Raw genomic sequence first — 139,399 nt, forward strand, 5'->3', positions numbered from 1 at the left:
AGTGACACAAGATTGGGAGCAAGTTAATAGAGAGCAGACTGAGGAGCGATCTGGCTTGAGGTCTACAGGAGGTTAAGACGAGCAATAACTTTGTATGTCCATCCTCAGCGGAATAAAGAAAGAATGGGACAAATGGGACTCAGGAGGCTTTCGGGTCCAAACTAGTGGTGCAGTTGGGTGGACAGCTATTGTTCCCACCTACCTAGCTGCCATTCACCCTTCTGACAATAACCCCTGATTTTCCTTGAGTCTACTTTGGAGGATGAACATGTGACCTAATTTAGCCAATCGGCGTATCCCATGCTTTTGCTGTGACTGCTTTCTGTTTGGACACATAAGCCAATTCAGCAAGAAGAGTAACACCATGACCTCTGCCTAAACGAGTGGGAAAAAGAAACTTCTTCTCCAAGGACACTGTTAGTAGTAAAGATAATAAAACCTGGAGCCGTTGGAGTCACCACCTGGAGCCTGAGAATAAAGCCAATTCGGAGGAAAGCACCCTAGAGAGATGTCAAGACCTAGTCCCTCCCTGGATCCAGCCATGCCTGAAGCTACTGGACATTTCAATAATGTCAGCCAATAAATTCTCCTTTTCTGGAGAACCTCTTTGAATTGGGTTCCTGTCACTTAAACTGAAAACATCCTGACTAATACTGAAGAACAAGAGGGAAATACATTCTTAAGCCTCGTAAATAGCTCACAGGGAAGCCTAAAATCAAGCCAGGTATCCCAGAAGCACAACGCCACACCTTTCAGTGAAATTCATTGCCTGTCTTTTTGGTGAGGAGGATGGGGGTCGAAAAAAGAAGGCAAGGATGCTAGTTTTATTTATTATTTGCATTTACATTTGGGGAATAAATTCAACAACTTTGTCTCAAGGGTTTTAACATCTCAGCGTCTCACAGTTGTAAGAGCAGTGATTAAACAGAATCTGATATGCTTCTCAGTGCAGAGGGAGAGAGTATGATATGGTGAAAAGAGCACTGAACCAAGAGTCCACTAATCTGGCTCCCTTCTAATCCTTATCTGATCACTAATTGGCAGTGTGATCCGAGACAAATCATCTTGCTTCTCTTGGTCTCAGTTTCTAAGTCTGTAAAATGATCAGCATGACTCTATCACTTTCAGGCACCTGTTCAATTCTAGAATGGCAAGACCACTAGGACAGGGGTTCCTAACCTTTGATGGGATCTAAACCCCACAAAAACAACCGTGTGTACAAACACATAATTTTGCATAGTCTCATGGGGCTCACAACTCTAGAAGCCAATCTATATCTCTAACTGCTCTGCTGTAAACTAACTAGAACACTCCTGCTTGGATTCCTCTAGTGACGGGGAGCTCACTACGTCACAAGGTAGTCAAATAGACTTGAACTGCTCTAGAAAAATAAGTTCTTCATATTGAACTAAGATCTGTACACTGTAGTTTCTACCCATTCGTGCACTCTCCAGACAAATCAGAAAAACCCCTCTCTCTCCTGTATATGAAATGTCTTCATTTCTCTGGAGACTGTTTCTAACTTTTAAATGCAAATAATTTATGAGGAGAAATGCAGATGATTTGCCATGCAAATTATTTTACAGTGCACTGTTCTAAAGATATGTTCTTCCACCTCAGCCCAAATATGCCAAACACCCAAATGCTGATGCTAATGGTTCCAAATAGGCACCCTTGCTATTGATGTGCTTGTATCCAGGTTTTGCAAAGAGGAGAAATACTGTATAAAAATACCTTGAAGGAAATAGTATGTTTTTGGAAAGAGCATTGCACTAAGAATCAGAAGACTTGGAGTAGCACCTGCCTCCCACTCCAACTAGCTGTGTATCCTTGGGCAAGTCACTTACTCTGAGGCTGTTTCTCATCTGTAAAACGTGACGAAACCTACCTCAGTGGGATGTAGGATGCAGTGAGGATTCAATGATAGAAGGTTCGGAACGCTTGTAGCCCAAGCTAGGCACCGAGCAAATTCTACAAATACTAGTTCCAGCGCTCAGCAAGCTCCGCGGGCCATTCGATGCGCTCGGCACTCTTTCACTAGCGGGATTCCCCTTCGGAGCCCGAGTCTGCGCTCTGGGCTCGACTGAGGCTCCCTGGCCGCTCGCGCTTTTCTCTCCTTCTCCAAGATGGCGGCGATCGGCGGCGCGGAGGCGGGATCCGGGCGAGCCGAGTGAAGGTAGCGGCGAGCGGAGCCCCCACAAGGCCGGGCTGGGCCCCCACCCCGAGGCGGCAGCGGCCCTGCCCCGCCGCCACCCGCCGCCTGGGCCCCGCGACACCGCCGCGGGGGCGCCCCAGGCCCGTCGCGGCCTAGCCCAAGGGCCGAGCCGGGGACTGGAGTAGCGGCTGCAGTCCGCCCCCAGGAAGGGGCTGGAGCGGGCCGAAGGAGGAAGCCAGGCGAGAGCTATTCAAATGGGGAAGGCGGGAAAGCTGCGGGGCCGGGAGGGGGCGTGCGGCCGCCCCGGGGGCCTGCGGGCCGGGGCCGCCCCTCCCCCTGCCCGGGCCGTCTCCGCCCTCGGGGGCGCGGGGAGGCCGCCGGGGACGCGAGAACGCGGGTCCCGGCTGCGGTGCGGATAGGGACCCGGGATGCGGGGTCCCTGGGGCTGTCAAGGCGAAAGGGCCCTGGGGCCGGAGCGGCGGGAGGGCTGGGTCCTCGGCTGGCAGCAGAGGATGCGAGTCGCTTTCTTTTTTTCGCAGAGCTTTGTTGAACTAGCTGTTGCTGCAAAACTGCCGGGAGAATCCCATTGGTTTGCCGTGGGGAACACACAAGTGGTGGTCCTGGGGGCTCTTTGTGTCAATAACCCGGTGTTGTGTGTACTCTCTGCGTGTGACCCAGTTTGAACGTGCCTTCGTAGTGGGGTCTTCTCCTTGAGGGCCCGTTTCCCCCACCGCTGTTACTTGTAGATTCACTTTATTTGATATGAAAAAGGAGAGAAACATCTCATTCTCTTCTCTCTGGTGGTTAAGCTGGAGGCTGATTATCTATCCTCACACCGTAGCAGAATAAATAAAAAACTGAATCCAAAGTCAAGCCTGTTGATTGGAGGAAGCTTGTCAAAATTTGTGTTGCTGGTTTTTTGGAAATGTGTGTTGTCAGCGGATCTGTGCGGTGGTCGTGGTTCCGCTTAATTGCTCTGCAATGAGAGGATTCAGTCCCCATCCCGGGCTCTCGGCAGTTTCCCGAGCTGGCAGGGGCTGTGAGTGCTGCATAGGTAGGTTCTTGGAGGAGGGAGTGGCAAGGATTCGGAGGCGCTCAGTTTTGAGATTGGAGGAAATCCCGACGAACAGGAGAAGATGTCACCGGCTCGTATCCTAGAAGTAACAACAGTAACAACAATTCAGACACTGGCGACAGCAGCTGGACGTGCATCTTCCTTTTTCTGCACTGACTGGCAATTTGAGTTCCTGAAAGGAGTTCTGGAAGAAGAGACCCCGGAATCTTGAACAAGGCTCTCATCCCGGACCAGACCTGGATTTAGGATTTCCCTCACTGCCCGGTGTCCGGGTTCACTTTGTTCACTCTTTCAATACTCATTCCCATTCTGGGATGAAGAAACTTGTTAGTGATTGCTAGGGCTCAGATTACATCCAAAACTCACCTTCTGAAACTTTTTTTTTCAGTATTTATAATTTGGACTTTGAAAAGAAGGCAAGCATGCTAGTTTTATTTATTATTTGCATTTACATTTGGGGAATAAATTCAACAACTTTGTCTCAAGGGTTTTAACATCTCAGCGTCTCACAGTTGTAAGAGCAGTGATTAAACAGAATCTGATATGCTTCTCAGTGCAGAGGGAGAGAGTATGATATGGTGAAAAGAGCACTGAACCAAGAGTCCACTAATCTGGCTCCCTTCTAATCCTTATCTGATCTCTAGTTGGCAGTGTGATCCGAGACAAATCATCTTGCTTCTCTTGGTCTCAGTTTCTAAGTCTGTAAAATGATCAGCATGACTCTATCACTTTCAGGCACCTGTTAAATTCTAGAATGGCAAGACCACTAGGACAGGGGTTCCTAACCTTTGATGGGATCTAAACCCCACAAAAACAACTGTGTGCACAAACACATAATTTTGCATAGTCTCATGGGGCTCACAACTCTAGAAGCCAATCTATATCTCTAACTGCTCTGCTGTAAACTAACTAGAACACTCCTGCCTGGATTCCTCTAGTGACGGGGAGCTCACTACCTCACAAGGTAGTCAAATAGATTTGAACTGCTCTAGAAAAATAAGTTCTTCTTCATATTGAACTAAGATCTGTACACTGTAGTTTCTACCCATTCGTGCACTCTCCAGACAAATCAGAAAAACCCGTCTCTCTCCTGTGTGCGAAATGTCTTCATTTCTCTGGAGACTGTTTCTAACTTTTAAATGCAAATAATTTATGAGGAGAAATGCAGATGATTTGCCATGCAAATTATTTTACAGTGCACTGTTCTAAAGATATGTTCTTCCACCTCAGCCCAAATATGCCAAACACCCAAATGCTGATGCTAATGGTTCCAAATAGGCACCCTTGCTATTGATGTGCTTGTATCCAGGTTTTGCAAAGAGGAGAAATACTGTATAAAAATACCTTGAAGGAAATAGTATGTTTTTGGAAAGAGCATTGCACTAAGAATCAGAAGACTTGGAGTAGCACCTGCCTCCCACTCCAACTAGCTGTGTATCCTTGGGCAAGTCACTTACTCTGAGGCTGTTTCTCATCTGTAAAACGTGACGAAACCTACCTCAGTGGGATGTAGGATGCAGTGAGGATTCAATGACAGAAGGTTCGGAACGCTTCTAGCCCAAGCTAGGCACCGAGCAAATTCTACAAATACTAGTTCCAGCGCTCAGCAAGCTCCGCGGGCCATTCGATGCGCTCGGCACTCTTTCACTAGCGGGATTCCCCTTCGCTAGCCCGAGTCTGCGCTCTGGGCTCGACTGAGGCTCCCTGGCCGCTCGCGCTTTTCTCTCCTTCTCCAAGATGGCGGCGATCGGCGGCGCGGAGGCGGGATCCGGGCGAGCCGAGTGAAGGTAGCGGCGAGCGGAGCCCCCACAAGGCCGGGCTGGGCCCCCACCCCGAGGCGGCAGCGGCCCTGCCCCGCCGCCACCTGCCGCCTGGGCCCCGCGACACCGCCGCGGGGCGCCCCAGGCCCGTCGCGGCCCAGCCCAAGGGCCGAGCCGGGGACTGGAGTAGCGGCTGCAGTCCGCCCCCAGGAAGGGGCTGGAGCGGGCCGAAGGAGGAAGCCAGGCGAGAGCTATTCAAATGGGGAAGGCGGGAAAGCTGCGGGGCCGGGAGGGGCGTGCGGCCGCCCTGGGGCCTGCGGGCCGGGGCCGCCCCTCCCCTGCCTGGGCCGTCTCCGCCCTCGGGGGCGCGGGGAGGCCGCCGGGGACGCGAGAACGCGGGTCCCGGCTGCGGTGCGGATAGGGACCCGGGATGCGGGGTCCCTGGGGCTGTCAAGGCGAAAAGGCCCTGGGGCCGGAGCGGCGGGAGGGCTGGGTCCTCGGCTGGCAGCAGAGGATGCGAGTAGCTTTCTTTTTTTCACAGAGCTTTGTTGAACTAGCTGTTGCTGCAAAACTGCCGGGAGAATCCCATTGGTTTGCCGTGGGGAACACACAAGCGGTGGTCCTGGGGGCTCTTTGTGTCAATAACCCGGTGTTGTGTGTACTCTCTGCGTGTGACCCAGTTTGAACGTGCCTTCGTAGTGGGGTCTTCTCCTTGAGGGCCCGTTTCCCCCACCGCTGTTACTTGTAGATTCACTTTATTTGATATGAAAAAGGAGAGAAACATCTCATTCTCTTCTCTCTGGTGGTTAAGCTGGAGGCTGATTATCTATCCTCACACCGTAGCAGAATAAATAAAAAACTGAATCCAAAGTCAAGCCTGTTGATTGGAGGAAGCTTGTCAAAATTTGTGTTGCTGGTTTTTTGGAAATGTGTGTTGTCAGCGGATCTGTGCGGTGGTCGTGGTTCCGCTTAATTGCTCTGCAATGAGAGGATTCAGTCCCCATCCCGGGCTCTCGGCAGTTTCCAGAGCTGGCAGGGGCTGTGAGTGCTGCATAGGTAGGTTCTTGGAGGAGGGAGTGGCAAGGATTCGGAGGCGCTCAGTTTTGAGATTGGAGGAAATCCCGACGAAAAGGAGAAGATGTCACCGGCTTGTATCCTAGAAGTAACAACAGTAACAACAATTCAGACACTGGCGACAGCAGCTGGACGTGCATCTTCCTTTTTCTGCACTGACTGGCAATTTGAGTTCCTGAAAGGAGTTCTGGAAGAAGAGACCCCGGAATCTTGAACAAGGCTCTCATCCCGGACCAGACCTGGATTTAGGATTTCCCTCACTGCCCGGTGTCCGGGTTCACTTTGTTCACTCTTTCAATACTCATTCCCATTCTGGGATGAAGAAACTTGTTAGTGATTGCTAGGGCTCAGATTACATCCAAAACTCACCTTCTGAAACTTTTTTTTTCAGTATTTATAATTTGGACTTTGAAAATAGCAGAGTACTTGATTGAGGATTTGGGGTATTTACCTAATTACTTTGGTAATCCGGAAAGCTGTGCCTGAACATGACGTATATATTTATCTACAAGAAGAGCAACTCTGCCACCCGTTTTTCACGTCCTGAAGAAAAATCCCAAAAGAGCCATTTAACAATTTGCACATTTCACAAGTACACAGTTTTATGACCACATGTTTTTTACTTCCATAAACAATATTGAATAACGAACTTTTACTTACATTGTAATTTCTTAGCACACTGATGAGAGGAGCAGAACTGTAAAATTATCCCTGCCTCTTTAAGTTTGACAACATTGAATTCTATAAACCAAAATTACAGAATTCAGGAGAATGGGTTTTAACACCTGTTTTTATTTGCCAACAGTTCATGTAATTATGGCCTCTGTTTTCTAATGTGAAAAATCAAAGCTAACATTTTTCATTTTCACTAACCCTCACAACCTGCTGCCTGACCCTGAACTCCGAATTTGTCATGGGTCACATTCGAGACCCAGAAGGAATATCGGGAATCATCTGATCTTACGTAAATGTTGCCCTAACTCTGCCTTTCTTCCATACTGTTGCTTAAGACTTCTTTATCTGGTTTCATCTTCTGTGAGTCAGCAACCAAAACTAACCCCTAGGCTGCAGTAATATCCTGATTTTAAAGAACCTAGAAATTCAGGGTCGGTCAGTAGTTACCCAGCTGTGAGGGACATAGTCCACTGTGTTTTTAATTTTAGTTGTTTAAGCTCGTGGCTGGCCCAGTTTTTTAGTGACTGAGACTTGCCTTCAGGCCACGGTCATTTTTTTCTTGCAGGTTATTTAATCCTATAATTTATGAAATGCTCTTCAGTGTTTTTTACGAAAATTTAAGCAGTAGGAGGCCTAATTCTAATACATGATGCTAACACCAGCATGGGTTTTCTGTGTTGGCCTGTGCCTGTGAGGGTCAGCTCCTAATTTTCTGTTCCCTTGCACAGCTTTTTAAATTCACTGGTTGTTTTTCAAAGCAGTCAGTGTTGACACCATGAGCACTTTTTCGTAGTCCAGTAAGAGGCCATTGTTTTCTTTCTCATACTGTCTTTAGAGGTACTTATTCCTGTTTTAACGGTTAGTTGTTCAACTCTGTTTTATGTTTTGGTGCTACAAAGGGAAGCCCTGGTTATAAGTCTCAGGACCTGCCTCTGCTTCATATAAAAGTGCATATTGGTGTCGACAACGGATGGTGGCCATATTGATGATGTTGAATATTTAAGATTTTTTTCCCATTATTTCTCAAGCATTGTTTGCCAGAATTCATTTGGCCTGGGAAACATTTAACTTCAGGTCTCGAGCTGTGGTATTTCTTGGCATTATCAGCCTATGAAAACTAATGGGATCTATATATTTTTCTAATAAACTTGATATTTCAGTGTCAATGAGATGATACACTATTTTCAAATGAATGGCTGTCATTCCGTATGACATTCTCTCTCCCCTTACCCCTTTTGGAGTTAGTGCCAATTGGGTGGAAAGGGGAAGAGACAGTAATTTGTGTTTGAGAAAGTTTAATGCTTAATACTAAACGTGAGAAACTGGCTACGTTGTGTCTTGCTTCCTTATATTTCTACGTGAGACCTGACCTTATATCCCATTCGTTTCCTATGAAAAGGCCTTTGAGCAAGCAGTTTTCCAGTTTATCTTTAAAATAATTCAGGTCATTTTGTTTCTTTACTTTAGCTTCTCTTACCAAGTCCATTCTTCATTCCACTTCTTAGAGAAGTGGAGAAATGCTTTTTTGTGTTTCTTTCCTTGATCTTCTAAGTCATTCTAGGTGATAACTTCTTTTTTCTGTTTTCAATTTAGGCATATCTATGCGTTGTGCTTTATCTGACTTATACAGTTAAGCCTTTTCATTTCTTGTAAATACAACTCTTGTGAAAGTTTTCCTTGTGAATTAAATTTTTTCTTTTGTTTCACAAAAGTTACACACTTCAGTATTATCCATACCTATGTGAAGGTATTGTCAATGTCTCAGCGAAGTGTTCTTCGGCGTTTCTAAATCCCATTATAGTAATGAAGGTAAAAGAAGATTTAAATAAATGACCAATCAGATCAACTTTTAAGCATCTCACTAAGTGGATGAGAACATTTTCAATATATTTAGTATGTAATATTTAAATTTAACGACTTCATGCAGGACTTGTGACGTTGTCTGTCCCTAATATATTTGAAGAATTTTACCTTCGAGTACAGTTTATGGCTTGCCATCTTCAACGTCAAAGTGGACATATAAACTTGAATGCCAAAAAAAGTAATTTTAACAAATTCAAGGCAATACTTAGAGCATTTAAGTCATAGTAATTTTTCAAATTACTTAATAATCACAATTTTATCACCAGTGGACAAATGACAATTCTTCCCTGTTTTTACCTGGCCTTTAAGAAAGGCTTGATAGTATTGAAAGCTGCCGTATGGCCAACTAACATAAGTGTACCTACTTTTACACTTCTGTGATTTTGAACAATTTCACGTAGCTCAACAAAATGCATACAAAAAAATATGTTCTAAAGGTCTTTAATGTCCCTATAATGTGACCATTTCTGTCTAAATTGCAATACAATAGATTTTAGCCTGTCACCAAATGGTAGGAGTTTATGGTCTCAAATGTGTGGTGTAATCTCTCTTCCTCTGCATCCTGCTTATCTGTGCATTTTATAACCATGATTGAACCTCTCCCTCTGACTTAATGTCGCTTTTTGCCCTGTCTCAGTGTTTGTTGTCAGTCCTGTTGGCATTTCAGAAATTCTCATTAATTTGGAAGTATTCTTTACGTGGGAGATATTTCATATACCTCCCCAAACAACGACTTTAATTCATGAATCAAATCAAATTAAGCCAAGTGCACTTCCTACAGTTTCAAGCCCAATATACTTACAAACAGAATGAGGCGGTGACAAGACTCTCCTTTATTTCTTGCCGCCCTTCCAGTCTGCCCTTGGATCACTCTGCATTTCCATCTGGAAGGTTGCTTCTCCACAGTGATTTCGCATTACAGGAGGGTTTTCCTTCTTTGTTCCTCAGGCCTGGTCCTGTAGCCGGGAAGGAGCCTGGACACAGTGACACATTCTCAAAGGCCCTGCAGGACCGCCATGGCTTATGATGACTCCGTGAAGAAAGAAGGTATGACCCCTTACTCTGAGAAGCATTCCAAAGGGTGTGTCCTCTTCAACCCCTGCAGCCCATGGACATAGAGACCAGGACTGGCCATCACAGCCTGGACTCCCAGGTGATGATCCAGAGCACTGTTAAGCCTCCACGTCATCCCCAGACTGGGCCCATGGAGACGAAAACCAAGACAGGGTTCCAACACAAGAGTCTGAAATAGTCCACTGGGGTGATCTCTTGCAGCACTCGTGGTCCTTGCCAGCTCCAGTGTGCAGGAGTCTGGAGATAGGAGTCACGTATTGGACTCCCACAGCACAGCACCTGAATCCTTATTTTCAGCCTTACCTCTGCAAGTCTATGTCCACCTGCCAGATCACAGCTAAGAAACCATTTCTGAGGATGCACATTGGGCCTTTGCATAGCGTAGAACCATTGCTTCTTCAGATTCGATTCTTGTATTTGCAGCCAAGTCATCAAGAAATACTCTTGTCCCCTTGGATCTAGACTTGTATTCCAGTGGACTTAAGGAAACATTTTAATTTGGAAATGGAGGGGCTGTGGCATTACGTATGTGGTGATTTGGTTACTTACTTGACTGTCTCATTTCCTTTCCCAAATGAACCTGTGCTCAGATTGCTTTGATGGTGATCACAGCTTTGAAGACATAGGACTAGCAGCTGGCCGAAGCCAACGAGAAAAGAAACGTTCTTACAAAGATTTTTTAAGGGAAGAGGAAGAAATTGCTGCTCAGGTCAGGAATTCTTCCAAGAAGAAATTAAAGGTAAATTCTAAACGTGTGAGTTAGGAAAATTTTAAACCATTACACATCATATTCCTAATATTTGAAGAAATATTAGGAATATGTTTACTTTTAAAAACTTTTAAAAAGAAAAGTAAACATCATTCCCGTCTATCTTTATTATTTTCTGTGTTTTACTTTGTTTTCTGAAGTCAGAAATCATCAAAAAGCAAGATTAGTTCCGCACTGCTTTTGCCTCATCATCTTGTTCATTGGTCAATTCTTCTTCCTCTTTAATTCTAGGAGAGTGAACTTTACTTCTTGGGGACGGACACACACAAGAAGAAGAGGAAGCACTCCTCTGATGAGTACTACTATGGAGGTAAGGGTGGGGAAGGGCCGCAGGTGGGACAGACACATCACTGGTTCTTGGAGTCGGGGTAGGGGCAAGGGATCCAGATGTTGCTGACTCAGTGGCCTATTTAACAGGACAGTGGTTCTTGTTCTGAGTGCCGATAAACCAGTGTGAAGGAGGAGAGAGGTGGAGGGCTGGTATTTTGGAGGATTCAGCATAGAAGAAGTCTTCATTTGTGATACACCAGGTACCAGGTTCCTTCTCTCCCCAATCATCCACTTCTCTTGTGCCCATTGTTACCCAGCATCCCTTTTGCCATCTGTAGTCCTGGGCCCTCTGGCCTGCCCCTCTGGGTTACTTCTCAGTCCAGTGCATATCCACTCACAGACCAGCTTCTTTGAGCTATATTATGCGCATAGCTGACAAGACTAACTCTGTACTAGAATGGGTTTGTGCTGAACACAAACAAACAATACTCTGTCTGCAGTGTAATCTAGATTGTAACTGCAATTGACCCTTGAACAACATGGAGGTTAGGGGCGCCGACCCCTGTGTAATCGAAAACCTGCACATAACTTGTGACTCCCCAAAAACTTAACTGCTAATAGCCTATGACTGATCGGAAGCCTTACCGATAACATACACAACATATTTTGTATGTTATATGTATTATGAACTTTATTCTTACAGTAAAGTAAGCTAGATACAAGACAGCGTTATTAAGAACAGCATAAGCAAGAGAAAAGTACATTTAGAGCATTTATTGAAAAAAATTTGCATGTAAGTGGGCCCGCGCAGTTCGAGCCCGTGTTGTTCAGGGTCAGCTGTACTTATAACCCACAGCTGTAGCCATTCTTCTGGGGATGCTCTCTCTGGTTGCTTGTGAAGACTCAGTGAAGAAACACAATTCTAGTGGCGAGAACTGTCTCCAGGGTCAGAGGCAGAATCCACCAAGCCAAGAAGCTCAGGGGCATCGTCTCTGAATGTTAAGAATTGGTTGAAGGGCCTCCCCTTGAGTTATTCCTCGTGTTAGTTGGGTGTTTTGGGTGAGAGAGAAAACTTGTTGGAAGTTGTTTTGTCGTATGGACACTACTTCTCTTGATTATTTCTAGATATTTCGTCTTTGGAATCGTCACAGAAGAAAAAGAAAAAGTCCAGCCCACAGTCTGCTGATACAGCTATGGACCTGTTAAAAGCTATCACTTCCCCACTGGCGACAAGCTCCAAGCCGTCCAAAAAGACAGGGGAAAAATCCTCTAGTTCTTCAAGCCATTCAGAGAGTAAAAGGGAACATCACAGGAAGAAAGTCAGCGGCGGCAGTGGGGAACTATCCCTGGAGGATGGTGGTTCCCACAAATCCAAAAAAATGAAACCGCTCTATGTGAACACTGAGACACTGACCCTTCGTGAGCCTGATGGTTTAAAGATGAAACTTATTCTCTCACCAAAGGAAAAGGGAAGCAGCTCAGTTGATGAGGAATCTTTTCAGTATCCCTCTCAGCAAGCAACTGCGAAAAAATCCTCTAGGAAATCGGCTCGGGATGAGCAAGGTGCTTTACTCCTAGGACATGAGTTACAGAGCTTTCTGAAAACAGCCCGGAAGAAGCACAAATCATCCTCAGACCCACATTCATCTCCTGGCCCCGAAGGCTGTGGGTCTGATGCTGCCCAGTTCCCAGAATCCCACAGTGCTAACCTGGACCTTTCAGGGCTTGAACCTATCCTAGTAGAATCAGACTCATCCTCTGGTGGGGAGCTAGAGGCTGGCGAGTTAGTGATAGATGATTCTTACCGGGAAATCAAGAAAAAAAAGAAATCAAAAAAGAGCAAAAAGAAGAAGGACAAGGAGAAGCATAAAGAGAAGCGCCACTCCAAGTCCAAGAGAAGCTTAGGACTTGCTGCTGCCACGGCGGGAGAGGTCACAATGACACCTGGCCCTCCTCCCAGCGTCCCCTACTCGGGAGCAGCGGCCCCGCCCCCACCACTGCCTGGCCTCCACACAGAGGGGCATAGTGAGAAAAAAAAGAAAAAAGAGGAGAAGGACAGAGAGAGAGAAAGGGGAGAAAAGGTAAAACTTTTTTTTTTTAAGTAGTGGTGATAAAAGATGAAGCAGGTTTCTCCTTGATGGTAGTAAATGGACTTGGAATTAAGCAGCTCAGGTGACCCACTGGAAATATAGCAAGGTGACTCTCTTGGTATGATACAAAGTATAATATACCGGGGGTGCCAGAAAAATGTATACAAGTGGACACTTTGGTCAACGTTGCTCAAGCAGGAGTTCGCTGTAACCAGAAGTGTCTGGACGCTGATGGTAACCACTTTGAGCACCTCTTGTGATTGCAGAAGTCAAATATGACTTGTATTCATCTTTTATTATCGGTATATATTGAGTATTAAAATTTTAATATGTTTTCCTTAAAATGTGTATACATTTTTTTGGCACCTTCTGTATTACCAGTGGCCGAGTCTGGTACAAAAATAGGAGCAATCTTAATTATTTGTAGGTTTTCTTAATACAGTTGTTGTCCTGTTGTGCCCGGCATAGATTTAGGTATACCAAGGCTTATTCTGACTGGTACTTAGCATTCATAGAAGGAGCTAACCCCCATTTCTTGCTCTCAGCAGCACTGTCTGCCTGGGGCAGTTGAGAGCTATGAAAAGGTATTCTGTCAGTTCATTTTGAAAAATAGGTGTTCAAAATTCGGAGAATCATAACCAAGTTAACAGAATGAGCTAATGGTTTTCCACTACCTGGTGTTGGCTGCTTTCTGATATTTTTGGTGACCAGTGCGTGTTCTTTTACCATTCGAGTGCTTACCGTTTGCCAAGTCCAGTGCCACAGTAAGTGCCAGGAGGTGCAGAGGAGCAGGGCCTGCTTGCAGACCTTAGGGAGCGCCCTGTTGAGGCAGGAGGAGCAGTCAGCCACCCTGGCTTGATTTCTTTCTTCACAACTTGAGAAGTTTTCTAGCAGTTGTACTTTAGGGGCTCATGACAATATCACTAAAGACTCCCTTTTAAAGAGAAACAGTTTTTCCTCTGTTACCAAGGGAATATATTTTTGTAGAAATTTAGAAATTCAGAATCATAGAAAGAAAAAAATCAATCATAGTTTTGCCACCTAAGACATCCATTTTTCTTCCTTTGTTTATAGTTCTACAAAATGAAATGTCAGATAAAATCTGAAAGAAAAGCTACTAAGAAAGAGAAAATCAAATATACGAGGTGTGATCAAACAATATGGTGAATGTTTAAATTTTTAAAAAGTTATTATAGGGCGGCCGGTTGGTTCAGTTAGTTAGAGCGCAGTGCCCATAACACCAATGTCACCAGTTCAATTCCCACATGGGCCAGTGAGCTGCGCCCTCCACAACTAGATTGAAAACAACGACTTGACTTGGAGCTGATGAGTCCTGGAAAAACACACTGTTCCCCAGTATTCCCCACTAAAAACATTTTTTAAAAAGTTGTTACAGTAAAAGACACATTGCCGTTAATCCCCCTCAAAATACTCCCCATCGCATCGAACACACTTATCCCATTTTTCTTGCCACCTTCTGAAGCAGTTCTGGAAGTCCTCTTTCATGAGTGTCCTTAGTTGCGCTGTCATGGCTGCCTCAATGTCCTGAAGCAGTTGAAAACATTTATCTCTCATGGTCATTTTGACTTTGGGGAAGAGCCAGAAGTCACACGGTGCCAAAGCCAGTGAATAATGTGGATGAGGACACACCGTAATGTTTATTTGACAGAAATTGCCGTACCAGAAGCGATGTGTGACACAGAGCATTGTCATGATGGAGGAGGATTTACAGCACACTTTAAAACACACCTTCTCTCAACCGTAGCTCACACCCGACTGACTGCACCAAACAAGTTGAAACTTGTCACACACTGTTACTAAGGTTCGATGCACCGCTTCCCGTATTGAAGATCCCTGCCTTTCTGTTGGATGGCACTTGGCAGCAGCATTAACTGTATTGTGTAATCACAACGAAAGTCTCCATGTCACACATCGCTTCTGGTGTGGCAATTTCTGTCAAACAAAAACATTACAGTGTGTCCTCATCCACCTTATTCACCGGATCTGGCACCATGCAACTTCTGGCTCTTCCCCAAAGTAAAAATGACGGTGAAAGGTAAATGTTTTGAATCGATTCAGGACATCAGGGCAGTCATGACAGGGCAACTAAAGACACTCATGAAAGAAGACTTCCAGAACTGCTTCAGAAAATGGCAGGAACAATATGATAAGTGTGTTTGAAGTGAGGGGGAATATTTTGAGAGGGATTAATGTAATGTGTCTTTTACTATAATAAATTTTTTCAAACACTCACCATATATTTTGACCACATCGTATTACTAAAAATTTGGGAATGGCAATTTCATTTCAGTCTATACTTGAGATGCAAGTTATTTTTCCCACTGCAAAGAGTGCAGAAAACATGTCTTAGAAAGAAAAACAAAACTATACCTTTTGAGCCAAGAATCAATATGAGCGTAAAGAACTGGATAGTCAAATGCTAGGTCAGGTTTTATTCATTTGTTTGAAAATTGCTTCATGAAATAGTATATATTCTGTGTAAGGCTCTATTTATCTTAAGAATTTCCATTCTAGTGATAAAATGTCATAAACGGTCTTACAGAGCTGAATGGGGGAGGGCAGGATGGCTGGAGAAAGCTTAAAGAAGAGAAAGGATTTCCGTGGAAGGGAATGCATGGGGGCAGAGAGACGTTTAGGAAGTAGCACTGCAAAACAACTGAACTCTATATACCATGTTTCCCCAAAAATAAGACCTATCTGGAAAATAAGCCCTAGCATGATTTTTCTGGAGGACATCCCCTGAACATAAGCCCTAATACATCTTTTGGAGCAAAACTTAATTCTATGTTTCCCCGAAAATAAGACCTAGACAGACAATCAGCTCTAATGCGTCTTTTGGAGCAAAAATTAATATAAGACCCGGTCTTATTTTTATTTTATTTTTTTTAAGATTTTATTGGGGAAGGGGAACAGGATTTCACTGGGGAGCAGTGTGTCCCTCCAGGACTCCTTCCAAGTCAAGCTGCCATCCCTTTAATCTCGGCCGTGGAGGGCGCAGCTCAGCTCCAGGTCCAGCCTCCCGCTGCTAGTTGCAGGGGCACAGCCCACCATCCCTTGCGGAAGTCAGACCTGCAACCCTGTGGTTGAGAGGATGCGCTCCAACCAGCTGAGCCATCTGGGAGCTCAGCGGCAGCTCAGCTCAAGGTGCCGTGTTCAATCCTAGCTGCAGGGAGCGCAGCCCACCATCCCCTACGGAAGTGGAGGAATCAAACCGGCAACCTTGTGGTTGAGAGCCCACTGGCCCATGTGGAAATCCAACCAGCAGCCTTCGGAGTTAGGAGCATGGAGCTCCAACCTCCTGAGCCACTGGGCCGGCCCTGGTCTTATTTTACTACAAGACTGGGTCTATAATACAATATAGCATAACATTATATTATAATATATAATAAATAAATATAATATACTAATACCTGGTCTTATTTTACTGTAAGACCGGGTCTTATATTAAGTTTTGCTCCAAAAGACGCATTAGAGCTGATTGTCTGGGTAGGTCTTATTTTCGGGGAAACATGGTAATCCTGCGCTTCTCACTGCCTGGTCAGTCTTTCCACCTGCATGCCTTGTGTACCTCAGACTCCTGCATCTCCTCCTCCGTCTCCTATATTCCTCATGTCCTACCAGTCATCCCATACACAACACTTTATTATGAAATTTTTGAAACAAAAAGAATTGAAAGAATTGTCCAGTACATATGCCACTCACTGAAATTCTACAGTTAATATTTTGCTCTTTGCTTTATCATACATCTATCCATCCATCAGTCCATCCTATCTTTGTTAATGTATTTGAAAGTAAGTTGTAGGTATACATACTTCACTCCTAAATACTTGCATATCATTAACTTCAGCTCATTTGTTTTCTGAGCTTTTTTTACATAAAATTTACATACAATAAAATACACAAATGTTAAGTATACGTTTGATGAGTTATGATAAATGCACACACCTGTGTGACCAAGCCTCTGTCAAGATAGAGACATTGCTGCCATCCCACAGACCTCTCTCCTACCCCTTCCCAACCCCCACCCACCCCCTTTGCCTCTTATTAGTCTGCTTTACATATACTGTGTGGGAGCTAAGCTTGTTTCCCATGCATTCTCATCTCCATTCCTTGGCTCATTCTTCTCAGTGCCTTCTTCCTCTTCTCACATACATTGAAGCTGTGGCTTCCCTTCAAGACCTAACCAAGTGCCGCCTTTTCTACGCCATCTGACCCTCCAATCAGAATTAACTTCTGTGCTCCCATAACACCTTGCTGTCTCTCGCTTACTGCATTTATTTGTTTCCTTATAGCAGTTACCTTTGTACATGTTCCATTTCCCCTATTAAAGACGATAAGCTCCTTACCGGTGTTTTAGCTCCTAGGGACTCTCTTAGTCACCTTACTAGTGCCTTCAGCTCCTCAGTGTCCTTGGAAGCATTTTGTGACATATGTCAAATGAATGACTATATGGATGAAAACATGTGAAAAAGCAGATTCTAGAGAGCAAACTAGAGAATGTCATGCCAACATGAAGGGCTTGGCAGAGGGCACTGGGGGTTGTGGGCAGCGTTTCGATGTTCTCTAAGGGATAATTGGAGAATAAAAACAAAAGAACTGCACCAGCTGGTTTAGACTAAGAGAGACTTGAGACAAACCACCCAGCAGGTTGTTGTAGTCCAAGGTCAGTAATGAAAGCCTGAGAGAGATAAAGTTGAAGAGACAGAATCAGGAGATACTCGGAGAAACTCTGACAACTGGGCTTTGACCTGGCAAGCCAGGAACGTAAATGAATGTAAGCTTTTGAACCTGGGTACCTGGGAAAATAAGATTACAGCCTCCTCAAGGATAGGGACTCATTTATAATTTCCCCATGTGGCTGGCAGTTGCTAGTGAAAAATGAATTAGAGTTTATGGCAAAAACCTTATTACAAATCAGTATTTGATCATGACGGTCCAAACCTGAATTCGTCGTATTCTGAATGTAGCCATTTATTTATCCAACAATCATTAATGGACATACGCCATGTTTTTCAAAGCTGACCTATGTATAAAAATTTCCTGTGGAGCTTTAAAAAATATATCCTTTCCTAGGTTTTGTTTCCGTATGAAAAAGAACTGTCTAAAAGGCCACCTAGGGGCTGAAAGGAACGCGTCACGATTGGTGTTCCCTCAGCCTGCAGTGAGCAGACTGGAGAGCTAGCTGGTAGGGATGCTAAAGCCTTCGGCAAGCCCTTCCTGCCTTACTTAGGTGCCGTGGCCGAGACTGGCTACAACTAGAGAAGCAAAAAGAATGGCTGGTTTGGGAGAAGAAGATAAGTTAGGTTTTGATTTTAAGGTATAAGCATCGAGAGATTCAACATCCCTAAGTGGTTAAGAGAGTGAGCAGATAGGTAACACTTCAAAGGTGCCTTACTTTGGGTTTTACTAAATCAACAAAAGCCCATCCACTCCCACTCAAAATGGTATCTCTGATGTTTCCACTTCCGAGGCATGCCCTTCAGTTACCTGTGTATGTTCCAGAATGTTCACATTCCTCTAAGCAAACCAAGGCTGGCCTGGTCCCTTGTACACTCGGGTGTTGCTCCAAAATTCTGAGCTGCAACTAGACTCATGATGGTACTTAGTACATAAATTCTCTCTCTGGTAAGCCTGAGGTTGAACAACACCAGCACTAAGTGGTAAACGCTAGCAACTACTGTCTGTCGAGCCCTGCTACGTGCCAGGTTCTCCGAGGCACTTGACATATACAGCAGTCGTGACTGGTAGGTATCGTTAGCGCCATAGGACAGAGGAAGAAACTGAAAAGACATGGAGCCAGAATTTTCATACAGGTTTCTTTAACCCCAAGCCTGTACTCTTTCTGCTCTAGCACATGCCTTTCTAAAACTCTTATTGATGGCCACGCAGTGGCATAGTACATCTTGGATGAGGCTAAAAGGAGGTTCTGGGTCAGAGGAAACCAACCTAGTGTGCTGCTGTCTGAGGTTAGTCCTATGAAGGCATACAGATGTTTTACATTGAAGAGGCAGAGTGTAATGAAGTGGCCGAAAGCTGGGGCTCGGATTCAGCAGACTTGGATTCTTGTTCTGGTCTGCTACTTACTAGCTCTGTTTTCTTGAGGTTGCCTCCTCACTTCTCCACTCATTTGTAAACTAGGATTATTTAGATTAAATTAGGTGAAACATGTAACGTTTAGCACAGGGCACGATTCAGTAAATAGCTGTTGTTACAATTACAGTTGCTTTCATTCTAAATTCTTCAGAAGCATAAGATATACTTGAAAACATTTTTTAAACTTTTTTTCAACCACTCACAGTTCACATTTGACTAAGCAAAGGAAACTACACTTTAATAGTTTTGTTTTTGTTTTGCTTTGCTTTTTAATAGAACACCCACCTTTTAGGAAGCAAACTACAGTTATCTCACTTTTTGAAAAAGTTAAGAACCAGAAAGAAAACAGGATCTCGTAAGGAGCCAAAGTGGATGTTGTAAAGCGAGTTTCTTACAGCTCATTGGAGTGCTTCGTGGGTGCTGGGGAAAGGAGCGGTGCTGGAGACGTGTCACGTGACCTCGCTCTGAGCCTGTTCTGTGCAGGACAGCGAACTAGCTCTCAGCCTCCTTCACCTACAAGGGTGTTGTGAAGATCAGACGAGGTAACACACGCTCAGGGCTTTTCGCACACAATTCTGAGACTTTCTTACTCGTTCAGTGCATGTTTATTCTGTGCTTCCATCGCTCCAGGCACTTGCCAGGTAAAAATGAATAAGGTAGTATCTGCTCTCCAAGAGCTTTGGCTGTAGTAAGAAGAGGGCAAGTATTCAGTGGTGAGCCCCAGCAGAGCGATGCCGAGGGAGTACAAGCAGAGCATGGGAATGGCAGGCAAGGGTTCCTGGGGCGGCGTCGTCAGAACTGAATCTTGAGGCCAAGTGGGAATTAGGAAAAAAGTGGGAGAGCTGAGTAAGAATTAGTAAATTTCGATAATAGCTGAGTGTATAGATGTTTTACTGTATAATGTTTTAAACACTGCACTAAGTTTTTTGTCTGGTATATCAGTGGATTTTCACAAGAACCCAGTGAGGTGTAGATATTATCTCCGTTTCACAGAAATAAGCTTAAAGAAGTAAAACTCTCTGCCTCAGAGCATACCTGTTACAGTGGCAGAACAGGAACTTGAACCCAGGTTTTTCTGATTGCAGGGTCCATGCTTTTTCCACCATAGAGGAAGAGTGTTTATATTCAGTGGTGTATTATTAGAGAGAACAGAGGTATAAAGTAGATTTTAGAAAGATTTCCATTCAGAATGGTTAAAATAAAAACTTCGATGTGGAAACCTTACTTCTCTGGCACCCTCTTCATTAGCCAGATCAGATTTAGATTTAGGGATCGCAGTCAAGTTCATTCAGAAAAGCATCAGATGGTGTAATGGTTATAAGTACAGGCTCCAAAGCCAGACTGACTGCGTTCAGAGGCTGGCCCCGCCACTCCCTAGATATATGACTGTGGGTCTCAGTTTCTCATCTGTAAAATGACAGTAATGACGGATGGCACTTATCCTTGGAGGATTGTTAGGGGGTTTATGTGAGTTTCTACAGGTCATGCTTTTATAACCATGTCTCCTGCACAGTGTTAATATCTGAGAAATCAGGTTCCTGTCATTGGCAGAAGAAAGCCAAATTTCCTTTTTAAGATTCACAAGTAGTGTTTTGCCTTAACCCCCAGAAGTTTTATCCTTTAAAACAGGTGCTTAAACTAGAGTTACGGATGGGCTTGAAGGGGGCTTTTCATCAGAATTTCAGAGAGCTCTACGACCCAAAAGAGCTAAGCAGGACTGCTTTTTATAAAGAGCAGTAAGAAGTTGCCCTTTGAAAGGTCTTGATATTTTGACAAATGTCATGAAACATTTAAAAGAATGTTCTGGCTCCAGTATTACAACATTGTGAGTCACACTTAGTAAATGGATTTGTTGCAAGTCATTTGCTACTAATAATCAAGTATCCAAGATTCCAAATATTAACATTTTATTCAATTAAAGGGGAGTCCATAGTATTCCAGACACAACAACCACTGTGATTCACTTGCAGTACTGTATGTTTTCTTGCATGAGAGAGTCTAGAGTAGAAATACTGGCCTGGCATTTAGAATCACGGGGAAATGTTTTGTAGGTATAGAGATCATCCATTACTTGTATATTTCAACTACTGATTTAGAAAAAATGAACCCTGGAAAGATTCTAACCCTTAAGTTTGAATTCCGAATTTTAGGTCCACAGACTCGAGTTGCATTTTACACACTGGTTAGGTTCGAAGGTCAGCACATAAGGTGAAAACTGTCAGTTTCCCTTGGAAATCCCTTAGGAAGGCTCCACAGTGAAGGCAAGCAGATTCTGAGTCCAACCGAATGTCATCAGTCCAGTGCAGCTAGATTTTTCTCTCTTCAGCACCAGATGAAGTCATTGGCATATGTTTCCCCAGAACTATCGGGGGAAAGCAGATCTGTGCTCTGTGTCGTACTCACTCCGTGGACTAGATCCCTGTGGAATCACCCAGAGTAATCGACCCAGAGCATGAGCACGCCGTTTTCCCATCCCCCCAATGACCAAATAGAGAATTTAGGTAAACTTGTGTGTGTGTATGTGTGTAGTGCCTCTGCATTGTATCTTGGGCCCAATAAAGGGGGATTTCAAAGGAGGGAGCCTTAGTTAGACTACTTAAAGCATTTGGGGGCATGAAGCTGCTACTAAATCAATACAGGAGATAGGGCGCTCATAACTCTGTAATATCTCTAAACGGGACTGGCTCCACCCAATGAACAGTACAAATGGGACCTTTACTATTTAAATGAAATGTTTAAAGTAAAGGCCTTCTTTGTCTGATTTAGGTCATATGATTTCACTCAATGCTCCTTCACCAAAGTTTTCTGTTTAAAAAAACTTATATTGGCTTTTTGGATGCCACAACTTCTATTTTGAAAAACACAGAGGGAATAGAAAAGAACACATTGTTGTTTTCTCTTGTAGCACAACAAATTGTCACAAACTCAGCAGTGTAAAACAGCATTTATTTGTTATCTCACAATTCTGGACATCAGAAGTCCAGCTGGGGCTCAGCTGGGCACTCTGCTCAGGCTCTCACCAGACTGACCGAGGTGTGAGCGACGTCTTCTGGGTTCTCATCTGAGCCTACAGCTCCTCTTCCGGGTTGGTGGCAGCTCACTCAGGTTTGTGGCAGTATTCAGTTTTCTGCTGCTGGAGAACTCATGGCAACTTGTTTTCTTCAAGTTCAAGGCCAGTCAGAGAGGGCCGGCTGTTGCATCTTGTCTCTTTTACGGGCTCGCTAATAAGGTCAGGTCCACGCGAGATAATCTCCTTTATGATTAACTCAGATTCAGCTCACTGGGGACCTTAAGTCCACCTGCAAAATCCTCTTTGCCATGTAACATAAAATAGTCATGAGCATCGGTGGCCCATCGTATTCATCAGTCCTGCCCACACTCCAGGGGAGGAAATCAGACAGGGCGTGTAAACCAGCGCACGGAAATCTGGGGAGCCGTCTTGGAAGTCGGCCTGCCACAGTGATAATTGATAATATTACTGAGTACCTGCTGAAGTGCCCTACCCCGTCTGATTAATTCCTGCCTTTGAGTGAAATGATGTTTCCAAGTTTGACTCACAGGGAAACTAAAGCTCAGGGAAATAAAGTAATTTGTGTGACTAGCAAAGAGTGTGGTCGGGATGCTAGCCTAGACCTGCTGGCCCCCAAAGCCCAGGCTCCGTTTTGCCGCACTCTCTCTTCCCCTCCTTTCCGATGCGTTTCTTTTTCTCCAACCCCTCTGTTGTTGCTGTAGGTCGTTGTCAGCTGTCATCCGTCCCAGGCACTGCTGCAGCAGCCCCCTGAGTGGTCCTCCTACCTGTGCTCTCGCTCTTCTCCAGTCTGTTCACCACCGTCCTAAAGTGCAACCTGACCGTGTAACTTCCTGTGTAAAAGACCTGAATCGCTTCTTTCGGGCAGAGTCCATACTCTTAATACAGGTGACACAGAGTCATTCTGTGGGCTCTGCCTATTCCTCCCCTCTGTTTAATGAAAGTACCACATGTTTCCACTGCCTGGAACACTCTTGACTGCTCTTCATCAGGATAATTGTACCAGCTTTTAGGTCTGGATTAAATGTCACTTCCCCCATGGGCCTTGTCTGACTCCCTCATTAAGTAAGGTGCTCCCACGGCATGTTCCTGTAGCATCCACTACTTTCCCTATAATATTGCATTTCAGTATAATAACAGGTTTATGTGTCTTATCTATTAGATTGTGGGTCTGATTCTTGGCTATAGTCCCAATGTCGGGCACCTAGTGGTCCCCTAATAAATATTTATTGATAGATGAATGATGGAGTATTTTGATAGGTTACTTTTTTATGTTGCCTTTGAAATCTTTCCTTTTTACTCTCTGCTTTTCCTTTTTCATTGAAATACTTTTAACATCACATATCAGAAGAACCATCCACTTTATGTGTTTTACTCAGGATCAAATTGTATACGGTGAAGCTGGGAAAAGATGGTGGGCCTTTAAACTTTAAATTTCCACTATTTTGTGCTGCTTAACTACCTTGTATAAGATCTGGGCTTTGAGCTTCTCCTCCTAACTATTCACTGTACCCAGTACAGGTCTTCAGTAAATAATAGTTTATTTTCTACATAATTGAATAAAGTCCTTTATAAAAAGGAACCCTTTCTTCAGTATGTGTATTTGAACCATATATTGGGCAAGAGTTGTGATTAATTTTGTAAAGTTAGTTTTAATTTTATGTTGCAACTATAGATAGCCTTGTGGAATAGGGAGCAGTAACCTTTTGCAGTATTACATCATGTTTAAGAAAACATTGTTAAAACTCCTTGCGAGTTTTATACACCAGATGAGCCGTGAGCTCTCTACAGTTGAGAAAGATTTGGCTTTGTAGAGACTTCCACAAATTATTCTTGCATCGTGTACTCTTGTAAATGTCAGGCCTATGGATATGCTGTTTTAAAAGATTAGTTTAAGATTGTTGAAGCTAAATTTGTAACAAACATGCCACAATTTTTATATCCAAAGACTTGCCCTCTCATTCCAAGCATTTACTGTGGAAGGTGTTACAGAAAGAAATGTTTCCATTCCTCAAAATGGCTTCAGAATTCCTTTTAGAATTAAAGTCAGAGCCATCAACCAGGTTTTTTATTGTCATGAGTCCCGGCCAGTCTTTGGCTTTTGAGGGCAGGGACAACAGCATTAAATACTAAGTCAGGTAGCAAAGCATGTGACCAGGCTTAGTTTAAAACGAGGTGCAATTCTCAGGTCATGAGACAGGACTATGTTGTTTGTTGGTTTGTTTTTAGTCATAAAATCGGACTCTTAAGGCAAACAGAACTTCCCAGTAATTTGTAAAGCCTCAAACGTTCATATCATTTTAATAACTGCAAGTCCAGAAAGGACCATCTTAGGAGGAGATGGAGGACAATCATCATAGTTTGATACTTACAGATGAAATTTTAAAGGCAAGCCGTACTGAAAACATCTCAGTTTATTAAATAAAGATTATAAAGGGATAATTCTTTTCTTTTTAAATAGTAACTTTTTTTGTAAAGAAGCAACATGTTTTCTTTCTTTGGCACATAATGTATAGCCTGGAAGTCAAGCTACCTCTGTGGTAGTCCCTGTGGTGTTAGAACTAGCTTAGCTGTGGGACCCAGGCAACTCACTGTTGTCTGAGTTTCCTTTTTCTCATCCTCAAAATGAGAGGTATGGACAGATGCTACCTAATGTGTCTTTTCAGGTAGGAAAACTTTTTTCCCTCAGTTTATGGACAGTTGTAAAATGGATAATATATAGATAATACAATCTGTTGTTTTAAATATCCCTCGCTGAACTGGTTATTTCTCAAAAGTCACGCTTTGCTCTTGGAGTCGTCATAATACAATGAAGACTAAACATGCTTCAGGTCGTGCAAAGGAGTTGGTTGAAGTAAAAGAGGTTCATCTTACATTGACTACAAAAGACTTGTCTTTGTTATTTACTTACCTCTCACCTTGGACCACAAGAATGTGAACAAGAAAATAATGATAAACTACCAGTGACAGTAAAAGCAGGATCAGGGAAATTCTAAGATTAGAAATCAAAACCAGAACAAAAAGAACATGGATTTGGCTCTTGGCTTTCAAAGTTTAAAGAGAAATTGTGTGGTGGTTATTTCCTGAAGATGAGAAAATCCCAGGAGAGGTAAAGAATTTTCTTAGCACTTAATTCTGAAAGTATATGTAACATGGGATTATATATAGGAAGAAGGAAGGGCTTTACAAATAATTATCACGCAGCTGCAACAACCTGAAATATCTAAAAATTAGTTAGCATGTGTTTTTTGTGTTTTTTACATTCTAAGAGTAAAACTGATAGTCATTTCTGAGTGATAAGTAACATTGATTAAAAATTAATTTTCCTGTTTAGGAAAGTTCGTCAGTAGTTTAGAACTTTCCTTGATGAAGAAGTATCTTTCCTGTTTTGTGACCATAGATTCAGGCTTACTCAAATTGTGTTCTAATTAAGTGTCACTCTGTTCTATTTTTCTGTGGCACTAGCCAAAAAAGAAGAACATGTCGGCCTACCAGGTGTTCTGTAAAGAGTATCGTGTAACCATTGTGGCTGACCATCCAGGTATAGGTAAGAACATGTCTGAACTTGCGTTTTTCACTTTCCGTTTGTATCTTTGAAGCGGTGCAGTTAATTCAGTCAGTCAGCAGGCAGCCTCTTCCCACAGTGTTAAAAGAACACAAATCTCATTTTTTCCCCTCAGTTCTGTACTTTAGATTTTGTCTGGGTTCACTGCAACCATAAAAGAGATAAGCTTTTTATTTCTATCTCTTAAATTGATAAAATAGGAAACCGTAAAATTAAATGTTACGAAGCACAGTACGTAAGCATGCAGTTGTTTATTTCCAAGATCCCACAGTTGCCCTTTTCCTGAAACTGCCCTTGGGTGTGGAGCCATAGTGAGATGACTTATATTGTTGATATTTGTCTCTGTATTAGAAGTTAGTGAGGTGAGAAAAACACTACACTACAGACCTTGGACAGGGTACTTAACCTCTATAAATCTCACTTGTCTAAGGTGTAAAAAAGCTTCCCGAACTTCTCATCAAGGTTGTTGTGAGGCATACGTCAAGTACCATAAAAGATGGGAATGTACTTTATAAAGACTGACCTTGCTCTACAAATGGAAGAGCAGCGTTCACATCTGGGGGATTGCTTCTGAGCTGCTCTAGGGAAATTTTTCTTTGGTTCTGAGCTCTCAGCAATTCAGTAAAATTCTAACATCCTTTATAAATTCTACATATTTTCTTCAACCTAAATTGATAAGCCCTGTATCATGCGATCAAATTAAATTAAAAGACACTAGAAAGAATAAATCCCTAGAGAGTAGATGTGTGAGGATTTGAACCTGTCTCATGACCACCAAAACAGCCCCTTCCCTATAGAAAAGAATCTGGAAAACTGATGGGGTTTGGTTTTCTGAAAGAATCTTGTGCTATTTAAATCTCATTTTCAAAACCCTTTTCCAATTTTTGCTCTCATCAATCTTCTGTTTTGTTCATAAACTTTTACTTTATTGGGTTTTTTATTCTTTTTGCCAGATTTTGGGGAACTTAGTAAAAAACTGGCAGAGGTGTGGAAGCAGTTGCCAGAAAAGGACAAACTGGTAAGGACACTTTCTTACAAGCATGAGTTTGAATCACTTTATGCCTTCCAAACTGTGCGATTCTCCTATAGCCCTCTCAGCCAAACGGTGCTGAAAACAGTGAAAATATGACAAATCAATGGAAAGTGGTTTAGTAGAAGCGGACGTTAACACTGGTTGGTACACATTTATTCTAGATGAGGATTTAGCTGCAGGGATGCTGTCTTTTCTAACCTCTTCTAATTTTTTGCAACAACCTTCCATTTGAGTCAAAAGATGACCTAACTTGGTCAGTGATTAAAGTGTCAAAAGACAAACTCTAAAGTCCCATTACACGAACACCTACTACTCAGCCGTGATCTGAGAACTGAGGAAAGTCATCCACTTAATAGTCACCGCAAATAATAAAAACATGGGACTATGTTTACTAGGTAGCCAGGTTCCTGGTCAGGTCATCATCCTCACCAGCCACTACCAAATAATGTCCCCTACTGTCAAGAAGCTGGTAAGACAGTGATAAATGGTCACATCTCAATCGTTCATAGTTGTTTTCCAGTTGAATCATATCGAGGTGGTCTTCAAATTAGAATTATCATCTTGTTTTAAGGTGCAGCTCATCTAGGTGAAACAACTAAATATTTCTCACCCAGGTGGATTATCTTTAGTTGCTGTTTCTGTGTCAGTGTTACCCTGCTGTTGCTATTAGACGAAACAGTTAAACCTCATGGACATCATACTGAGCCAGCTGTTTACTCCATGACTTTACATTTGGACCTTAGAGTGATCGAAAAGTCAGGCTGAGATCCGACCTTTAGCACTGAGGGATGTTTGTAGGCCTCCTCCAAGCTATGCCTGTAATTACTGCCTGTAGCCTGTTCCGTGGCCCTCGGCTTAAAAGTGAGCATTAACCCTCTGTCTGCCCTGCCCTCCACTCTTCTCTTTCTTGTCTTCATTCCATGACTGCTTTCCCTTTTAGTTTTTGGTCCTTTTTAATTTATTTTATTTTGACCTGATCTGACTGCAGATTTGGAAGCAAAAAGCTCAGTATCTGCAACACAAACAGAACAAAGCAGAAGCTACGACTGTGAAAAGAAAAGCCTCCAGCTCAGAAGGTTCCCTGAAAGTAAAAGGTAGTTACCACATCCCTCTCCTGCTTTGAATTCTTTTCTGTAGAACACTAAATTTTCTTCCTTACTGAGAAATTGGGAGAGCAGCCTATATTAGAAGACAATGTTGGTACCCAGGTATTACTGAAACCAGGGGCCAACCGTGTCCGGGAGCTTGTGCAGCCTGCACCGCTCAGCCAATAGACCCACACAGGAGTTGGGTCATAGAATAAGTGTTTATTACCAGAGCACCAGTGGTCTGAGAGGGCAGTGGGTTAACACCTCCAAAAAGTGCCTTAACATTCTCAGACCGGCTAGGGGTATTTAAGGGAAGATGTGGGCGTTCCTCCAGAAGCTACTTGAGGGTTCTGGGGGTCTACATGGAGGCTTCCCTCTGGCAATGTGGTTTTCTGGTGGAGTCAGCAACCCAGGAACAATGATGGGAGTAGCCTGGTAGACCACTGAGATTGTGATCAGTCAGCCTAAGGCTATTATTAATCATAGTTTCAGGGTAATTTTCTAAAATGGAAGTGGGTGGGAACAGGGGACATTGCGAGCTCAAGTGGCAAAGGGATGATCTGTCCTTAAGCTATAGATCAAGAAAAGGTAAGACTGGGGAAGTTGCAAGGCTTCTATTACGGGGGTCCCAACCGGGCCCTGCTTCATTACTGAACATTAGAGGTTGCAAAAATAATTTTTAAAATGTAAATCAGCAAATGTTTTCTGTAAAGGGCCAGAGAGTGAATATTTTAGGTCTTGCATGCCAGGTGCATTTTCTGTCACATATTCTTTGTTTTTTCTATAACCATTTAAAAATGTAAAATTATTCTTACCTCACAGGCCATACAAAAATAGGTCATAGCCAGACGTGGCCCATAGTCCATGGTTTTGCTAATGCCTGGTGGAGCTCATGACAAGGGAAAATCAGGAGGGACATTTTGTGTGTTCAAGGCTATAATGAAGCTTGATCTCTGTATTTTATCTCTGTTCTCAGCTTCCTCTGCAGTGTTGTCACCCCAAAAGAAATCCCCGCCCACCACCATGCTGTTACCAGCCTCACCGGCCAAAGCCCCTGAGACAGAGCCCATCGATGTGGCTGCGCATCTGCAGCTGTTGGGAGAGTCCCTGAGCCTCATCGGACACCGCCTGCAGGAAACGGAGGTGAGCACTGCTGTCAGCAGCATGACGCCATTTCTGCGATCCTCTGCATCCATTCGCTCATTCCATGTACACGCACTGAGCAAGTGCTTTATGCTAGATTATGGCAGGTGTTCAGGAGACAGTGATAGAGAAGACATCTGGTGATAGAAACATCTAGAGATTTGGAGTCAAAGTTTACACTAATACCATCCTACTGAAACAATAGCACAAAAGAAGTCAGAATACCCTACAACTTTTTTTCTAGTTTTATGGAGATACAATTGGTATATAACCCTGTAACTTATTTTTATTTTTTAAAAATGCAATGGGAAGACTGAGTACAAATCCCATGCAAGTTTTGATCACTTATACTTCTAAGACAATTTGAATTTTTCTGTGCATTTCCAGCAAGGTTGTGAATAGACGAATTAGATTGTATATAGAATTGAGAGTTCCCTCTACTTTTTTGAAAATAGGTAGCAAATAGGGAATTGAGGTTCTCCAGCTCTTCATTCCTCTGTCCTGTACTTGAATTGTACAGTGCAGCATGCCTCAGGGAGATCTTTTAAGCTTCAATTTCAAAACCACTTAACCTGCAAAACTGTCATGTTCCATTTCTAGTACCATATTCAGTTTCTAATCATATTGCCCCTTTGGCTAACCTCACTACTTATTCTAACTCAGTAGTGTAGTATTTTAGTTTTCTACTGGGTTCTAACAGGATACGTCAGCAAAGAAAGCAATCTAAGCTGCCAACGCCATTTTTAACCTGAGAAATCAGTGTAGGAATATAAAATTATTCACTTGCTTCTATGTGGAAGTTGAATTATTATTCAACAAATAAAATGCCAAAGGCCAGTAGGAATGAAGCTGTATCTGAGTTCTTTGGCTGTTTTCAAAAATTTAGCAGGTATCAAAACAGCTATTTCAATGGACATAGATATTTCCAGAATAAAATATCCTAGAATCCTTATTTATTTTTCACATTTAGATATTCTTATGTTTCCTAAAAAGTTAGAATTAAACATAATTTGTTTTATGCACCATCCATATTCCAGGTTTTTCCTCATGTTTCCATTTAGTTTGGCTAATGTTTGTTGAGTACCAAGGAATTATTCCAAAAACTTGAGGGAGTAGAAAATCTGACTAACTTCCTGATTATTTCTATCATGAGGAAGCTTACAGTCTAATTGGAAAGAGAGACTAGATATATAATTAACAAATTTAAAAAAGCCAGTTTCTGTGAGCGGTTGTTCCGAGTTACATATATATATGTTGCCCAGAAAAGGGAAAGAATTTTGCAGGATCCCTAGTTCACTTTTTTTCATACAACAGTCTTATTGAGATATAATTCACATACCATAAAGTTCACCTTTTCAAAATGTACAATTTAGTGTGTTCTAGTATATTCACAGACTCGTGGACTCATTACTAATTCCAGAACATCTTCGTTACCCCCACAGAAACCCCAGGCCCATTAGTAGTCACTTCCATTTCCCCCTCTACTTCACTTTTTCCCACACTTTAGTTATTTGCATATACCCTCACAATTTTGCAATTTTCATGTATCACTTATGCTAATACTTACATTTTTACTTAAATAAATCTGTCCATGCTTTCACAGTGATATCCTTGATATCATAAGTGTGATATTCTGTTATTTTTCTAATATGCATCAAAATGGATGTATATCAAAATCATTGTTCACCTATGGGCCACCTGAAATTACCTACTGCACTTTAAGGAACGTTGATTTTCTACAGTTTGCCCATTTAAAGATTGAATACCCAAAGCCTAATGAAATGAAGTGACGATTACTGGTTTACACGACAATTTTTGTAACAGAGCCCAGCTTGCCTCACATGTACCCCTGTATCATCCTGATGTTACGCGCTCGCGGAGGCAGTCAGAATAATGTTGGAGAACAAAGAGAGTGCGAGGGCGTTGGGAGAGGCTCTCTGAGTGGGAGGTGGTATTCCCACTGGACCTGAAAGGATAGAGAAGCAGGAATGTGTCTCGTGGAGACGTTGAAGAGAGACATTCCAAACCAAGAAAGCCATGTGCTTCTCTGTTTCTCAGCCTCGAGGTCTTCTGCAGAGACGGGTGAACGAAGCCTCCATAAGACCCACACTCACACTTGAACCAGATCATTTGATATGTTGGGGTTCCGCATAAGTTTATTTGAAAAAGGGTTTTACTGCTAAAATGATGAAAACCCGGAATATCCAATGCCTAAGGTGGAGGAATGTTGACTATTAAGGCTCCAGCCCAAATTACAGAGGGTCTTCACGGGCATTCTAAGGGCCTATACTTCGCTGTCCGGAAACTGCTGCGAGTTTTTGAGTAGAGGGTAATGTGATCAGAGCTCTCATTTGGTTTTCTCTGAGAATAGCTTCTATTTAGATTATGAGTGAAAAGAGACGAGAATTGAAGAGAAGTTACAATGTCTAGTCTAGATATCACAAAGATTTGAATTAATCCAACAAATGTTTCCCGAGAGCTTACTATATGCAGAACACCAGCAGTTATTGGGCAGATATAAAAAGGAACAGAACATGGTTCCTGCCCTCAAGTTGCTTATAATCCATTAGGAGAGTCAGACATAAAATATTAGCTATAATTAACAATAGGGTAAAAGTAATGGAATATTACTGATAGCTAACTTGAATTGAATGCTTACTCAGCCAGCCTTGGTTCAAAGTGTTTTATATGTGTTTTTTCATTTAATGCACATGGTACCTTTGAGGGGCAGAATTTGTATTTCTCCTGTTTTGCAAAAGAAACAGAGAGGTTAAGCAACTAACTCTGGAGTTCAGCCCCTAAGTGCTGAAACAGGCTTGAATTTGGTGGCTCGAGGTCCATGGTCTTAAACCCTTGCTGTACTGCCGCCCCTGGAAGGGGGAGCTCCTGCTGTACATTGGATGGGAGGGTGAGGGGAGGGAAGAATCAGTGACAGCAAGGCCTTGAGACTGGGCAGTTGTATAAATGGTGGTGACTTAGAGAAAGGAATGCTGGGAGGAGGGGTAGGGTATTTCACATTACAGCACACAGACCTAGCAGGCAGCCAGAAATGCAGTTTTGGCAATGAGGATGTTGGTAACAATAGTGATAATTACTGAGGCTTTTGAGCATTTGCCATGTACCAAGCACCATCCCCACTACTTGATTATCTCACTTATCCCCTATGCTACAGATGCTGTTAGCACAGCATAGTAAGCTCTGGTGCAAAAACAGTGTGTGGCAGAGCCACGTCCTGGCCCCAGCCGTCCTGACCCAGAGCTCAGTGTGTGAAGGACTCTGCTCTGTGGCCTGCCTGGGTGACACAGCTTCACAGTACTTCTAGGTGAAGCAGATTAGCAAGAGCTGAGCAGCGGTGTTGGCAGCAAGCAGTCTTATTTCTTATCTCTCTGAATCACAGAGGTAGACAATATGAATTGTACAAGATGTTAAAATTTGAAATGAACCAAGTTTATTTCTTTTTGAGCGTGAACAACTCAACCCAGAAAAGTGAGATCAGCTATGAAAAGCTGCATAATGATGAAGAATGTGCAAGTTTGTATTTAATGTTAACGTGTAGGGCTATAGAACTCTTAGTTCTCCCGTTTGAGCTGTTTGTGGCGTTCATCAGAAACCTAACTTTTGCATACGTGATCTCCACAAACCTTTCCAGCAGTTCTCCAGCGTAGGTAAGGCATTTTTTACTATTCCTAAGTGTAGGCTTTTTTTGTTTTTTAACTATTCATAAGTGACTAACACAAGGTTGCATAGAGGGTAAGCTGGGTAAGGGATGTAGAAAAGAAACCTGGGGATGTATCGTAAACGTTTTCGCTTCCCCCCCTTCTTCTACATCCCCCCCACCCCCTCCGGTTCAAGCTGTTGTCTCTCAGTCTAGTTGTGTAGGACACAGCTCCCGGGCCCATGCTGGTCTTATGAGCCTTGCATCCCCCTCCCCCCTTGCTGAGGTCATCGGTCGCCAGTCATCTGTCGGCCGCTCACAGCAGCCCGGCAGCTGCCGGCTGCTCACGATGGCTGCGGGCTAGCCGCTCATGGAGGCACAAGGTGGCCCATGGCAGCACACAGCAGCCCACGGCAGCTCACACCGACCTCCAGGGAGAGCTGTTGTTCACAATCTTAGCTGTGGAGGGCGCAGTTCACAGGTTCATGTGGGAATCGAACCAGCAGCCTTCGCAGCACAGCGCTCCAACCACCTCAGCCACCGGGCAGGGCCAAAAGTTTTCTTTTTAAACAACTTAGAGTTATCAAGGCAGATACTTCCATTTCTGCTGCCAGTTTCATAGGACTGCCTAAGACCTAAGAAGCATGTGAGGAAATGAGCCCCAACATGGAGGGAGTGTTGGGGGTGTGATTTGCCTTACCACCTCTCCTTTAATGCTCTCCCTTTCAGGGTATGGTGGCTGTGTCGGGCAGTCTGTCAGTGCTTCTGGACTCCATTATCTGTGCGCTTGGCCCCTTGGCGTGTCTGACCACACAACTACCTGAGTTGAATGGCTGTCCCAAACAGGTCCTGGTGAGTTTTCCTTGGATTTTTTGTGCCAGACCCCTTAGGAGCCGGAGAGGTGCTGCCTTAATGAGCTCTGTCAGGCCTCCTGGCATAGCATACAGCACTCCCTTCCTGTGTCGGCCCAGGCACAAGACACTGTACTGTTGGATGCATGCAATGCTTGCAGTGAAACTAGAAGACATGCATTTCCTAAAACCGTCCTTTGGAGAGGGCATTCTAGCCCTTGAGGTACTGCAACTCCTGTGTTTCCTGTTTGCTCTTCTACACACAAAGAAAGTGCAGGAGTCTTCTGGCTCTTTTTTACTGGGATTAATGGGAGAAGTCAGCAGAAAACTTCCTAGCATGACAGACAACAGGGTGCTATCTTCATTCTACCATTTTCTCTAACTCTGGTTTTTTTCTCTCATCTCTCTCCACTGAGCAAAGAAATATGTGTCAGGGAACTAAGGTGTAGTACTCCTCAACTGAACCTTTTCCCTTTGTTTTGTTTTGCAGTCAAACACGCTAGACAACATTGCTTACATCATGCCTGGACTGTGACAGCAGAGAATTCTGGGACAGAAACCTTATCTTCCCCCATTGCTGGTTTGTGTATATATGACTGTTCCAGATCCCTTCACTGGCGTCTGGGAGTAGGTTTTAAATTTTTATATACATACATATATATATATACATATATATATAATGTACAATATATACATAGGACTGTAACTACTTTGCTTTTAATAATTTTATGAAATGGCAAAGGTTTAGCCAAGGGGAAACCTTGGCATGAATGTCGGCTTGGAATTCTTTTTTCTCCTGTGGTGGATAAATCTGCCTTAAAAATCAATGTAACTTGGGGGCTGGGGCTTGTTCTGGGTGCCAAGTGCATCTCTTTATAGACAGCTAAAATGTGATTTTTTTCCAAACTCGGTTGTACCTCCAGACCCATCACTGACCATTTGCCTTACCTGTCTTATAGTCTGAAATGTAATAGGAAAGATTATGGGAACATGCCAGTTGACTGAATTGCAAACCTTTTAACTTGAGGTGACCCAGGTGGGAGGTGATAAAACCGTTCCCATCTTAGAATTATTGCGATGGCTTAGGTGAACTTAGTATAGGGTTCATGCCAATTCCTGCTCTACAGGTGTCCATGTCTCAAAAATTATTGTAATCATTGGTACTATTGGCAGCCTCAGGAGGGGCCGAGGAGTTTTGTGAGCCCTGGCAACATAAAACACCTTGGAGAGGGCAAAGCTGTCAGTGCCACCAGTTGAACTGCATATATTGTGAGTTGACCCAGAATCTTTGGTCTGCAGAACGAAGAGCTGGTATCTTCCATTGGCAGCATTCGCTTAGCCGCCAAGTCTTCACAGGTCCCGCTGCTAGTTGCTTGGTGACTGTGGATGATGAGCTTGGCCCGGCGGTATTCTTGGGTTCATCTCATTGGCTCCCCTGGGGGGGCAGATACACCGTGTTCTGCATTCCACACACGAGTGAATTGCAAAAAATAGTACTCGATTCTCACGTAGGTTTATTTATGCGCGTGTGTGAATGTGTGTTTTAATTATGTGTATTTAACTCTTTAAAATCTTAGATTTTAATTTATCCTGTAAATTTCTGTACATATAATTTAATAACAAAAGTCTCCACCAGCAACAGCATGTGGAAGATACAGACTTGTTGATTTCTTCCCCTCCCTTCCTTCCTCTGGCCTCCTCTGTAAACTCCCATCTACATTTTAAGGTATCATGCCTCAACAAGGTATCATTATGTAAGGATTCTAATTCCTTATAATTCAATAATGTCAAGAAAGTAAAATAAAAAGGAATGTTTCCCTTCCCAGCTACCCTTATTTCCAAAGAACCAGACTTTTGCTTCCAGGTTCCAAAGAAGACAGTTGAGCGCTTCAGGGTTGTTTTTAAATGTGGTGTAAGATTCCCTGCCAGAAACCAGCTCTGAGGTAACTGTGCTTTCTTCCCGGGGCCTAGACGGAGCTCCACAGCATCAAGGTGGATCGTTGAGGACAGTGCAGCCAGGCTGCATCTTATTTAATTCCTTCCCTTCTCCCCACCGTGGGAGTCACCGGGCTGTTTCTTAAAGGTATTCTTGCTGCTAAATGCCTTTCTCAGCTCAGAGCAGTTCTGAGTTTTAATTGGGGAAACAGAAGGAAACAAGAATGGTCTGGGAACCAAAATCAAGAACAGAAATCTTGTTTTGATTTCGTGTGTTAGAACTTGTACCGTGCCTCATCTGTACCCCTGGAAGTTTCCTGTTTGACACAGGGTGTGAAGGAGGGGCCTTGGAGACATGGATTAATACGGAAAGAAGTCCAATCCTACCATTGTCATTTGAACACATTAATGAAATCCTGATGAGGACCTGTTTTTTGTTTGTTTTCCTTTAAAATCCAATCCTATTGTATTTGTATTTAAAATTTGTACACATTTGTATAATAATCTGTATCTTGTGGTATTTGGTACTATTAGAGGAAAAACTTTGGATTCAGACCTTGCAGTTTTTATATCATTGTTTTATTTTGTTTTTTAAATAAATTCTAGCGGTTTGATCCAAACTCCATTACAGTTGTATAAAGAAATAAAATTTTGTACTTATATTATTAAAAATCACATTTTTAATATTTGTAGTCCAGTCTCAGCTCTTTTTTCCCTGCTGCCAACCAAAGTTGCTTCAAAATTATAAAACCTGTTTTCCACACTATATCCTACCATAATTATCTTAAAAAGAAAACCCATCTGGAATAGAGGTCAAGTTTCTGATCTTAGCCATTTTCCTAACGTACACCTTCCTCTGTTTCTATTAATAGTAACTCTGACATTGTGGAATCTCTCATGTTCTCTCTTTTGCAGATTGCAAACCCAGTGACTCTGATAAAGTATAGTTCTGTTCATTGGCAAGTAAAATTTTATGTACATTACAGTGTTCGCCTAACTCAAGAAAATATCCATCTGTAAGGTTCACATCTGAATCATGTGCTTAATATGATATATTTCACGCTGTTTCAGCACTGTCCTAACTTGGTGATATTGGATAAGTCACTTAATCTTTATAGGTGTCCTAAGTCACATCTGTAAAATAATGTTCATGTCACTTCCTTGTCTCCACGCCAGCAGCCAAGCCAACCTGACATGAATGTTTAGGACTAGTGTGAACATTTAATATATGGAAATATGACCTTTTTCAAGGTGAAAATTTCAATGCAAACACAAGGTGTGATTAGTCATAAAGTGAAATATTATGATTGAAAGGCTAACTTACAGAGAGGCAGCAAGAAAGACATCACCATATTGCTGAATACTATTATAGAGAATGACTTGCATATTTTCTCTCACTTAATCCTCCCAAAAGCCTTTTGAGTATTATCCCCCTTTACAAATAAAGATGCAGAAAAGTACTTTCCCTAAGGTTATATAGCTAGTAGTAGACGGTAACACCAGAATAAGCACACAGTTCAAACTGACCCCAAAGCCTACGCTCTCTTCTACCCAAAGCCACTTATGTATGTAATCCATCCGAATCCTCCATTATCTACAGTACTGAGTGATCGTAGGAAAACTGTCTGAGACTGTTTCATTGTTCAAATGCCCTTTTGTCCTAGGTGGATTTTACGATACAGGCCTCACTTTCTTGTCATACTATTATCTTTAAACTTTGTTGGCAAAGTATCTTGATTTTTGTCTAACAGCACTTAATGAATATAATAGATCACATTGCATTTAAGCAATATGTCAGTCTTAAGGGACGTTAAGCATTTTTACCTTTGAAGGTAAAAGGAAGGCATTTGATACTGATAAAACACTTAAAAGGTAAAATTAAAATGGAGTTTTTATTTAATGTTTCTTGCTAGCAAAAATTTTTTAAACATACCTTTAATCAGCTTTGTACTAAATATTTTCCATTTATATTCCTATCGTTTGTGTTGACAAAATCCACACACTTCCATTTCTAACTGAATAGATATACAGTATTCCGTTTGCATGGAATTAAGATGATTCTACTCCCCGCTTGGCCAGTATATGGGTTGTTTCTGCTTTTTTACTATGAGGGATAAAACTTTCAGTGGTTTTATTCTTGGCAGTAAAGCCAAGATCTTTTGCCCATAATCACTTTAAACCAGAGTGATGCAGGAAAGCAGGAACTTCTGGTAAATCACCACCCAAAGTAATGGAAGAAGCCAAAGGAAGTTCATGCTAAATATACGCCGTACAACCGAGCAATATTCTTCAAGGAAGAAAAATATGTATGGTACCTGACATGAAGTTTATCTTAAAGGTACGTGCCCCCCTCCCATAGTCCAAATACCATTATTGAAAGGTAGAATGATTTAAATTTTCTTGTTAGTCATTGTGCTAGACAATAGTGGTGAGGAAAGTAGAAGTAGTATCCCAGCCCTTATGGAGCATCTAGACTAGTGGGGGGGAGGGCGTTTATTAAAAGGATGTGCATTATTAAAACACTTCAAAGCACAGGAGTACGTGACTCCCATAAAGTTTTTATATTGTGCATTAAAGATGTCAGCCCTCAAACAGGTTGACATCTGTTAAACACGTTAACACACAGAAGTGATTAAGTTCTAATTTAGGTTTTCCATCCTAAATTTGTGCACAATTGAATAGGCTTTCAAATTTAAGAATCACAAACATCATGGTCAGTAAATACTAAAGCCACTAACTACCAAAGCAGTGGTTATTGTATCTTCTTGGTGTGCGTGTCAGAAGAAAAAAAACATAACCAATAGATCAGATCTAATGTGCAGGCAACATCTGAAACATGGCAGGAAAGGAAGGTTTAAGGAGATACTAGAATCACAAAGCTGGGGAAGGCCTTTTGAATCTTAATTCTTGAGGTCCACAGCTGTACTTCGGCGACCCCAGAAACTCCCTGAAGTTAAATTGTGTCCCTGCCTTTTCTCTTCAGAAAGGCTCATGGCTTCAAATTCTCAAAGGAGCCTGTGACCTAAAAAAATCAGAGTCCTCGATCTAATTCCAGCATCCAGAGAAAAATGGAAGCTCACTGCTTGAATCACACGGTAAGTGGCAGAGAAGGGCCCCACGCCCTGTTCGTGGCTACATCTGTGTGCTTTCTACCACCCTGGGCTCTAGCCCGTCCCAACTTGGAATTGAGTTGTCTCTCAAACCCCTGGACCTCGACCTCAGATAGGAAGAGTTCTACCAAGGCAAGGAGACAGCCGGCCAAAGAGGCGTCAACCGCAGCGCAAGGTGAGGTCCCAAGAGCTAAAACACTAAGAGTGAGAACTGCAGTCTGGGCTTGCTCGGCAACCTTACCCAAGTCATTTCCCTGGTGTGGGACCCGGTTTTCCCGGTGTGTTAAGAGATCATTAGGCCACGCCCCTAAACCTTAGAAAACGTCGAGGGCGTGGCTTAAAGGTCCAGGCTCTCTACCGCGCTACGTTGTGCGTGACGTCCGCCGACACCGAGGGAGCCGCAGTGAGGTCACCGCCCTCCTTCTCAGGGGCGGGGCCTGTGGCCACGCTCCAGACTGCCTCCGCCCTGCCCCCACCGGCGCCACCTCGCGGACCATCCGGCGCGTCACGTGACGGGTCGAAGGCGCTGGCGGTTGCTGTCAGCTGATTCCACGGGTTGGTGGCAGCGGCAGCCGCAACGATGGACTTTCTCCTGGGGAACCCATTCAGCTCTCCGGTGGGACAGCGCATCGGTGAGTCCCTGGAGTCTCGTCCAGCCCCGACGCAGGGCTTCGCGCCCGGCCTCGGTCCCCGCGGGGCTGCCCCACGTCCCCAGTCACACACCCGAGGGAGGCAGGGAAGAGGAGCGAGCCTGGCGCGTCTCTCCGAGACTTGGCCCCGCCCGGTCTCCCGCCCATCTTGATTGACAAAAGCCTTGGTCCATTAGGGAGCCTCGGATTGTGATGGATACCTGTCACAGCCAATAGGTAAAGAGAGAGGGCGGGTCCGCCCGCGGCTCAGCCAATGCGCGGCTGCTGGGGTCGCGAATGCAGGGAGAAAGTTTAGACGGTTAAAGGGACTGCCAGCTTTTGCAGTCCTTGGGCTGTTCGACTTTTTACTGGGGTCGCGCAGCCTGGGCTCTTGCCGTCTCCTTCCTGGGCTGCCAGGCTTTCCGGATACGGATACCTGAGAAGGGCTAGAAGTTCATTCTCCCGGGATCAGAGCTGGGCGTCTGGGAAGCGACTTGCGGGGACCGGGCCAAGCAGCCCTGCTTCCCCCGCGCCTGACACTGGGAACCCGCTCGACGAGGCGGGCAGCCTTGGAGACCACGGCCTCAGGACGCATCTTCTTTGGCAGTGCTCACCCACCGGCGTCAGCTCTACCACCTAGAGTCGCCGGGATCTGAGCTGCAGGCATCTCAGACACCGCCTGACTGGGCCTCCTTTATGTCTCAGTGGCTCGCGTAGCCCAGCACTCTGGCCAGAGACACAGGCTTACTCAGAGCCCGGGTCTCCCGCCTCTCTCGCTCCCTGTTGATGGGACACGTACTAGTTCAGTGACGCTGCCTCTCTGCGCCGATGTTTCCTTCCCTGTAATTAGCGGATAGTAAAGGTCCCTGCCTCCGTGCGGTTGTTGTGAAGATTAAACTCATTAATAAATGTAAAGTACTTAGAACAGTGCCTGCCACTGTTCCATAAAAGAAAGTGGTAATATTGATTGTCAGTGTTACTGAGATGCCACCAAGGGAGGCCCGGGAGGCCCTGGAAATGGCCAGGTAGTAGCTCTCATGGGTACTCACACCTGCCTACGCCCCGGGAGGACCCACGGGCCCTCCCTAACAGCTAACACTCCTCCAGGCGTCTGGCTTTGTCTCCGTCTTTCATGAGGAACCCGCAGGCAGTACTGTGACATTCTCTCTTCATCTTTTTTGATAGTTTAAAGCCTGAAACCCAGATTGGGAAAATTGGATCTTTTAAATAAGACATTCTTTCCATTCTTAAAGGTCTTGGAAGCCAAACCTAACTGAAGTCTGTCAGTCCAGCTCGGTGTTGTAATTGTCACCGTGGCTGTTTGTGGCTCTTCTGAGGTTTTGTAATCAAATCTCTCCCACAGGGGTGTGGCAGTAGAGGATTTACAAACCACCAGGAAGCTCCTGGACCCAAGAGGGGAAGCTGTCCTCTCAGGACCACCAACACCCACCCCCTCCGATCCCCCGCACAGCACACACACACACACACACACACACACACACACACCAGTCATTGTCTTAGAGCTGAAAAGAAGGTAGCTCTCGTTTCATCTTTATTTCTTCAGCTACAGATACCACTGCTTTCATCACATGCCAAGTTTGAGACTTAACTACTTAAAACAAAACTCTGCCCTTCTAAGTCAGCCTATAAATACCTGAGGCTTTCTTGAAAAGCTCACCTGAACTCTGGGCCTCAGATGGTCAAAGAAAACAGCTTCTCTTTTTACCCTGAAAGGGTTGCCTGCCTTGGGTAAGAAATACTCTGTCCAGAGAGAATGCTACTAAATCCTAATACCTTAGAGCACAAACCAAGTTTCACTGCCGGATGGGTCCTTACCCCGGGGCTCTTCTAACCTAAGTTTCTCATCTGAATCCCCTGGAGATCTTATTAAAGCACCGCAGGCTGGGCCCCACCCCCAGAGCGTCTGACTCTACAGGTCTGGGGTGGAGGCCTAGAATTGGTATTGTTAACAAGTTCCCAGGGGATTCTAATGCCACTGGATTGGAAACTGCATGTTGAAAACCTGTTTCAGTCCATCATCTTCGTTTTACGCAGGAAAATGAGGCCCAGAGAGGGGAAGCTAGAGACCGTGACTCACCCAGGACCCCGGTGAAATGATAGGAAAGATGCGATGAACTCCCCAGAGCAACTGAACTTTAGAGCAGAAGAAGCTCTAAAAGTAGAATTAAATGAATATCTGCCCTTGGTATTCCATATTTTTCTTTTAGATAAAGAGGCGGAAGTACCACTGATTGGCTGTGATTATTGATGATCCGATATTAGCGGCTCGTATTTCTGTAAATTACCCGAGTACAGTAATCTCAAGCCTGCCAACTCCATCCCTTGGTGAGGGTGGAGCCCCGTAGAATTGATGTCCCTGAACTCAGTGGATTCTGACGCTGTGTTGGGCGGTTGTTGTGTTGTGTTATGAAACATGTGCCCTGGTACCTGCCAGACAGTAAGTGTCCATAATCGTTAGCCATTGTGATTTTTCACTGGTGTGATCATCATTGCAGGGGCACAGTCTAAGTTAGTGGCAGAGCCAAGGTGCCAACCAGGGCCCTGACTGCAGTGCAGCCTCTGTGTTGGTCGCGGCATCATTGGGAACGAGCAGTCACGGGCTGGGTGGCAGCCATATTCACAGACAGGTCAGGTTTCAGGCTGTGGGGTGGAACCGGTTCTCACTGGGGAATTAGAGCCTTTGACTGGTCCTACAGCTAGAACTGGTAAATAGGTTTTGTGAATAGGTTTTGTTCCCTCACTGAGTCAAAGAAATAAGAGTCAAGTCCGGATTTCCGCTCTTTTGGATTTAGAAAATAAAAACAAAAACCATCAGTGTCTTCTAATTAGCCTAGGGCCATCACCCCATGAGAAGCAAGGAGATTCAGGACAAGTTAACTCTTCGCCTCCCTAACCCAGGAGGCCCGTGCTCTCCAGACTTCTGTCCTTCACACACCACCTTCATGCTTTACATCTGCCCCTGTGCCACCTTTAGTTTTATTTTCATAGTATTTTCCTTTTGTTGTCTCGCCTTTTAAAGTTTGACCTCATCCTGTGTAATTATATCCATGAAATCATTACTTTGACGAGCTAGCTCATGTTTTGGTTTTTCTTCCTATTCCGTGTTAAATCAAATATGTAATTCCAAACACATCTTTAAGTTTGCCCAGGAGCCCACCTTACGTGGTCCTGAGTAGCACATTTTGGTCATTCAGGTGTAAACAGTCTGAATAGGGTCAGAGCTGGGATCCTGCATCAGAAAATCTGTGTTCAGATACCAGCTCCACCCCTCCCCAGCTATGTCCCCCAGACAAGTGACAAACCTCCAAGGGACTTATGGCTTGATAGACGTGGGAAACTTGGCAATTGATAGAGCATTGAGAAGTGCCATGGAGAGCCAAACTGCTGTGCAAGACCCGAGGACAGGAACTAGGCTTTGCTCCCGATGGGGAAGGTAAAACAGGAAAGGAAGGAAGAAAGGAATCCGGGAGAAGGAGGAGGGAGAGGAGCCAGCCAGACCACAGGAAGCTGAGACAGGGAGAGTTTAAAGACATACAGAGTTGTCCCCTGTTGGATTGGAACTTGTTTGCGTTGGTTAGTATAAACCTCTTGGGTGGTTAATTTTATGTGTCAACTTGGCTGGGTCATGGGACCCAGATATTTGGTCAAACATTATTCTAGATATTTCTTGAAGGTATTTTTAGATGAGATTAACATCGAGTAAATCAGATTATTCGATATAGTGTAGATGGTCCTCAGCCAATCAGTGGAAGGCCTTAACAGAAGAAAGACTGGCCTCCCCAGATGAGGGACTTCTGCCAGCAGACGACCTTGGGACCCGAGCTGCATCTCTTCCCTGGGTCTGCAGCCTGCCAGCCTACTTGTAGATTTTTGGACGTGCCAAACCTCCATGATCCCATGAGCCAATCCTTTAAACTAAATCTCCCTCGATAGAGAAAGGGGGAGAGAGAGAGTTCTCAGCAACACCTTTCACACTCACGAGTTGGAGCAGGAAGAAAGAATGTCCTTGTACACCCTGGCCAGCCACTTGAAGCCTCTGCTTTCACAGCCTTGCTCACTCTTACCTGGGTAGGTTTCTAAAATCCTCCTCCATCTACTGAAACAGTCTTCAGTTAGGTACTATAGTTAGTTACATCAACGTTAGAATTACGGGTTGTCTTCTGTGAAGTATTTTAGAGTTCCTCTTGTGGTCTGTGGTTACAAAACGGCAGGGCAGAGGCAGCCAGGGTTTTGAAGAAGGACTGCTCAGCAACTTAGGAAACTGCTGGAACTTTCCAAGCTAGGTCTGGAAAGAGTTGTTCATTTGAAAAGTAGGCTTCGAGACAGTTTGCTGGCAGGGGAAGGAAAAAAAAGTGGATTCTGCATGTATATGACTTAAAAATCTATTTTACGAGAGTGCTTAAAATTCTCAAACGATTTTTGGTTGGTACTTTTACAGTCGGTAATGTTTGTTTTGGGTCTTGCCTTGTGCTAGTAGGATGCAGAGCGCTGGAAGTGCGTTCTCTCATTTCCTCCTCGCACAGCTGCAAGGTGAGCGCTTTAGTTGTCCCCATTCTGCCGAGGAGGAAGTGAGGCACGGAGAACTCCTCCTGGTCACAGCCCTGGGAGGACCTGAGCTGGGATCTGTCTGTCTGTCCTAACTTTTCTCCCTCATTGCTTCCCCTTAGAATTGAAAGGGACCTGCTGGGTTTCCTTTTGATGAAAATGCCTGCGTCATGTGGAATGAATCTGCTCTGTATTTCTTCCTCCCCCTGCCCCTTAGCACGTTGGTCTCAACTTGGTGCTTGTCCTCATATAGCAGGAAGCTACCACTGCCTCTGTTATCGGGAGAGCCAAACCTCCCCCAGGAGCAGGAGAATTCCACTTATATCTCCGTGGCCAGAACGGGGCCACTGGGCCACTTGGAGACAGAGAAGCTAAATCCTGTGGGCCGTGACAAACTGAGTCAGCTCCAGGCGGTGGAGCTAATAAACATCTAGTGTCGTCCCGGGTGCATTAATACAAATACAAATGCAGTGAGGGCAGGTGAGTGCGTTCCCATACTGCATGTCCAGATGGATGGCCCAGCTGCCCTGCGTCCCGATGGGATCCATCAGAAAGGTGAAGGCTCTAGAGATCGTGTCCTGAGTGGAATGGTCACAGGAACTGAGGACGTTAGATTGGAAGGCAGATTAAAGAGGGTCGTGATGCATTCTCAAAACAGTCAAAGCACTGCCAATTGGAAGAAAGGTTAGGATTTCTACACATCAGCTACTCAGGGATCAACCGGCCCAAAGGGTGAGAGTCTGTCATTTACAGTGTTATAAAGGTTTATTGTCCTGGTGAATGTGATGTCATCCTTCCTTCAGTCATGTGACAAACAGGTCTAGTAGAGAGAATTTGGTGACTCATGGACATAATTGCCACCTTTGTGTTCACAGCCTAATGGGAGACACAGACAGAAACAAAGAAATCAATACTATAGAGTTATTTTAACATCTCCACGAAACAGACCTCACAGTCGTCTGTGCAAAATGCTGCTGGCCCAGTAAATGAAGGGGCAGGCCCTCTGGGGGGTCAGGGCAGACTCCACAGGGAGGCCAGACCTTGAGCTGGGCTTAGGAGCCTGAGTTTAGGTAAGGAGGGAGCAGCACATCCCTGGAAGGAGGATGGCCTGCTCGCAAGCACAGACGCCTGAAGGACTAGAACTGGGGGTGCCAGCAGAGGCCTGGGCTGGTGGGAAGGGGCGTGGGGAGAGTGGCTGGGCTGGGTCTCCACCCAGCGTCCTGCCGACCAGACTTCCATGAAGTCCAGGTTCCATAGCGCAGCAGTCCCTGGGGAAGCCAGGGCAGCGGCAGTGAGAACACCATGAGGAATATCAGTCGAGTACCGTGGCTGCAGGTGACAGGAGACCCAGCCACCACGGGCCGGGCCTGCCACCCGGTGCTTTCTTACCTAACAAGAAGGCTGAAGGTCGGCGGTTTCAGGGGTGGTGTGACAGCTCAGGCTCTTTTGTTCTCGGTCCTTAGCATGTCGGTACTTTGTCCTGAGCTTGTCACCTCCTCGGCGCCAGGCCAGGGCACCCTGTTCCCATCCTAGCCTCCTGAAAAGCAAGCAAGGAAGGAGAAGGGGAAGAAAAGGCTTCCCCCTCCCTGGGCTGTGCCCCTGCGTCCCAGAAGGGATGCCTCCCGCCACTGCTGCCCAGCAGACACCCACCCCCTTCCTCCCCAGGATCAGAACTGGGTCACTTGCCCCCTTCTGGACCAGGCACTACAAAAGGAATGGAATTGCTGCTTTGGGAGGGTGAGAAGGAAGGGGTGGCTATTGGATAGGCCAGGCAGGCATCTGCCACTGTGGGCCTTGCTGTGGTTCAGTGCCTGATTCCATCTTTCCGGCAGGAGGTTGGTCTGTCCTGAACTATCGGCATATTTCCTTCTGCCTCAGCAGCCACTCCTTTTTCCTCTGGCTGCCTCACTCCCTCCTGGAACCGTCAGCCTCCCGCAGGTCGCTGTTCTCCCCAGTCCCTGAGACTGACCCTCAAGCCCCTCTTCTCTTCTTCCCTTCCTCCTCCGTGATGATTCATCATCAGTTCATTCATTCGGCAACTGCCACACCGCTACCGGACTGTCCCTCCTCCACCTTCCCCAACCTGGCGACTCAGGTCTGTGCTCAGCTCAGGTGGCACCTCCTTGCTGGACCTTCCCGGTTCCTTCTGCAGGTGTTCACCCCTTGTCACCGCTGCTGCCACCGCACCCTGGACTGACACACCTGTCAGTTCACTTCGTCCATTTTGCACTCAGAATGTTTGTCCAGCGGTTACCCTGACCACTTTGGGGCCTCCTCAAGGGCAGGGATTCTGTTTTTCTTCATCTTGGCTTCTCTAGCACCTGGCACAGGGCTGGGCAAACGGTAGCAGCTCCAACTACTGTGGGAGGGCAGAGAGGTGGGTGCGAGGGGACTAGGCCGGCCGGAAAAAGGCATTTAGAAGGGAGGGTGGATGGGATAAGGGGGCACCAAGGGATGGAGGCAGATGGTGGGTGGGGAGGTGAACAGAGCTGTGGGTATTGCTTCTAGCAAATTCCAAACATCATATCGTTTTATTCATAAATATTTCACTGTCTCTAAAAGGAATGGAATGGGGTTATTATTTAACAACAAACAAACCATAACCACAATACCATTACAGACTTTAAAAAATTGTACAGATGTGTTTTTTAAAATCTGACAATGGTAAAGACTAGAAGGAAATCTTCACAAAGGTTTACTGGGGCTCCTTTGAGTGATACCAGTAGGTGACTTTTACGATGTACAGATGGCATTCAATAAACGTGGTCCAGAAAGGAAATGGCTGTGCCCTTGCTGTGGTGCCAGTCATGGGAGGAGCTCTCAGAAGAAGGCCTGCGGGAGCCACTGAGAGCTGATGCAACGTGTCACTGTTTCCTTTATCATGCTCAACTAGCTCCTGTGTGTCCCTCTCCCCTGGGTCAGTGAACTCTGCCCTAGACTTGGTCATAGTCTCGGCTGGGACTAGGTGTGCTGTTAGCATTGCCTTTAAGACAGTCCCTTACTATTTACAAACCATATTTCATTGAATCTAAGATACTGTGGAGTGTAAAAAGAAAAAGCTGTCAACAGAGCTGACAGGTCATCATTTGTGAGAAACCTCATATCAGAGGGTTTCAAGAGTGGAAAGGGGAGCTTAGTCGTGACACACCGTGAATGTTCTCCAGGATGGGGTGTGGAGGGGACTCAGTGCTGAACTGGAGCAGCGAGGCCGTCCAGAGGCGGCCAGCCCTTCGCACGCATTGAACAAACCTCTGCTGTCCAGCCCAGCAGATAGCGGGCCCAGTGAGAGAGGTGCCCCCAGGAGCTCCAAGTCCAACCGAGGCAGGTGGAGACGTCCTCCAAGGGGGCAGAGCAGAGTGAGGGCTCACGGCTTAGGGCCACACAGGCCCTGCTTCTTCCGCCTCCAGTCCTGGGCTTTGGGCATCAGCTGCCCCCACATATTGTTGGTGGGGCTGTGGGGATGTGACACAGGAGGTACACCGAGCATCCTGCACAGCCTGACATTCCGTGAATGCCGGTTCTTTTGTCACTGTTACTCAGGATGTTACTGGCACAGTGCAGGATGACAGGTAACACAGTCTGTCCAGTGGGAGGCAGTGCTGAGGGCCTGGCCCTGGGGGAGGGCCTTAAACGATGAGCGGAAAATTGCCAACATGTCCACATCTCAGCCCTTGTGCCGTCTCAGCGCCCGGCCCTTCCTGGCACGGCATTTTTCCTTTTGCAACATCAGCCTTCCACCGGATTGTAAACCTCCTGAGGGCAGGACCTGGTCAGTTGTGCTCACGTCTCCTGGGCCCTAGACAAGTGTTGAATGTGTTTAAGAGGCACATACAGTGGTTAAGAGTCTGGATTGGGGAACCAGGCCTCTTTGGGTTCAAATCTCTGCTCTGCAACTTACGAGTTGCATGACCAGGGGCAAGTCACGGACATCTCTGCGCCCCTCAGTTTATTCATCCTCCATCTGAGAGCTGTGGGGAGTGGTAACGGACTTTGTAAAGTGCCGGGTCCCATGCCTGGTGCATGCTTAGTGCCCAGTCCTCATGGTCATCATTGTCACCTGTGAGCCGATGCCTGACTGAAAGGAGGAGAGGCATTCCAGGCAGAGGCGTGAAAGAACAAGTGGGCAGGACACAGCTGACTGTGGCCGCAGTCAGTCCCGAATGTCCTTTGGCCCTGAAGAGTTCCGGTTTTTGCCCTCAGGCAATGAGGGGAAGGGGGCCTGGGACAATTTTTAGACGGAAAAGTACCAGTTGGATTTATGTTTGAGGAGTGTGGAGGTGATGGTCCAGGCCTGGAGGAGGTAAGGGCCTAAAGCAGAGCTGTCACTGTGTCAATGGAGTTGGGGGGCAACTCTGAGCAGCTGGAACCTACAGGACTTGGAGACTGAATGTGCAGGGTGGGGAGAAGGTTCTCGGCTGCTCCCCTCCTGGCCGACTTGGGGAGAAGGAGGTCAGTGAGCCCCACATCCATGATGCTGACCACGGTGTCAGTGAGCAGCGCAGAAGTGGCCTCCTCCAAAGCAGTGGAAGGAGCAGGGTTACCCCTGTGGCTGGGAGGGCCTGCTGCCCCCCAGATACTCGGGGTCCGCTGGGGGTGAATAGGCTGGGACCACGGGCCTGGAGCAGCCGTGTTTTGGTGGCTGCTCTTTCTTGCACTTGGGCCAAGGCACGATTTTGGCACTTAGCAGTTACTGGTCACTGCTCTTGCTGACGTGGTACATACATTATCTGGCTGAAAAGTCTTAATGTCTGTGAAGCCATCAGTCTTATCTGGGTTTGACAAATGAGAAACGGACACTCAGAGGGCTTGGATCCTTGCCCTTGGTCTCTAAGTAAAGAGGTGAGGCCAGACTGCTCTCACGTCTGTGCCTGTGTCCAACCTGACTGTGCTTTTGCCACCGTACTGAGCAGGGTCTCTGGAGCCGTCGGGGGGTGGTATCTGCACCAGGCCCAACGTGGAGGGACAGGCTCCCGAGCACACAGACAGGCAGGCGTCCAGTGATCAGACCCACAGGCTGGCCAGCCCGAAACAACAGTGTGGCTGGTGGAGGTCTGCAGGGCCTGGCTTCCTCAGGAGCTGGGACAAGAGCAGAACTGCTCCTGGGGGCTTTGGAGGTTACCACCAACAGCTCAGAGGCAAGGAAGTCAGCTGTCATTCTCTTGGAACTGGTAACCACTGTCAGAGTTTTCATCCCCTTCTCTAAATAGCAAACTGAGTTACTTTTGTGGTTAAACACGAAAGCAAAACAAATATCCCCAGATTCCTGTGGGTTTAAATTTCTGCCCGTAATAGAACACACCTCCCCGTAGAAATCTTTATTAAGGAAGTCATATATCTCTCCCAATCCTGCGGTCTACTGCCACACCTGAAGGAAGTGGCAAGTCACGGATGGGTAGGTTGGGCCCGTCCAGGTTGGCACATCTTTCTTCTGCTAAAATTGTCACCTGGGTCTTGTCTCTCTTCCTCTCCCCTTTCCTATTTAGGCTGACTGAAGCCCCCCTTCCCCTCCGCCCCTGCCCCAGAAAACACTCCATGCTCTGAATGGCTCTGCCCACTGCTGGCACTCAGGCCTAAGGAACTGCCAGCTGTGCTCAGGTTGACAGCAGACGGTTCCAAGTCCTTCGGCACCCACCTTGGTTCTTTGGGATGGCTTTCCTGACTTCTAAATATCCCAGCTGCCCCTTTCCAGCCTACCTGATCACAGTCCCTTCTATAACCTTGTGTTCTCTCCCTCGGGAGAAGAGAGGTGTGCATCGTTTTCAGGGGTCACTGGGGAGTCATAAGGGGATCTGACTGAGGAACCACTGTGAGGCCTGCTGGTGGAGCCAGGGGTCCCGGAGGAGGGGGCAAAGGGCCTGAGTGTTCCAGACGACCCTTCTGGGGAAGCAGAGCTCCCTGACCCCTGATGAGAGATGGGGCCAGTGGCATCAGTGGCCGCTCCTCCCTTACCACAGTGTGACACGTCAGTTTCCTCATGAGTTGGCAATAATGTACACGTTATAGGGCTGTGAGGATAAATCACATTCTTCATGGAAACAGTTAACGGGATTTGGTGCTGCGCAGAATATAACTCGGGAAGTTAAAGCGTTACTGTCATGGAAGGGTCTAGGGGCCTGGCTGAGGGTGAGGGGGCCTTTGAAGATTTGGGGCACAGATGGAGACCGTCCCCTTCAAGCGTCAGGAAGTTCCCTCTGGGCTGCAGGGAGAATGGACGGGGAGGAGCGAGGCAAGAGGAGCTGAGGCGTCCGTCCGAGAGGGAGAGGGTGCTGGCCGGCTGGGTAGGGTGATGGGGAGTGGGTCGGATGGAGAGTCAGGCCAGTTAGAGGGAGTCCAGGAGTCAGGGATGACCAGTCCTTCTGGCCTGTGTGACGGGGGTCACTGAGAAGTGGCTTCTGAAGAAGGAGGAGGTTCTGCATGGGTCGTTAGCCACTACTCCCCGAACTCTCCAGAATAGAGTCCAACCCTCTGCTCAGAGGGGCACGTGTCCAGCTCTCGTTGTTTCTTCCCATTTGGTTCAGTAACTGTGTGAGTCCCCAAGGGTGGGGAGTGTGACACAAAGAAGCCACACTCAGAACATACTTATAAAGTGAATGAGTCCGTCTTTCAGCCCTTTTAAGGGGAGCCTTTCCTCATCCCCTCCCCCAGCCATAATCTAGGGAATAAAGCAACCCACCCTGCTGCTGCGTCTCTACCTGATGCCTCAGCTGCCAGGCATGTGTCCTGGGCCACACTGGCATCCATCTGGCCACAGGACCCAAGGTAGAACCCAGGGTGGAATGAAGTCAGGCTAATTTCAAAACCAAGGTCACAGAAGCCACAGTTACCAGGAGCTGACCGTGCTGGCCCTGCCCAGTCACATGGCGATGGCCCCCCTCTGCCCGGACAGGCCCAGGCTCAGAGCCTCGGCCTCTTGGGCGCCATAGGGTGGGGACCGCGTCCATCGGGTCTGTTTTTGCATCCCCAGTGCCTGGTGCAGGCCTGACACATCTGTTTGGTACTCTGAGCCACAGCTTCCGCAGTGGTCAAGACAGTGCTTCTCCCAAGTCCCATGTGGCTGCTAATAAGAATTAAGTGACTCGATGGGACAATGTAGAGAACACAGTGCCAGGCCCATCTCGGGTGCCCAGAAAGCATCCATCATCCTCCCTCTCCATCTCTTCCACCCTACCCCCTCCCCACACGTCCCCACCCCACCATGTGAGTTTGTCATCGGGGACACCACACACCTTTGTGACTTGTGGTTTTTTCTCCTCAGAGAAAGCTACAGATGGCTCCCTGCACAGCGAGGATTGGGCCCTCAACATGGAGATCTGTGACATCATCAACGAGACGGAGGAAGGGTAAGCGGGCACAGTGGGGACGGCCACCTGCAGCGCAGCGTTGACCGCTGCGCCCTGCCTCCTGCCAGGGGCCCCCGTCCCCGGTCCCACTGCTTCTGCACAAAATCCAGGCCCTGCTTGGGGTCTTCAGGGTCAGGAGGGTCTGCAGAGGTTGTCTGAGCCCCACCCCACGCAGCAATGTGGCATTTTAAACATTTTGGAACCAAGATCCTGTCTTACCCTCTCACTAGATGCATGAGAAGCCCAGAGATGCCAGGTGCGCAGCTGGCCAGCGGGCCCCGGGTGCTGCCAGCCCACGCAGCCTCACGGCAGAAGTGCCGCCAGCCGATCTTCCTAGAACATCAGCGAGGCAGCCTCTTCCTAGGACAAGTCCAGCTTGCGACCTTTAGGATGAGGAAGCGGCCCTAAGCACACTTCTGCGTCCCGTAGGCTGGAATGTGTGTTAGGGACTCCCAGCTTTTCTCAGTGAGCAAGAACAGACTTTCATTTCCTTAAGATTTGAAATCAGCAGGGAGGGTTGGGGGTCACGGGGAGGGCAGTGAAAGTGAAGCAGAACTGAGAGGCTGATCAGTTGGCCTTTGCCAAGCGCTTCCGGTGCACGGTTCACGGTGTCCTGCTCATGCCGAGGAGTCCTGCCAAGGCACTGACGTGACATGGGGGCGGCGTCACCTCCCTGGCTCCTGGTCTCTGGCTAGCCCTCCCTGACCAGCTAGCTGTGTGACCTTGCGCAAGTCACTACCTCTCCAAGTCTTTCTCCTCCAAGGCCAAGCTCCTTTCCGGCCGTCCAGTCATATGCCCAGGGCCCTGCAGTGAGCAGACTGGGGATGCTGGCTCCACTGGCCTTCTCAGGAAAACTCCAGGATGGGTGGGGAGGGTTGTGCTGACCACAGCCAGCGGGACATGCAGCCCGCCGACACCTCTATTCTGGAAAGTCAGGATCGGCGGTTGGAGCGGGATCTCATTTCCCTCCTTTTTCATGGAGATGACCCCATTGGCCTGCGAGGGGTCCTTTCAGCCAGGCAGTGCTTTGCATGTAGAGGGGCAGGCGGGAAGCAGGTAGCAGGCAGGGAGCATCCAGCCCAGAGCCCCAGGGAGGCTGTGGGGGTCGGCGTCACACAGCCAAGGCCAAGTCGGGGACACAGTGGCTGCTGGTGCCTCCCATTGTCCCTCAGCCAGGCCTCTAGACCCATGTGCTTGCCCAGGCGCTAGGAGAGACGCTATACCTATGTCTGGACTCATAAGCATGATGGGAGGGCCACCCAGAGAAAAGGCAGGAGGCAGGAAACGTCGTGGAACCTATGACAAGGCCTGGGTCTTCATGAACATCGAGGCTGAAAGTCACCGCTGGGTCCTTGGAGAGGCAAGGCGCCATCTGTCTCCCTTGTAGACTTTGGCAGAACTGGGGCTCCGACTCCCTGAGGCGCGTGCTGTGGCTTTGAGCAGCTCCTGTGCTTCAGGCACTTCACGCGGCTCTAGGGAACCAGCAGTGAGCAGAGCAGACGTGACCCAGGCCTCTCTAAGCTTGTCGTCGAAACTTTCGTCTGTTGTCCACGCCCCCTGGGTTGTGGTCTTCTTGGCACCCATGTTGTACCCCTTCCTAGCAGAGTACGAGGCACACAGGCGGCCCACAGCAGTGGCACACAAGCCAGAATCCCTGGGTTCCTATGCTGTGGCCTTCTCCGGGCCACTCTCTAAGAGGTGGACACAAGTCCCTTTGAAGCTGAAGTGGCCCCAGGTGAGCAGCCCGTCCAGGAGCAGAAACCAGCTTCCCCCAGAACGAGCCCCGAGGGTGAGGAGCTGTCCCAGGGCCCTGAGTTGAAAACAGCTCCCACACTTCTAGGACGGGGCCCCTCCCCTGCGTGTCCTCTCCATCGCAGCCCCAACGTGGGGTCTGTCCCCAGGAGGGCTTTCCTGCCTCCTCCTCTTCTGTTGGGGGACCCACGTCAGGGTTCCTCACTCTCCTGACTTGTCCTTGGAGGTCAGCACTGACAGGCAGACAGACGCCTGGTCAGAGAGCAGGACAGGCCCCGGCAGCCACCTGCTGGCCTAAGATGTTGGCCCCGGCGGAGCAAGGTGTCCAATAGGATGCCGCCCCTGCCCTCCGGGAGGCGCCAGTTAGTGCCCTGTGGCAGCACATGCCAGGGAGATGGAGGACTAGGAAAGCGTCGTGGGCGAGGACATGGAAGTTGGGGGGCCACAAAGCCTTAAAGCAAGAGCAGTCGGTCGAGGCAACATGGATTTCACCTGTACGGGGCTGGGGGCAGGGGCAGGCGTGAGGCGTGGGGATGGCAGTGGAGTAACGATGGGACAGGGAGAACAGGCTGTCACCAAGGCCTTCGGGCCCCCTGTGCACTTAGGTGCATCCACCCTCCCTGCCACGTTTCAGGCCCTCGCTCCACCGCCCCCACGCTCGGTGTGGCCATGTATCAGTTCCTCCTCACCCAGGACCCTGCCCCAGGCTCTTGCCTCCACCTTAACCACTTCCCCTGCTCTGCCAGCTGGTGCCATCTCCACTGTCATGCTCAGCTGTCATGCCACCTCCTCAGAGAAGATTTCCCTGGCCCGCTGCCCCCGTCCCACGCCTATTCACTCTTACCGTAGGACCCGCTTAGTTCCCTCATTTATGCCCATCTCCCTGGAGCATGTGACCTTTGAAAGCAGGGCTGTGTGGTCTTGTTCCCCTGTATGTCCCCAGCACCCCACGTGGTGCCAGCACATGTGGGTACTTAAAAGACTTGAGTGGAAGAACGGATGGGTAGAGGAACCTGGCCAGGATGGGGCAATAGGACTCTGTGCCCACCTGTTATTGGTTCATATTAAACTTCAGTCTGTATACGAAGCCCGTGAGGCCTGGTAAGCACGCAGATCCCCTGAGAGTTTGGTTCACAGGGCCAAGTCAGAGCCTGGGGTTCTGCATTTTTAACAAACACTCATACCTCCCCCATAAGGTATTCTGGTGCACACACATTGGGAATCCCTGCCAAGTATTCATGATCTACTGGGAGGACTTTGGTGGGGCAGGTGGTGTGATTAGAACCTGATACCCAGAAAACAGAGGGGACCCAGGGAGAATGGTTAATAAGAGCCATTCCCTTTTCCCAGAGCCCCCTGATCTTAGACAAGCAGCCCCCCCCCCCGTGTCAGAGAAGGGGGCCCCATGCCTCAGCCAATCCTTCCTTTTGTCCTGCCCAGTCCCAAAGATGCCTTTCGAGCAATAAAGAAGAGAATCGTGGGGAATAAGAACTTCCACGAGGTGATGCTGGCTCTCACGGTGAGTGTCCTGTCTGTCCGTCTGTCCATGGACAGCCTCCATGGACAGGCACCATGGGGCTTCTCTTCCAAGGGCTGGGAAGGAAAGGTCCGTGGGCAAAGCGCCGTCCTCTCTATACTGCTGGAAGACACGGAGTGGCAAGAAGGGCCATTTGGAAAGACGTTCTCTCCAACCTGCTGGCATGGGGAGCTGGCACACTGAGGCCCCCATCCCTCCAGAACCAGTCGTGGAGAACTCAGGCCAGAGGGGCTGCTGGGTAATACAGACACTCAGTGAACCCAAGCTTCTCAGGGGCCAGAAAGCCTGGCAGGCCAGGTTGCGTTCTGATTGGCACTTGGACGCCCTGAAAAATGAACACAAAACAAATGCCAGTGGCTGAGGACAGTCTTTGCCCACAATAGGACAGGCCAGGTGTGAGTGGGCATTCTGGCTGTCAGGGTGGGTTTGGCTGGGGAGTGGGGACGAGAGCATTCTGTCCCAGCGTCCCCCACAGCACATTATATCCAGGTAAATGCGGCTGCACTGAAAAGCGAGTTCTCCTGCCAGGAACAGGAATAAGGAGTGGAGAGGGGAGGAGAGCAGCTTTTCCTTCAGCTGCAGGGTCACCATTTGATTGAAAGTTCTCTTTGGTTTCTACCCAGAGAGCCACCTCCCCTCCAGGCTGTATTCAGCTCAGAAACAGCATCAGGACAGGGTTCTGTGGGCACTGAGGCCACTCAGCGAGGGACCTCTCACCAGCACACCGCCCTCTGCCCCCTCCAACCCCCTCCCCAGTAACAGGGCCCCGCGCCCCAGCGTCGTCCCTGCTTGTCCATGTTCCAGGGTCTCATCTCAGGCGCCCTCTGGGACATAAGTGGAGTGTGAGCATGGGGGGCCTGGGCGCTCCCCTTCCTCTCACTGGTGCTCACGGGTGCCTCACGGCCTCCAGGTCTTGGAAACCTGCGTCAAAAACTGCGGGCATCGCTTCCACGTGCTGGTTGCCAGCCAGGACTTCGTGGAGGGCGTGCTGGTGAGGACCATCCTGCCCAAGAACAACCCGCCCGCCAGCGTGCATGACAAGGTGCTCAACCTCATCCAGGTGAGCGACAGGTGGGGCGGGTGGGGAGCTCAGTGCCAGCTTCCTTCCCTGGCACAGAGCTCTGGGCCTGGCCAGGGAGAAAGATGCTGTGCCACTGCTGCTCTTTCTCTGTTGGCTTCAATCTGCTGCTCGTCTGGGGCCACCTCACCTGTCTGCTGACTGGACATTCTGAGTGTGGGCCTTGCGATGGGGTGGGCTGTCTGCGTGATGTAGTCAAAGGACCCGAAAGTCGGAGACGGGTCTCTGCTCTCGCGGGGGCGGGTTGGGCGTTTCCAAGAGCACCATGAGCCGTGGTTATCAGCCGTGTCCCCTTGTTCCCTCTCAGTCCTGGGCCGACGCGTTCCGCAGCTCGCCCGACTTGACGGGTGTGGTCGCCGTCTACGAGGACCTGCGCAGGAAGGGCCTGGACTTCCCAATGACCGACCTCGACATGCTGTCGCCCATCCACACACCCCAGAGGGTGAGGAGATGCACCGGGGCAGCGGGTGGGGGAGGCAGGAGTGCTCACCAGAGAGGTTTCTGCAGCTATTTCCCGTCACCCCTGACTTCCAGTTGTTTGCTCTCTAGACTGTTTTCAGCTCGGAGGCACCATCAGGACAGAATTCGGTGGGCACTGACGCCAGCCACCAAGCGGACTCGAGCCTGCACACGGCCCCTCTGCCCACCCCAGCCACTCTATCCAGCGACACACCCATAGCACCAACCCCTGAGCAGGTAAACAAGCCTGGGTCAGAGCCACGAGGTGCAGGACGGTGGGTCTGGCCCCTCCCTCACATCATGGAGGGGCTCCTGTCATTTGTGGGGACTCCCTTCAGTCCTCACAGCAGCCCCACAGGTGTGTGTTACTCTTCCTGTTTGGGAGATGAAGCTGAAAGGGAGAAATTCACTTGCCCAGAACCACACAGCTCATCAGAGACAGAGCTGGGATTCAAGCTCAAGTCAGTCTGACTCCAAGCAGGCTCTGTCCTGGGCCTCGGCTGTTCTCCAAACCGTGTGCTCCAGGGAGCCCCTTGGGAAGCACCAGGAAAGGGAAGCGCCCAGAGCGTAGCCCGGCAACCATAGCAGCTCCACCTTCTCCGGATGGCGCATACGATTTCATCTGAACAGAGGTTCTGGCTAAAAACAGTTTTAAGACATCCACGCACAAAATAATTTTGAAAACCCGTTCACTGCTTCCTGACGCTTCATGCGAAGCCCCAAGAAGATGTGAGGCTCAGTGTAAGCTGCTCAGGGGCAGAGCCGGGCAGAGCTTTCCCAGGGCCCTGGGAGTGGCTGTGAATGATTACCTTTCTCCTGGGCAGCCCCCTAGCTTGGCCCCTGTCCTTCAGTTGCTTCCTCCTAAAGCTGGAGGCGAGGTGACCCACCTGTTGGCCCTGGGCAATGTGTGGCATATGGAAGCTGATCCCCCTACAAGGGATGTCCGCAGCCAGGGTGCTCCATCATTTTAGACTTGGCTCCTGGGGTCTGGGTCAAAGCCTTGCATTGTTAGGGTGCCCACTTCTGAGGTGTTTTACACCCTTCAGACCCATCACATCAGCTAAGTATAACAGCTTAGCTGCTAAAAGTGCTGGTGAGATACACAGGTACACGATGGAAACAAAAGTGAAACTTGACTTTCCAGAGTGTACCCGCTGATCCTCCCGTACGGTATCGTCTGGATGTTTATAAATAAGTCAACTCACCGACAGCCTTTAACACCCTAACCTATTTGAAGAGAAACTCCTATACTTTGATACCTTCCAGCAAGTCATAAAATCACCTCCCAGAGTTACAGATATTCTTAGAAACGTTTTCCTAACTGGACAAGTAATTAAAGGTACATAACAATTGTAAAATCACCCTGTGATCCAAAATATATCTATCTTGGTTGTAATTTTAACCACTTTGCCTGAAGTCTAGCATGTCCATGGATTCAGACTCTGAGTATATCCAGTGGAAGAAGGTTCTTACTAAACAAAACTGAGTAGTCTTTGTTTAATTTCAGAGTCCCCTTTTGTCTCCTGGGACATGTTAAGATTTTCAAACATGCAGTGATGTAACTCCCAGACTCCGTTGTAATTGGGTCCCATCTGACCTGGACACGCTGGGTTTGTGATCAGTAATTTTTCCACTCACTTATACCAAGAGTGTTCATTAAATGGGCCAAATGTATCAAACGTTTTTCGAGTTTTGGAAGGTGTCAGTGGACCATCGTGGACGCACTGCCTGTGTCTGCCCTCCCACATCTTCACCTGTAAAGGCTGGGGGTAATGATAGGTGCCTCATAAGGCTGTGGTCAGGCTTAGGTAGCAATATACGTAAAATGCTGGGTACTTAGTAGCTGCTGTCACAGGCAACATGAATTTATATAGCAACACTCATTCTGAAGTCAGCGCAGTCACACAATTGAGACTGAGCCTTTCCTAAGATGTGAGCCACTCACTACTAGACCCATGAGATATTCCCAATCACAGGCTCCTTCAGCCAGATGAACTTGGGGGCTCCGATGCTGATCCCTTCTTGGATCCACAGTGTACAGTGTTCACAAGGAGACTAAGTGCCCCGCAGAGCCCCACAGCGGGAGACACTGGCCTTCTACCACCTCGCCTGTGCAACTGCGATTCCCCAGGCCAAGGCTTGGACCCTTTGATCACTGAAAGCCTGCTAACGTCCCTTGAACAATTATTGTATCTGAGTTGCATACTCCAGTGAGGGGTACTGGGACTCATCCTTGGAAGAGCTTGGGACCCCAAAACAGATTAGGGGGCACAGACCAGGAACAAGACAAAACCCTAGGGGAGGAGAGAGGGTGAAGTCCTGTCATCCTAGGGAACAGGGTAAGATCCCACCCCCCGAGGAGGGAATCGGGCCTGCTGACTCCCTCCGCTCCCCTTGGGGGACTGCCCTCCGGGACCTCATTAGCTGCCCTTGGACCGAGGAGATGCTGGAGCCTTCTGGCTGTGCTCTGTGGTGCACTCACCCTCTGCTTCTTTCCCTTTGGCCTCTCACTCCACCAGGCTTCCCAGTTCGGACATGGTAACGGTAGGTAATGCCTCTGTGAGGGGGGCCTGTGGGAGTCAGGGCAAGCCCACTACGGGCCTCTTAGTGCAGGGCTGTGCCCGGGAGCCGAGAGAGGGTGCTAGAAGGTCAGCGCCTCCCGGCACCACACACAGGGCTGGCAGCACCAGGCTCTGGCCCTGCGAGCGGCAACAGCTCCCACCTGTGGCCTCTCTCACCACGCCCAACCGTGTGTTTCAGATTGGGAAGCTGCGCAGCGAGCTGGAGATGGTGAGTGGGAACGTGAGGGTGATGTCAGAGATGCTGACGGAGCTGGTGCCCACCCAGGCAGAGCCTGCAGACCTGGAGCTGCTACAGGTGAGCACACAGCCTCCCCCCAGGTGACTTCTTGCTCATTTGCCTACACACGTTTCTTCCCCACCCACACTACAGTTTTCATGCTTACTCGGAACTGCTTGGTCACCGTGGGAGATGTTAAACCAGGGACCTTGCACTCCATCAGACTGGAATTCAGGGCTTTACAGCTTTCTGGTTTGAACAGAGTAGCCCCTCTGCCTCAGTTTCCTCATCTGTAAGATGACTCTAATAATCACCTTCATGGTCAAGTTTGACATGAGAATTAAGTAAGGTTTTGCCCACCGTGTGCCTGGTTCAGAGTAAGATCCCAATAAACGGTATTGAGAAAAAGCTGGAAGGTGAGACTTCCACCTTTCAGAATACGGAGCTTAGCACGCAGGTGTGACAGGTGTGAGAGCAGTGCTGGTTTTGAAATGATAGCGGCTGAGCTCGGGAGTTGAGGCAAGTGGGAGCTGTGAACTTCAATCCTGTGTGTCACGCGATATTCCCACAGTCCCGTCCCTAACTTGGGGGGGCAGGCACTGGAACAGAAGTGCTAAGTTTGGGGAAAGGCACCTACTCCCCAACACACTCCCACCATGGAGATCATAGAGGTTCCGAGAAAGCTGGGGGACCCCAAGGCCCACGAGTCACCGGTCCCCTGAAGGGATGGAGTGCTTGGTGTGGTTGTCTCATTTTGTGTCGGTCTCCCGCAGGCCTCAAACTCCTTCAGAACAGGGCTGTGTTGTCCCCATCCCTGTGTCCCTGTGCCTAACCCAGCTGACAGTGTACTTGTTCAGGGGTCTTTACCTTCAGATGGGAGTGAAACCAGAGTCTCGGAGTTTAAGGAACACATGAATATGAATATTACATGAGGGTTTATGAGAGGAGCTTGGGTGAGAGAGGAGACAGCAGGACGGCTGTAGTGCAGTTAATCTGGTATGTCCCGAGCCAGGGCCATGCGGGTGTGAGTGATTGCTGGAGCCAGCAGGAGAGGTTGACACAGGACCGGCTCACATGCTTTCAGCACTTCCCATGTGCCAGGCTCTGATGTGGATGCTTGTTAAACATTCACTCACTTAATCCTCACCTTCTCCTATGAGGTAGATACTCTTATCCCCATTTTCCAGGTCAGCAAACTGAGGCAAGGAGAGGTCATGTAGTGTGCCCAGGGTCATATGGCTGGTAAGCCACAGAGCTGGCATTTGAACCCAGGGGCCTGTTTCCCACTGCTGCTCTTCTGCTCTTGAGAAGGCAAGCAAGTGGGAACAAAGCCATACGTGGGAAGAAGAGAAGGAAGTTCCGCTTGCTGTTGAAAGTCCTCAGGCCCACCGTGCCCCTCGGTAAAGGCTCATAAGGACATCTCAGGAGAAGAAGACCTCCTCTAGGAGGGGGTAGGTAACAAAACATGTCCAGAAAAGAACCAGAATCACTCCTGGGGCAGGGCCTAGTCCTAAGGATGCCTCCAGGAGAAAAGAGCTGGTGTTAGCCAGTCATCCGTGCCTGGCAACTGTCTGGACCTCAAGACCATGACCCAGGCAGGCACCTGTGGGTACCTGGTGGTGAGGACCCGAAAAAAGAAATACTCAGTCCTTCCAATGAAAAACTTACAATGCTGTGGCTTTCAATTGTTTTCCCCAAACAAATTTAATTACACAACACTTACTAATTAAAAGTCAGTCAGTGACATGGCGACTAAATGCAGTGTGGGATCCTGGAAGAGAAAAAGGGCATTTGTGGAAAAACTGGTGAAACCTGAATAAAGTCTGTAGTTTAGTTAATCGCATGTCTTGGTTTTGAGAAATGCCAGCCTAAGGAGAAGCTGGACGGAGGGTTTACAGGAACTCTCTGTAGTCTTGGCAGCTTTTCTATAAGTTCAAAATTATTCCAAAATAAAAGTTTTGAAAAAGAAATAAGTCGGTGAAAATTTATGAGACAAAAATTCAGAATTGGGGTTTGTGGATAATAGTTGGAGTCATTCTGTTTATTTTTTAATATTTTGGTTACAAAAAAAACAACAACCCAGTATACCCGGAGAAGTTGCCGTGCGTTTAGCCAGCCACCTGGAAGTTTCGGATGGCAGCAGGAACGTTCTTCTGAAGTCTGCACAGAGCCGAGTTCCGCCAGCAGCACTGTGTAACGTGCTGGGTGTCTCCTGTGTGGTGAAAGTCAGTGTGTAACACTTCGGAGAAAAAGTCAGAGGCTTGCTTGCAGAACCCCCAAAGCTCTTCTGTGCAGCTTGAGGTCCAGCCTGGAAACCTCTCCATCCTCCCAGGCACACCCACAGGCCAGAGCCCAGGGCCCGTCCGTTAGAGGCGACCTCACTCTGGGCCAGTGGCCACAGTCGCCTCCCTTCCTCCCTTGGCAGGAGCTGCACCGGACGTGCCGAGCCATGCAGCAGCGCGTCCTGGAGCTAATTCCCCGCATCGCCAATGAGCAGCTGACAGAGGAGCTGCTCATCGTCAACGACAATCTCAACAACGTGTTCCTGCGTCACGAACGGTAGCCCACCTCTTCCCCCGGCATGTGGCCAACTGCCCTCCCCTTCTCCCTTCCCTTCCCCCGTTCTAAGCGCCTCTCACCAGCTGACCCTCTCGCGTCTCCCTTTCAAACACCAGGCCGGCCAGCCAGTGCCTGTGTCCCCACCTGTCTTCCTCCAGGGTGGGCATGCATGCCCAGCCTTCTACCACTCTCATCTCCTTGCCAGTTAGCCCTGCACCTGTGTCCCTGTAGCCAGCCCCCAGAGATGGCAGCGGTGGTGGCTGAGAGTGTGGGCCCACAGCCAGACAGGCCTGGTCTGTCCTTGCTCACTTCACTACTGCTTGGCTCGGGGGCCTTGGACCGCTTACTTGACTTAATTAGGGCTCATTGACTGCAGGCTATACAAAACACTTCTGGCTGACTTCAGCAGGAAAAGATTAGGAGAATAGCCTCTATTAGATGGATCGCTCCTAGAATGCAAAGAAGAGTGAAACCGTGACTATTCCTCCCAACAGAGCAGGAAGGACAGACCCCATGGCGGCTCTGAGGCCTTAGGGACAGAAACCGCTGGCCCACGTCCCCAGGGTGTTGCCGTCAATAAATGTGTCCAAATGCTGGCTCACCTTGTATCGCCCTGTTCAGGAGTCAGCTCTGCAACAGAAACTCTGATTGATTCAGCTTTGTGCCTGGCAGTTGGGAGAGAGAGGGTGGCACCTTAGTGGCAGCCCCACCGGGATCACAGGAAATGGGGCAAGAGCAGTTCCCCAAAGGAGCGCTTAGGTGCTCTTACAATCAAAGAGAGAAAGGGGTGCTGGGCCTGCAGGAATGACACGTCCCCCACACTCTCACATCTGTAAAATGGGGCTCGTGGTGGTACCTGCCGTGTAGGGTCACTGGGAGTCCACGTAGTAATGCCTGTAAAACGCTGAGCACTGGGTGTCCGGGACACCAGCTGTTCCAGCCTCCTCTGCCCCATGTTCATTTCATATCTTTATCCATCAACAGACATTCTCTGAGTGATTCTAAATCAGTTGAGAGCGTGGTGGGGCTGCTGCAGGCCACCTCCGCCCCGCCTCTCCTGCTCAGTGGCCCAGTGGAAAAAGAGTCCCCTCCTTGCCATTTCAGGGTGTGGGCTGTGAGGTGACTGGAACCCCTATGATACCCACTGTCATCAGACCTGGCATTTGCCTGGGGCTTTCCCGTCTACAGTTACTCAGTCTATTCACTTGATCTTCACATCTGGGAGGCAGGTCCCACTGTCACCCTCTTTTTAATAGCCAGGAGACTGAAGTTCAGAAGTGATCTAATTTACCCACAGTCACAGTTAACAAGTGGCAGGGCCAAGACTCGAACAGACCCCAGACCAGGTCTCGATCCCCTCCCCGCCTCCTGGCCTGTCTGAGGGAGGTCTCGTGGCTCCGTGCAGAGTAAGGATGTGTGTCTTTTGTAGGCACTTCAGAGAGCCACTGGTGCACGTACTAATACACAGGCATTTACTGACGGAGTTTCATAAAACAGTGCTTACCTTTACCGTGTGCTGTGCATTCCCATTTTCTCTCCTGGTCTATTCTTACTCATTTGCCTACTGCTAGTCATGACTAGAGTGGCCAGGTAATTGAAAATCCAAATTGGGAGGGTTTTGCAAGTGAAAGAGAGGTACTGTTAATTATCCCCTGGGGACAGCAGGCCTCAACTGGGTCTGTCCAGGACAAACAAGATGTGTTGTCACCCTAACTGACCCACCCATTGAATTTGAGCCCTGCAGTGTGAAAAGTTCTGCCTGGAGGGCCCTCTCTCAGTCTGTCTTCTTAATGCCATTCTTTTTTGTCCTGCAGGTTTGAGCGGTTCAGAACCGGCCAGACTGCCAAGGTAAATGGCTTCTTTCCAGTGACTAGATCATGCAGTGCTGACAGGCAGAAGGAGAGCTGTCCTCACCTTCCTCCCCGCCCCTAGATATCCTGAATAGGATGCCCGTTCTTCTCTCGGCTCCTAGAGAAGTCCCCTTCTCACTTTTGTCACTGTCCCTTTAAGGCTGTGCTAATGCCCAGGGGTCTTCCCACCCTCCCAGAGGGAGCAGAGCTAGAGGCCAAGGGGAGGAAAACAAACTCCTAAATTATAGCTGCCAGGGCCCTGGTGACAGCTTCTTGGGCAGAGAGTGCAGGTGCCAGAGCTTCGGGCAGCAGGGCATGAGGCTGCAGGCAGGGAGGATGATGGTGGCGTCCCCCTTTCCGCCCCCCCAGGCCCCGAGTGAGGCGGAGGCGGCCACGGACCTGATCGACATGGGCCCTGAGTCAGCAGCCACTGGCGGCCTGTCGTCCCAGTTGGCAGGAATGAGTAAGTGTGGGGCACCCCTGCCGTTCTGCGGGTGCCCTCCTGTTACACGGTTGGAGCTGGGGCACCACCAGCAGAACCTCAGCCCAGACCCCACCTCACCCCAGTGTCCCAAGCTGACTCTTGCTACAAGATGGAGCGCCCAGGGCAAAACACATGCCCCACAACTGCTGGGCCCTCTCCAACCTCAGAAATCCCACTGTTCTGAGATTGGCCCTCGACACTGAATTCTCCATGGCCTGACTCATCTGGGTGAGCTTGGGCAAGTCACTTGAACATCCTGTGTCCCTGTTTCCTCCTCTGTCATGGGCAAGAATGGGCTTTTTCACAGGACTGAGTCAGCTCATGCATGAACCTGGCTTAGACTAGTGCCGGGCCCAGAGTCTACTCCTAATACGTGTTCGCAAATGCAGGCGTCTCACCGTCCTTGGTTTTAATGTTATTGACTGCCTGCTTCATGCGAAGCCCTAGGAAATAATTCCGAGAGGAAGTGACTGCCCACAGTCCCTCTGCCAGCAAGTGGCCTGCCCCAGCCATGCGTCCCATCCTGTCTCCACCCCACCCGTGCTGCTTATCCAGACGCAGCCCTGGGTCTGGCAGGGAGCAGCTCGGCCAGGGCATGTACAAGGGTGGCCAGGTGGACTCATGTGGCCTTTCTGTCCCTGCAGACCTGGGCTCCAGCAGTGTGAGGGCTGGCCTGCAGTCTCTGGAGACTTCCGGCAGGCTGGAAGACGAGTTTGACATGTTTGCGCTGACGCGGGGCAGCTCACTGGCTGACCAACGGAAAGAGTGAGTGGCCTGGCCCCACCCTGGCCCCTGCAGTTTGGATCGCTCCCTGTCAGAAGACAGCCTCTCTCCAGGTCCCTGAACCTGGCTTGTTGGTGGGCACACCGTGTGGAAAAGCACACAGCCCCCTGCGCACACCCGCTCATGATGGCCGAATTCCTCCCCCAAAGTCAATCCCGCATGGCCTGGAGAGCCGTGGGGCCAGGTGGCAGACCGCTGCCCCGCAGGCAGGGCTGGATGCAGATCGCCTGTAGGATGATGCCCGCTGTGTGCCAGAATCTTGCATAGTCTGATCAGATGAGGAAACAGGCATGGAGAGGCTGGGTCATTTGCCCCAGGTCAGGCAGCTAAGTGACTCGCTAGGTTGGGAGGCCAGGGCCGTCTGGTTCCAAAACAGTGTCTCCAGTCCAACCCAGGTCCCCACTGCACTGTACACTGTGCGCCAAGCCCTCTGGGAGGCAGGGAGGTCCCTGATAAGTCCTCAGGGGCTTGGCCAGGTGTTTCTGTTGTTCCATAGCCATCCTAATCTCCAGAGAAGTCCCTGTTGCCGCACTCGGTCTGCCCACTCCGTACCAGAGCCAGGGTTCTGTCCTTCATGGAGATAATATCAGCAGTCTGGGTACATGGCCAAGTGTCCACCAGGGCCAGCCCCTTGCTCAGCTCCCCATGACGGGCTCCGGTCAGGTGTGTCAGAGAAGCAGCCCCTTGCTTATGACCCCAAGGTTGAGCCGCGGGCAGCCATGATGGATAGCCAAGGAAAGCTCTGGATTAAGGGACCTTTCCAGTAGACCCCTCCCCAACCCCAACCCCCCCAGCTCCCTAGTGGTCATTTTGGTGTCTTTGGGAACTGTCAGTAGACCTCCAAAAGGCCAGAGATACCCTCTCCACACCAGCAAATCTAGGTGTCGCCCACCCAGGTCCATGGGTTGCCCACAGCCCTGCCCCCTGGCCATAGCCAGATCTGAGCTGTGAGCGGCATCATTAGCCTGAGGCAGAGTGTGTGCTCCCATGGCCAGGTGCTCAGGGACAGCGGCTCGCGGTTGCCATGGAGTTAGGGGCCCTGTGAGTCTGCTGTGCAGGCGGAAGCTGATGAGTCCCGTGGGACCTGCAGCCAGGAGGGTGACCGCCCGTGTAGGCCCCAGCAGGCAGCACACCGGCCACGCCGGAGAGCCCCTGGCTCCTGGCTCAGCTCAGCTCACCAGCCTGGCTGAGGTTTGCTGTTGCAAAAGGAGTTGTCACTCCTTTGGGGAGCAAGGCCCTGAGGGACAGAGAAAAGCACACTGCTCTCCAGGGCCTGCGCCTGGGGGAGAGGGATGTGCACGCAGACCCCTGCCGTGCAGCAGTGAGTGCTGTCCTCCAAGGGCCTGCACAGTGCGTGGGGTCATCAGGATGGCCGCTCCGGGCCAGTGGAACAGCACTTACAAAGGCTGGGGGGCAGGGGAGAGCATGAGACACCAGGGCGAAGCAGCTGTGCTGAGACATACCCCGTACCTTCCGGGTCATGGGATCTCCTACGGGCACACGCCTCCACACACACCGCCCCCCTGGGGTTGGTTTCCACCACAGCAGAAAGCACCCTGCATGGCCAGGAATGTGCCCCAGCTTGAAGTTCCTCTTTCCTTTGTACTCCTGCCTGGCCGCCCCTCCCTTATGCTTCAGCTGCAGTGTCTAGCCCTGGTCACCTGACTCCTCACCTTGCCCTGTGCCCTGGGACTCTGGAATCCTCCCAGGCCTTTTCTGTCTACCTGGTACCTGGGCCACGCCTCCCTCCCACCTGTGCCGGCTCTACCTGCGCTCGCAGGGAAGCTGGCTCGTTGTCCATCGCGCCGCTGAGACTGGGAAGCTGGGGGAGGTCTCCGTGGGTGAGCCTCGCAAGCTGGCGCCTGACCCGGCAGTCTGCCCGTTTTCAGCAGCGGGATGGAATTTCCCATTCAAATGCAACTTGACACAGAACCACAATTTGTAAAATTACCAAATGGGAGCTGCTCAAGAAAGGGTCTGTAGATAGGAATTCTCCGTGAGCATAGAGTCATTGGTGCTGTTTCTCATCCCAGGAGTTTAGCCAAATCTGATGATACCGTAGCCGCTGGCGATCTTGTTCTTTGGCCATCAACACCCTCCCTCACTCCTCCAGCCTTGCTGCTGCCTGTCATGCAGTCACACCGGATTGCAATTCCCAGAGGCAGGAAGGGACACCTTTCCAGCACTGCAGGCAGGCCTGAGGGCTCAGAGTTGGAGCCTTCTGGGGGCCTGAGCCGCCCCGCCCAGGCACAACCTAAGTTCATGCGGGATGTGAGGCCAGCTTGTCCCCAACCACGGCCTCCATCCTCACGTCAGCTGGCATGCCTGGTACGGCAAGGGCAGCATCTAACAGCCATGGTGGCCTCTGCATTTCAGGGTAAAATATGAAGCCCCCCAAGCTACAGACGGCCTGGCTGGAGCCCTGGATGCCCGACAGCAGAGCACCGGAGCGGTAAGCAGAGGGCCCTGCTGCCACCCAGGGACCCGTCCAGAAGGAAGGCCAGGGAATGCGTGCCTCCCAGTCCCCCCATGTGCCAGGCACTGGCTTGGCACGTCCACCGCCCTTTCCTCGTTTTGTTCTCCAGTTTCCCCTTTGTGGCCCGTGTGATTGTTCCCATTTCCCAGCTGCGGAAACAGAAAGGTTAACTCATCGCCCAAGTTCCCACGGCGAGAGGGTTAGAGCCAGGACGCAGCCTGAGTGTGGCCGGAGCGGAGCCCAGCAGCCGGGTTCCCAGCCAGCTCCACTTACCAGCTGTGTCCTTAAGCAGATAAGCCACCTGCCCGGCCCTCAGTTTCTTCACCTGTATACTGGGGCTTACAGTAGTGCCTACATGTTTATAATAGGATGCGTGAGAGGGTGCATTTAAGGTGCTTGGCACACAGTGAGAGCTCAGTCAATATTCTACCTCGTGGCCTCTTTTAGAGACCTGTTATTTGCAGACGTGTGGACAGAGGGGCCAAGAGAACAAGAGCTGCAGTATCAGCCCCTGCCCCCCCCCACCCCCGCAGTCCATCAGCCTTGCGATTCCTCCCAGCTCCTGGCCTGCCTTCCCACCTCCGACCCTACAACCACAGGGAGGCGGCACCGTGGGCATCATTTTAGCGCCATTTCGTTGCTGACTGTGTATTAAGTGACAGTCACGTGTCAGCACTGAGCATGCTCTGTGGGTGACCCCTCCCCCTTGGCAAGCCACGATGCTCATACCTTTGAATGTGTTTCTAGATGCCTGTCAAGCAGTGAGAATTTTTGTGCCAGGAAGTGCCCAGAGTAGCTCCTTGGGAGGTGGTTAGAAACAGCAGGACCCGGGGTTGGAGAGGCAGGAGCAAGGAAGTGGCTGGCAGAGGAGAGGGTTGGTGACAGCACAGGCTTCTGAGGCCAGGGTGTGACTGGCCGGTGGGAGACGAAGCCTGAGGGGCAGCAGCGACCAAAGGGCCTGAGGGCAGCTGGGAGGGCTATGGGTTTGATTTTGTGTGAGGTAGAAGCAGTGGATAGTTTTGAGCAGAGGGGGACGTTTATCTGACTTTTCATTTTAGAAGGATCCAGCGTAGAAGCTGGGAGAGCAGTTAGGAGGCTGTGGAAGCCACCCAGTCTACTGGGGTTGGGGGGAGGCAGGGGGTGTCCCAGCCAACCCCCAGTGACGTCCCCAGCATCTCAGAGGTCATTCCCTCGGAAGTCATTCCCAAGTCAGAACAGGGCAAGGCCTGGAACACTGGGGGCATCACAGTGAGGGGATCAGGCATCCCCTGTGTGCGCTGTGTGACCTGCCACCCACAGAGCGCACTGACATGTGTCTCCGAGCGTCCCCTCATTTTTCTTCGTAAGCAGTCGTTCGTCACACCTGCGCTCTGTGCCAGGCCTGTGCTGAGTGCTCTGCGTGCCCCCTTACCGAGTCGTCACACAGACCTTAAGGCGTGTTACTGCCGCCTTCACAGAGGAGCAGACAGTCCCAGGGAGAGGTTAAGTGAGACAACAGAGTAACCTCCTGAGCATGGCACCTGGCACGTGGTGAAGTATTTCATCTTCGCAGCACTGCTGTGTGGTTATCCCACGTACAGAGGAGGACACCAGGCTTAGAATTGTGAGGTAATCGCCCAAGTCTGTCGGGCACTGTGCCAGTGCTGGTAACAAGGTCACCAGGTGGCCTGCAAAGCTCGAAGGAGCAGACATGAACGCTCCCTTCCTCTGCTGTTCCTTCTCCAATGGCCGTCATTCTGGCCGCAGACACTCTGTAAGCCTGCGGAAAGCACTTCCCGCTCGGGCCCCTGGCCTCTGGTGGGCAGCAGTCCCAGCCAACCCCTTCCTGTTGCAGACGAGGGAGCTGTAGCCCAGAGATGGGTGTCACTTGCCCAGGGGTACACAGCAACTCAGGGGCATGACGAGAACTAGATGCCCGGTCTCCTGGCTCCCACACCGCCGTGCAGCTAGCCACAGGGAGGAAACACACTCCTCTGCTTGCAGGAAAGCAGAAACTGATACATTATGGCTCCTTCCTTTAATAACTTGAGCCATGTCAGGGACTTCCAGCAGATCAGGGTCTGACTTGCTTAAAACGGTCGGTAATCACCTGTCCCCAAGGTGCGTACGTCTGGCTGGTGGTAAGACGCTCCCACTGAACCGTCAGAATGTGATTCCAACCAGCCAAGTACAGAATGGAATCAAGTGGCAGCCAGTGTTTGCCCCCCGGTTCACAAGTCCTGAAACGTGTGGATGTGTGTGCCAGGCCCCTTGTGGGGTCTGTCCAAGGCGGGGAGGCAGTCACAGGTGATGGGTCAGGACACAGGACTCTTGTGTCCCTCTCCCAACAGTCTGCTCTGGGGTCCCAGGGAACCTCCAGTTTGCCCCTCGATAAAACATGAGGGGACTGGGTAAGCCAGTGTTTCTCGGCCTGAGATGCCCATCAGAATCCCCTGAGAGCCAGCTGGCTGGCTAAGGGCTGCCTGCTCTGCTCTCCCGGGATGGCTCAGATCCATTCTCCAGGATCTTTTCGGAAAGGAAGGAGTAGATTCGCCCAGGCCACTCAGGGCTCTGAGGGCCCAGGGCTGTTGTCCACCCCACAGTGATACCCTCTGCTGCTTTTTGTCCCCTTTCACCTGCGGTTGTGCACGCACGCGCACACACACACACACACACACACACACACACACACACAAGTAGGAGCGGGCCAGCAGACCCACTACTTCTCCCTGTTGGAGAAGGCTGCCAGCGCACCAGTGGCCCTGCCCTTCCCGCCTCCCTCAGCGTGACCCTTTCTCACCCAGATGGGAGGCGTCAGTGAGAAGAGCCTCAGTGACTGGATGGTGAGACAAGGCATGGTGAGGAGGGGCTTCCTGGAGAGCTGCGGCTGCCGCTGGCAGGGGTCCCACCCCAGGGGTGCTGTCAGAGGGAGTGGGACCAATAGACCCAGAGGAGAACAAGGGCCGCTGTGAGTGCCTGGGCAGCCAAGGGCCTCCTGGGCCCAACCCAGCACTCAGTGGGGTCCCGCTCCCTCCACTCCGGATTCCAGGGCCCCTGGGTGCGCACTTCCGGTTCCTAACTCGGAAGCAAGGCTCAGGCAGCCCCTCTGGCAGCCGAGAGGTGACGGGTTTCACCTGGTTCTGGGCTGAGTGCTGGCAGAGTTGAGAGCGAGAGGGAGCTCGTGAGGGGGCCCAGAGCACTGGGTGCCGCTGCTGCTGCTGCCGCTGCTGCTGCTGGGAAGTCAGCTCCTGCCTCTTTTCTGGGCTTCCTGCTGCCCACCGGGGGCCACAGGTGCTGGGCACAGAGCTTGGGGACTGAAATGGCTTGGTTGGAGAAAGACCACTCTCCACACTTTCCCAAAGCAGCTGACCGGTAACTAGCACTCTTGAGCATCCCCTCTGTGCCAGGCACTGTGCTGGGCTCTCTGTCCATCACGTCGTTTAATCCTCACAGCAACTTGGATGGTAGGTACTGTCATTATCCTCCCTAAAGATGGCCAAAGTGAGGTTCAGAGAAGTTAAGTAACCTGCCCAGAGTCACAGTGCACTAAGGGACTGACTCCGAAGTCTGTGCCCAGAACCTCTACTCGCCTTCTCCCCTGAGGAAGCGTTCAGAGAAGGCAGCCCCCAGCCCCTGTGCAGGAGCCTTTGTGGCCAGAGCGAAATGTCCCCATGGTTATGCACAGCCCCTGAGTCATCAGCCCGGCCTTTTCAGGTCAGCCCGGCACCTCCCTCCACTCGGCCCTTCCACCATGAAGTATGAGTCTGCAGACATGCAGGGAGACAGAACCTGGCGGCCCCTGGCCCACAGCTGTGACCCCATCCCAACCTTGGCAGCTGGCCCTCCCTGGCTCCGTGCCCCTGAGCACCTGTGCTCAGCCCCTGCCTAGGCCTGGAGCCCCACCCCCACTCTTGGTGTGTGGGAGCCGGATGCCCATTCTGTCCTCGTGACCCTGCTCCAGCTGTTAGGAGACCCCGCCCCATCCCCTGCTTAGCCCACTGGCCCTGGGTCCCCCTTGCCTACAGCCTGGCACTATGGGCAGAATTATGGACCCCAGGAAGCTGGGCAGGAGACATCTTGGAAGAGAGGCCAGGGTCTCCACCCCCAGAAGGGGGCGAGGCAGGTCCGACTGGCCCCATTTCATAAGTGAGGAGGCTCAGGGGTGGGTGACTGCCCCAGGCCACCCGTCCGGTAGACCCCTAGCTGGTGGGACCGTGGCCTTGTCGCCCAGTGTGCTGCCCTTCCCTGCCTCACCCCTTCCCTTCCTTCCAGATTCCCGTCACCCAGGCCTGCCTCATGGAGGACATCGAGCAGTGGCTGTCCACTGACGTGGTAAGTCGGGGCCACCCAGCCCAGAAGGAAAGGCTCAGGCCCACTCCTCACACGCCTGATGGGGCCCCTGTTCCTCTCATGAGGAAGTGGCTGGTCGTGGGGCAGGGTGACAAGCTAGTGGTGACAAGGGGAGCATTACTCTGGGACACCTTAGTAGCTGGAAGTGTCCCATCTGCCAGCCGCCCGCCTCGTCCTGGGCACTTCCCTTTAGAGCAGGGCCTGTGCACCGCACCCCACGCAGCTGCTGGAGCTTTCTCTTCCCCAAGCTGCCAGTGTGAGGTCCCCCTGGGTGTCGGGCTCTCCAGAGCCCTGCTGCACACCACTGAGCTCCCTGCCCCCGGGCGCCAAGAACCAAATACCTGGGCACTTCCAGGCCCAGAGGCTGCCCTCTGCAAGCCACTGTCAAGATCATGTTCCTGCCCACGGTCCCGCGAGGGTCCATGTGTTTCTGTCTGGTGGCAGAGGCTTACCCCCCCCAAGCACCCAACTTGAGCGTGCCCGGCCTCAGTCTGTGGGTGTCAGCCTTTCCACCATAGAGGTGAGTCCTTCCACCCCTCTGGACACTGGAAGGAAAAAAAGCAGCATTCATTGAGGACCCACTGGCACCACACCCCGAGCTTGGCACTCTGCCTATACTAGTCCATCTTATCTTCCCGAGAACCCCGTGAGTTTTACCAAGCAGAAAACCAAGGCTCCGAGAAGCCAGGCGGTGACACCCACGGCCCTTTGGCTCAGGAGTGGGTGGGGCCAAGGCTCAGGTCCTCGGCCCACGGAGCCTGAGTCTGGATCACTGGTTCCGCAGCCTGAGCCCTGCCCCGCCGTGTGCCCCACCGCGTGCCCCATCATGTGCCCCACCGTGTGCCCCACCGTACCCAGCTAACGTTTCCCTCCTTCTGCTTTCCCAGGGAAATGATGCGGAAGAGCCCAAGGGCGTCACCAGTGAAGGTAGTGAGGCCCTGGCCCTGCCCACCCACCCTCATCCCCCGCTCGGGCCCCAGAGCCCACCCCCAGCCTCTTTCTTGTTCCTCTAGAATTTGACAAGTTCCTGGAAGAACGGGCCAAAGTGGCTGATCGGTTGCCCAACCTCTCTAGCCCCTCAGCTGAGGGGCCCCCGGGCCCCCCTCCTGGCACTGCCTCTCGAAAGAAGACCCAGGGGAAAGATGACGACATGCTGTTTGCCTTATGAGGGGGTCTGGCACCCTGTAGCCCGAACCCCGACTGCTCCCACATCCCTTGGCTGGGGCCTCTCTCCCTGTTCAGTGTTAAAGCTGCTTTGGGGGTGACTTGTCACCCACTTCTCTCCTCCTTGAGGCTGGGCCATACTGTTTAGGGGTGTGGGGAGGCAACCAGATAAATTGGGGGAACAGGTCAGTTCTGTGCTGGGATCCTGGCCAGTCCTGCCTCCTTCTCCACCCTAATCGACCACTACGACTTTGCTGAGACCCAGAAGGCCTGGAACAGACAGGCTGGCTGCTTGGTTGCCCCAGGGTGAGTCTCCTTGCCCTGGGTGATCCTGTCCCTGGACCCCTTCTCAGAGCCCACACTGCCAGTCAAGGAGAGGCTGGAGATAGAAGCTTCTGTTGCAGCCTCTGGTCCCTTTCCCGGGCCCTGTCTCATGGAGCCTGAAGGCTCTGGCCAGCTGTTGAGGGCAGGTCATGTGGCCCTCTGCTGAGCCGCACCCTATGCAGGTACGGAGCTGCACATGGCGGGGGGGGGGGGGTGGGGACGAAAGCTCCCCAGCCCCAGGCTGCAGGGGAGGCTTCGGGGGGTGCCTGGAGCACCTGTGGCCCCCACAATCTCCTCCACTGCCTTTTTCTCCATCCTTCCTCTTCCTACTGGGCATGGGCCCACCTACCTGTTGGTCAATCCTACTGTACTGGGAGAGGTGCCTTTTGTATCCCTAATTAAAAGTAGAAAACCACCGTGCTAGCAGCGTTCAGTCTCCAGGTAGGAAGTGGCTTCTTGGTCTCAGCAGTGGCAGGGACATCTGTGGGTGGTACAGGCAGGGGCAGCAGGCTGGGCACCCAGCAACACCTCACCAGGTGCAGGCAGGTGCAGCCCCCTTGCACCTCACACCCAGGCTCCAGCCATGACTTGCTCTGCCGGGAGGCCCCATTGCTCTCCCTCTGAGTGACGCCCCTACATGCTCAGGGCACCTTCACACTGCGGTCACCCCTCAAGCCACTCCTGCCCTGCAACGGCGGCACCGCAATCACAGGATGGGAGCAGCGTGTTGGGGAAATGCTCCTGCAGAGCGGAGAGCAGCCATCCTATCTGAGCCCACGTGCCAGGCACTGAACTAGGCCATATGTGGGCTCATGGAACTGTCACGACAGCCCTGGGCGAAGTCAAGTTACCATCTCGTCTCACAGACGCCGAGTCTGGGACTTGGTCACGTAGCTGTCCAGCCCAGGAGAAAGGACGCAGATGCAGTTGTTTGTCATGTGTTAGGCACCGTCTGCCTACGTGCACTGTCCTCATTTTTCAGATGACACCAAGGCTCGGTGTGGATGACAGCACACAGTTCAAGGAGCTGGGTCATAGGTCAGGCACAGACAGGCCATCGGTTCTTATCTCACTCCTGGCATCTCAAGAGCCTCAGGTCTTGGGTACCGCCTTTTTCTACACCAGGAATCTCTCTACCTGGCTCTGGAGAGTCACCGCTTGAGACATGTCGGCACCTCCTGGCCCAGCCCATGGTGTGGTGGAAGAGAAGGGAACTGGTGTGGGGCTTGGGAGATTGACCCGAAAGGTCAGCCCATGGAGGAGAGCAGGGGGCCCAGGGCCGCTGGAGGGGCCACCAGCTCCCGTGAGGTGTGGCCTGGAGCTGGGCACACTAGAGACCGGTCCTAGCCAGCCTCCAGGTGGAGTTGGGGCAAGGGTGGCAGCTTGGGGGCAGGAACAATGGGACCTTAAACTTGTCCATCCCCTAAGCAGGGAGGAGGGTGGGAGGCTCATTGTCTAGGCCGAACTTCAGAGCTTGCACACAAGCCAGGCACGGAGGAATGTGACAGCTGTGCCTTACGTCTGACCCATTTCCCCAACCTAACCTACCTCTGTGGAGGGAGCAGCTATCCCACTCTCCCCTGAGCAGCCAGCCATCACCAGGAGAGGGTGGCACCCTGGGCCCTGACCCTCCAGTCATACCACACTCAGTTGGTCCAAACTGGGTGTTACCTCTTACATCATGCATCTGTTAGCTGGGTGTTAGCCCTGGTCACGGGAAGGCTGTGGTCGTAACAAGGTGCTAAGCGTCTCCTAGACATGACGGCCAACCTCGCTTGGTTCCTCTGCGGCCACCGCTGTGCTGAGGGGGCGAAGCCTTGCCAGCCCTGCCCAGAGGCCACTCTTACTCCAAATCAGGACGAAACCAAAGTTCATGTGTCATGCTGTCACTTGGCTACTTCTGCCTCCACGTGGACAGCAGTACCCCCTCCATCTTACCCTGCTTTAGGTCACGCAGAGGCGGCCAGGTGCTGGGCCTCTGGCCCTGCTCTGAATGACCAGACAGCGCTGCCTTGCTGGCCCTGCTGCGTCCTCCAGTCAGCACTCCTGACGGCATATGGCTTCCGAGGCCCCTTCCTTGACTCTTCCAGACTGGAGCAGCAAGCTGCATGTTGTGCTGGATTCCACCTGTGGGATAAAGGCCCCTGAAGCCCCTGGGTTTTGTGACCCTCTTTGTCATAAATGCACCTTTTTCAGCTGGTCCATGCATCCTGGCTGCGGTAGGCAGCATCCGGGGCCGGATAAGAGCTCTGGCAGTAAGTGCTCAGTTATTCCCTCACTCCCGGCTTAGCTGGCCTGCTGGACTCACGCATGCACACACACTCGTATTCAGTGGAGCATTACAGGCCTGACCTGGGAGACGGGGGCCCTCTCACAGGGCAGGTGAGGGATGGGCTTCTCCCCTTCCCCTGCAGCCCCCCTGCTCTCCCGTGTCCTGCCCCTCCCCACCCACATCCAGCTGAGCTGTTGTGTGCGGTACCTGGCTTGGGCCTTTCCACACCTCACAGCAGCCCTGTGGGGTCAATGGTTTTGACCACTTACAGGTGGGCAAACTGAGGCCCAGGAAGCAAGGACTTGCCCAGTCTTACACTAAGTAATGGAAGAGTGGGACCCAGTCCTTTGTGCACTGCTGCCTCCCCTCCCTGTCCAACCCACACCCTACTGCCTGCCTCCCACATTCTCTTCTCCAGGTGAGTGACAGCAAGCCCAGGACTCCGTCCCAGTGTCAGCCGGAAGCCCAGGGAACCTCAAGGTCATGGCTTCAGGGGCTCGTGGCCCTGTTGATGGCTGAAGTTGCCAAGTCATTCTTTCCTATGTGTGATATTCCCTGAGCATCAACTACACACCATGCATGGTTGTAGGTGCTGGGAATACAGAGGTGAATGTAGCCAAGTGCCAGCCCTGGTAGGTGACAAGGAAGGGAAGGGGACCATAAGGACATGTAAATTCAAAAAGTGCCACCTGCTGTGAAATGAAGGAAAGGGAAACAAGCAGAGTGACAGGAGCTAGGAGGTCTGGGCGGGCCTCTGCCAAGGGCCCCAGGCTAGAGAGAAGGTGGGGCAGGGTGCAGAGAGCTAGGGGGGAGGGGCCAGGAATGTCCCTGGACTTCCTCTGGGTGTGGCAGCACTGGGCGTCCCTTCTTGAAGGGTCCTTCTTCCAGAGAGAAGGCTGCTGGGGCTGCTGGGGGCGGGAGCGCTGGCGAGAGCCATTAGCACTGGCCCGGCTGGGTTTCCTTGGTGCAGGCTGTCTGGGCTGATCACTCAGCAGCGGCAGAAAACCCAGTGGCCCCACAGAAAGGAGGCCCCGCTGCTGGCGGAGGCCTTGCGCTGTGCACATGGGACAGGGTTAGTGAGGTGCCAGCAGCTCCTGCTGGGCCCTGCTGCCTTGGAAGGTGGCACCTGACCAAGGACGTGGAGAAGTTGAGGGGAGCCCAGCCCGAGGGCAGGGGAAGGGGCGCCGAGAAAGCAGCCCCTGGGGACGCCCAAGGAAGCCCTCACCAGGGCTGTCTGGATGCCTCTTGGCAGAGCCTCCACTCCCTCCTGGCTTCCCTGGGCCACCAGGACCCCACACTGGGCCTGGACACTGACCCCTGCCACCTACGCCCTGCCCCAATGTCGGCATCCCGTCCTGGCGTGGCACTTCAGATCTGTGTGACCTTAGGCAAATTACTTAAGCTCTGCCTCAGTTTCCCCACTTGTAAAATGCATTATAGCAGTCACTCCCTCAAAGAGTGATTGTGAGCATTAACTGAGAGGACAGCATAGCACCTGTCAAGAAAATGCTCCACACGTGTCGTCACAGGTGGTACCCCCTCCATCCAGACCAGCCAAGGCACTGCCCCTCTGACTCCCAGGTAATTTCAGGAACCCCAGCTCTCAAGGGTGCTTGCTGCCTTCAGGAAGCCTCAGTTTCCGCGACAATGCCTTTGCGCCTGCCTCCTGGGCCTGGGCCGCTGCCCCGACGGGGGGCGGGGGCGGGGGGGGCACGGGAGTGAGGCCCGGTCCGCCCAGGGGTGGAGGATTGGGCTCTGCGGACTTACCCTGGCACTTCTGGGAGCCCCCTCTTTGGAGATGGCACGGGCTCAGGTCAGTGTCCCATAGTGACCACAAGATGGCAGCAGTGCCACACGTGCGGGCGCCCGCAGGAGTGGAGTCCCTCCACTGCGCCGAGGGGGAAAGCGGGGGGCGGGGTGATAGCTCCAGCACTGTCCCTCTCTGCCCTCGGTGCCGCAGCACAGAGGTGTTTGTACCCAAACCCAAACCCCACTCAAACTCCCTTGCCTTCTGCCTCCCCAAGCCCACACACACCTCTCTCGTGGGGCTGGAAGCTCGACCCGGAAGGATGTGGGGGGCAGACTGGACAGGACCCCAGCCCTTCATTACACCTCCTGACCCACAGGCTTGTGGGGAAGATTCGATGAAAGGAGCTGAGGGCCAGCTAACGGGAGCTCTGGGTGGGCATTACCCAGCCCTGTCCCTTCTGAGTCCCCTGAGCTGTGGGCACCTCCTACAAAGAAGGGTGTGCTCACTCCTACCAGGCACCCCTCCACACACACACGCACACCTCCTCCTGGGCACAGCATTCACATCTGTGTGTAGTTCTCGTTCTGCCTACATATGTAGAAAAGTACGAGTTCACGCCAATAACCAGTTGTAGGCCAGCACGGTGGATTCCGTCCAGCTTCCCCCTTCCGTGTTTGCGACTTCCTTCTCCCAACAGGGAGAAACCTGGGTCCCGGTGTGGGGCCAGAGTCCCAGAGAGCAGTTTGCAGGCTCTCGGCCTCACGTGGAAAGGTGCTGGCTCGGGTAGTGGACGGCCATCAGCTGTAACCAGTGAGCCATTAGCCACTGATACGACTGCCGTGGCTGCGCTAGTTGGTTGGTTGGCAGAGAAGCGGGCGGCGGATTGTGGATCCTGTAGCTCCTACTTCGTGTGTGTCTCCCACAGCCTCCAGCGAGACTGGGGTGCAGGCAGACCCCTTGTTGGGGTACTGGGGGATGTTTGCTCCCTGTGTCTCCACCCCAGCCTCCACCGAGAATATAGTGGTATGACTCCCCTACCTATGGCTCCGTGGGTGTTCCTTCTGGCCTCACCATGTCCTGCGTTCTCGTGTGGGGAGCGGGACCAGAGTCCCCGCACGACACCCAGTATCCTGCATGTATTGACTTCCCTGCTCAAACCTGTCAGCAGCCAGTGCCAATCTGCTGCTGCCACCACTGCCCCACGCTGCCACGTCCTCTCACCTTGCTTGGGTCCCCACACACCTGAATGGGTCACCAGAGCCCCTGCCTAGACCCTCCTCACCCAGCACAGGCCCCAGCACCCCACTTGGGACCACTGCCACCCACCCCCACCTCGAAGCAGCTCCTGCCCTGCTTGGTCCCATCTAATGGCTTTGGGACAGATTGTTAAGGACGAATGGAAGAGGAAGAGGTTTCATTTTAAGAATGAGCAGAGTTAAGCCTCTCCGAAGTGATGTCGAATCCCAGCATCCAAACATTTGTGCAGTTCTTGTATTTACACCTGCAAACCACCCCGGCCTGCCCTTCGCATCAGAAAGCACCACAAAGGCCTTTGGTCAGTGTATTAGTTAACTCAGGCAGCTGTCACCGAGTGCCACAGGCTGGGGACTTAAACAGCAGAAATGTATTATCTCCCAGTTCTGGGGGCCAGAAGCCAACGGGCCAGCGGGTTTATTTCTTCTGAGCTCTCTCTGTCCTTGGCTTACAGGTGGCCGTCTTCTCCCTGTGTGTCTGCGTCCTGATCTACTCTTAGAAAGACACCAGTCAGATTGGATTAGGGCCCAGCTCACCCCAATGTCCTCATTTAACCTTAATCATCTCTTTAATCATCTCATCATTTAATCTTAATCATCTCTGTCTCCAAATAAAATCAGATTTTGAGGTACTGAGTGCTAGGACTTCAACAGATGAATTTGGAGGGGGACACGCTCAGCCCAGAGTGGTCAGATACACCGATTACCCCTGGACCGACCCTCTGGCCATTCTCCCAGACACACCAGCTCTGCTCTGGACAAAGTCCCAGGGTGTCATCACCCCTGACCCCCTCAGGCTCTGTAAGGTGGCCAGGTGTGACACCCAGTCCACGTCCCTGCCTCCTCTCCTGGTGAGGGTGTGAGGGTGGCTCGTAGAGCATCCCTGGGCCAACCTGGCCTTGGGAGCCCAGGAGGCACCAGCCGTTGGGGCCAAGGGATGACCAGAATGGGAAGAAGGTGGAGGAAAGGAGGCCACAGGTGTCCAGAGGCCGGCGAGGGGCTATCCTCCAGGTCCCCACCTATTATTTCCCAGCAGATCCAAGGCCGTGAGCCGGCAAGGTTCACTTCTGCCCTCGCTGGGGCAGGACCATGCTGGGAAAGTCAGCCTCACCGGGCCCTACTCCGCCCCTCGCCTCTGACTCAGGACCCTACTGTGGCCTCTCCAGGTGGCTGCCCTAGGCCAGCCTGCACCCTCTCCTTCAGTGTCCCGGCTGGTTTCATGCTCAGGCTGCAGCTCCGGGCTTGGCCAGCAGAGGGGAGGCGCCCAGGCCGAGCCGGCCCCACGTCCCCGGTGAGTCAGTCGCAGGGGCAGGGCGACTGTGCTTTACAGGGAAACAGAGGGGCAGGGAAGGAGGGGGCTGCCTCAGCTGGTGTGCTGCCCACCCACCCTGGGTCCCGGGAGGCTCCTTGTTCTAGCCCAGCCTAGAGAAGAGGCGGCCCCACCCGACCCCAAGAGCTCAGGGAGGGCAGTGGGGCCGGGCTGTGGGGGCACCAGCACCGGCTTGGAGTCAGCAGACCCAGCTTCTAGCCCACACATCCACTGACCATTTGATTTGGGGCAAACCCTTGCCTCTCTCTGGGCCTCAGTTTCCCCATCTATTAGCCAAAGGGAGTGAATTAAGTGATCCGAAGCCTCTTCCCACCCTGCTATTCTGCCCACCCAACCCCCAAATTCCACAATCCTCCCTCTGGAAGAAGAAAGAAATGCGAGGCAAGAAATCCTGATACCAGAGATGGGGACATGGGGCCCCTGGGCTCTTCTCCAACTCCAGGACCCACAAGGTGGGGGAACACCTGCCGGGCAGGTGAGCAGGACATGGTGTGAGACCGGTGGCTGTGGGTTCCAGGCCCTGGGCGGCCTCCTCGCTAGGGTGCTGGCTGCCCGCTGGGGAGCTTGGCGGGCTCGGGGCAGGAGGGAAATGAAACCCCAGTTGGGAACATCTTGCACTGGCACCCCCCACCCTGCCGCCCCACCCAGGCTAGCCCCCAGAAACAGGAAGCAGATGGCTCATCGAGGAGGGCAAGGAGGCTGCCCGTGCTCCCTGCTGGGCTGTACTTGGGGTGGTGGCACCCTGCCCTGCTGCTCCTGGGACAGAAAGAAAAGGAATCTCCATTTTACAGAGGAGAGAAGTGAGGCTCAAAAAGGTCAGCTGACCAATCCAAGGTCACGCAGCTGGAAAGTAGACAGGCTTCACTGAGTCCTTTCTGGGGAGGAAGGTCCTTGTGGGGATGGGGGTGAGACGCATTTTATTCTGGGGCTGGGGCTATGCCTGAGGCTGCTTTGGGGCCAGAACAGTGTGTGTGTGTGTGTGTGTGTGTGTGTGTGTACACATTTGCACAGGGAAATGTATGCATGGCCCTAAGCCTGGTGGGCTAGGTGGCACCATTTAGTCTGCAGAAGCTTCCTGAGAGCCGGATCCTGCAGTTCCAATGCCACCTGGAAAAGGGGAGGCGAGGAGAGAGGAGCCAGGGGAGGGTGTACCCCCAGGCTACCAGGCAAAGGATTCTGGGAAGATCCGGAGAGGAATTACTGGTGTGGAGAGGGGAGGGAATAGCATATCCCAGAAAGGTTTGGAAGACCAGACTTATCTAGTTCAAGACCAGGCCTATCTAGTTCTAGTTCAAGTGTCGTGTGTGGGGGGCCTGATGTCACCCCGAGATATTTAGTAAATGCTCTGCTCGCAAGTATTTGTCAAGAGCAGGGTTTTGTGGAAATGGAGAAGGGGGAAGTTTCACATCCTAGTCAGCAGAGTGGCCAGAAAAATTACAGAGGAAAGAGCAGGAACAGCAGGGCGGGTGGTGGAGACAAGTGCCCAGGGATCTCGAAATTCAGCAGGACTTTGGACATGAAGTTAGGGGATTAAGGCATCGACTCTGTGCTCCCCTCAATGTCTTCCTCACACAGCCAGAATCAATTTCAAAAGGCTAATCTGATTGTGTTTTATAGCACCCACACCCCAAACCCCAACACATACCCCTGAAACCCTTCACTTGCTCTCAGGCTAAAGACTCAATTCCTGGCCTGGCCTCCAAGGCCGCTGGGGTCTGGGCCCTGCCACACTCTCCAGTTCTCTGCACTCCAGACACACGGGCTGGGCTGTCTTTCACACCTCACAGTTTCACACCTGAGCACAGGGACTTTGTGCGTGCTCTTCCCTCTAGAACTGCCCCACCCCCCACAACCCCCAGTTAACTTATGCTTCAGGGCTCAGCTCAGACAAGTGACTCCTGATCTCCTGACCAGGTCACTCATCCATCTTGGAATTCACCTCCATGATTACACACCACAAGTTGGCTTGTTAGAGTCCACACCTTAGACCAATTATGACTCATGCCCTGGCACGGCCCAGCTTCTGTAAGTATGTTTCTGTTTGAATCCTGAACAAACTGGGGGTCTGTCCTGCGGTGGAGGGGTGGCTGTTGAGTGGACAACCAACAGTGTCTGCCAGTTACTATGCACTGCACACTCCAACTCACCCTCCTTGCAGAGGTGGAGGGAGGCTAGCAGACATTTCATGCAGGTGATGGCATGGGCAGGAGCATAAACTTGCCACATCTGGGGGCTGACGAGACTGGGGGCCGTGTGAGGTATAATGGAGCCTCATTATTGCACAGCTGTTTTTGAAACAGGTAAACTGCAGGTCAAATCATGTCACCAGGGACACACACCAAAAGCCCACACAGCAAAACCTCCCACCTCAGTCCACAACAGGTGAGGCTTTTTGTCTCGCCCTTCAACAGAAACCTGGTAAAGACTAGTACGTGGTCATAGACTAGCAGTGCCACTCAGCGAATCCCTGTATCTCATGTCCAGTCTTTGCTTGCACGCCTCCAGTGATGGGACACTCACCACCTCCCGTAGGAGCCCATTCAACGTGGCCAGCCCAACAGTGACCCATCAATTAAGTCATAAAATCTCACTGGCATATTGTTTAATGGGTACAGGGTTTCAGTTTGGGAAGCGAAAAAGTTCTGGAGATGGATGGTGGCGATGGTTGCACAATATAAATGTACTTAATGCCACTGAACAATATACTTGAAAAAGGTTAAAGTGTTTAATTTTATATTATGTATCACACACACAAAAAATGCACTGCCTCTGGCTTCACAACTTACAAACTGTGGCTTTAGGGACCTTTTAAGTAACCTTTTTAAAGGTCACTTTAAAAAAAGCTAATTGGCAGTTGTGACAAACTGTGAGGTGTACCCCACCCTCTTTGATTCTGATTTCCTCTTTTCAGTCTTATCTCCCCAGCTCGGAAATCTGGGCTCAGTATTTCTAGCTTCCGATCCTGCCTCTGTTCCTGCAGGGGCTATAGTCACTGTGACCCACCCCTGCTGTAAGCCTACTATGTGCCAGGCTCTGAGGTTGCCTCAAAGAACAACCTCACACAGGGAACAATCCTTCCCCACACAGGGAACAATCGAATTTTGGGGCAGAAACCTACAGAACTGCAGTCTCCCTGAAACTGGGCCCAGCTGCTGAAGTCCCATGGGACTGGCCCACGATGACCTGTGCCTGAAGACCTCACTTGGCTGGAATGATGACAGCAGCAAAGAATGTCACTGGTCCCTGAGCACTCAGGACACAGAATGTTTGTGGGGGTGCCGCCTATGGCCTCCTGGGAATGCTCGGTGACACAGGGCAACACAGGACGTGCCAAAGGACAGGAGGCAGGTATTACCATCTCTGAAATTGCATCCCAGACCAACCCAATCCAACTCCCCAGAAATCACGGACCCACCAAATAATCAGAGAACTAGATGGAGAGCAAGAGGGAACAGAAAACCCAGCTAACCCAGAGGTCTCACACTGGCAGCTCACAGCCGTGTCAAGTCTTGCAGTGATTTTTTGTGTGTTTTAATGTTTATTGGCAATGCTTGAAAAATGTGAAATTTCCCATTTCTCTTAAAAAAACAAAACACATAAGGATGTCTCGTCTCACACGGCAAGACTTGCTGGAGCTGAGCTCCAACTGCCCCTGTTAGATGGGGCATGTGGGCCCCAACTGCCATGGTGCCACCCACTAGCTTCATTCACTCACTCTGCCTGTGGGGCCCCTGACGGCCTCGGAGTTCAGGATTTGTGATCTAACCCAACATTCCTATGTCCCAGAGGCATTCGTTCGATGAGGCCCAGAGGGCAAGTGACTTTCCCAGTAAGTGAGTCATCTGGGACCAAGATCTAGAATCTCAGGGGACCACCCAGCACCCATTCCAATTCTCCAAAGAAGTGGCTCTGCTGATGGGTGGTGTGGGGACAGAGTCCCAGAGAGCAGTTTCCAGGCTCTGGGCCTCACGTGGGAAGGTTATTAGATGGCCATCAGCTGTTGTTGGGTGGCCATCAGCATCTGTAACCAGTTAGCCATTAGCCATTAATATAACTGCCGTGGCTAGGCTATGCGGGGTTGGTTGGTTAGCAGAAAAGCAGACAGCGGATTGCAGCTAGCAAGTGGGGTTAGCAAGCATGGACGGTGGGTTATGGATCGTGTGGATCCTACTTCCTGTGTCTCACCTGGCTGCCAGTGAGACTGGAGTACAGGAAGACCCCTTGTCGGGGTCCTGGCAGATGTTTGCTTTTTTTGGTCTCAACCATCTGCCATCGAGAATGTAGTGGTATGACTAGCAAGTGGGGTTGGTTGGTTCGTTGTTTGGTGGAGAAGCGGACAACAGGTTACGGATTGTGCGACTCCTGCTTCCTGTGTCTCCGACCCAGCCGCCAGTGAGAATATAATGGTATGACTCCCCCATCTATGTCTCTGTGGGTGTTCCTTTTTGGCCTCACCATATCCTGCGTTCTTATGTGGGGAGCAGGACCAGAGACCCCGCATGACAGGTGGCAAGGTGGGCTCACCTCTGTGGGGAAGGGCAGGAGGCTGACTGGGAAACCTGAGGACACCAGCCAAGTGTCCCATTCAACCACAGACGCACCTCTCTCCAGGGCACACAGTCAGGTGAGATGCAGTTGCCACCTCTCCACCATCCCTTTCTCCCCTTGTCTGATCTTGACTCCATCTCGCCTCACCAGCTCTGGAGCCCTGGTTCTTTATCCGTAAAATGGGGGGTCCCTGCTGTGGCAGGTAGAATTGAGGTCCCCTCAGGTATGTTTAGGAAACAGCAGCTGGGCTGTTTCACTGGCCAGGTGTGTAAGTTGAAAGGCATTTGGGGAGGAGCGTGGAGAGGAAGTGAACTGGTGAGGACACAGAGAGAGGAAGGAGAGTGGAGGCAGCCCCCAGGAGGAGAGGGACTGGGGAAAGAGCAGCAATGGTTAAGGGGCCATCAGTCAGGACAGGACAGGTGCTGCTGAGGTAATAAACAACCCCTCGTCTCAGCGACTCCAAACAACAGAGCATTGCTCCAGCCACCCAGTTTTATTGAGATATATTAACATATAACACTGTATTCGTTTCGGGTGTACAAACGATGATTTGATATATGTATATGTAGCAAAATCATCACCATAATCAGTTTAGTTACCATCCATCGCCTCACATAGCTACGAATTTTTTTCTTGTGATGAGAATTTTTAAGACCGATTCTTAGCAACCTTCAAATATACAATAGTCTTGTTAACTACAGTCATTATGGGGTACATTACAACCCCAGAAAAAGGGTGTTTCCTGCGCACGCCCATGTCCGTGGAGGGCTGACAGAGAGGCTGACCCAGGCAGCTGGAGATGCCACCATCTCAAACACAGCCTATCCCAAACCAGGGGAAAAGAGCTTTGGAGGGTCTCACACTGGCCACAAATGCTCAGGCCTGAAATGTGACATGAGTCCCTGCCAGCCTCAAGACACTGGCCTCGACTCATCGCACAGCCTTGCCCCTTCCTCAATGGGGTCAAGAAGTACAGCTCCGCCATTCACCAGGGATACATGGGAAACAGTCCCAGGGCCTCGAGGTTCCATGTGTGGAGTAGCAGCCTCTTCAGACGCCATTCACGTGGTCACAGCGAGGACAGCGCCACTGGAGTTGTGCAGACCAGGGTCCCTGAGTCCTGTGCCCCATGGAGAATGCTGTGACACTCAGGCTTCCGGCCATGTCTTTCCTCCAGCTGAGGGCTCAAGTTCAAGCTACAGGCCTGTCCCACTCTTCTGCACCTCTGCCTCACTCTGATTCACTCATTTTAGGAGGAGGCAGGTGGCAGGGCCAGGGCACTTTTATTTGTAAATAATCACAATTATAGAAACAGATCCACAATAATCATTACTTTTTATTGCGCAATTACAACAAGCCCGGCACAATGCTAACATGTGACATAGATAATTTCATTTCACACAAGCCTATGAGGTCGGGATGTTATTATCCCCATTTTATAGATAAGACTAAATTGAGGCCCAGAAACATGTACAGACTTAGCCAGGTCACTGAGCTTATTACTAATGGGATTCAAAGCCAAGTCTCAGGGATGTGTTAAATCGCCAGGATTTATAAGGCAGAACATTAATACATCTCGTTTGCCTTTGTCTAGTGAGCATTTCCCACTTGACTCAAAGGTATTTTTCCTGTCTTACATATTCAGTCACAGGCCTGATAAGGGCAAATAAAAAATCGGGCCGTGAAATACATCTATAAACTCTTCCACCGACGAGCTGGGTCTCAGTCACCGTATCTCCCTTATGAGGAGATGTAACATGACTATACAATATTCTTGCCAAAAATGTTGAGGCAGAATCATCAAATCATGAAGGAAAAAGACACATCTAGAACATGGGGCATTTTCAGAAAGCAACTGACCTGTCTCTTCAAAACAATTCTTTAAGAGTCAATGTCATGGAAGGCACTAACAAGACATGACAGCCAAAAGCAAGGCATGAACCTTGACTGGATTACTGAGCATGGGGGTGGGGGTGGGGGTGAGAGCCTCTAAAGAACTGTTTTGGAGGGAAACACCAGGGAAAGGGGCACGTGGACCCACATGAAGGGACATCACGGCAGCAGCATTCACTTTCTTTAGTGTGAGAATGGCAATGGGGACTGTGTCCTTGCCCTTATGGGTGAGGTGTCATGATGTCTGCCACATACCCTCACAGCATTCTGCAACAAAAATAGTAAAAGCGAAAAGGACAGAAGCAAAAGGAGATATTATGAACGTGTGATCTAAGGGACGGGTGTGTTGGTGTTCATTGTGCTCTGCATTTCAGCTTTGTGGTGGAGCTGGAACTTTTTTTTTTAATTAAAGTTTATTGGGGTGACAATGGTTAGTAAAGTTACCTAGGTTTCAGGTGTACAATTCTGTAATGCATCATCTATACATCACACTGCGTGTTCACCACCCAGAGTCAGTGATCCTACCATCACCATACATTTGATATAAAGGGAGGAAGAGGGGAAAAGGACAGGAGCGAGTCGCTGGATGAGCCTGATACTTCAGAGCCCCTTCTGGGTTCAGAGCCTAGACCCTGTATTAGTTATAGCAAGGCCATAACCAGGTGCCACAGACGAGGTGGCTTTAACAATACAAATTTATGCTCTCACAGTTCTGAAGGCTGGAAGTCCAAGCCTCAGCAGCTTTCATTTCTTTCTTCTGGAGCCTCTCCCCGTGGCTTGCAGGCAGCTTTCTCAGTGTGTCCTCACTGGTCTTTCCTCTGTGCCTGTGACCCCATCTCTCTGTAGATCGCGCCTCTTCCTCCAAGGACACCAGTTACACTGGATCCGGGCCCACCCTCACTGCCTCATTTTACCTTCCTCATCTCCCTAGAGGCCCTGTCTCCAAATACAGTCACATTCTGAGGTATTGGGGTTAGGGCTTAATATATGGATTTGGAAGGGACACATTTCTGCCCTTGACAGACCCTAAGGCTATCTTGAACTTTACCCCAAACTCCACAGGGGCTCAAAGAGTCCTTTCCAGTCTATCTGGTTCTCCTTCCTGCAGAGCCCTGAGGCTGAGCTCCTGGCAGGGGGGGTGTGGGGTGGGGGTGGGGGGCTGCTGCTGGCATCTGCTCGGAGGGACAGAAAGGAAGGGACAGGTCTCCTTCCACCTTTACCACCACCATCCTGCTCTCATCCATTCCGCACCTCCTCTCCCACTATCCTACTGCATCCCCCATACACACAACACCTACACCCAGCCAGCGGTTCAGGGGCAAAGTCACGCCAAGTGACCTGGGACAAGGCTCCTCCTTACCCTGGACGCAGCCCAACAGGCCTCTTCCTGGAGCTTACTCAGGGGGTGGGTGCTGGCCCCCCGGGGCCTTCACTCCCTCACAAACAGCACGCCCTCTTGCAGGACACTAAGGCAGGCCTTCCTCCTGGGGCTCAAAGTAAATTGCCCCCACCTCCAACCCCAGTGATAAAAGTCATATTTTCTATAGACACGTCGGAAATATTCAAAGGTATAAAAAGTAATAATCTACTTTTACCTATAATTAGGTAAAAGACTCCAGAAGCCTTCAGCATACTTTTACACTTAACCCAGTAATTCTGCTCTTGGGTTTCTGTCTACACGTATCATCAAAAACGCACAAAGCATTTTTTGCCTGAAGATATTCTTTTGGTTATTTACAATGCTATGTAGCCTAGTGTGTGCCTCCTGGCATGTCACGTTCATGAGTTCTGTGGGCACACCTCGTCCTTTGATTTTCCAGTGCAAAGATTCCAGCCCCCACCCCACTCACCAGGGCACCTCTCCTTAAGGGGAGCTCACAGTCCCACAGGCCACCCCTCGCTCTCATTTCTGGCTCAGAAACCTCATCTCTTTGGGAGCCCATTCCTTGATTCCCACAAAGACCCCTGCCCCAGCCTTTGGTTCAGGGCAGATTCAGACTGAGGGTTTGGGGTGAAGGTGAAGTACAGAACACAGCACAAGCAGCTCCATAAAGTGGAACATTCATTCGCCACCTCTGTCTGCAAGCCCAGCGACCATCTGTCACCGCTGGCAATTTCTGACTCACTGCTTTCTCGCCCTGGATCCCAGCTTCACAGCAGGGCTGCATTCAGACTTCTGAGGGCCCAGGCGCCTTCGGCTTCTGGGGCCCTTTCCGCCATACAATTATATAGGATCACATTTTAGGGCTGCGGTAGTATAAAGATAAATAAATATACTCCACCTGAACTCATTATTCTCTATCTATTATTATTGTACTTTATTTTCCATTCCGACTTTGAAAGAAATTAAAATTAAAACATTTCTGGGGAGCCCTGGGCACAGAGCCTCCACTGCCTAGTGAAGAAGCCGGCTTGCCTGCTTCCGCTAACGGCTCCTGGCCTCCGAAACCCCATCCCCCTCGACCTTCCTCCTCCTTTGGTTTCACCTTTCCTGTCAGACCTCGGTGGGGAGGGGGAGGCAAACAATGTATTTCAAAAATAAGACAAATATCTGATATGAATTATGCCCCTCCCATCATGTGTGAAAGCCACTGAGATTATTTTTATTTGTTTTAAATAATCCTTATCTTTCTCCTTCAATAGGAGAACAAAAAATTGGAAGCAACACAAAGGTTTAACAGTGGGAGCTGGGCATTCGAGATACTACCGTGTTTCCCTGAAAATAAAACCTAGTCAGACCATCAGCTCTAATACGTCTTTTGGAGCAAAAATTACTATAAGACCCAGTCTTATTTTACTATCATTTTTACTAAAATTTACTTATAGTAAAATAAGACCGGGTATAATGTAATATAACATACCGGGTCTTATAGTAATTTTTGCTCCAAAAGACGCATTAGAGATGATGGTCCGGCTAGGTCTTATTTCCTGGGAAACACGGTATGTGAAGCGGCTTGTAATAAATTGGGAAAACAGTTCTATTAAGCAAAAGGGAGGAAAAGGTGCAAAATAAACATTATGATGGCAGCGTATAGAGTTTGCATAGAAAAAGACTAAGGAAATGTATTTCTTAAGCTGTGTTCGTGTTATCATTGTTCTTTACATATAATCATATTGTATATATACAGCTCTGTGAGTATGATAGTTTATCCTTTTTTAATCCTAAAAAATACACTAGAATATTACTGGTTGTCTGCAGGTATGCGATTATTAGATTTAAATGTTGTAAAGTGACAGAAAACAGTATTGCAGCAGAAATGTGCGGGGCCCATAAATGTTGTAAGGTGGCCATGCAGTATTTATTAACTGGTGGATAAAAAATGGATTATTTAACATTTTTATTTAAAAGTCAAGGATGATAATAGACCCCTGGGATGTCATTAGGTGAAAAGAGCTTATCTTTGTCCATCGGTTTTAAGATGGGGAAACTGAGGCCCCAGGGAGACACCGAGTGTGTGCCGAATTGGGGAGAAAGAAATCGTCTGATCGTTCAATCGTACCCAAACCCTCCCGGGCTGCTACAGCAGTTCCCGCGCTGCTGGTGAGGCTGTGAGTGGCAGAGTCACTTGCTCCTGGTCATTTGCTACGGTTCCCAGTGAGTGTCTGCCACTCCTGGGCTCACTTAAGCCTCCCAACAACCCTGCATGGAGCTCAGATTGGTGACGAGCCGGGGGTCAGGGCGCAAAGAGGAGCCCATGGTCCCAATGCCGGAGACTGCCAGACGCGCCCGGCCTGCTAAGTAATCCTTTCCCCAGCGAGCCCGGAGCAGCGCCTTTCCTGCTGAGTCACGGTCCCGGGCTGCTTTTTGCTGTGTCATGGTCCCGAGGTCTGTTTTCGCTGAGTCACGGTTCCAGCTGCCAAATTCCTTGGGCCAAAGTCCCAGCGGTCCGGGCGGGCAGAGGCGGCAACTCCCTGGGGCAAGCACGTCTCTGCTGACCGCTGAATACTGGCAAAGCCAAGCCTCCCCTGCGCCCTCCTCCCGCTGGTCAGGCTGTCGTTCTCCCTATCCCTGTTTTAGGGAACTGATGTTCTCACTAGCCTCCCATAGGCCTGGCGCTGCGTTGGGGTCTTCATTAAATGGCAGAGCCCAGTGCGGGTGGCGTTGTGATCCCACTTAGAGGTGCGGGGATGTAACCCAAACGGAGGGACAAGCGGCCAAACAGCCAGCCTGAAGGCTCCCCAAGGTCTTGAAACAGTGCTGAGAGCAAAGAGACGGACAAAGAAATGCAAAGCAGGATCTGGGTTGGAAGCCGTGAACAAGCGGTGAAATTAGACTAAAAGCTTCGTATAATGAATGTGTATGGAAGTCAGATTCCCTGGTGTTTATAATTGCACAGCGGTTACAAGAGACCGCTCTGCTAAAGAATTGGGGGGTAAAAAGGGACATGATGTCTGCAACTTACTATCAAATGAGCCAGAAATAAAAGTATATATATATATATATATATATATATATATATATATATATATATATATTCCACCTGGATTATATATATACCGTGTTTCCCCCAAAATAAGACCTAACCGGAAAAGAAGCCCTAGCATGATTTTTCAGGATGACGTCCCCTGAACATAAGACCTAATGCATCTTTTGGAGCTCAACTTAATATAAGACCCAGTCTTATTTTCAGGGAAACACAGTGTGTGTGTGTGTGTGTATTATTATTTTATATATATAGAGAGAGAGCATGAATGATTAAACATGTGTCACAAAATACAACTGGTGAATCTAGGTAATGATCTACAGGAATTCTCTGTACTAGGTATTTATTCTTCAAACTTCTCTGGACATTTGAAATTATTTCAAAGAAGTTTACTTTTTGAGAAAAAAAAGATAAAGATGAGGAATCTGAGGTTCAAAACTTCCAAATGAGAGCAAGGTTTGTCACATGTTAGTGGCCCCGCCCTACACAGAACCTTCTAGAAATTTCCAGATAGGAAAAGACTGGCAGAATCGTGAAAGAGGAATCGGAGACTGTGCTGATACCAAACAGGACAGCTAATGCTTACTGCGGCTCCTCTGGGCCAGGCACCACACTGAGCTTCTTACAGATATTCAACTGATTTAATCCTCACCATGTTCCCTTAAGCTGATTTTTGTCAGACGAGGAAATAAAGCTTAGAGGGGTTAAAGTGCACACACGTAGTCATGGATATCTGGTTTGACTGCAGTTCTTTGGCTTAGTGTTTATTGCTTTACCCTAGAAGTCCCTAGATCAGCTTGAACCAGGTCCTGGAGCCCCAGTTAGGCTCCATATTGGACAGGCCATCCTAGCAGCCTGAGCTCCCAAACATGGAATCCCTGCCTGGTCTGGCCGAAGGTCTTCAGTCACTGGACCTGTGCTAGTGAAGGCTGGACAGTGAGACAGCTGTTGCTCTTTCTACCCCCTCATTGCGTCAGGCCCAGGGTCTCTGGACACCTGATTGTTGTAGAGCTTGTGTATGTTTTAGACGCAGACACACCTGGCCTTGATCCCAGGTGAGCTGTGTGACCATATGCAGAGAGTATAACCGTGCTAAGCTTCATTCATTAAATATGTAGGGACTGCCCACCTTGTGCCAGGCTCTGGGCATGGGAAAGTGAACCCCACCCGATCCTTGCTGCCTTCCTGGAGCTTACCTTCAGGGTGGGGGCAATTGAGGCACAGGGAGCTCAGTGGAGGGCCCCATAAGGAGAGGGCAAGAACTTCAGGGAGGCCCGGGCTCAGTTTGTTTCACAGCTTTATTAAGATGTAATTGACATACAAAAACTTTACATTTTTAAGGTACATAATTTGATGAGTTTTAATAAGTACACCAGTGAAACCATCTCCACAATCAAGATAATGCACTTATTTACCACTCCCCAAAGTTTCCTCCTGGTCCTTTGAGTCCCATCCCCCCACCTTCCAACTACCGTAGTAACTACTAATCGGATTAGATTAGCTTGCATTTTCTAAAATTTTATATAATTCTATGTACATTTTACATACAATTTTATATAAGTGTAATTAGAATGTAAGCTTTTTTCTTTTTGGTCTGGCTTGTTTTTCTTAGCATAATCATTTCAAGATCCATTCACGTTGTTACATGGATCAATGGTTCATTTCTTTTTATTGCTGAGTGTATCCAGTGTATGTTACACCACAATTTGTTTATCCATTCATCTGCTGATGGGCATCATATGGGTTGTTTCCCATTTGGGGCTATTACAAATCAAGCCACTCTGACCATTCATGTACAAGTCTGTGTGGACATGTGCTTTCGTGTCTCATAGGTAACTACCTAGGAGTGGGATAGCTGGGTTACAACGTAGGTGTATGTTTTGCCTCAAAAAATTGCCAAACTGGCTGGTTTGTTCAGTGGTTAGAGCGCAGTGCTCCTAACACCAGGGTTGCCGGTTCAATTCCCACATGTGCCAGTGAACTGCATCCCCCACAACTGGATTGAAAACAATGACTTGACATGGAGCTGATGGGCCCTGGGAAAGACACACTGTTCCCCAATATTCCCCAATAAAAAAAATTTTTTTTAATTGCCAAACTGTTTTGCCAAAGTGGTTGTATTGTAGGGGAGGAGAAAAACATTTTTCCTTTACCCTTCTAGGTTCTCCAGTTGGGGCCCTAGAAATCAAAGTGACAAAAGGCAAATTAACATACAGAGAGAAACAAGCAATTTATGAACACAGGCAGCGCACATACACATGGGAGAAACTCATTGATGAGTAACTGAAAGGAATGGCTTGTCTCTTAACAAAGAACAATACATTTGTGGGGAAGTGACAACACAAAGGAAAAGGAAGCAAGCTGTGGCAGGAGAATATATGCGGCAAATGAATGGGACATCCGGGGCAATTTGGGAACATATGTCGTGTCTGTTCCTCTGGGCGCCATCTCTGGGCTAAGAGTCTAGAGTTGTTTCAGGTGATTAATAGTCGAACCCCACTTTTCGGCAAATGAGGGGGAAGGCAGAGAGCAGTTTTTGGCATTCACTGTTTCTCAGTTGTCATCCATTCAAAATAACCCTTATGCCAAAGTGGCAAGTTTTGGGGAGGCAGATTCTGACCCCCTATCATTTTAGGTTCCCAACGGCAGTGAGAATTCCAGTGGCTCTGCATTCTCAACAGTAGGAATAGTCTAATTTTAGCCATTCAAATAGGTGTGTAGTGCTATCTCACTGTGCTTTTAATTTGCACTTTCCTAATGAGCTATGACGTTGAGCATCTTTTCCTGTGCCTAGTTAACATCCGTATATCTTTGGTGAATTGTCTGTTCACATTTTTTACCCATCTTAAAAAATTCACTTATTTGCCTTCTTATCGGTGAATCATTAGAGCTCTTTACATAGTCTAGAGAGGAGTCCTTTGCCGGCAACATGTTTGCACATATTTTCTCCTAGTCTCTGGCTTGCCTCTTGTTTTTCATGACAGTGGCTTTGGGAGAGCAAAAGCTTTTAATTTTGAGAAAGTCCCATTGGTTGATTTTTTTTTTTTCTTTTCTATTTTGTGCTTTTTGTATTGTGTTTGAGAAATCTTTGCCAAATCTAAGGTCACTAAGATTTTCCTTTATGATTTATTCTATATGTTTTATGGGTTTTAGCTCTTTTGTGGAGGTTTATAATCCATTCCTGGGCTGAGTCTCGAAAGATGACAGGCCTGGCAGAGGGGCAAGAGAGGACCTTCTAGGCAGGAGGGACCACCCTGCAAAGGGCCAGAGGGATGTGTACCTTGATGGTTGTTGGGGGTGGGGGTGGCACACGTGACGTAAACGAGCGAGTGGGGTGAGATCCTCTTGCTGGTGAGGTGGCCAGGACCCAAGGGCAGAGGGCCAGGGGTGACAGGAGTGAGCTTGCACTTGATCCCAAGGGCAGTGGGGAGCTACTGAAGGGGGTTGACCAGAGGAGGGGTGCAGCCACCCCAGGGGCCTTATCTGCAAAATCGGGGCAAGAGGAGTAAAGGAGTTAAAGAATGGAAAGGTGTTCCATCATCAGCCAGGCCAGCCCTCTTCTAGTCTTTTTGGGGCTCCCAGCCCCCCAGGAGGCTCATGACAATCACCCTGTATTAAATGTTAACATTTCCTGGTGACTGTTTCTTACTGCTCTGGGGAGCTCTTTTATTAGGAATGTTCATCTTCGTCTGTTAATGTGCGGCAAGCGGTGTGGGGACAGAGTCCCAGAGAGCAGTTTCCAGGCTCTCGGCCTCCCGGGAAAGGTGCTGGCTCAGGTAGTAAATGGCCATCAGGTGTAACCAGATGGCCGTCTGCTGTAGCTGGGTGGCCACCAGCTGTTACCAGTTAGCCATTAGCCACTAATATAACTGCCGTGGCTGAGCTAGGGGTAGGGGTAGGGGTAGGAGTGAGGGTGGGAGTGGGAGTGGGAGTGGGGGGGGGGGTTAGCAAGTTGGCAGAGAAGTGGACAGCAGGTTGCAGATCGAGGGGCTCCTGCTTCCTGTGTCTCCAGCCCAGCCGCCAGCAAGACGATAGTGGTGTGACACCCCTATCTATGGCTCTGTGGGTGTTCCTTTTAGGCCTCACCACATCCTGCGTTCCTGTGTGGGGAGCCGGAGCTGAGACCCTGCATGACAAGCATTTTCTCCCCGTCTGTCATGGGGTTTCAACCTTGCTCACAACCCAGAGAGCTTCAGTGTTTTGCCATCCAGTCTGAGGATGTTTCATTTGAGCGTGTCTGCCTTGCAGAGGAAAGCTGTGCTCCACTTAGGCTTGCACCTCATCAAGGCCCCCACCCCCACTGCTGGGTCAAAGGCATGTCCTTTTGGGTCTGTGTGCAGAGTGGCTGGGGTCAGGATACCCTATGTGGCCTTGTTTACCCCGGGGTGCCCCCTGCTTGAGGGCACCTGACGGAGGTCTCCCTGTTATCCTGGAATGCCATCCAGGTGAGGTGAGAGACCCCACCCCCATGCACCCCCAGCCTCAGCAGGGCCTCGCCTCTGCTTCTCTATTAGAACCTTGGAAGCCATAGCCTGGCCCCTCCCTGCAGCCCAAACCACTTCTGTTTTCCAGGCGCCAGGCTTCGGGGCAGCTGGGGAGTACTCAGCAGGATTTCCTCATTCTCCTCCTGCAGCTGCGTTTCTGCTGTGTCATGGTTGGGAGGGGGGACTCTCAGAGAGGAAGGGCAGACTGATTTGCTGAGTCACTAGCTGCTTCGTCAGCCTCTGGGTGGTCGGTGAAAGGTCAGCTTTCAAGGCAGGCAGGAGGAAGTGAAACTTCTAGAAAAGGACAAAGCCTCCCATTTATCACGTTGTTTGCAAAGCCCTCTCCCATACGTCTCAATTGATTTGTCCAGGACTGAGCTTCCCCCATCCCAGTAAACTGGCAATTCCATCTTCCCAGTTGGTTGAACTGAAAGCTTTGGAGTTACCCTTGACTCCAGTTCTCCCTCACATCCCACTCCTTATTCTTCTGAAAACCTTGATGGCTCTGCCTTTAAAATATGGATGTCCTAGGTCGCTTCTCACCCCATCCTGTCCCAGCCACCATCACCTCTCCCCTGATTACTGCAGTCGGTGGCCTCCTCCTGTGGCCTCTTCAGTCCAGTCTCCCCATTGGTCCCAGCAAAACCGAAGTGAGGTCCTCTCACTCCTCTGCTGCAAACCCCGCAGTGTCTCCTGCTCACAAATGTCCTTGGAACAGGCGGGCTCTGTCTGTCTCCCCCTGCTCTCTTCTGCCTGACCCTCCCTCTCTCTGCTTCAGTCACACTGACCTCCACACTGCTGTTTGTCCCTGCCACGTCTGTCCCACCTGGGGGCCTTGATTTGTCCGTGATTTGGGGGGGCCGATTCCCTGCTGCCCAAAACAAGGCTCCTCCCACACCTCCCAGCCTGTGAAGTCCTCCCTGACCTGCCCCTGATTTAACAGGGCCCTGCTCACACTTCCCGTTTCTCTGACTTCTCCTGCCATGTCTCTTCTGCCTTGGCCAGGCAAAGTTCTCCACCCGGGCCCACCTGGAGAATCCCGGTCCTCTCCCTATTTTAAGGTCTGCAACCTTGATTACATCTGCAAAGTCGAATGAACCTATTCAATAGTAACAAAATATATTCACAGGTTCCAGGTATTAGGGTGTGGACTACTTGGGCGTGTGTGTGTGTGTGTGTGTGTGTGTGTGTGTGTGTGTGTGTGTGTGTGTGATGATTCTGCCCACCACAGATAAACTTCCACCTCCTGGTTTGGTAAGGATGAAACAAGACTGAGCTTGGGAGAACGCTGGCTCAGAACAAACCTCAGTGTTTCTTTCCAGTTTTTCACCCACATTTGTCTTCCATGGCCCCTGTCCCCTTTCTGGATCACTTTCCCTACATCCAGACTTCCTCCATTAGGCTCCTGAGTGCGCATGCTGTCAAGGTGGGCTTCTAGCCTCTCCAGCGTTGTTATCTCCAGCGCTGATACAAACTGGCCCATTCCAAGCTGCTTAAGCAGTGACTGAAAGGAAAGCCCAGAGGCTGGTGGGTTCTGACAGACTAAAGCTTAACAAGGGAGTGGCAGGCATTGTGCTGGGAGAGGGCAGAGGGGAGCCACTGAGGGCGAACCTCCCAGGGTCTCTCTATCCATCCCTCTCTCCTGCTTCCCAGAGCTGAGGCTGTGCCCTGGGTATGAGGAAGACAGGCCTTGAGGGAGGCCGTATCCTTTCCTGTTGCTGTCATGACATTCCACCAGCACCATGGGTTAAAACACACACATTTATTCTCTGGATTCTGGAGGTCCAGAATGGGCTGCATTTCTTCTGGAGTGCTAAGGACGATCCACTTCGTCACCTTCTCTAGCTTCTGAGGCCACTTGCTTTCCTTGGCTCGTGGCCCCTAACTTCATCTTGAAAGCCAGCATCTTCCAGTCCTCTGTTCTGCTTCTCTTGTCACATCCCCCTCTTATCTGTAACTCTGCAGCCTCCCCCCTTACAAGGACTTTTGTGATTACATTAGGCCCACACGGATTCGGGATAATCTCTTTATCTCAAGAGCCTGAATCACATCCAAAAATCCCTTTTGCCATGTAAAGTAACATATTCACAGGTTCTGGGGATTAAGATATAGACATCCTTGGGGGGCTCTTACTTAGCAGACCACAGCAGGAGAAAGAATACCATGTGGGTCATTCCTGTTGCTTGAGGACAGGGCAGGGGAAGTCAGGAAACTGACTCAGCATGGGGAAAAGCTGCAAGCTCAACAGTGGGACAGAGAGAACCAGACCAACTCTGACCGACCTCCTCTGCCCTGAGGTTGTCTTTGGGTGGGGGTGGGGTGGAGGGTGGAGTCTGTTCTAGCCGAGTCAGGGGCTCCCAGTTGGAATGAGGAGCAAGCCTGGACTGGGAGCCAGGAACCCTTGGTTGCTGAAGGCTCTGTGTCCAATGGGGGCGCAGCCTGGGCAAGTCACTCCCCTCTTGGCATCTCTGCTCCCCCATGTTAAATAAGAAGGGGTCAGATCACATGAGCTTACCTTCGGGGTTCCTGAATTGGCAGTCTCTGGAGCTGCTGATGGGGAATTTTCAGGCCTTCCCACTCTTATCTCCTAAACTAGAGGACAGACTGGCCCCTCAGTGAGAGGGCTTGTGTGTGGGGTTCAGGAGCAAGGGCTACTGCGCTGCAGTGCCATGGTTTGAGTCCTGGCTCTGCCGTCACTAGCTGTGACTTGGGAAAACTACTTAATCTCTCTGGGCTTCAGTGTTCATGTGGACAATATGGAGATTAAAGTAATGATACTTTGCAGGGCTGTTGTTAGGATTAAACGAGATTCTGCACACAGTAGGTGCTCAGTAAAGGTTGGCTACAATGGCAATTTGTAATTGTGGCTTGGTTCCAGCCCTTTCCGGCCACCTAGCAATGTTATCATTTTTACCAGAAAGAGATCTGTGGAATCCAATCATTCATTCATTCATTCATTCATTCATTCAGTACTGGTTGTCTGCTACCTGCCACAAATGGTCCCAGACTCTGGAGATTTACACAACAAAGCAGACCAGGTCTCTGCCCTCCTAGATCTTCCATTCTAATGAGGCCACTGGTTTCTAATAGTCCTCATTTCTAGAAAGTTCTTGGCAACTGTTTTTGAAATCATCTAGCGGCAACAGTCCTGACTAGCAGAACCAGCCGTTCCAAGACAACCTTGGAGGTGCTGTCTGGACCTTAGTGGGAATAACTATGTCCCTTTGTCTTGTCTCACTCCCTGCTGCATTCTGAGAGATGACGCCCCACCTTGAAGTTTTGAAATCTTTGAACCAGACTACCTGGAATGCTTATCTTTATCCCACTGCCTCCGTTTCCTCATTTGTAAAATGGGAATAATGGTAGTACCAAATCTTATGGAGATATGAGGATTAAATGAGTTAATACATGTGTTTAGTGTAGTATCTGGCGCATAGTAAGTGCTCAGTGAATATTAGCTATTAGTATTTGTCTTGGTATAGAATTAACCCCTGGTCATCTATAGAATGTAAAAACATTTATGAGACTACAAGAGTCAGAAAAGATTTATTGAAAGTCAGAGAGACAGTTCTGGCAAAGGGAAGTTTTGCCCGATAGGGACAGCTGCCCTGATGAGAAGGAATGCTCGGGTTTTATATTTTTCTAAGCAGGATGTAGGGTGCTTGTCAGCTTGCGGGGGTGAGCAGGGGGCTGTCATTACAATTGTCTTCTCCTGGGAACTGTCCTGTTCCCATCTATGATGGGTGTCAACTTGCAAGGGGTTGCTGTTGCCATTGGGAACTGCTCTGTCCCCACCTACCCTCTTTCCCCGAAAATAAGACCTAAGCAGACAATCAGCTCTAATGCATCTTTTGGAGCAAACATTAATATGAGACCTGGTATTTATTATATATTATATTATATTATATTATATTATATTATATTATATTATATTATTGGGTCTTATAGTAAAATAAGACTGGGTCTCATATTAATTTTTGCTCCACAGACGCATTAAAGCTGATTTTCCGGTTAGGTCTTATTTTTGGGGAAACACGGTATGGTGGATGTAAGGTGTTTGTCAGCCTGCAAGTGCAGTGCTAGCCAGGGCATTTGGAGCCAAGCGATTAATGTTTAAGCTCTATCCTGCCAGTTTACAAGCTTGTTCCTGTTAACTCTTTGCCCATCCCGTCTTGCCAGCTCACTAAGCCCACTTCTGTTAACTCTTCACTTGTCTCAACAGTATTGTTATTGTTCACAGAAACACAAGGTGGCTGTGTGGTTTATAGCAAGGGCTACATTCTTTGGCATAGCCCTTCTATCTGGAAAGCTCAGCAGCCCCCGGGTTGCTACATTAACCTGGTGGCTGACACTCAGGTCTAAGTGATCTTGGAAGAGGACGGATCATGGGCCAGAACTCTGACCTTGGATGGGATGGACCCACTGCTCACCTGTACCTGCCTGGTTCCCCCAGACTCTCTCCAAGGATCAGAGACTCCTGACGTGCATGGGTGGAAGGGACCACAGGACTCAGCCACCTCAGTTCCCCAACTGGGGAATCCATACTTGACAGTCCACCTCAACCCTATACTTGTGTTCTTTTAGAGGAGGGCACTTGCTCCCTGCATTTCCAAAGAACGGTCCTTGTAACGAGACAAAGTCACCTTTTCTTGTCTTTCTTTCTTTCTTTTTTTTCTTTTTTTAAATTGAGAACCCAGAATTGTGGCATTGGGAAGGGACTCTAGGAACCATCCAGTGCATTTGTTTTGTCATCTGGCTCACCCAGTGACCTGCTTTCGCAGTCCCAAGCGAGCAGTCTCATGCAGAACTCATTCAGATCAGCAAGGGCCAGCTCTGTTCCAGGCCTGGAGTGGGTGCTGGGCATGAGTCAGACCTGCCCAGCCCTGGAAGAGCACCCTATATATTAAGCTGGGAGGTAGTTTAGGTGACTGTCCCTGGCAAGTTGTGAACCAAGTGCTAAGAGAGCCCCGGGAGGAAGGCAGAGACAGGGACTCACCCAGAGTTTGGGTCCCAGTTTCCTGCTCTGTGTGTGACCCTGGGCATGCCATTTCACCCTCCCCTCCCAGCCTCAGTTTCCCTGTCTGTAAAATGGGAGTAATCTACTCCACAGGGGAGTTGTACAGATGAACCATGAAAACACTACAGTCTCTAGCACTTAGTAGATGCTCCAAACACAAGTCCTAATCCTACATTTGAAAGGAGTGTGAGGAGACAGGCTGTCAGCTGAAGGTCCTGGAGGAGATGATTTTTAGGGTGCAGGCTGGGCACCCTGGTTGTCTACAGGCTGAGGCTGGATGGGGTAAGTCCCTGTGTTGCCCACCAGCCTCCAGCTCTGAGAAGCGCTGCCTCTCAGCTCTCTGGAACTCTCCGATTCCTGGGGTGCTCCAAGTCTCATCACTGGGTGGGGGGGTTCTGGAAGGGGAAACATCACACAGCAGCTCAGATTTCCAGAAGAGATTATTTATTTATTTTACGTCGGTTCAAGCGGCTTTGTTTGCCAAGGCTCATGTGACCGCTCTCCCTCCACCCCCGCAGGCGGGGCGCCGGCTCACGCGGGTGTTGCAACTTCTGGTCAGAAAGTTTGGATCAGCTGTTAGGCGTGGGCACGTGATCCGCGCCGGAGATAAATTGACCGGGCGGCAGGGCTCGGCAGTCACTCGTCTGCCTCTTTCCTCGGCTGTAGACGTCGGAGTGAGCCCCGGAGCCAGCACCAAGCCTAGCACCGGCAGGATGGAGAGCCCGCATCTCGACAGGCAAGCCCCGGGCGGTGGGGCAGGGGGACGCCGGGCTACGGGCAGGGCAGCCCCTGCCGTGCCTTCCCGACCGACCCAGACAGAGGCGGGAAGCCACGTCGCTGAACAGCTAGTCGCTTGGGCTTGGGAGGAAGCAGGAGCTGGATTCCGGTGTTGTCTGTGCTCCTGGGGTAATTAGAGGGATGAAAGGTGATTTACATGCCCGCCACCCCGGCACGGGGGCGGGGTGACCCCTGGGAGGGTCGCTATGGTATCCAACTTTGTTTTGGGTGGGACTGGACTTTTCAATGTGCTTGGAGGACTCTGCTTAGTCTAAGATCCTGTGGGCTGCGGGAGCCTGGATGAGAGTGTGTGGTTCTCTTACCAGAGCCCACTCTTGGCCGAGTCCAGCTTTCACTAGCTGTCAAGACTTCACCGTCGTTACTGCGTCCCCGTTTTCCAGAGAAGGGAGGCAGCAAGCGCAGGATGCCTGGCCAGCTGGTGTCAGAGCTGGGGTGTGAACCTTGGTCATCTGGCATGTCCACGTCTGGTCCCCTCCCCTGCTCCCAAGAATTTGGTCCTCATGTATAGAACGGGATGATGTTTCTGGAAGGGGCGTGGGAGAGAAAGGAGGAGATTGGACAATTCTGTGAGGTGCCCATCAGGGTATATGACAGAAATACTCCCAGAAAGAAACGTTTTCTTTGAGTAAAGAAGAGCTGTCGTCAGTCTTTTTAACCCAAATGCTTTTATGATGAGTGTAACAGTATAGGGGGTCGTGAGGTTTGTACCTGAAACCTCAACAAAATAAATGAATTAAACCTTGGCTCTAAAAGCCCATCAACACAGCATTGGATCCGAATGCTCACCCTGCCCACTGCTGCTTCTCCCTGGGTTGTGCTGCTTCCTACTTCCCTCCGTGGAGAATAACTCATGCCAGGATTGCCCCGTTAATTTGGGGACCATATCACATAGTGTGTTAGTGACTGAAGAGTGTTGATGGGACTGCAGAGAAGGCTGGGAATGTGACCTGTGTATTACTAGATGGGAGGCCGGACGATTTGTGATAAAACGGAAATCTTTTGAAAGCTTGCCGACAGCGGCTCCCTCAGGGGCTCAGTGTTGGGAAGAACCCTGCTGACAGTCACCTGCTTGCTCACCCTCCTTCCCCGCCCTCGGCAGCATGCCCCAGGATTTGTCAGAGGCCCTGAAGGAGGCCACCAAGGAGGTGCACACCCAGGCGGAGAACGCTGAGTTCATGAGGAACTTTCAGAAGGGCCAGGTGACCCGAAAAGGCTTTAAGGTATGTGGTCTGGTGGGACCAGCCCTGGAGGGGTGTTTGATGAATTTGGGTGTGCCCAAGGCCCAGGCCAGTGGTTTCTATGGGGACTGGGACCAGGGATGCTGAGGGACAAGATGGGCATATCTGAGAAATCATTTTACAGATGATGCCAACGAGGCCCAGAGAGGGGAGGTGACTTACCTGAGGTCACACAGCAATTTAACGGCCTGCTATACAGTATTGTGGAGGGGCTGGGGCAGCAGTGCTGTCAACTGGGCACCTATTCCATACCGGGTGTTTTACACACTTGAAATGTAATTTGTGCTTCAACCCTGATAAGCAAGAGGAGGGAGGGAAGGCTCCAGAGAGGTTAAGTAACAAATGAAAGGTCACACCGCCACTAAGTAAATGGGACAGGCTGAAGTCAAGCCAAGGCTGGCCTCATTTGAGAGCTTGTCCTTCTGACTTAATTCTAATCTGCCTCTGAAGGCAAGGGGTAGGTATGGGTTTGAGCCCTAGCACAACCATTTCCTAACAGTAAGACTGGACACACCTCATCTAACCTCCCTGAGGCACCTTTCCTTCATTGTGAAGTGGGATTTCAACAGCAGTGTTTTCTTAAGCACTCTCTGTAAGCTAGGCACAGACTTTTGCTGTTTCCTAGCACTGTTATGAAATTCATGCAAATAGAAGGGAAGCACTTGACAAAGAACCAGACAAGTGTCTGGCATGAGGCAAGGCTTGTTCAGATGGAATGGTGGGGAGGGTGGGGGAGGGGAGATGTATAACACCCCTCCCTTTTGCAAACTGGGTCCTCCTCTATTTCCCACTTGAGAGGTGCTCCAGTGAAGGGAGATTTAAGGTCCAGCTCTGAGGTGGGAGATGAGGGGGTGGGGCCCCTGGCTACCTCCTGTGGGTGCTGGATCTAACCCTTGCTCCCTCTTCCTCATTCTCCTCCTCCCCGCCCTCAAAAAGATGATATACACCCAGTTGCTGCAATGTGACCTCTGGAATATACCATCCCCAGCCACCTTAGATTTGGATCTTGCCTCTAAGCCACTAATTTCAAAGTGTACACAGAGGTCTGTGAGAGGACCTAGTGCTCACTTAGATTATGCTGAAGGAGGTGGCATTTGTCACCACGGCCTCTGATTTGAGTGCTGAGTGCCAGGCTGTGCCCAGGGCTTCTTTCCCTGTGTCATCCTGACTGACCCTCACACCAGCCCCATTTAGAACATGGTCAGGTGATCCCCTTGCAGGGGAGAGAACGAAGGCGTGACTTGCACAGGGTCACTCACACCTCAGATCGCCCAGAGAGGGTGAGTGGCTCACCTGCAGTCACACAGTTGCCGATTGGCTGAGCTGAGATTAGATCAGGTTGGTCACATGCAAAAGCCCTGGTTATTCTGGACCAGGCTGCCTGGCTTTCTGCCCCATTGAGAAATGGGGCTGCAGTGAAGGTTTAAGATTCAGAAATAACCTGACAACCTCAAGTCTCAAGTGGGACTTTGTCCTTCTTCAAACTCAAACGAGAGTATTAATGTGTAACAGGAGTTCCTTGAGCCAAGGTGCACGGGGCCTGACTCCCCAGCGCAGCATCCAGAGGTGGCAGAGTTCAGAGTGGGCCTCTAAGAAGGAGAGTTGGGCCCTGCTGCCATCATCGGAGGTCAAAGGCCAGAGGCACCCGGTCTCCTGTCAGCACTTTCATCCAGGCCTTCCCCTGCTCCAGAGCTGTGATGGCTCCCTAACAACGCCTGGGCTTGACTCCAGTTTCATTTCTTACTAGCTGTACAACCTCAGCATCTCTCACCCTCTCTGAGCCTTAGTTTGCTTTTCTGTAACATGGCGACAGCAGCTCTGTTGGGTTTTTATGAGGATTACAGCCACGTGTTTTACTCAGAGGGGTAAAAGGGTTTGGGGCTCAAAGTGCACACTGGAGTTTTTCTCGTATGACACTCCTCCAGCTGCTGTGGAGAGGATTGGAGGGCCAGCAGGAGGTGGGAGCCCCTGAGGGCCTCTGGGATGGTAGCAGTGAAGGAGCTGGACGGGCGTTCTTTTACTCCGCTGGAGGCCTGACCTGCTCTCTCTGCTTTCAGCTGGTGATGGCCTCCCTGTTCCACATCTATGAGGCCCTGGAGGAGGAGATTGAACGCAACAAGGAGAATCCAGTCTTCACACCCCTCTACTTCCCGGAAGAGCTGCACCGGAGGGCCTCCCTGGAGCAGGACTTGGCCTTCTGGTACGGGCCCCGCTGGCAGGAGGCCATCCCCTACACACCGGCCATGAGGCGCTATGTGCAGCGACTCCACGAGGTGGGGCGCACAGAGCCCGAGCTGCTGGTGGCCCATGCCTACACCCGCTACCTGGGCGACCTGTCTGGGGGCCAGGTCCTCAAGAAGATTGCTCAGAAGGCCCTGGACCTGCCCAGCTCTGGCGAGGGCCTGGCCTTCTTCACCTTCCCCAATATCGCCAGTGCCACCAAGTTTAAGCAGCTGTACCGCTCCCGCATGAACTCTCTGGAGATGACCCCCAAGGTCAGGGAGAGGGTCATCGAAGAAGCTAAGACTGCGTTCCTGCTCAACATTCAGGTAAGGGCCTGGCAGCCCAGGCCGCTGCCGCCACCTCCCTCAGCTGCTCCTCTACGGGACATTTCTCTTATAGCAGGGAAGGGGGTCGGGGACTCATGGTCAAGTGCAGAGACACGGGAGCCAGGGTTTCAGTTCTGCCACTTAGTGGCTGGGGGGTCTTGGGCAAATCCCTTAATCCCTCTGTACCTCGGTTTCCCCATCTGTAAAATGGGGATAGAATCGTATATACCTCTTAGAGATCTTGTGAGGGTTAAGTGAGTTTATACCAGTAAAGTCCCCATAGCAGAGCCTGGTACAGGGTCAGTCCTCTAATGTTAGCTACTGTCCTTATGGGGCGTGAGCGCCATAGCTGTAGCACTTGGTGACAGCATTCTGTGATGATACTCAAGCTGTGTGTGTACTTGTGTCTAGCCAGGTTGGCCCTACAGGGGTTATAGGTTGCACAGATGTGGCCTCTGCCCTCCAGGGTCTCTCAGCCCAGCCAGGGAGGAGGGAATGCATCTTTCTACAAGTGCCTCAAGCCCAGGGGGAAGGTGGGCATTGAGAAAGCCTAGAAGGATGAGTTCTTGGGCAGGGCCGGGGGTGGGTGTCCTGAGTGGGGGGTGAGGTTCCTTCTAACCCACATGTTGTAGAACCTGTTGCTCTCCCCCCACCTGGAGGTGCTATGGAAACTGGGGCGCCCACTCATGGCCTCCTGGCTCCCTGCTCCCAGCCTGGGACCTCGGGAGAGACTGGTCTAAGCATTTGTTATGGGACAACGCCCCTCCCTTGCTGTTCCCTAAACTATAATAAACCAGACCTGGTCAATCCTCCAAGAAAATCTGTGCCTCTGAGGGGCTGGGAGCCAGAGCCCGACTGGCTGGCCGGCTGGCTCTTGCGTCCAGGCACGTAACCCTCCAGTAGCTGCCACTCCCTCATTGCAAACCTCAGCTAATGAACACCGTGAGACACGCTTTCCAAGGGTGACTCTCACAAAGAAAATTGGTAAAGAAAGCAGGGTGCAGAAAGCTGCATAGACTCGGGTGCCACTCAGGAGGGACACGGGAGAAGGCCATGAATGGGGACAGTGAGCCCTAAATTCAGGATGGGTGTTACTGGGGAGCATCTGGGGAGAGCAGGCAGGCGACTCCAATGTACGTGTAACATCTTCTCTCTTAAGCTGGGTCAAAGGATACATGAACATTCAATAGTAAGATGATTCTGTTATGTCCTAAATATTTCAAAACCAACTTCAGACCCCACCGTTAGCTGGAGCCTAGCACCATCTCTCACTGTGTGTCTTCTGTCTTCTAGCTGTTCAACGAGTTGCAGGAGTGGCTGACCCGGAAAGTTGAGGACCAGAGCCCCTCGCAGGAGCCAGGGCTTCGCCAGCGGGCGGGCAGCAGGGTGCAAGGTGAGGGCCTCTGGGGAGCAGCGTTTCCTCTGGGCTCCGTTGGCGGGGGGGCATATGGCCCAGCACTGTGACTCCAGTGTCTCTTAACTCTCCTGTCTTCTGCATGTTTTAAATGAGAAGTGGGGTGCAGGCAAAAGGGCATGGGGTCTCAACCTCCAGTGTGTGAGTCTGGGCACCTCTCCCCACCTCAGTTTCCCCAACTCCCAAACCAAGGGAGGTTGAGCTAGTTCTAGTTCATTGGCTCAAAAGTAGAGTCACAGAGAAGACCCTGGGAAGTCGGGCAAAGTCCTCTTAATTTAGGTTGCTTTTGGGGCCCTTTAATGGTTCCTGAGCAGAGAGCTCTGATACAGGGCAGGGGCTAGGACTGTTTCTAGCTGTTACACTGCTGTGGGGTGCTGCCTAGGGAGACACACAGCCTCTGGGTCTTGTTGCGTTAGGCCCTCCCTCACGTGCTTCAGAGTTATTCAGAGGCTGTGTCTGTGCTGAGAGAATATCTGGGAAACGTCCCAAGAGACCCAAATGCTCCACAATATGGACGTCCACCGAACCTGACACATGCGGGCGGAAGTGTGGCTTTGGGAATGGGTGGAATGGAGAAGTGAAGCTCACTGCCTTTCTGGCAGCTTCCATTAAGCCTTCTTGGCTCTTGGTGCCACCCTGACCCCGTGCCTTGTGGCTTTTCCACACGTGCCAGGACCATGTGGACCCCTCTATTGGTGGGATTGTGCCTCAGAGTATTGGAATTCTGCCCAATCCTGGTAGGACTGGCTACCTGGTGTGGTGAGGTGTAGTTGCCCTAATGGCACCAGTTCTCAAAGTGTGGTCCCCTGGAGTACCTCTGGAGGGCATGGTCTCACAAGGGGGGCTGGCTGAAAAGTGAGGAATAGACAGCTTGGAGAAATAGTAAGCTCCCTGTCTTTGGAGGTATTCAAGCAGTGGCTAGAGGGCTACCTGTTTGTGCTGTAGTAGAATCCTGGCATTGAGTGGGACTGCACTAGAGACTGCTAAGGCCCTTGTGCTGTGTTTTTCTGTGACATCAGACATCCCACCTCTGTGCATCTGTGTGGTTGACACTGACCCCCTTTCTCTTTCAGACGCTACTCCCATCGAGACACCCAGAGGGAAGTCCCAGCTCAATATCCTCTCCCAGGCACCACTAGTCCGATGGGTCCTCACACTCAGTTTTCTGGTGGCAACGGTTGCCATGGGGCTTTATGCCATGTGAATGCATGCGTGTTGGTTCCTGGGGCCATGAACTCTGTCCAGCGGAGGACCCTCTTTCTAGAGGGAAAATCTCAGCTGGCTCCTTTCCCTTGGGCATGGGGGGCTGTCAGCACCCCCACCCTCCATCCCTCTCTGGAAAGGAAGAAGGAGACTTAGGTGTCTTCCCCACCAAAAGCACATCCAGCCAATGACCTCAACTTCCAGAGTGGGATGAGGGGTCCTGCCCAGCCCTCAGAACACTCCCCTCCCCTCCTCCTGCAGCAGAGCCCAGCAGTAGCCAGAAGTAGCAGCTGTCCTGAACCTCCAAAGACCCTGGGGTCACGGTCTCCTCGTTGACTTGCCATGAACGCTTTCCTCGTGGGCCATGGCAATTTTCATATAAATGTGCAAAGATGTTGTGTCTTGTGTTTGTCTTGTTTTTGTTGGAGCCACTTTTTGTTCCCAGCACAGCCTGAACTGTGGTGGCATTTTGTTGTGTTCTGTTTTTTGTTTTTTTTTATAGCAGGGTAAGGGTGGTTGGGTGGGGAGAGGTGTTTTTAACAGCACTGTGGCCTTGGTCCCTAACTTTTATGTGAAATAATAAACTATATTGCCTGATATAACTTGAAGTGTTTTTCTTGGGCTGTTACCTTGGGGAACTGACCTTTTCCTCACTTGTTTCTTGAATGTCTGGTGGGGAGAAAGGGTGAAGGTGTGGGTGGCAAGAGCCTGTTTCAGATGTTGTGTTCTGTTCTGAGAATGGGGGGTGAGTTTTAAGTAGTTGGTGGGTGAATCTTTGTGGTGAACCCTGCCTGATGCAAGACTCACCTTTACACAGGATAGGTTTGCCTTGTTAGGCTGAAATGAGCAGATTTTCGGATAAAATTTGAGTCTTGTCCAGTGAATCTTAGGGACTAGCGTGATATCCCTGGGTTCAAGACCCTGCTACTCCACTTTGTCGCTCTGCCTACAGAGAGGTTAGTTACTAACCCCTCTGGGGGCTCAGTGGTGTCACCTGTAACATGAATACAGTGAGACCTACCTCACCTGCCTGTCTTGAGAAGCAAATGAGATGCATGTAAAATGCCAACATTGTACACTAGCCCCTATTATGAAAATGAGGGAGATCGGGGTTTTGTGATTCTTGCTAAGTGATTCTTGTACTGGGAGTCACCTCACCTATGTCATCTCATTTAATCCTCACAGCGAATCTGTGACAAGCGGCACCACTCTGAGGGTCAGGAAGGATTTACCCCAGGTCTGTTCAGCTCTGTAACCCAAGCCTTTCTCTTAACATGTTGTGTACGGTGGGGTTTAACTCCCTCGTGAAGATTCTTATGATCCGTATGCAACGTGTTAACTTATGAAAGCCATGAGCATATTTAAAATGCAGGATCCTAACCCGAGAAAGTGAAAGCCCCTCGCTGAAGGTGTATTTAGGAGCACAGGGGACAAGGCCTTTCCTTAGACAACTAGTAGGTGAGGACTGGGAGTCAGGACGTCCTTTGTCCCTGGTTCTGCTTTTGTCACTACGTCTGGAACCTTGGACAAGTCACTTCAAGTCTTCTTTATTCACTGACAAAATGAGAACAATACACCTACTCCAGTGGTGTCCTAGCACCAGTGAGTGGATGGTGGCGTCATGATCACCCAGATATTCCGGGGCCCCACCCGGACAGGTTCTGGTTCTGGAAACCTGGGGCTAGATTCTGGAACCCTGTTTATAACAGGCTCCCTGGGAGATTCTGAAGGGCAGCCAAGCAACAGGAGCCACTGTTTAGGAGACGGTGTATCCAAATAGTAGTCATTCACACAGCAGCTATAGCTCTGCCCACCTTGGGCCCAGGTTCCAGTTTTCTGTGAAAGGGGCATGATATTCATTGTGGTGATGGAGGGAGACAGGGAGGGTGGGAGGTGGGAGAGAAACCATCTTGATTCTACTCACAGGAAAATGGCTAGTTTGCATTCCATTCATACTACGGAAAATTAAGTCACTGTTAAATAGAATGAATGAAATCTGTCTCCACTCAGAGGGACTGCCGTGCAGTATTAATGAGAAAAGCGTTTCAGATTTATGTGGTATTTTTATACACTGTGAAAATACACATTTCAAACATGGCTTGCAAATATGTTTGAGTGAATGTGGCAGACAATACAATGTTCTTTCCAGTTCATTGAGTGGAGGTGGGTAGAAATGAGGAAAAGTATGCAGTCCTTGTTGCTGCTGGAGAATGCCACGAGTTTTGCCAAATATTCCCATTTTTCAAGCTAAGTTGGGGACCCGGTCGTGAATTTTCGCGAAGTTTAAGCATTTCCAAATAATTTAAAATCGACAATTAAGACACAAATTCTCCTTTAGGTCTAAGAAAACATCCTAGAGTCCTAAGTTTGGGACGATTTTGTTCCCAGAGGCGTTAAGGAGACCAGAGGTGACTTGTGCCTGATCCAAATGTTAGAAGAGTCTGTTATTGTGAGAACACGGAGCAGGGGTGCAGGTGGCCGCGCCCCCGCCCGCGCCAGCCGCTGGAGGGCAGCGGGCTCGCACCCGGCAAGCGTGTGCTTCTTAGGGACGTGCAGCTTCTGAACCCTTGGTTCTTTCACCCCGTGGCTCTGAAAGGAGCTATTTTTCTTAAGAGATTTCAGAAAGGCTCGAGAAGAGTACACAAGCGTCCTCAGCACGCCCGCACAGTCCCTCGGCCGGAACACCCACCCCTCCTCCACCTTTACGCCAGGCCCCACCCCTCCCCTTCCCGTCATAAATTTCGCGCCAAATTGCCCGCCACACAAAATGGAGCCCGGAAGGAGACCAGGAGTCCTGACGTCATGAGCCCCTCAGCCAATCCGCTTCGTCTACTAGCCTTGGAGGCGGGGCTTGAGGGCGCAGAGCGGGCCAATCAATGGCCCGGGGCCTCGGCTAACCAATTGGGGCACAGCAGCCGCGGCGTCCGAACGCGGCGTCTCGCTTTTCCCGCGAAACTCGGCGGAGAGTGTCGGGGTGCCTGTCTCTCCGAGTCCGTGGAGTGCCCGAAGGGAGAGGTGAGGCCGGTGGAACTGGGGCGTGGGGACCCGAGAGCCATCCCCACGGGGGGTCGGTAGGCTATGGATGGGGGCGCAATAAGACTGGGTAGGGGTGTCCCCTGGGAGAAATGGGGTCAGGGTCCCCCACCCCTGCGTCGAGACACACCCGCCTCGCGTTCGGAGCGAAGGACCCAGGCGTCGGTCGCCGCGCGCTGCCCCCACTCTGCTCCAGCTCCTTTTCTCCGCCAGGTGCAGTCATGTCAGGCTTCGACGACCTCGGCATTTTCTACAGCGACAGCTTCGGGGGTGACAACGCGACCGATGAGGGGCAGGCCCGCAAATCGCAGCTGCAGAGGCGCTTCAAGGAGTTCCTGCGGCAGTACCGAGTGGGCACCGACCGCACGGGCTTCACCTTCAAATACAGGTGCGAGCCGGAGCGGGGGAGGAGGGGCGCTGGGCGCGTCTCCACGGAGAACCTCCTAGTGTCGTGGGCAGTCGGGACACAGATGGGGAAGCAGGACGAGAGGCGAAGGAGCCTGTCCCGGGTCTGCGGAGTTTGGTCCAGCAGCGCGTCGTCAGGCACTCCCCGACCCCCCACAGACCCATGGCGTGTGGTTTCCTATGTTTTATACCCGAAGTGAACTTTTGAGCCAGTCATCTGCTGAATGGGCCTCCACCAACCCAGCTGGAGCTGCCTGGGCCCTTTGGTTCGTTTTCCATTTCTCGTTCCTATTTGTCTGCTCTTACTGTCCTTACACATACTGTCAGAGATACTTTCTTAACCCTAGTTGTCTCTGGGTACAGTAGGTGAAGTGGGAGTTACGACTCACTTCACTCATTCATTCGTTCCACTCTTGTAACCACTATTGATTGAGTACCTGCTGCACGCCAGGCACTGTTCCAGGTGCTACAGCGCTGAATGATCTGGGCTAGGTCCCTGTTTCTAGTCATTGTACAACCTGTGACATCATGCCAAGTCATTGTAGGCCCTTCAAACATGCGTTTGCAGGTCCAGGCTCGGGTGACAGTCTCTCTGGGCCTCAGTTTCTTCAACAGTAAAATGGGCATAGCCATTTCTGCTTCCATTTATTCATGCACAAGCTAACAGTGATCACCCAGGTGCCAGACACTGCTAGACACTGAGATAACAAACACGAAAAAAATTCGTACTACTTGCCTTCAAGAGGTCAGTGGGAGCGATGCATAAATTAGGAAGTGATAGTCACGTCAAGGGAGGAATGTCAAAGAGGAGTTGGGGAAGACTTCCAGAGGAGCCAAAGTTCGGGTGACCCTTGAGCCGAGAGGAATCGTGGTGTGGGAGGCATTCCAGATGGCAGTTGCATGGGCAGAGGTATGAGTGGCCTGTTATAGCAGGGGGCTCTCTGGGCCAGACAGGCTGCTTTATATGGCTCCCAAGCGTAAGGTAGAAGAAGATGAGGCCTGAGGCGAGGCCGGGGAGCCGGCTCTGCTTAGGTCCGTGGTCCCCAAATGTGTTTGGTACAGTCGTGCTGTGGAATGCTCTGTGAAAAGAATCTGTGATGGCTGACAAGACACAATGTCTACTCTCGTGTGCCTCCCCAGTTCTGGGGCGTGTGCCTTGTTAGTTTCCCAAGAGAGTCCTGCAATGGAAGCACTGATTTGCAGTGAGAGTCTCCCAAACTGACCTGTGCGTGGAACCCTGTCTTTGAGGGTTGAAATAGCCTTCCACAGAGGTTTCTTTGGAGGCTGCCTTTGCTGGCAGTAGGGACCTGTTGCGTCCAGCGCAACACTGGCAATGAGGGTGCAAGAAGGGGCGGCTTTGGGTTAAGTTTTAAGAAAGAAACATACAGAGACTTAATGTAGTTTAAATCTCAGAAGGCCAGGGGTCTCACAGTTCTGAAAGACTGGAGCCCAGAACAAAGCCGACTGGAGGTTTTTATTGATAAGTATACAAGGGAGTAGCAGTGTTTTTGGCACGGTCTGTGGGACTCATTTATCACGTTATAGAAACAACCCAAACCAATTATGTTGATCTTCAAACAGCTGAAGCAGAAAGTCCTTGAGGTGAGGTATGCAACTCTTTTAAGGGACATATATCACATGTTGAAATTGTTTCACAGAGCTGAGCAGAGAGAGAGCTTAATCTTATCACTGTCAAGACTTTTCTCCCAATTAGGTGAGAGGGGAAAGTCAGAGCCAGCAGCCGTTTTTCCCAGGCAGGGGGAAGGGGAGACAAGGCCCCTTCCCAAATCTTTCTGAGGCAGCTCATCGGGGGTCTCCATGGGGTTCCGCCTGGCTGTAGTTGTCCCCCCCGTGGGGAATCTTACTCGTCATTGGCCGCAAGCCCTCTTTTGGAGACTAAATAGAGAGAAACATACAGTCCCAGAGATGCACAGTCTCACAGACTATTCTTTCCTTAAGGAAAGACATGGTGGGGGGCAGTCTGCTAGGCTGTTGTGTGACAACAGGCACCCTTTGCAGAACCACCTGGAATTCTATGTGTGTTTGGGGAGAGACATGGTCGAGCAGTGTTGGCGATGAGGGCAGATTCAGGGTGCAGGTACACCTTAGCCAGTGTTGGTTGCTCTTCTCTGCCACCTTCACCCTGCCACCTTCCCCCTGCCCCCTCCAGGGATGAACTCAAGCGGCATTACAACCTGGGGGAGTACTGGATCGAGGTGGAGATGGAGGACCTGGCCAGCTTTGACGAGGACCTGGCTGACTTCTTGTACAAGCAGCCAACTGAGCATTTGCAGCTGGTGAGTGGGACCCTGTCTCTGAAGCCCCCAGGGCTGGCCCTGCTGCAGTCACCAACAGCCTGTCCCCTTCCTCCTCTCTAGCTGGAGGAAGCTGCCAAGGAGGTGGCTGACGAGGTGACCCGGCCCCGGCCCATCGGTGAGGAGGGGCTCCAGGACATCCAGGTCATTCTCAAGTCGGACGCCAGCCCATCCAGCATTCGTAGCCTGAAGGTAGGTTTGCTTAGAGGCCAGAAAGAGGGTGGCAGTGGCTGCTGCATGGTACAGAGGGGCTTTCGAGACAGGCAGACTTGGGTGCCAGCTGTGTGACCCTGAACAGCTCACTCGAGCCTGTTTCCTCTTCTGTAAAATTAACTCATTGGACAAATGTTTACTGAGCTCCTCCTGTGCTCAAGGCATTGAGTTGGGTCCTGGAGAAAACGGTGAGCTGAACAACAAGCTCCTGTCCGCCCGGGGGAGTAAACCAGAAAGCATCACCCATGATGATTTTAGATGGTCGTAAGTGCAGTGGAAGAAATCGAGGGTGATGAGTCGTGTGGGGGTCCCTCTGATCTAGAGGAGGCATTTTTGAGGAGGTGGCATCTGAGTGGAGAGGTAAGGTGAGAACGAGTGGCATGCAGACAGCTGGGGGAGAGCGAGGTGGTAACAGCTGGTGCAAAGCCTGAGAAGTGAGGGGGGCACGGGATGTTCCAGGCCGTGTTGAAAGCCAGCCAGCGTGGCTGGAGAGTGACGAGGAAGCAGGAGAAGCTGGCAGAGCCTGCCTGTTAATGCAGTCGTTCCTCTGTTTTATTGAGCAAGTACTGAGTGGCTGCTCCACTCCAGGTGCTGGGCTAGAGCTTTGTTATGAACAGACAGGATCTCTTTCCCGTGGGGCCCACAGGGAGAAACAGACAGACAAGGAGCACTGACGTGATTCAGGTACTGGGATCTGAGTCATGAAGAAAAGAAAACAGGCAACGTGACAGTGGCCGAGGGAGGCGGATAGTGGTTGGAGAAGGCCTCTCTGAGGAAGTGATTGGAGTGAGTCTGAGTGATGCGACAGCCAGGGGAGGAGCATTCCAGACTCAGGAAGAAGCAGGTGCAAAGGCCTGCGGTGGGGACATGGCATGTTTCAAGGAACAGGAAGAAGCCAGTGTGGCTGGACCCCAGGGAGTGAGGATGGGGAAAGGAAGGGAAGTGGGTGGCGAGGCCAGATGGCCACGTCTTCCCAGCTGTGGAAAGGAGCTTGGATTTTTGAATTACGACAGGAAACCAGTGGAGGGTTATGTAGAAGAACAGGCTGAGTTCCCAGAACCAGGGAGGAGCTCTGGGACCATGTTTGGAACCAAACTGAGTAGCACACGTTTTTGCCTGTCTATGGAAGTGACATTGGACTTGCTTTGTGGGGCAGCTGTTGCATCAGAGAGGCATCCTCAGCGCCACCCAGGGACAAGCTTCCTGTTGTCACACTCACTGGGAAATACAGCGAATGGCCTATAACAAGAGGAGGGGCCGCTCTAGAAGGGTGACTTGTCAGGGATGGCTGAGAGGGAGGGCCCGAGGCAACCCTAGTCCTTTCCAACGCTGGAATTCTGGAGTGCCACAGTACCTGCAGCTTTGTAGATTGTTTTCCAAAAGCACATGCTCTGGTTGTTTTTAACAGTTTAACGTCCCCCTGGGCCATGACAAGCACACGTGGCTCTGGCCTCATTGACCAAAGAGGGGCCGCCTCCTTTCTGTTTCTCCCCTTGTTGTCTCCAGGCTTTGCAGAGAAAACCACTGAGACTGGGGAGAAGAGAGGATGAAAGGAACTTTTGTTGTTGTTTGCTTTTTGTTATAAAATGTTAACACAAAGGTAGAGAATAGTGTAACAAATCCCATGTACTTGCATCTAGATTTCATGGCTGTTAGCATTTTGCTTATTTGCTTTCTTTTTTGATAAAATATTTTTAAAGTAAGTTATAGATATGACACTATCCCTAAATATTCCAGTATGCATTTAAAAATCAGAAAGATTTTTACACATACCCTGTTTTCCCCAAAAATAAGACCTAGCCAGACCATCAGCTCTAATGCGTCTTTTGGAACAAAGACCGGGTCTTCTATTAATTTTTGCTCCAAAAGATGCATTAGAGCTGATGGTCCGGCTAGGTCTTATTTTCAGGGAAACACGGTAATCTCTGGTGTCCCCGGCTGCCTTTAACCAAGCATCTCCCGGGGGCTCTGTTGCAGTCAGACATGATGTCCCACCTGGTGAAGATCCCCGGCATCATCATCGCGGCCTCTGGGGTCCGCGCCAAGGCCACGCGCATCTCCATCCAGTGCCGCAGCTGCCGTAACACTCTCACCAACATCGCCATGCGTCCCGGCCTGGAGGGCTACGCCCTGCCCAGGAAGTGCAATGCGTGAGTAGGCCTCAAGCCGCCTGAGTGGGGCCGTGCAGGATGAGGATGCTGCGGGGACAGGCGGGAGCAGGGGTGGCCTGGTGGGAGAGGCACAGAGCTGACACCCTGGGGCTCAGGGCTATGCACCCAGCCAGGTGTCCCTCTGCATTTGGTGACTTACCCCCAACCAGGACGCCCAGACAACCTGTGCGGGGAACCCACTGTTGGGAGAGTAAAGCAGTCCAGGGCAGGGAGTCTGTGTGGAGTCTTCTGAAGCAAAAGGTGTCTTGCTGGGCCAGATCCGAGGGCCCAGGGTCACAGCCACTCTCATTTACACGTTGCCTGTGATCGCCCATGCGCTGCAGAGGGAGTGTGTGGTCTCTTGGCACACAAAACTGAAGAGACTTGCCGTGCGGCCCCTGCAGAAAACATAGTGGCCCCCTGATCTAAATGGCCCACCCTCTCCCTGGCTGCTGCTCCTCGGCTCTTGCCGGTTCCTCCTCAGCTTCTTGACCTAAATGTTGCAGTGCTCCGCGGCTCAGCCACACTTTTCCCCACACTTTTTCCCTCGGTGGTCTCAGACTTTCAAAACTGTTGATGTACAGAGACACTCAAATGTGTATTTCCACTGACCTCCAGGCTCAGTTCAGCTGCCTGCCAGCCACCTCCGCGAGGTGTCTAACGGGCACTGCAGGGTGAGCGCGGGCCACAACCTGCACTGAACTGACTCCGTCCCGTCCCCAGACCTGCCCTTCCGCAGTCCCCTACCCCACCCCAAAATGGAAACGCCATCTTTTCAGGTGTTCAAGCCCAAATCCTGGTCTTAATGTTTCTTTCCATCTTGCATCTAAACAATCAGGAAGTCCTTGGCACTTAGAACCGTGCCTGGCACATAGGGGATTTGCTGTGCTTGCTGTAACGGTTGAATGATGCCTTCATTCCATAAGGGTGAATAGAGGCCTAGACTCTGAGAATGGTCTGCAGGCGCCCAGACCCTCACTGAGAGATCCTGGGATTTGAGTGAGGGTTTAGTAAGGTCGTGGGACACGGAGACCACATGAGGGGGCTTGTTTGCCTTGAACAGTGCATTGAACAGTCAGGCCTGGAGCAGGTCTCCCCACTCCTAATTGGTGTGTGGTCCCCACAGAGCCACCCTCCTTTCGGGGCCTTTTTCCAGCTTATGCAGGCGACCTTTAACCTGCCGCTGGCCGTGTCTTGTTGCTGACTCCTCGGATGGGCTTCCCGGGCTCCAGGTTCTCCAGGTGGCTCTGGTGACCCTTTCTCGTGCCCCCGTACAGGGATCAGGCTGGCCGCCCCCAGTGCCCGCTGGACCCATACTTCATCATGCCAGACAAGTGTCAGTGTGTGGACTTCCAGACCCTGAAGCTGCAGGAGCTGCCGGACGCAGTGCCCCACGGCGAGATGCCCAGACACGTGCAGCTCTACTGCGACAGGTGAGGTGCACGGGGCTGGCGTCCGCGAGGGTGGGCGTCCCGGCTGTGGACCGTCCAGCGTGCTGGGAGGGAGGGCAGGGGATGGCTGGTTCAGGACGCTTGCCTGTGCCCGGTGGTTCCCATACGTTTCTGCTCATCTCATCTTGCCATGATCTGCAGGGGCATGTCAGCCCCCTCTGCAGATGAGGGTCTTTAACTGAGTGGAGGAGCTTTGAGCCTGTGTTCTTCCTGGGAGAATCTCTCCAGCCCCGTAGAACGGGAGGCACAGCTAGGTAACCAGCAGCTGTGAAAGCCCCTTCCCAGCCTGACACCCCGCCCCCGCCCCTGCCCCAGACTTTCTGTTAAGATTCTTCCTTAGGTTTTGCTGAGTGATTGGGAAAGGGGAGAGCGTGCTAGGCTGGAGCCTGGTCCCCTCACGGTGACCTGGATGGGAGGCGTGGAGAGGTTGACTAGGATTGTCCACCGGGGCTGGCACACCCTGGCAGTGCAGGCAGGTGTTCTGTACATAGGCGTTTTCCTGGGGAGCCACAGGTTCCATTAGTCTCAGCAGTGGCAGTGGAAGGTGTAGCAGTCAGGCGCTCCGGCTTACTGAGCCTCAGCTTCCTGAGATCCCGTTTCCTTATCAGTACAGTGGGGATCATGACAGCCCTTGAGCTTTCATCAGGCTGCTGTGCAATGCAAACTGGAAAGTGTATGTCAGGCGTTTCACATAATCCCTTAATACAAATGAGATACTTGGTATTAGATTATTCTCCAAATGGTGTGTGATTCACAAAGCGTAAGAAGTGGGTATGGGAAGAGGATTCGTAGAATCTACTCATAGAACTTAAACAGGGACGCTGATGGTCCTTCATTGGATGTGACCCTTTCTGGTGTTTAAAGCACCTTTGTGTCTGTTACCTCACTTGATCTCATGACAGTCATGGCAGGTCAGACCACGTTATCATTCCCCCTGGCTCAGAGAGGTACAGTGATGACTTCTTGGAGGTCTCACAGCTTCTAAATAGCAGAGTACAGATGTCCCATTCACCCCTCCACGCTGCAGTGGCTCTGGCTAGGGGGACTTGGAGACTTCCTTGTTTCGACATTCTATTTTTTAAAAGAGGAAATGAAAGTCCAGAGGCAAAATCATGGTGCTGAGCTCATGAAGCCCTAAAGAGGCAGAGGAGTGGCCCTTGCAGGGAGGCTGGGAGGGCCTGAAGAGGAAGGTTCCTCCTGAGATGGCTAAGGGGAGCCCCGCCACGAGGCTGACAGCAGATGAGATGGAGATGGGGCTTCCAAGTGCTGGGGGTGGGCTAGCACTGAGCGTCCTCTGACCCGAGACAGCATGACAAATGAGCTTGTGAAGGCAGTGGAAGGGGCAGGCTGCCACCATGCCCAAGGACTGTCAGCACGGTCCTCAGGCAGGGCCTCAGGCAGCTGCCCCGTCCGAGCACCGACCGGTGGGCTGGGATGGGGGGGGGGCCTGTTCTCGGGACCTTGGGGGTGGAGAGGTCTGGAGCCTGCTCAGCTGGGAGGCCTCCGTTCAAAACGCTGAGCTGAATCGTGTGACGAGGGACTTGGCTGTCCCCACAGACTCTCACGGTCTTTTCTTTGTCCTCGCTGTCCTCAGGTACCTGTGTGACAAGGTGGTCCCCGGGAACAGGGTCACCATCATGGGCATCTATTCCATTAAGAAGTTCGGCCTGACCTCCGGCAGGGGCCGCGACAGGGTGGGCGTGGGCATCCGGAGCTCCTACATCCGTGTCCTGGGCATCCAGGTGGACACAGATGGCTCCGGTGAGTTAGCTGTGGGGCCCCTTGTCCCTGCTGAATCACTGGGGCTCCTGCCTGGCCTCGCCCCTGCATTCTCTGTTCTGCACAGTCGCCATGGTGTGTGGTGCTGTTGTAACCAAAGACACCACATCACCCCTTGGCTGAGATGGTGGGTCACCCCTCTCTGCAAGATGGAAGACTTCCCAGGGCCCTTTACGGGCCTCCACCATCTGGCCCTCTAGCTCCTCACACACCCCGTCCAGCCCTCCCGTCACTCTGGACCCTGAGACACAGGCCCGCTCCTGAGGTGGAGACCTGGGCTCCGTGCTGTGGCCTTAGGCTGCTGCTTGTGCTGCCCGACCGAGGCCCTGCCCTGAGGGGGCAGTGGGCTGGAGCAGGCTCGCCCTCACTGGCACTCAGCACCTCCCTCCTGCCCCCCAGGCCGCACCTTTGCTGGCACCGTGACCCCACAGGAGGAGGAGGAGTTCCGGCGCCTGGCCGCCCTCCCCAATGTCTATGACGTCATCTCTAGGAGCATCGCCCCCTCCATCTTTGGGGGCATGGACATGAAGAAAGCCATCGCCTGCCTGCTCTTCGGGGGTTCCCGAAAGAGGTGGGTGTCCAGGCCCCTCGGGTCTAGGGAGGGCACGGAGACGGCCCACAGACAGACAGCTGCCCGATGGTCAGGACTTCAATGCTCTTCATTTTCCCAGCACCCTCGGCCCTGCCTGCAACTCCCAGGCACCTTCCCAAGCTGCGGGCTCATTGTCAGCTGGCTGAGGGCTAATTCATGCTCTCCTCTCCAGAGACACACCCTCCTGCCAATCCTGGATGGCGGTAGACTGGGGGGCACGGCAGGGGCCGTGGGGAGAGCTCTGGGCTGAGTCGAGACCAGGGATTGAATTTCAGCTGTGCTACTTATTTGTTGTGTGACCTTGGGAGAGCGACACCACCTCTATGAAACCAAGTTTCCACATGAAGGAGACAGGTGAAAAACCTAATAGGGCATCATGTGTTCTTTGAAACTATAAAATAATAGAGGTATAGAAAATAATATTACTTGCAGCTACTATTTACTGAATTCTTATTATGTCCCAGGCCTCCTTCTAAGTGTTTTTATGGGTCTGAAACCCAGTCAGTTCCTGTGACAAAGCTAGGATCACACCCGTTTTATAGATGAGGAAATTGAGGCATAGAAATTGAAAGGGACTTAATTACAGGCACACGTGGGGCCAGAGCTGGCTTGCTTGGTGCCCCTTCCACTGTATCGTGAATAGCCTACTGGCGGCTCCTCTGCTTTCCTTTCCAGCTGCGAGGGATGTTGTTTATCAGATGCTCACGTGTGTGCCCAGCCCTGAGAGCCATTTCCTTTGACCCTCCCCTCTCTGGGAGGCAGGTTGCCGTGGGCAACACTAGGGGACACAGCTGGGTATAAATGTGGTCTCAGCCCAGAGCCCCTGCCTCCCCATCTGCTCTGAGGCCCGTGATAGGTCAGGAGGCTGACTGCCAGCCAGCCCGCCATTGTGACCAGCCTGAGCCCAGCCCCTGGTGGGTTCTCACCCATCTGCCTGTCCTCCCCTAGGCTCCCTGACGGACTCACTCGCCGAGGAGACATCAACTTGCTCATGCTGGGGGACCCGGGGACGGCCAAGTCCCAACTACTGAAGTTTGTGGAGAAGTGTTCTCCCATCGGGGTGAGTGCTGGGACGAGTTGCTCTTCCTGGCTGCCCCAGCAGGGCAGAAGGCTGCAGGGCAGGGCCAGTAGGTCCCCAGAACCCCTTCGGTGGGCAGGCTCACCCAGACTCTCATTCCTCTTGGCTGTGGTGGGGCCACAGGAGGAGAGGGGGAACGAAACCAACAGGTGGGTGTAGGTTTTGGGTGGCGGGCAGAGCGCTGGACTGACGCAGGATGGGCTGGGTCCCGCCTGGCCAGTATATGGCTGTAGACCTTGAGCAGCAGGTCACCTAAGCTCCCTGAGCTTCAGTTTGTCCGTCCACTAAATCTTAACATTGATAACAGTTACGGCTAAAGTCAAGGGCCATGCACGGCTTGAAGTGCTTGACACACATTTACTCATGTAATGCTCTCTCTGCGGTGGGTGCTGTGACCCATTTATAGGTGAAGAAATGGGTACAGAATAGCTAAGGGTTCTTGGCCAAGGTCCCACAGCTAGTAAGTGCTCCACAGGGCTTTGAACCCGTGTCTGGTAAGCTAAGGCCTCTGCAGTGATGCATGTGATGGGGAGCAGAGCAGGGTGAGAGAGCCCGCTGTGGTAAGTGGGACAGGTTGTACAGGTGGGAGGTGTGGTCTCGGGATAGGTATGAAGGGTGCCCCGGCTGTCCAGTAGAAGTGTACATGAACTACACATATGAGCTATGTGTATGATTTTAAAGTTTCCAGTAACCACGTTAAAAAAGTGAAAATAGGTAAAATTAATCTGAGTAATAGTGCGCTTAACTCACTATATCTAAAACATTATTTGCACATGTAGCTTAATATAAAAAATGTTACGGAGATAGATAGCTTACGTTCTTTTTTTTAGCACTAAGTTTAAAATCTGGATGTATTTTACACTTGAGCACATCTTGGTTTGGATTTGCCACAGTTCAAGGCCTCAGTGGTTGTATGTGGCTTGCTAGTCTAAACAAAGGTGACGAGGGACTCGGGCTGAGGAAGCCTTTTCCTGGGAGTCAGGAGTCCATCCAGCTCCGAGGCCACTGGAAGTGTCAGTCCTCCTGGGCTCAGTTTGCTCCTATGTGAGTGGATTGCTAAGGGCTGCTTCATAGGGCGTGGTGGGGCTCAGGTGAGTGATGGATGTGAACTCCCCTCCGGGGTGAACTTCCAGGCTAGACTGGGGCCACGGTGGCCTCCCCATCCAGAGGGAGGCTCCCTGAGTTCTGTACTCTGCAGCCAACTGTAGTGTGTGACCTTGGGCAACCTGGGCCTGTTGAGTTACTGGGGTCAGAGAATGGAGCTGGAGCTGTGTTGGCCCTGATACGTCTTTCCACCTACCTCCCCCAGGTGTACACCTCTGGGAAAGGAAGCAGCGCTGCTGGCCTGACAGTCTCGGTGATAAGGGACCCCTCGACCCGGAACTTTATCATGGAGGGCGGAGCCATGGTCCTGGCTGATGGCGGGGTCGTCTGTATTGACGAATTTGACAAGGTGAGGCTGTCTGACAGGGTGAAGTGTGGCTGAAAGGTGGGGAGCACCTAGGAGTCGTGGGGCTGGGGCATGGCCTGTGCTTGAACAGCAGAAACCACCTCTGACTTGCAGACGTCTAGTCAGTTCCTGACTGTCGCTATAGGGTAACTGTGGGAAGTAGCTTGACCTCTCCTGGCCTCAGTTTCCACATCTGGAGAGTGGGGAGAGGAGAGCCAAGCCCACACAGTTGTCACCAGGATTAGAGATGACCCAGTTCCTGCCATTGGCCCAGCATGGAGTCAGGACTCAGGAATGGTTGCTGCTGTAGCTTTCCTTCTGCCACTGCTCTGCCCTCCCATCGCCTGGGTCTAATGGACGTTTCTCTCCCCCATGCAGATGCGAGAAGACGACCGCGTGGCCATCCATGAGGCCATGGAGCAGCAGACCATCTCTCTAGCCAAGGTGAGCCGTCGTCCCTGACAAGCCTGCTCGGCCAAGGGCCAGCCTGGCCCCCGTGTGCAGGGCGCTGAGCGTTGGGGCCGGGTCCTATCTGCACACGCCTCTGCCGGCAGCAGCAGCAGGCTTGGGATCACAGGTACGGGCATTCACATGTGATGGACACGTCCTGGGGTTCTCGGATCTGTCATCTGCTCCCCCCTGTCCCCACTCAGGCTGGGATCACCACCACCCTCAACTCACGCTGCTCCGTCCTGGCTGCTGCCAACTCGGTGTTCGGCCGCTGGGACGAGACGAAGGGGGAGGACAACATCGACTTCATGCCCACCATCTTGTCCCGTTTCGACATGATCTTCATTGTCAAGGACGAGCACAATGAGGAGAGGGATATGGTGCGTGGGCCGCAGGGTTCACCCGGGGCGGGCGCACCAGGGGCTTCATGACAGCCTGACCATCAGAGAAGGCCCGTGAGCGGGTAGCCAAGGAGCTGGCGGTGGGGGACTGCAGAGAGCATCGAACTAGGGGTGTGGGTGATTTGGGGTCATTCTCCCCTGGGCCTCAGTCCCTTCCATATGAAATGTCGAGTTGACATTTGGGTACAAGTGGTAGAAACCCATGCAGTTCTGGTTAGTAAATTTCTGAGACGAACTTGTGGCTTATGTAGTGGACAAGCCCAGAGGTTTGAGGCCCAGCTGGATTTGGGTCTTGGTGTCACCGGGGCTCCTTCTGTCTCTGTCGCTCTGCCCGGCCTCCCGTGGGGGTGGCTTATCCTCGGCAGCTGCTCCCCTCGGGTTGCAGAGGAGGCCCTGGCAGCTCCAGGATGTTGTCTGCAGCTGATGGCCCCAGGGAAAGAGGCAGCCTCCTCCTTTCTGTTGGTTCCAGCCCTCCCAGCCCTTCCCCCCCGCCTGCTCTGTACTGAGACCCAGGCGCGGGAGGACCAGCAGGCTGACCCAGTTTCCCTTCCGCCCCCCAGATGCTGGCCAAACACGTCATCACTTTACACGTGAGTGCGCTGACACAGACGCAGGCTGTGGAGGGTGAGATTGACCTGGCCAAGCTGAAGAAGTTCATCGCCTACTGCCGGGCGTGAGTCCTGGACACAGGCCCTGTGGGGTGGGGCTGCCCGACTCCCCTGGGGTGGGCGGGAATCCTGTTCCCTGGGCCTGCTCCTCACGCCGGACCCCTGAAAAGATGCCATTCTTCTAGTTTTAGCTCTGCTGAATCCACTCTGCTCCTTCCTGACTTTACACAGGGCACTCTGGCTCTCAGCCTCAGTTTCCCCATCTCTGAAATGAGGGCATAGGATTCAGATGGTATTGACGACCCCCCTCGGCTGATATTTGGGGAGGCAGAGCAGTATGGTCATTGTGGACACAGGCTCTGGTAGCGCCTGCCCCCACTGTGTAACCTGGGATAAGTCATTTGGTCTCCGAGCCTGGCTTTCCTCGTGTTGGGGTTGTTTTGCAAGGATTGCACAAGTCAATGAGTAAGTGCTTGGCACAGCCCTGCATCAAGTAAGCACTCAGTAAATGGCAGCTGAAACTTTAATTATTGTTATTCTTACAGATCGCCGATAATAGTAATCATACATAGAGTAATTAGGTGTTATTCTGAGTATTTTATGGGCAAGTGAACTTGAGCCCTCCCCCAAATCCTAGGAGGCTGGTGTATTACTATTCCACTTTATGGATGGGGAAGCTGAGGCAAGGAAAGGTTAACTAACTTGTCCAAGGTCACATTTAGGAGTTAGTGGAGCGAGGATTTGAACCCAGGTACCTGGCTCCAGAGGCTGGGCTTTTAACCACCATGCCGAGATTCTTGACGTTCACCTCAGTTGTCCCTTGGAGGTAAAACCCAAGGTGGAGGAATCTTCTAGTGCCCCTCCCATGGGAGGTAAAGTGCTGCAGTCAGGCGGGTCCCTAACTCACCACCTCCACTGGGGTGATGGGTGGTGCAGTGCCCAGCATTTTCTGGGTCCCCTCATGGCCTTGGGGAGCTTCCTCCCTCCCTCTGGCCTCGATCTCCTCGTCCTCAGGATGAGGCTTCCCCCGAATCGTTGACAGTTGACCTGTGAGTGGTTTGGGGGGGTAGGTCGGGGAGTTTCTGATCAGCCATCCCTGCTGCCCATCCTCCTCGCCGGAGGAGATGTGCCCCCTGCCCCTGGACAGCAGTCACTGCCGAGTCTGTGAGCATCACATCCTCAGAATATTTTGGATAGAAGTTTGGGGTCGAGGACTGCTGTGAGCCTGCCGTCTGGTGGGCCCCGTGCCTTGTGCCGGCGCCATTGTTCTGTACTGTGTAGGAGGCAATGCCCACCTCATGACAAGAGCCACGTGTCATCCAGCAGTAAGGGGGGGGCAGTCTTCACTCCTGCACATGGGCCTGGCTTTCTTCCACCTATTTGCTGACAGAGGCACCACTTTTTCTCTCCTGTCGTTGCTCTCTGGCACCTGCCCATGACCCAGATTTTATTTACATCTCTTCCACGTGATGCACCCAGCCTGTGGTGGGAAAGTCTGTGTTTCTAAGCTGCCTGAGGGCTCGGGGCAGGGTGGGTGCCTCAGGATCCCTTCCTGGCCCCATGGCAGCCGCGCCCCACCCCTCTGCAGGAGATGTGGCCCCAGGCTGTCGGCAGAGGCTGCGGAGAAGCTGAAGAACCGGTACATCATCATGCGGAGCGGGGCCCGTCAGCACGAGAGGGACCGTGACCGCCGCTGTAGCATCCCCATCACCGTGCGGTGAGCAGGCGGGCAGGGCTGGCCACACGGCCCTCACGTTACAGGGCATGCCCGGCACCCCGGCCAGGGCCACGGAAACACACAGCGCAGGCGCTCGGCGAGGCCTGCTGGGCAGGAGGGCTCCTTTTGGAGTGGAAACAGTGGGCTCCCTGTCTGCGTTTCTTGGTTGGTGTAAGGCTAGAGCCTTCCTTCCTGAATTCCATCTGTCTTCCCCCAGAGTGGGGAAGGCTGAGGGTGAGGGAAGGTCCAGGCCTGGGAGCCAGGAGACTTGGGTCCGTGCCTCTAGGCCACTGTGTGACTGCAGGGAAATGGTTTTCCCTCTCTCAGCCTCAGTTTTCTTAGCTCCTAACTCGCCTCATTCTTGTGAGTTTATCCAGTTGAGTGTAGTGATGAAGAGCTTGGACTTACCTGGTCTGAATCCTGTCTTTAGCATTGATTAGTTAGAAGTGGATTTGGCTGTGTGTAACGGAAAACCCAAATGAAGTAGCTTAAGTAAATTGGAAGATTATTTCTCTCTCAGGTAAAAATATCTGAGGGTAGGGAGTCCAGGACTGGTGTGATGGTTCCTTAGCGTCATTAGCAATCTGGGCTCCTTCAGGCTCACCTTTCTCCTCAGAGTCCAAGATGGCTGCTGGAACGTCAGCCATCACCTCTGCATTCCAGGCAGCAGGAGGGGAAGGAAAAGGGCGCCCACTTTTTAAGGACACTTCCTGAAAGTCCCACAAAGTATTTGAACTTAAGAACTTACTGACCACATCTCAGTCACACAGACACACCTAGAGGCAAGAGAGGCTGTGAAATGCCTTTTAGCTGGGTGCCATGTGCTGGGATAAAAGCTGGGGTTCCATTATTGAGGAAACGGAGACAGGTCATGGGGCAGCCAGCAGTCTCCCCTGTAAGCGCCCCTACTACCGGGAGCAGGTACTACCGCCCTGATGTCAGGATGGGCAACAGAGCGGGCTGGGCTGAGGCCACCCTGGTGTCCTGTTGCCCCACTCAGGCAGCTGGAGGCCATCGTGCGCATAGCCGAGGCCCTGAGCAAGATGAAGCTGCAGCCCTTTGCCACGGAGGCAGACGTCGGGGAGGCCCTGAGGCTGTTCCAGGTGTCCACGCTGGATGCCGCCCTGTCGGGTACCCTGTCAGGTGGGTGAGCGACTTGGGGACACGGCTTTGGGCTCTGGGCTGGGCTGCGTGCTGCTTCTCTGCATTTGATCCCTGGCTTTTTCCTCCAGGATGAGAAGCAGCTTCTCTCCAGACCCTTGAACACAATCGTCTTGAGCCAGTTCCTTATGAATAGTTAGTTTTATTGTTGGTTAAGAACAGTAGTCAGCACCCGTTTGTGGAGCTCATGCTTCACCGCTCTTCCCCTCGTGTACAGCTGGCCCCAGGAAGCCAGGCTGGGCACTTCGTCCTTCCTGTCTTAGAGATGAGAAAACGGACACAAAGAGGCCTTCTCAGGGTGCCCAAGGTCACCCTTAGCTGGAATGCAGGGCTCGGCCCCTAGGCCAGTGGAGGGGCCCTAAGTCATACCTCCTGCTTCAGGCTCAGCCTTTCGAGACTTTTCAGGAGTAATGGTTACGTGCCAGGCTCTCCGGGATCCATTCATTCCCTCACCCAGCAGCTTCTTCATGGTGCTCAGTATTTGCCAGGCTCTGTTCTAGGTTCTGGGAGTCTGACAGTGAACAGATCTCAAAGTCCCTGCCTTGTACGTGGGGCTGTCATTCTCTGGGGCAGAGACGAGCAAAGCAGCAAGCAGATCAAGTTCAGGGAGTGTAAGTGCAGAGGGGAGAGTCCCAGCAGGCCAGGAGTGTGGGAGACGGATGGGGGGCCTCTCTGAGGTGATGCTGAGCAGGGACTGGTGTGAAGAGAGGAAAAGTGACTCCCTCAGGGAAGAGCACCCTCAGCAGAGGGCAGGCTGAGTGCCAAGACCCCAAGAGGGAGCAGGCTCGGCATGTTCAAGGGCCATGTGGCTGGAGGCAGGGGATGTGGGAGGGGGAGTTGGGAGTTGTCTGATCTCCCCTGCTCCCAGCCTTGGTGAAGGTCAATCTCTTCCGAGGCGCTGCCTGTCTCATAAGACAGTCGCTCATAGAGGGCTCTGTGGGATACTGAGGGCACAGAGGACATTGGGGATTTGGGGCAGTGAAATGTGAGTTGGGCTTTGCAGTTTGTGTAGGAGTTAGATTCCTCATTTCATCCTCTCAGTGGCTTCTCTGAGCACAGCCTCACCCTCTTCTTGGCTGAAACAAGGCCTCTGCAGGCCTTTGTTGGCAGGGGAGACCCACCGTGCAGTAGTAGCTGGAAATCTGGAGCCTCTTGCTCCTCGGGGCACCTCACAGATGTCTCCAGGGACGCCTGCTCTCCTTCCTTGGTCACTGGTGGTTCCCTGCAGCTTCCATCTGAGGTCCATTTCTCTAGGCAATTGACCCTGCTGCCTGTCCAGCTGGATGGGTCCTCGTGTGACCCACTTTCTCACAAGTCAGCTCATGTCCCTCCTCAGAGCCCTCCAGTGGCTGCTCCTTTCCCCAGAATCAAAGCAAAACCCAGGCTGTGGCCACAGGGACCGCCAGGACCTGGCCTGGGTTCTCAGCCAGTCAGGTGTGTGCCTGCTTCATGCTTTTCCACCTGCTGTTCCTCTGCCTGCAACATGCTTCCCCATGTGTTTGCTTTGTCCCAACTTCAGGTCTCTGTGCCGTCGTATCTCAGGCCCTCATTCTCCCAGCACACTCTTCCTGTTCCTCTAGTTTTCCTTTCTGAGCCTGGCTCCGGCTGCTCTGCCTTGGGTTAGAGGCCTCCATCTCTCCAAGCCTCCCGCTGTGGTCTGACTGAGATCCCTGGCACCCGCCCCCCATCTCCCTCCTCATGCCTACAGGGGTGGAGGGATTCACCAGCCAGGAGGACCAGGAGATGCTGAGCCGCATCGAGAAGCAGCTCAAGCGCCGTTTTGCCATTGGCTCCCAGGTGTCGGAGCACAGCATCATCCAGGACTTCACCAAGCAGGTGGGCCTTCCCTGGGGCCGGCTGCGGGGAGGGGAGGGTGCAGGCGGTCTCCTGGTGGCTGCCCGTGGCCCAGTTCCCACCCACCCAGCACTGGTGTTCAGTTCCTCAGCAGACAGGCTTTCCCTTGTCCCCGGCCTCTTCCATAATTCCTCCCCTTGGGACTGCTTCAGTCTGGGGCAGGGTGCTTTTTCTGTCCTATAGTGGGAGAGGACAGGCGGCTGGGGTTCTGCTGGATCTACACCCACACTTCCCCCAGCCCTTGCCATCGACCCTTCCCCCATTGCCTGGGTTTGGTGGGGTTGGGAGGGGCAGAGCCAGGAGGTGAGGTCTCCCCACTCATTGGAGATGGCACTCTTGACCCCATAGAGTAGAGCTGGCTTAACAGATGCTTTGGAGAACTTGCCATCTTCTTTAAAATCTCAGGAACAATACTAGTTTCTGGTCTCAGCTTCCATTTCATGTACTTGATCTCCTTTTGACCCTCAGAGCAGTTTTGTGTGTAGGTGGTACCACACCCATTCTAACATATAGGTGAGCAGACGCAGGCTTACGAGAGGTTTGGGGATGTCAAGAGCTTGGCTTCTAGAGGCAGATCGATGCTCTAACACTTACTTGCTGTGTGACTGAGCGGTGACTTGCCCTCTCTGTGCCTCAGTCTCCTCCCCTGTGAAGTGTGATGGTCCCAGTGGGGATGGGAGGAGCTGGTCCCGTGAGGACTTTGAGCAGCGCCTGGCACATGGTAGCACTCAGGAAGGGTGAGCCCTTAGATCAGAGGAGGCGGGTCTGATGGAAAGTTCCCTGTGAGCAGGGTAACGCCTGGGCTCTGCGGCCAAGTGGGCAGGCTGGTGGGTGTCGTGGGGTGCCCTTGGGGAGCATGCTCCTGCATCCGTCCTTCTCTCTGCAGAAGTACCCGGAGCACGCCGTCTACAAGGTCCTGCAGCTCATGCTGCGGCGGGGCGAGGTCCAGCATCGCATGCAGCGCAAGGTCCTGTACCGCCTCAAGTGAGCTTTGTCCACAGCCCGAGTGTCGCCTTACCTTGGCGGGCCTCCACTGCCACCTCCATGAACTTCCCTCACGCCCTCCTCCCGGCCCCTGGAGGAAGGAGCCACCCCACCTGCCTCCTGCCGCTGGGCTCTGCCCCAGATGCGAGTCCAGGACATGTGTCTTGGGAGAGCATCGAGATAATAAAGCCATGTGTTTTTGCATGTGTATGGGCCTCTGCACTGGGTGGCCTGTCACCCCCCGCCCTGCCCTCATGGTGGGGTGCGTGTGGGGGCAGGCCAGTCTCTGGAGCCAGCCAGACCTGAGTTTCTGACCTGTATCTGCCACTTGGGCTCCTGGGCGAGGCTTACTTTTGTGCTCCAGGTTCTTCAGCTGCTCTCTGGGGGTGATAGAGGTCTGTTTTTCGCTGGTGACAATTCGGCAAGATCCACTGTGTGTGGAAGTGCTTTGTAAAGTGGGTGAGTCTGACCAGCCTCAGCTGTTCCCAGCAGTTTGGTGCCTTTGCAGTCAGACTGGCTGGATTCACTGAATCTTTCTGTGCCTCAGTTTTCCTAGTCTGTAAACGGGGATGACACTGGTTGTGTTAGGATAAATGAGCTATTATTAATGAAGTGCCCAGGGAGGACCCTGCAGTGTGGGGAGACTGATGGTGTTTAGTGTTCAGGGACGGATTCCCACCAGGCATAGAGCAAAGTAGGTAAAAGCAGAGGTGCTGGGATTCTGTGCATGGGTTCTCTCTGGGTGAATGCCCACGGGCTGTGTGGCCTTGGGTGAGACACTTGACTTCTCTGTGCCTGTGTTTATCAGTAAACTAGAGGGCGTAGAATTCATCACCCTAAGTTGTGAGGTTTGAATGGTAGAAAGCACTAGTAACAGTAATTTTTTTTCCCCCTGAGATAAAAGTCTGTGCCTTTTATGGCCGAGCAGGTTACTTGAGGGGGTTGAAGCAGGAGGCGTGGGTGGCACGGATGCTGGGGTGCTGCCAGGTCCGCTGTGCTTTACCTGCTCGTTAGGTGATGGAGAACTTGCCCAGGTAGTGGCCGGTCATCTCAGGCTCGATTTCCACCTGGTGGAAGGTCTTACGCGCACCATGCTGCTGACCGTCTCAGGCCGCGAGGCGTCCCGCAGGGGCGCCTTCACCTGGGGCATGCCTCTTCCTCGGCCTTGGGCACGCACTGTAGCAGCGAGTGGCTTCCTCTGCAGGCCGAGGTGCAGCCGCAGCCACAGCCGGGCGCTGTACAGCTGCGTCCGCTGCGAATAGCACGTCCAACCGCTGGTCGAGGACCACGCCACGGTAGGTGAACTTGTGGAAAGTCCGCTGCTTCTGCTCTGTTTCCGCCATCTTGGCCATCTTGCTGGTTCTTCAGAAAGCTGGTAACACTAATAACCGGAGAAAGTGGATACTGGTATTTTGGTCATTATTTTGCCTGATACTGAAATACCAATATCCGTATATTTTGTTTTTAAAAAGCTAGAATTCACAAAATTAAAAATACGTGAGGTAAAATATTTTATACTTTAAATACATTTAGTAATATAAAGCCTCAAGAAAAACAGGAATTTAGAAATACATTGCAAACATGTTATTCTAGTAAATTATTAGCAGATAAAATCTTTAAAAATAACCACGTAAAAATGAAGACCGTCATGAAGAACAGAAAAGTCAGGTTTTTGATCTAAAAACACACAGGAAAACGGTGCATCAGTGTGGTCATTGTTGAATCACAACTAGCTTTGAGCCGTAATTTACAGCTGCTTGAAGCTCTCCGAGGACCTCTTCGGAAATGGAGAGATGAGAGCGGGGGCTAAATACGCTTTCCTCTGACTCACTGGTGTTCAAAGCCCATTTCTTTGATAACTTTTGGGGAGAACTTCCCCCCGCCTTCTGCCTCTGTCCCCCTCCCGTTCAAGCCGTTGTTTCTCAGTCTAGTTGTGTAGGACACAGCTCCCTGGCCCATGGCGGTGTTATGAGCTCCCCCGGCTGAGGCAGTCGGTCACTGGCTGCTCACGGCAGCTCACAGTGGCCACCAGCGCTCATGGCAGCACTCCGTAGCCCACTGCAGCACACCTGACCTCCAGCTGCTCATGGAGCCCAGCTCCAGGGAGAGATGGTCACAATCTTAGCTGTAGAGGGTGCAGCTCACTGGCCCATGGTCACTCCCAGCGACCAGCGTTAGGAGCGTAGCGCTCCAACCACCTGAGCCACCGGGCCTGCCTGAGAACTTTATGAACAGTTTTTTGTGTTTGGATGGTGATCTTCCTGAGAGCATGTGAGCATTTCCAGTTCCTCTTCACCTTAGTCTTGTTCAGGTGGAGACTTGTGATCATGGGCTGTATGTACCCTTTGCAGACCTGGTCCTTTGTTCCTTGCTTGGGGAGTGTTGGAAGCAGACTCAGCTTTAACTCTGCATCGCAGTTTGCATTTCCTGGAGGTGGAGAGGGATCTTTCTCCAGGGAGTGCACTCACCTGGGGTCTCATCCAGTGATGGTTGGTGCCCATTCATTCCATATTGTAAACTGGGATGCAATTAATGCCCCAGCAGGCATGGCTGAGGGTACTGTGGTCGTCTCTCTTACACATGGGGAAACAGCCTCAAGTGAATGAGGGCAGGGTCAGGGTTCAGCACGGGTAGACAGTCCTAGCCTGGAGGAGGTGTTGGTCCCGGGAGATGACTTGCCCTGACATAGTCACCGTCCCCTGGTGTGTCCCCTGGGATAGATGGCAGTACTGACAGGCACAGTGTGGAGCAACTAGCTTGGCTGTGGCTGGTGGGGCAGGGAGTGGGGCTCATAGGGCAGGTGTGCTTAGTAACATTCCGGTGGGGGAGCACGGGCCATCCTCTCAGAAGGATCAGTGGGCAGAAAGGCTTGGGGCCCTGGAAGTGTTTGGGCATTTGCAGAAACAGCTTCCACAGAAACAGTGACGAGCAGGAAGGGAGGTGAGCACAGTGCTGCTGCTCATCAGCCCAGCTGTTTTTGTTTTTTTTTTGGATGGGGCAGTTATCAGCTAGGCCATGTGGGCAGTCAGGAGAGGGGAGCATTCAGGCTGGTTGTCACTGCGATGGCGTAAGGGTGGAGGGGGTTGGGCCCACAGTCTTAGTGAAATCCTACAAGAAGTATAACCTGGGCGGGGGTTCTCTTCCCAAGCTGTTCCAACTGTTCCAGGTGAGGCTAAAATCTTCACTGGAGACCTGGCTGCTCTCAGATCTCCTTTCCCTCCCTTACCTGCCATGTGCTGTTCTGTTGATGAGTTCCTCTGCGGGGCAAGTGGCTTAATCTCTCTTCCTCCCTTTTCTCCTCTGTCCTTCCCTCCTGGGGTGGCTGAGAGGGTTAATTGAGGTGATAGATGAAGAGATAGATGAAGAGATGTCCCTAGGAGGGCTGGGCTTCTATGTTCTCTACCTCACAGTTTCTGCATTCCCTGTTCTCACCTTTCCTGCCTTCTGACTCTGGGCCTCTCCTGGTGCCCCTGCCCCCACTCCACCCCAGGTTTCTGTGGGTCTTAAGAAAGCTACCCTGAACCTCCATCTCCAGCCCTGAATCCATGGGAGACCAGTGAGGAGAGGCCAGATGAGCTTGCTCGTGATTTCGTCCCTCTGCCCGCTGGTTTGGAAACTTACATGGTTGTAATTGTTCTTAGTTATGTGTTTAATTTCTATCCATAGTGTGCCATTGGCAGTATTATAAAGGAAAACCTAATGAAGATTATATCAGCTTAGGTTTTCATTTATTGGAAATAAAGATGGTCTGCGTATGAAATGTGTTATTGTAGAGAAGTGCTTGCAAGTAGAAGCCTAAAATCCTTTCTTTTGTCTTGAAGAAAAAAAAGCATTGAATTTAAAAAATGCAGAAGACCAGCATTCTAAATATCAGCTCGTGAAAGTTTTTATCTATAGTATATTTAAATATGCGAATATGTCAGTGTTGTGTTTATTTGACAAACGATGTAATGGAAGCTTCAAGCTGATGAGCAAAACAAGATGTTTGTCTTAAAACATGGTCTGGCTGAAGAGTCCATTGCAGTGATTTCTACTACAATTTTTGGTAATAATATGGATCAAAAATCAGCATTTTTCACTTAAAATGTGAGATAATAAAACAGTGGTTAACAGCATGGACTGAGAGCCACGTGGCCTGGGTTCAAACCCCAGCTCTGCCACTTTCTAGCTCGTGACCGTGAGCCACTGGCTACACCTCTGTGAGCCTTAATTGCCTCACCTGTAAGATGGGGATCAGAGAAGTGCCCGTCTCTTATGGAGGGATGTGAGGATGACATGGGTTCGTGTTTACAAAGCTCACAGGACTGGCACATAGTAATTGTTCCAAGTGTGTACTAATATTAAAGTTACAGAAGACATTTCAAAGTGGGCTCAAAATTCAGGGCATGTATTACTGTTTATGAGTCAAAACAGCAGGGCCAGTGGGAGCTTGCCATGCGAGTCGTTCAGCTGTGACCAGAACTCTTCAAGATGGGTTCCCCCCCCCCATTTTCAGGGTGTCCAACTGTCCTGGTTTCCCCACTTTGAGGTTCCTGGGATGCAGGATTTTTGGTGGTAACCCTGCAAAAAGCCATACCCATTTTACAGATAAGGAAACAGAGGTTCAGAGAAGGCGATATATCACACAGCTAGTAAGTGTGGAGCCTGGAAGTCCGGCTGGGGAGTGAGGCAGGGCCAGCACGTGATAAATGGTAGCTACAGTTACTGATGTTTATAGAGCGAGGGGTGAGATCAGGGGCTTGAGTCTGAATCCTAGTGCCACCACTTTCTGGCCGTGTACCCTGAGTTCAGTTACTTTATCTCCCTGGGCCTCCGTTTCTCCAGATTTTAAAAAGGGTAATAATGCAGACTGAGCGAGGTGTGGGAGGATGAAGTGAAACGCCGCAGGTAGAACACCCGGCTCTGGGCACTGGGCATCTTCCTCTCACCAGGTGGTACCCGTGTTTAACAACTGATTGATAAGCCATTGTCGGGAACTGCGCACATCAAATGCTACATATTGGGGACCCCAGAACAGCCAGTGATCCTCTTACCTCATCCTGAGCCTTGGTCCTTTTTTTTTTTTTTTTTTTTTTAACCTCAGTATTGAGGTTTTTGATAAAAGTAGGTGGTCCTGGTCTCCCAGGCGTGTGAGGACAGTGGCCATGAGGGGGCGCCAGAGAACCAGCCAGGGTAGCAGCCAGCCGGCCTCCCGGGCCCTGCCTTGCCATTTCTGGGCTCTTTAGTGGCTTCCCAGGGACCCTCTGGCCCCTATCTTGGGGACGCAGCAGCCCGGACTCAGCTTGAAGAACCCTCCAGGCTCCTGGTATTCACCACTTGCTCTGTTGAGACAAAGGTTTTGCCAGGAGCCAGGCCCTGGGGGCACACCTGACATGCTTGATCCCATTTCATCTTACAGTGTCCCAGAGGAAGCATGTGTCCTCATCTCCAATTTCACATGAAGAGACTGAGGCATCTTGAGGGTAAGACACAGCAATGGGTAAAATTGGGATCCAAACCTAGAGACCGCTGACCCCGAAATCCTTGCCAATGGCCTCTGAGAATCACAAAATCACCGTCTTAGGAGGATCTTACAATCTTAGAGGCTTAAAACAATAGACTCAATTTTTTATTCAAGTCAAATATATATTTAAATTTTTTTGCTTAAGTTGAAAAAATAAAACTGAGAATCAGTCCCCCCTTTCCCTCAAGCTGTCCCCCAGACACCCACTTTCCCTCCCTGGAGGTGACTAGTTCCCAGGCATAGATGCATCAAATATTAGAATTATTCAGGATTTCTAGGTGACCTGGTCTTCCAGGACCCAGCTGCTTCTAGTCCCCAACCCTCAGTCTCCTGCTGGTATCACAACCTGGGTGAGTTTGTGGATCTTTCTTGGCTCCCGGAGTCCCCCAGCTTCAAGCCCCCCCATCCCTTTAGAAGGGGCTGGTGGCACGTAAGAGTGTCCCTGCCAGCACAGGGAGGCCTGGCCTGCGTTCCATCTCTGCCCCTCCTCCAGGGCTCCTCCTCCCAGAAAGGCCCATCCTGCTTCTGGTGGGAGCCACGTTTGTTTTCCCCATGGTAGGAAGAGGGGAAGTACCCAGAGTCCTGGGTAGGCATTGGGTGCCAAGGCTACACTCCCTTCCCCTGGGGTTGCCCGGCACCATGGGGCTTGGGGCTGGCGGGTCTCCCAAGGGGACACGGCCAATCTCCCCTCTCCACTTGGGAGCGCAAAAGCCCCTGTACCCAGATCTGGTTTTGAAGGCCAGCCTTACTCAGCTTGGGTTCTCCTTTCTCAGAAGCCTTCCCTGCTTTGCCGGGCCAGGTCGGGCCCTCCGAGCACCCCTCTGTCAGAACTCTAGCTGGGTTCCAGTTTTCTTCTGTTTATCTGTTGCCCCATAAGAAGGTGTGCTCTAGGAGAAGCGGGCTCTCCTGGATTTTGTTTTTCTTCCCAGTACTCAGCACAGAGCAGACACTCCACAAATGACCCAGTTAACCCAGTACTTGACACCAAAATCCGCGTTCCTCCTTCTGGGCCCACTGAGGATTATATATCCCTGCCCCTTGAGTTAGCCATGTGACATGCTCTGGCCAATGAAACAGGAGCCAAAGTAACACGTGTCATTTCTGGATGGAAACCTTTCAGAACTAGTGCGTGAGTCTTCCAGCTCCATTCCTCCTGAGCAGCGACTGGGAAATCGTAGGGGGGTTCCCTGGTGAGGACCGCAGGGAGCACAGCCCCGCCCCCACCCTTCTAATGCACATGTTGCACAAATGAGAAATAAGCTTTTACTGTTTTCAGCCACTGAGATTTGGGGCATGTTTGTTACAGTTTAAGCTTACCTATCCTGACTGATACAGATCAGGAACATGGGAACTGTGACAGTATTTTTTTGGCCTTATGCTTCCCTGGGGAGTTGTGATAAGTGAAAGAGATGTATGTGATAGGGAACAGATTATTACCTTATCGCTCACCCCCACACCCTCTCATGCTTTATGGGTCTCGTTTCTCTTGGGTCAGTGCCTTCCCACTGAAAGCATACGGCATTCTCATTCATCCTTTCACGTCGCGGAGGTATTGCTCGTACCTACAATACAGGGTTGTAACGAGGATTAAATGCGTTCGTGTCTGGAGAGTTCTTAGAACGGTGCTGGCACATGGTACATACTATACAAGCGTTTCTATTATTATTACTGATTCTTTTAGTTCACTCATCTAAATGTACTGAGCATCCACTGTGTTTCCTAGACACTGGGCCTACAGAGAGCGAAGCTTGTTTCTCCCTGCCTCGGGGGAGAAAGGCCTAGAAAAGACAGTGCCAGCACAAAGGGCCTTGTGAGAGCACAGGGTGCTGTGGGCTCTTCCCAGAGGAAGGGCCTCCATGTAGGCCTGCTGCGTGGGTACGGTGACCTAGTGCTTGGAGATGGAGCCAAGGGGCTGGCTGGGTGGGGGTGGCAGGCATCAGTACATAAGCCCCCCAGCCTGGGACAGGATGCTGCCTTGACAGTTCTGTTCACATCGCCCCCATGGAACTCCTCCTCGGCAGCAGAGCTGGGACGGGGAGGGGAGAGGAATGTCAAAGCAGCTACTGCAAGTCTGGAAGCGTCTTCCCCCACCTTCCTTGGTCAACCCCAGGCGTCAGGTGGACAGTTCCCGCTGCTGTCCAGTCCCTGGCCCACGCCATTGGCTCAGCCCCGTCCTCGAGCCCAGTTTGGCCGCTGCTGGTGGGGGGTGGAGCTGGAGGAGAGTGGAGGGGTATTGGGGGTTGGGGGTAGTCTGGGCTGTGAGGATAGAGATGGCGGGTCAGGAGGGAGACCAGGGACTCAGGGAGAGAGGATGGAGGGGGTGGGTCAGGGCTGCAGGGGCAGGTGCCTTGAGGGCAGGTGGTGGAGGCCCAGGCCAAACCCCTAGGTTGCCTCCATCCAATCACAGTCGCCATTGCATGGAGAACTGACCAGTGCAGCCCAAGAGGACCTGGGTGACATTAGATCACCAGCTGGAGAGACTGAGGCTCTGAGATGGCATGTGACTTGCTCACAGACACATAGCCAGTTAGAGGATTCCCAGAACCAGAACCCAGACCCCTTGGCACTTAGCCCGGTGCTCCTCAAATGACACTCCACTGCTCTTTGGGGCCTTGGGGCCTCCTGTTTTACTGGGAAAGCCTGATCGAAGTGGTGGCTGTGCTGCTGCCATTGCTTATGTGTGTAACCCTGCACTCTGTCGTAGTCCCCCACCTCCGCCCTCCCCCTCCCATGGGGCTGACCCCATAGGGGAAGGGGTGGTGGCCAGGGGTGGCTTTATTTTCAGCTTTTCCACCCGCAGGACCTAGCGCTGGGCACGTTTGGTGCAAAGAAGGTGGGAACAGCCTGCCTGCTGTATCTGCCCCTCCTCTCAGAGGCAGAGTGGGCCTGGGAACAGGAGCCTGTGCTGGGGGCCTCTCTTTCCAGCCCTGTGGTGGGCAGCCACTCAGGTGGCCTGAGTGACCCCACTTCCTGGTGGACACACTCACGTCATCCTCTCCCCTTGAATGTGGGCTGATTTACTGACGAGTCCAGTAAATAGAATACAGCACAAGTGACGGACGTCACTTCTGAGACTCTCTTGCAAAAAGATGGTGGCTTGTGTCCCTTACTGTCTTGCCTGCTGGGAGCTAGCTGCCATGTTGGGAGCTGCCTGGCTGTGGCCAATGGCTGGCCAGGACCTGAGGCCAATCAACAGACATGTGAGTGAGCTTGGACGTGAACTGTCCCCAGACGAGTCTTCAGATGAGGCTACAGCCCTGGCTGACACCGTGATGGCAATGTCACAAAAGACCCTGAACCAGAGAACACAGCTAAGCTGTGCCCACATCCCTGATCCATAGAAACGGAGATAAGAAGTCTTGTTGTTAAGTCCCTACGCTCTGGGGAAATTTGCTGTACAGCCACAATAACTTAATACAACTCACGACCACCACCGCCTGGAGCCGTCCCCGCAGCCCCTCATGCTCCCTTCTCCTGCCCCCTGAGACCTAAGGGAGAGTTCCCACTCTCAACTTCTAGTCCTGCATGGTTCCTCCCTGCAGACCTGGCAGTGGGGAAGTCATCTCACCCTCTCTGGGTTCCTTTTCCTTGGTTAAAGCCATTTACTGAGTGGTAAGAACTTCCCCAGGGGCACAGGTCTGTACGGGGCACAACGCCCTTCCCACCTGTTCAGTCACCTTCATATTTGTAACCGCTCAGAGATGTATCTGGGGCAGGTCTCTGCATCCTCAAATGACATTAGAACAGACTGAGGCCAAAGATGAGAGATGGTTTGCAGGAGGACACGTAGTGAGGGGACAGCAGAGCCCATGCCCGACCTAGGACCCCCGATTCCAGCTGCAGGGTAACGTGGGAAATTGTGACCGCCATCTCTGACGCCAGCGATGATGATGAGGGTCAGGCTTTGCCTGTGGCACGTGGCACATGCCACACTGGCCACACCCTCCACATAACGTGCCTCTGTGATGCAGAAGCTGGAAAACCCCACTTCTGTTTCCCGGACTCTCCTGCAGGCAGCCATGCAGCTGTGACACAAATCCTGCTATAAAGAGCACTGGTGTGGACTAGAAGTTGGAACTGAGTTTTGTGGGGAGAGCGAGAGGGCACAAAGCACCCATTTTGCCGTGTGGATGGTAGCAAAGCAGGCATGCTTCTGGAACTGGCAGCTGAGCGGTGACCTCAGATTCCACAGCTTCCTGATGGAGGCAGAAGCCACAGCCCCTCATGGTGGCCTAGTTGTGTGGTGTGTTTGGGGCAGTTCCTACATGCTCAGCAACTTAATGTGCTTTTAAAAAGACCTCTTTTTGCTTAGGTTAGCTAGAATAGATTCTGTTGTCTGTCACTGAAGCCTGACTGACAGTCACCTTCTCTGGAGTATGTGGGACAAGGTCACAAGAAATCCCTACTCAGCAACCTCCCCACCCCAACCGAGAAGGTCAGAGCTTCTTATAGTACCGTGTTTCCCCGAAAATAAGACCCGGTCTCATATTAATTTTTGCTCCAAAAGGCACATTAGGGCATATTTTCAGGGGATGTCTTATTTTTTCATGTACAACAATCTACATTTATTTAAATACAGTCACATCATCTTCTTCTGGAACATTGTCGTAATGTACTAAATGCTTCTGTCTGGCTGACGATCTTACTGGGGCTTATTTTCGGGGTAGGTCTTATTTTCGGGGAAACACGGTATCCTTGTATCAGTCCCAGGGGAGTTCTCTGATTGGCTCTGCTGGGTCAGTCCACTGTGCTCAGGGGACAGCGCCTGTCCCGAGAAGGGGATGAGAAAGCTTGGAGTGCACAGAAGGCATGAGCTGCCAAGTCTGTCTGATGCTGCCCGCCACGGGGGCGGGGGGGGGCACTGGTAACCAATCCCATGGGGGCCATGGTGTAATTAAGCCCCCAGGGTGGGAGATTATTCCTGGAGTCCCAGAGTCCAGTTCTCCAACCCTACCACATGGAGTGACACAGAACTATCCCCATATGTACCCCTGACAGTGCTTTGGGTGGGGAGGGGAAACTGAGGCTCAGAAGGAGTGAGGCATCTGAGTGGCTGGGAGACAGGCAGGGAGATAGGGGTCTGGGTCCAGGCCAACCAATTCCCGTCCATTCCCGACCTGGAGCCAGACTGCCCTGGGCCGTGTGTGACTGGCCAGGGCCTTTGTCTCAGCTCAGGGCTCCTGTGTGCAGAGTGATGATGACGATGGTGACCTTAGTGGGATAACTTGTGTGTAAAAGTGCCTATCCCGGGGCCAGGATGTGGCAGGCTCCTCCTGATGACTGAAGGTGACAGGGAGAGTGACAGCAGTACTTGTTTTCGCTTCTGCAGAGCAATTTTCGTGTTGCCGTGGTGACTAGACTCGCTATGAGTGGGCTTATTTTAGAGCTTGGTCCACACAGCAGCAGCTTCGTCCCCAGGCCCTCCCACTGCAGGCTTTGTCCCTTGGGCCTGTCCCCTGATGTCCAGGCCCAGAGGGGCAGGCAGAGGAATAGTGGGGAGCTCCTTGGGGCTTTCATCCCAGCCCTCCCCACCCTGTTCCGCCAGCCCCCCTAACTCCGGGCTGGACGGGAATCTGAGGCCTGGGTTCTAGTCCCGCCAGCCACCACACCTCCCGCCCCCCTGTGC

At 51.0% G+C, this 139,399-nt stretch overlaps 4 protein-coding genes, 1 long non-coding RNA gene and 1 pseudogene across 11 annotated transcripts; 5 read left to right on the forward strand and 1 right to left on the reverse strand.

The window, feature by feature from the left end:
- Positions 1-2,116: 2,116 nt before the first annotated feature.
- On the forward strand, positions 2,117-3,023 carry LOC141570162 (uncharacterized). Its single transcript, XR_012494099.1, has 2 exons — positions 2,117-2,176; positions 2,695-3,023. It is a non-coding gene; the product is annotated as an uncharacterized LOC141570162 (long non-coding RNA).
- A 1,840-nt stretch (positions 3,024-4,863) lies between these two features.
- Positions 4,864-35,901, forward strand: HMGXB4 (HMG-box containing 4). Of its 4 annotated transcripts, none has more exons than XM_019728413.2 (12): positions 4,917-5,017; positions 5,532-6,339; positions 9,551-9,649; positions 10,267-10,415; positions 10,677-10,755; positions 11,841-12,796; positions 25,413-25,494; positions 26,466-26,530; positions 27,534-27,639; positions 28,610-28,776; positions 33,161-33,283; positions 33,773-35,901. In XM_019728413.2, exons 3-12 carry the CDS (start codon positions 9,619-9,621, stop codon positions 33,815-33,817), a joined length of 1,803 nt encoding a protein of 600 aa, XP_019583972.2. In that variant the 5' UTR covers positions 4,917-5,017; positions 5,532-6,339; positions 9,551-9,618; the 3' UTR covers positions 33,818-35,901. The 4 variants fall into 4 exon arrangements, with proteins under 4 accessions (XP_019583971.2, XP_019583970.2, XP_019583972.2 ...); XM_019728414.2 differs by lacking the exon at positions 5,532-6,339 and adding an exon at positions 10,863-10,975 and having other exon boundaries at positions 4,940-5,017; XM_019728412.2 differs by lacking the exon at positions 5,532-6,339 and having other exon boundaries at positions 4,864-5,017.
- A 2,842-nt stretch (positions 35,902-38,743) lies between these two features.
- Positions 38,744-72,876, forward strand: TOM1 (target of myb1 membrane trafficking protein). 3 transcript variants are annotated; one of them, XM_074326278.1, is made up of 16 exons: positions 38,744-38,959; positions 50,778-50,862; positions 54,055-54,133; positions 55,062-55,211; positions 55,537-55,671; positions 55,779-55,925; positions 58,449-58,565; positions 60,913-61,046; positions 62,861-62,894; positions 63,266-63,359; positions 64,025-64,145; positions 66,540-66,615; positions 69,423-69,476; positions 70,891-70,950; positions 71,856-71,895; positions 71,982-72,876. In XM_074326278.1, exons 1-16 carry the CDS (start codon positions 38,908-38,910, stop codon positions 72,134-72,136), a joined length of 1,533 nt encoding a protein of 510 aa, XP_074182379.1. In that variant the 5' UTR covers positions 38,744-38,907; the 3' UTR covers positions 72,137-72,876. The 3 variants fall into 3 exon arrangements, with proteins under 3 accessions (XP_074182379.1, XP_074182380.1, XP_074182381.1); XM_074326279.1 differs by having other exon boundaries at positions 69,423-69,461; XM_074326280.1 differs by lacking the exon at positions 69,423-69,476 and having other exon boundaries at positions 38,746-38,959.
- Positions 72,877-99,929: 27,053 nt separating this feature from the next.
- HMOX1 (heme oxygenase 1) lies at positions 99,930-107,231 on the forward strand. Its single transcript, XM_019728407.2, has 5 exons — positions 99,930-100,163; positions 101,325-101,445; positions 103,521-104,012; positions 105,306-105,405; positions 106,500-107,231. The coding sequence occupies exons 1-5, from the start codon at positions 100,141-100,143 to the stop codon at positions 106,628-106,630; spliced, it is 867 nt and encodes a 288-aa protein (XP_019583966.2). The 5' UTR covers positions 99,930-100,140; the 3' UTR covers positions 106,631-107,231.
- A 2,286-nt stretch (positions 107,232-109,517) lies between these two features.
- Positions 109,518-128,478, forward strand: MCM5 (minichromosome maintenance complex component 5). 2 transcript variants are annotated; one of them, XM_019728406.2, is made up of 17 exons: positions 109,518-109,644; positions 109,876-110,050; positions 112,238-112,364; positions 112,446-112,574; positions 114,573-114,745; positions 116,023-116,178; positions 117,791-117,957; positions 118,375-118,546; positions 119,516-119,627; positions 120,955-121,098; positions 121,474-121,539; positions 121,749-121,925; positions 122,507-122,619; positions 124,143-124,271; positions 125,272-125,414; positions 127,141-127,268; positions 128,173-128,478. In XM_019728406.2, the coding sequence occupies exons 2-17, from the start codon at positions 109,884-109,886 to the stop codon at positions 128,272-128,274; spliced, it is 2,205 nt and encodes a 734-aa protein (XP_019583965.1). In that variant the 5' UTR covers positions 109,518-109,644; positions 109,876-109,883; the 3' UTR covers positions 128,275-128,478. The 2 variants fall into 2 exon arrangements, with proteins under 2 accessions (XP_019583965.1, XP_074182382.1); XM_074326281.1 differs by having other exon boundaries at positions 109,578-109,700.
- Positions 128,479-129,280: 802 nt separating this feature from the next.
- LOC109445822 (small ribosomal subunit protein uS19) lies at positions 129,281-129,733 on the reverse strand (annotated as a pseudogene).
- Between the last annotated feature and the right edge of the window lie 9,666 nt (positions 129,734-139,399).

Source organism: Rhinolophus sinicus, linkage group LG02 (assembly GCF_036562045.2).
Source record: "Rhinolophus sinicus isolate RSC01 linkage group LG02, ASM3656204v1, whole genome shotgun sequence".
Classification (NCBI taxonomy): Eukaryota; Metazoa; Chordata; class Mammalia; order Chiroptera; family Rhinolophidae; genus Rhinolophus; species Rhinolophus sinicus.

Excerpts from the sequence above, each read along its gene's own strand:
- HMGXB4 (XM_019728412.2), top strand. The coding sequence starts at position 9,619 with ATGGCTTATGATGACTCCGTGAAGAAAGAAG. Across the intron at positions 25,495-26,465 it reads GGCTGACCATCCAGGTATAG|ATTTTGGGGAACTTAGTAAA; the intron begins GTAAGAACATGT and ends TCTTTTTGCCAG. Across the intron at positions 33,284-33,772 it reads GCTGTCCCAAACAGGTCCTG|TCAAACACGCTAGACAACAT; the intron begins GTGAGTTTTCCT and ends TTTGTTTTGCAG.
- TOM1 (XM_074326278.1), top strand. The coding sequence starts at position 38,908 with ATGGACTTTCTCCTGGGGAACCCATTCAGCTCTCCGGTGGGACAGCGC. Across the intron at positions 54,134-55,061 it reads AGGTGATGCTGGCTCTCACG|GTCTTGGAAACCTGCGTCAA; the intron begins GTGAGTGTCCTG and ends CACGGCCTCCAG. Across the intron at positions 61,047-62,860 it reads GTGTTCCTGCGTCACGAACG|GTTTGAGCGGTTCAGAACCG; the intron begins GTAGCCCACCTC and ends TTTGTCCTGCAG.
- MCM5 (XM_019728406.2), top strand. The coding sequence starts at position 109,884 with ATGTCAGGCTTCGACGACCTCGGCATTTTCTACAGCGACAGCTTCGGG. Across the intron at positions 118,547-119,515 it reads TTCGGGGGTTCCCGAAAGAG|GCTCCCTGACGGACTCACTC; the intron begins GTGGGTGTCCAG and ends GTCCTCCCCTAG. Across the intron at positions 122,620-124,142 it reads TTCATCGCCTACTGCCGGGC|GAGATGTGGCCCCAGGCTGT; the intron begins GTGAGTCCTGGA and ends ACCCCTCTGCAG.
- HMOX1 (XM_019728407.2), top strand. The coding sequence starts at position 100,141 with ATGGAGAGCCCGCATCTCGACAG. Across the intron at positions 104,013-105,305 it reads CGTTCCTGCTCAACATTCAG|CTGTTCAACGAGTTGCAGGA; the intron begins GTAAGGGCCTGG and ends TCTGTCTTCTAG. Across the intron at positions 105,406-106,499 it reads GGCGGGCAGCAGGGTGCAAG|ACGCTACTCCCATCGAGACA; the intron begins GTGAGGGCCTCT and ends TTTCTCTTTCAG.